The 136,129-nt window shown below is 38.7% G+C and overlaps 4 protein-coding genes across 25 annotated transcripts in view; all 4 read left to right on the top strand.

Annotated features, from left to right (window-relative positions):
* The window catches only part of Usp54 (ubiquitin specific peptidase 54), a 93,106-nt gene extending 50,222 nt beyond the window's left edge, over positions 1–42,884 (top strand). For 3 of the 10 annotated variants that reach the window (XM_076931207.1, XM_076931208.1, XM_076931206.1), the window contains exons 5-22: positions 1,311–1,424; positions 1,529–1,611; positions 2,572–2,677; positions 2,783–2,929; positions 5,578–5,727; positions 6,725–6,893; positions 8,530–8,700; positions 12,954–13,085; positions 13,224–13,601; positions 13,822–14,053; positions 16,572–16,705; positions 20,178–20,345; positions 24,198–24,332; positions 25,119–25,314; positions 27,860–29,256; positions 33,859–33,977; positions 38,375–38,561; positions 40,277–42,884. In XM_076931207.1, the coding sequence (XP_076787322.1) occupies positions 1,311–1,424; positions 1,529–1,611; positions 2,572–2,677; positions 2,783–2,929; positions 5,578–5,727; positions 6,725–6,893; positions 8,530–8,700; positions 12,954–13,085; positions 13,224–13,601; positions 13,822–14,053; positions 16,572–16,705; positions 20,178–20,345; positions 24,198–24,332; positions 25,119–25,314; positions 27,860–29,256; positions 33,859–33,977; positions 38,375–38,561; positions 40,277–40,821 (4,563 nt within the window). In that variant the 3' untranslated portion in view covers positions 40,822–42,884. The remainder of the gene's footprint in view (positions 1–1,310; positions 1,425–1,528; positions 1,612–2,571; positions 2,678–2,782; positions 2,930–5,577; positions 5,728–6,724; positions 6,894–8,529; positions 8,701–12,953; positions 13,086–13,223; positions 13,602–13,821; positions 14,054–16,571; positions 16,706–20,177; positions 20,346–24,197; positions 24,333–25,118; positions 25,315–27,859; positions 29,257–33,858; positions 33,978–38,374; positions 38,562–40,276) is intronic. The other 7 variants (XM_034498609.2, XM_076931210.1, XM_076931209.1 and 4 more) reach the window with 7 other exon arrangements.
* Positions 42,885–44,475: 1,591 nt separating this feature from the next.
* On the top strand, positions 44,476–94,630 carry Ppp3cb (protein phosphatase 3 catalytic subunit beta). Of its 8 annotated transcripts, none has more exons than XM_034497455.2 (15): positions 44,476–44,628; positions 61,965–62,165; positions 62,758–62,882; positions 66,337–66,448; positions 69,045–69,190; positions 69,452–69,591; positions 69,694–69,771; positions 69,876–69,970; positions 72,836–72,961; positions 79,123–79,200; positions 83,340–83,366; positions 85,317–85,398; positions 86,110–86,207; positions 91,381–91,410; positions 93,006–94,630. In XM_034497455.2, the coding sequence occupies exons 1-15, from the start codon at positions 44,544–44,546 to the stop codon at positions 93,182–93,184; spliced, it is 1,602 nt and encodes a 533-aa protein (XP_034353346.1). In that variant the 5' UTR covers positions 44,476–44,543; the 3' UTR covers positions 93,185–94,630. The 8 variants fall into 8 exon arrangements, with proteins under 8 accessions (XP_034353346.1, XP_034353345.1, XP_034353349.1 ...); XM_034497454.2 differs by having other exon boundaries at positions 85,314–85,398; XM_076931217.1 differs by lacking the exon at positions 44,476–44,628 and adding an exon at positions 44,830–45,105 and having other exon boundaries at positions 85,314–85,398.
* A 143-nt stretch (positions 94,631–94,773) lies between these two features.
* Mss51 (MSS51 mitochondrial translational activator) lies at positions 94,774–106,974 on the top strand. The gene is made up of 7 exons (XM_034498258.2): positions 94,774–97,549; positions 102,815–103,056; positions 103,301–103,456; positions 104,019–104,143; positions 104,533–105,099; positions 106,189–106,282; positions 106,597–106,974. The coding sequence occupies exons 2-7, from the start codon at positions 102,839–102,841 to the stop codon at positions 106,838–106,840; spliced, it is 1,404 nt and encodes a 467-aa protein (XP_034354149.1). The 5' UTR covers positions 94,774–97,549; positions 102,815–102,838; the 3' UTR covers positions 106,841–106,974.
* A 2,427-nt stretch (positions 106,975–109,401) lies between these two features.
* Positions 109,402–135,264, top strand: Anxa7 (annexin A7). Of its 6 annotated transcripts, XM_034497443.2 has the most exons (15): positions 109,451–109,570; positions 111,429–111,446; positions 115,836–115,890; positions 117,534–117,738; positions 119,464–119,565; positions 121,194–121,258; positions 121,677–121,742; positions 124,699–124,801; positions 124,942–125,036; positions 127,254–127,367; positions 127,555–127,725; positions 129,821–129,991; positions 130,067–130,142; positions 131,499–131,611; positions 133,499–135,264. In XM_034497443.2, exons 3-15 carry the CDS (start codon positions 115,837–115,839, stop codon positions 133,619–133,621), a joined length of 1,458 nt encoding a protein of 485 aa, XP_034353334.1. In that variant the 5' UTR covers positions 109,451–109,570; positions 111,429–111,446; position 115,836; the 3' UTR covers positions 133,622–135,264. The 6 variants fall into 6 exon arrangements, with proteins under 6 accessions (XP_076787335.1, XP_034353335.1, XP_034353333.1 ...); XM_034497442.2 differs by lacking the exon at positions 111,429–111,446 and having other exon boundaries at positions 109,423–109,570; XM_034497444.2 differs by lacking the exons at positions 111,429–111,446; positions 121,677–121,742 and having other exon boundaries at positions 109,419–109,570.
* Positions 135,265–136,129: the final 865 nt, after the last annotated feature.

Genomic DNA, 136,129 nt, shown 5'->3' with positions numbered 1-136,129 from the left:
TGAGGTACAAGATAGTCCTAATACCTATGCCATCATTTTGTTGACTAACCAGAACTACTTAATGCTTTTCATTGCATAAAACAGTGGCTCTTTACCTCCAGAGAACCAAGGCATGTTGAAGTACAAACTGTACTCCCAGAACCTCTGATTCAATAATTGGGTGTAGGACCCCATGCTGTATTTGATGGTACTGCTTTGGAGAACCCATATTTTGAGCTTCTCTGTTTCTAATGATATTAAAGGGAAACTATCATGTTCTGTATAAACAGTTACATTGCTCTAGTGACTTTAATCCTTGTTCTCCCACCTACCAAGTGCTAATTGCATGTGCTAACACACAGAGTGCCATAGATTATCTTTTAAGTTGGATAAATAGAACAGAATACAGAGAGTTGGGGTCATTGGCTAGTTTTCATAATGAGTTTATTTTTCTGTTTATTTCTTTTTGAGATTGGGTCTTACAGTAAAGTCCTTGTAGGACTGGAGTCCTATCTCAAAAATCAAAAAAGGGGATTGTAGAAGATTAATATTGAATGAAAATATAATATCAAAAGCTTATTTACTGGGATTGAAGATGTAGCTCAGTTGGTAAGAGTACTTGCTTAATGTCCTTGTATCCTTGAGTCTAATTCCTAGTTTATAAATTGGGCATAGTGATACACACTTGGAATTCCAGCACTCATGAAATGGAAACAGGAATATCAGAAGTTCAGGGCCATCCCAGGCTACACAGTGAATTCAGAGTTAGCCTAGTAGGAGACCCTTTTTTTTTTTTTTTTTTTTAAGTTATGTGTTACATGATACCATTTTTATAGTATTTGTTAGTATTGTTAAAATGACAAAAATCATAAATATGGAGGAGCAGGCTACTGTTTGCTGAGAGTTAGGAGTATGGATAGAGTCCCTGGAACTGGAGTTACAGGTAGTTGTGAGCTACTATGTGGGTGCTGGGAATCAAACCCAGGCAGGTCCTCTGGAAGAGCATCATGTACTCTTAACCACTGAGCCATCTTCCTGCTCCACTCTTTGGTGTCTTGACTGTGGAAGTGGTTCTGTGACTATATATGATGAAATTGCATTAAGTTACATATAAATACAAGTTCATATAAAACTGCTAAAATCTGAATGATCTATGGATTATATTAATTTCATCTATCTGCCTGACTATCATCTATCTGTCTAATTTTTTAAAAAATTAAAAATATTTAGAGACATTTCTGCTTTCTAGGAAGGTTGCTGTGTCTTGGTAAGTTGCTTCCCACCTTGCTAGTTTGGGATTTAAGTGTAGTACTTTTGTGGTTTCCTGTCAGGAAAATCTCCTGATGAGAATTCACTTCCATATTGCGGACGAAACCAAAGAGGATATATGTACCGCCCAACACTGCATTTCCCACCAGAAATTTGCAATGACATTGTTTGAGCAGGTAAACCTATATCTTGGGCTTTTTCTTTAAGAATCTTTTATCTGAGGGTGTAGAGTTTCAAAACAGTTCATGCCTGGCTGCTTCGCTTTTTCCCTCTGGCCCAGTGTGTGTGTACTAGCTGTGGCGCCACTTCTGACCCACTGCCATTCATCCAGATGGTGCATTACATCTCTACTACTTCCCTTTGGTGAGTTTTATGCAGTTATTTTTTTCCTTTAAGGCTCTTTTATTTTTATTTTATGTGTATGAATGCTTTATCTGCATGTATTTTTGTATACTTTACTTATTATACCTGGTACCTGCAGTGATCAGGAAGAATGTTAGAGGATCCCCTGGAACTGGGATTATAGATAGCCATGAGCTGACATGTGGTGCTAGGAACTGAACCTGGGTCCTCTGCAAGAATAGTCACTGCTTTTTAACTGTTACTTGAACCATTTTTCCAGCCCATTCTTACAGAGTTCTTTATTGTACTCTTAGGCATTCCTCCAATTGATTTTTTTTAAAGATTTATTTATTTATTTATTTATTTATTTATTTAATGTATATGAGTACACTGTAGTTGTCTTCAGACACACCAGAAGAGGGTGTCAGATCACTTTGCAGATGGTTGTGAGCCACCATGTGGTTGCTGGGAATTGAACTCAGGACCTTTGGAAGAACAGTCAGTGCTCTTCACCACTGAGCCATCTCTCTAGCCCCAATTGATTGGGTTTTAACTGAAGGCCACCTAATAGTATATATTCTTATTGCTGAATTTGTGCTGTATTATAAAACTTCAGAATTTGTAGTCTTATTTGCGGCTAGCAAGTAGAAAGAGAAATGGAGCTTCTGTGGGTTTTGGATTTGGGGACTGTGTTTGTAGGACACTGAGACTAGTCAGGACAGGGCAAATGAAAAAAAAAAATCACACATACTACACCTTTAATCCCAGTCCTTTGGAGGCAGAGGCTGGTGTATCTCTATGTTTTGGAGGGTAGACTAATTGGTCTACATAGCAAGTTCCAAGACAGCTAGAGAGAGCTACACAATGAGGCCTTGTCTTAAGGAAGGAAATGAGTTTGTATGAATGATTTTATTTTTTAGTTTAGCCATCACTTGGAATAACATCTACTACCATTACTTTCCTCCTTTCCCCATCTTGAAGTAACCAGGCTATTTGTATGTTGGAAAAGCGAGAGAAACCTTCACCAAGTATGTTTGGTGAGCTACTTCAGAATGCCAGCACCATGGGGGACCTGCGGAACTGTCCGGTGAGTTAACACTATGGGATTTAGGAGAAGGAGAACAACCTTGGCTTGTAGCATTGCTGCAGAACAGGTAGGAATGTTTGAACTAGTGCTGTGTATGTATTTCAGAGCAACTGTGGGGAGAGAATCCGGATCCGCCGTGTGTTGATGAATGCACCACAGATTATCACAATTGGGCTGGTTTGGGACTCAGACCACTCAGACTTGGCAGAGGATGTCATCCACAGTCTGGGCACCTGCCTTAAGTTGGGTGATGTATGTATTAGTTACCTTTAGTTCTGTATTGTTCATGCACTGAACAGATAGGTATGTTCTATGTGACAATTAAGATAGCATTTTGGACAGATATACTTGTGTTTCTGTGTGCAGATTCATGGGCCTCATCAGATGTATGCTCACATCACTTTTTTGAGGATGGTAGAACCCTTTCTTTTAGAAAAAGTGGCACAATTTTAACCTTGATGAACAGGATGGGCAGAACTTAGATACTGGTAAAGAAAAAAAAAAGAATCAGTTTCTATGGGATGCTCATTTTTATACCGGGATGGTGTAGAGAAATATATTCAAACATGAGAGATAGTAAGGTTAAAGGAACAATCTTTCTTGACTTTGGCAACTGAACAAGGTTCAAGTTCCTGGCCTGAACCCAAGAGTAGGAAATGAGGAAGCAATCTCTTTTGAGGTGATTGTATATGAGGACTCTAAAGAAACCACCAACAAGGCCACTCTTTTGTGAGGGGTAAGGTTTTTATTGTAGATGGTGGGAGGGGGACTGGCAAGCAGGATCTGGGGGAGTCTGCCTTGGCTACCTCTAGGACAGAGAGGAACAGAGAGAAAAGTCAAGGAGAGAGGCAGACTGGCAATTGCCAGGCCTATGGGAACAGAGAAGATGGCAAAAATAGTGGGAGAGTCCTGCCAGTTCTAAGGGGTTATGTTGTAGCAGGAGGAGGGCCCGATAGCTGGAACAGCTTGGGAACTAGCATAGGGCTCTGACCTGTTGGAAGGTTGTTCAAGTTAATAGAGAACTAGGTGCCCTCTCTGGAGATTGAAGGCCTGTAGGAATAGACAGGAATGTAATGGCTTTTTCCTGACAAGCAGAAATTTACTTTACAAGGTTCCTGAGGAATGCTGAGTGTTACTAGGGCAGAGTCCAGCTTGAGCTGAGCCCAGGTTACCATTTTGTGGGGTTAGGACCTTGTTGTATATTATTTAAATCAGGATTGCTCTTAACTCCAATTGGGCAGCCCTCAGGGCCATGCTTCATTGACCCTTAACCCATGGCGGCCTCTCACTCCTCTCCTGCCCACCTCCTCCTCCTCCCTTCTTCCTCCTCCCTCTTCCGTCTGCCCATCCACCTTTCTCTTCCTCTTCTTCCTCCTTCATATCCTCCTCTCCCCCAACCCCAACCCGTCAAGCCTGTGGAACGTAAACCCCACCTATGTCTCTTTTGCTCAGCTATTGGCTGTCAGCATCTTTATTTAACTTCAATTTACTTGGGGTCACAGTGGCTGAGTGCAGACTCCTGGTCTTGGGGGCCTGCACTTAGCATTACAGTAGACAGTAAAAGACAAATCCTCAACAGGATAAGGCAGTAATGAAATAAATTAGATGGTAATTTAGTATTTTAGAGTTTTTTTAAAAATATATTTATTTTGGGGAATGGGGAAAAAATGTGAGAGTAGGTCCCATTCTTATCACCTCCATGTCCTAAGATAGAGACAGCCAGTGTTTTCTTTCCATTCAAGAAGAACCAGAAAGTCCTGTTTCCTTTGTGCTAGTTTCTGTCTGGGATAGTCCTGTGACTAAGGAGAGTCTGTTGTTGTTTTAAATAGCCACTCTTGAGAATAAATGAATTGTCTGGGGTCATATTTTGGGTCTCCTCAAGGAATCTAACTGGAATAGGTTGTGCACACCAACATCTTAAAATAGTCTTCTTTTTGTGGTTTATATATTCTAGTTATTTCTGGCTTGGAGTCAGAATCTCATATACTCCAAGATGGACAATAGTGAGATATATAGCCTTGTTCATCCTTGAACCCCTTCTTCCTCTACCCCCTTTAGCCTTTACATAAAGAACAAAAGATAACAGGTGTGTGCTATCATGTCTGATTTTGACTTAATTATTTTGATTTATTTTCTCAACTAGGTAACTTTTTAGGTCAGAATCTCTTAACTCAAGTATTTCTGTCTCTTAACACTTGAGACAGATCTGAGCACCTAGAAATTGAAAAAATTTGAAACTTGAGAGCTGGTTTTTGTTTGTTTTGAAATTGTTCTGGCTTCTTTTATTCCTGTGAAAGAAAATATTGACTCATATTGCACAGGCTAACGTAAGGCTTACAGTCCTCTCACCTTAGCCTCTAAGTGTTAGGATTTTAGGCATGTGTCACAATTTGTATATTTTTGTTCATTTCTAATGCATAATCTGGACTAGCAAAAATATTTCAGCTTGAGGGGAGAAGCAAATTACTACTATCATCATGAAACGTTGGTGGCCGCTGGACATGGTAGTACACATCTGTGGTCCAGCAGTTGAAAAACAGAGGTAGAGGACCAGGAGTTCAGCCATCTGCAGCTATACATTGAGTTCAAAGCCAGTCTGGGCTACATCAGGCTGTATCTCTATAAAACAACAAATGCTGATGGGAGAGTGAGGTGTGGTAGTGCATGCCTGTAGACTATAGGCATGTCTATAGCACTCAGCACTCAGAAGGCTGAGGCTTAAGCATCGCCATGTGTTTGAGGCCAGACTGGCCTACATAATGTGATCACCTCCAGCAAGAGCTTTATAGTGTGGTTTGGGGGAAGGGAGAGAGATGCTGGTGGAGTCTGCTGGAGGGTTATGTTAGGTGGTCGACTGTGTGATGATGGATCTTCCTCTTCTCTATTTTTTCTTCCCATAGTTATTTTTCAGAGTGACAGATGACCGGGCCAAGCAGTCTGAACTATACTTAGTAGGAATGATCTGTTACTATGGCAAGCATTATTCTACATTCTTTTTTCAAACAAAGATCCGAAAATGGATGTATTTTGATGATGCTCATGTCAAGGAGGTAGGCATATGCAAGGATCTTGAAGTATTTGCTAACTGAAATAAAAATAAAATCACATTTATTTGTCTTCAGTTTTTATTTTGATAATTTTGAATGATTACTCTACAATGTTGGTAAGGCACACTACGTTGTGACTGCATTGGTTGTTCTTACTTTTCTTAAAAAATATTTAATTTTATTATTTTTAAAACCGTGTTTGTATGTGTATATGCACATTTGTGCTTGCCCACTTATGTGGGTGTGTGCATGTGAGTGCAAGTGCTCGCTCACAGAGTCCAGAGGAGTCAGATCTCCCTGGCTCTGAAGTTACAGGTGTTTGCGAGACATGGTGGTGGGAACTGAACTCCTGTCCTCTATGAGAGCAATAAGCAGTCTTAACTGCCGAGCCATCTCTCCAACCCCCAGTTTGTTCTTTTTCTGAATCAGGGTCCTTATCTGTAGTCCAGGCTGGCCTGGAAATGACAATGTAGTCCAGGCTGTCCTCAAACTTGTAGAAGTCCTCTTTTCTTAGCCCCCCAAATTATAGATAAGAGCTATTACACACCTGGCCTTTATCTGCTAAATGTAAGTGCATTCATTTTAAATTCTATAATAGATAATAACAAGATATGTTTTATTTTCTCAGTCTCCTCTATAGGCATTCAGTATAGTTCTGTTTTTTGTTTTTTAAGATTGTTTGTTTGTTTGTTTATTTATTTATTTCATGTATGTGAGTACACTAACTGTCTTCAGACACGCCAGAAGAGGGCATCAGGTCCCAGTGATGGTTGAGTTTTTTTTTTTTTTTTTTTTTTTTTTTTTTTTTTTTTTTTTTTTTTTTTTTTTTTTTTTGTAAAAAAAGGTCTAATAGAAAGTCAATAAGTTTAGATTTCAGATCTTTTTTTGTTTTCTTTTTTTCTATCTAATTCTAATTCTAAGAGAACTACATTAGGAAAGGAATTGTGTTTTGAATTGTGGATATGAAGTTTATTGTCATGTTCTGGTGTTTGTGGTTCAGATTGGTCCAAAGTGGAAGGATGTGGTCACCAAATGCATTAAAGGGCATTATCAGCCCTTGCTGCTGCTCTATGCAGATCCCCAGGGTACTCCAGTGTCTGCCCAAGACCTGCCTCCCCACGCTCAGTTCCTGTCATACACCAAGACATGCTACGATAGTGAAGACTCAGGTGAGCAGCCTGCTTCTCTCATCACTCCACATAGTCAGATGGTTGGGTCTCACACACAGGGTTAGCGTGTAGCTCAGAGAAAGAGGATCTGTTACAGGAAGAAAGAAATACTAACTTGTGCTCAAGCTGATTAGCATCCAATTTTGTTTTCTTGAGCTTTCAAGAGTGTGTTACTCAAATCAGCTGGCCCAATATCAAAAGTGAGAAGGCAACTATGTTTGTTTGCATAGAGATACTAAAGTAAAATTATAAGGGATGCCTCAGTAGCCTTGAACATTCTTAAAGGTTATTGATCCCTATTAGTGTTACAATGGCTTAAGGGAATTCTGAAAAAGATATATATTTATTTTATTTTATGTGTTTGAGTGTTTTGCCTGTGTGTATGTTGCACTGTGTTTATGCCTGGTGCCTACAGAATCCAGAAAAGCTCATTGAATCCTCTGGAACTGGAATTATAGATGGTTATGATCTACCATGTGGGTGTTGGAAACTGAACCCCAAGTTCTCTGCAAGAGCAGAAAGTGCTCCTTACCACTGAGCCATCTCAGCAGTCCCCGGCTTAAGTGAATTGTTAAGTACTACATCACTACAGTACTTTCTCTTGGAGGTGGAAAAGTTTTGTTTAAATTCCAGATGCAGAAATGATGGTCCTCAGTGTATGAATTACTTGTTCCAGTATAATCCAACTGTCTGGAATTGCATGATGCCTTCCTATAGAAGTAACATTGGGCTTAATGACTAATATCCCAGTATATCCCATAAGGCTGATAATATTTGAACTATACCCCTCGTAGTTTGGGTTTGATTTCTGTAAAGATACAGGGTTGGCCCTTAGTATAGTTTTGAAAGAAAAGGTACTTGCTCCATAATCTTTCCTCTTCCACTGCATCTCCTTCCTGTCTGGTCTGCTGTGTTTCTTCCTGCTGTTTTATTTTGATTTGGTTTGTTCTTTGAGACAGAACCTCACTGTGTAGCAGGTTGGCCTCTATTTCATGGTGATCCTCCTGCCTCAGCCTCTTGAATTCTGTGCTTATACCAGGTCCAACTTCATGCTTTGTACTTTTACCCAGGCCTGCTCTATTTCTTCCTTCAGTCAAGTGCTTGTTTGTCTGTTGTGTTTATTTTAGCTAAGGGTCTGGGAAAAGCCTTCTGTTGGGCATATTCACAGTAAACAGTGAATAACTGCCCCATAACTTTTCAAAGGTATTAAAAATGTGCATGTCAAGTTTTTAAAGCAACATGTGTGACAGTGTAGGAGAGAGCTTCTAAGACAGGTGGCCAGCTGGCATGTGTAGCAGACTGGCCTGGGGCTGTCATCTCTGTCGAGCTTACATCTCACAACTTTTTCATTTCTTCACTTTCCCCCATAGGTTTTCTAAAAACCCCACAGTTTTTCACAGTGGCAGGCAAAGTGAGGGCTTCAGCAAGGTAGGGACAGGGGTGGGAGGAATTGTATGTGTGTCTGGATTACCTGGAAGACGGGTGTTGGGAAGAATGGCTCTGTGGTGTATTCTTCTCACCCTCCCTTCTAGGAAGTTCTTGCTTATGGGTCTTTGTTGCATCTATCTCCTTTCCTCAGGGCTGTCACTGTTCTCTCTTTCCTTACTTTTGTATATATATCTCCCCCTTCCTTCAGGGAGGGAGCCTTCCATCTCAAGTGACACTCGAACAGATTCCTCAACGGAGAGCTATCTCTACAAACATTCTCACCACGAGTCTGTGGTCAGTCACTTCTCTTCCGATTCTCAGGGGACAGTCATCTATAATGTGGAGAATGATTCCATGTCTCAGAGCAGTCGGGACACAGGTAGGGACTTACACATAGAACCCTGCTGGTCTGATTCAATTCCTACATAGAAAGTCTCCCAAGAAAAGAAACGGGGGCAAGTAGGAATTACTATGCAAGGCAGAAAGATACTGAATTTGGGTAATTGGCTACAAAGAAATAAGATAGACCTGAGTGAGTGATAGTGCTCCACACATAGCAGCACATCAGTAAGGAGCGTGCAATGCCATTGTCAGTGTAAAGTCTGCCTTTGTCCTGGTAGTCTTTTGATTCCATAATATCTCACTAAACACCTTTTGCCTTGTCTTCTACTTGGTCATGTTTCATGCCCTGGTTTTGAATGAAGGGGTTTAAGAGAAGGCATATTTATGGGTGCTGAATACCTACTTAACCCAGTGAAAGGTTTTTGAAGGACAGAGGTGCAAAAATGGCCTCCTTATTATTGTACATTCCTTACATAAGATTTTTTTTTTTTTTTTTTGGAGACAGGGTTTCTCTGTGTAGCCCTGGCTGTTCTGGAACTCACTCTGTAGACCAGGCTGGCCTTGAACTCAGAAATCCGCCTGCCTCTGCCTCCCAAGTGCTGGGATTAAAGGCGTGCGCCACCACTGCCCGGCTACATAAGAATTCTTAAATAGTTTTTTATTCTGTGCTTGTATCAGTGGAAGGAGTCATTACAGAACACAGAAGGAAGAATGTTGAGTGACTACTGAAATGAAAAGTTGTGAGAAACAGCACAGCTAAGGCGTGAACTGTTGTCTGGTTACCTAAGGACTGGTGGGTGGTGAAGCTCATGGCTTCAGATCAGTGCTTGATATTCCTCAGTTTTTTTTTTTTCTTTTAAATTTTTATATGGATGGGTGTTTTGCCTATGTGCATATCCGTGTACCATGTGTGTGCCTAGTACCCACAGAGACCAAAAGAGGTCATTGGGTCTCCTGAAGCTGGAGTTATAGACAGTTGTGAGCTGCCATGTGGTTACTAGGAATTGAATCCAAGTCTTCCGGAAGAGTAGTCAGTGCTGTTAACCACTGGTCATTCCTTCAGTTTCCTCTATAATAACAGAATTTCAAACATTTCTAAGTAGTCAGAATGCCTGCCCACATGTATTTATCACTTAGTTTCAATAACTGTAACCCAAGACCAATATAATTTTACCTGTACTTTTACTGATGTCTTTTACTCCTCAGTTATTTTGAAGCAAATCCAAGACGTTATATTACTTCTTTTATAGATATTTTTATATGTACTACAAAAATATAACTCATTTGTAAACATTTAAAAACAGTAAAGAATGCAGGGGATGTAGTTCAGTGTGTGCCTAACATATGTGAGTCTCTGTTTGATTCCTGCCTCGGAATAAAAGGAAAGTAATTCTGCTTACAGTTGCTAAATACCAGGGAGTGATTTGCTATTGCAAGTGCTGTCTTTACTGGTTTGTGTGTTTTTTGCAAAATCAAAAGAGATCCATACATTTTGATGAGTCTTCTGTTATTTCATAATTTTTTTAAAGATTTATTTTTTTGGGCTGAGGAGATGGCACAGTGATTAAGAGCATTGGCTGCTCTTCCAAAGAATCTAGGTTCAATTCCCAGCATCCACAGGGCAGCTCACAATTGTTTGTAACTCCAGTTTTAGGGGATCTGACACCCTCACACAGACAAACATGCAGGCACCAAAACCAATGCACACAAAATAAAAATAAATTTTAAAAATTATTTGTTATTTTATGTGTATGAGTGTTTTGCCTACATGGATGTATGTTCCTGGTGCTCTTAGTGGTCAGAAGAGGGTGTTGGAACCCCTGGAACTGGAGTTACAGATGGTTGTAAGCCATTTTAGGTTACTTCTTTTTCTTCTTCCCACCCCACCACTCCCCCAGACAGGTTTTCTCTCTGTAGTCCTGGCTGTCCTGGAACTCACTCTGTAGACCAGGCTGGCCTCGAACTCAGAAATCCACCTGCCTCTGCCTCCCAAGTGCTGGGATTAAAGGCGTGCGCCACCACTGCCCAACTTAGGTTACTTCTTAATTTTACTTATTTATTTTTGATTTTTTGCATTTCTTGACAAAGTCTTGTTTTATACTGTAGATGGGTCTCATATTCAAGATGCCCTAGCTTTAGCCTCCCATGTGCTGGCATTACAGGTGTGTTATACTACACCTGGCTTTATTTATTTGTTTATTTTTAAAACTCTGAGGTAGGGTCTTGGTATGTTGCCTCGGCAACTCTGAAACTCCTGAGCACATGTGGTCCTTCTTCCTCAGTGTCACCAGTGGTTGACTACAGGCACATGCCACTGAGTAGTTTTTTTTCCCCCTTACACTTTTCCCTTGCAATTTATGGTTCAAAACTAGGTAATTTAACTTACGTATTTCCCACACTCTTAATGATGTCTTAATTGACATCATCCTTATGGTACTTGAACATTTTCTTCCATCCTGGTTTTTGTTTTGTTTTGAGACAGGGTTTTCTCTTTGTAGCCCTGACTGACTGTCTTGGAACTAGCTCTGTAGACTAGGCTGGCTTCAAAGATTTCTGCCTGCCTCTGCCTACTGATGCCAGGATTAAAGGCATGTTAAAGGTGTTCCTCCATTTCCCAGTGAAGAATAATTTTTAATAGCCTTGAAACAAAGCATCACCTATAGATGATGCCAGGTTTATGGACCTAGAAGTTTGGCTGGACTCATTGGGTTTTTTTTTTTTGAAGACTGCTATATAGATGGTGTTCCGTGCAATTGTTGTTTAAAGGCCATCTTTCTGAAATTGTGGGCCAGAGAGAAGCAACTCCTAGGAGGGAGTGATATACATATGTTATGTTTGGAGTGAGGAGAATCCCTTGTGATTTAACCTTGGTGTCATTAGTTACTGCAGTTGATGGTTTTTTTTTTTTTTTTTTTTTTTTTTTTTTTGAAAATGTTTCTTTAGGGTTCAAATAAATGAAATGGATAAAAGCAATAAAAGATTGCATGGGGCAATTGGTTGAATAGTATCCATCTTATTCCATTACTGACAACCTGAGTGCCTACAAGGCTCTATGTATACCAACATGTGAAAATAAATTTGTTAACTCTAATGCCGTTAAGAACCTGAGCAGTTTCTGTCAGGTTGTCTTCAAGCTTAATTCACCTTCTATGTTCCAGCTGCTTGGCTGATTATATTTTTTACAAATTGACCTTTCTATTTAATATAAGTTAAGCTTATACATTTGTATACTGTGGGCAGGATGGTGGGAAATTACACAAAATAAAAAGCTCCCTTGTGGTTTTTCAATGATTACTGATAAAGAATGATGAATTGCAATATTTGAGTGAAGTCAGATTTGATGAAGCATAGGTTAGAGAGGAGAATTAATGAACATTGAAATGTATTTTAAAATTCATGTTTAAAGAGGTTTTAGAACTGTGTTCTAAAGCCACCATAGTGAGAACTGTGGCCAAATAAGTAGAAGCAAATTCTGTTTTCAGTTTATGAGAGTGAGTGGTAATAGTAATGCATGCCTGTAATCTCTGTGCTCAAGAGATGGAGGCAGGAGAATTACTGTGAATTGGGGCCAGCCTGGACAATATAAAATAAAAGCGAGACCCTAACAAAACTCTGCCTCAATAAAATAAAATAAAACTCACCCATCTCAAATTTTAAAAAAGGAAGAAAGAAAAATGGAAGAAAGAATTAAAAATAAGGCCTGGCGGTTGTGGCGCACGCCTTTAATCCCAGCACTTGGGAGGCAGAGGCAGGCGGATTTCTGAGTTAGAGGCCAGCCTGGTCTACAGAGTGAGTTCCAGGACTGCCAGGGCTACACAGAGAAACCCTGTCTCAACCCCCCCCCCCCCAAAAAAAAAAAGAATTAAAAATAAGGGCTTATGACATTTTTAGATTGATTTTTAAAAATTGTTTCTTTTGTCTTTAAAAATTACCAAGCTCTAGAGATGGAGCTCAGTGCCTATTGTTCTTGCAAGGGATTGGTTCCTTAACACCACAGGGACAGAGGGGAGTTATTGATCAGCAGCTTTGGTTCTTGTTAGGTCAACTGGGAAATAAGATGAGCGTGGTTGGAGACTGATGATTGCTCAGGATATGTTAGGGATTTGGAAGGCGCCTCTGACTCCTTGGGAGTCTTACACTTAGATCAGATGGTTCTGACCCCTGCGGTTTCTGATCCATGTATATAATCAGTTTGTGGCACTGTTACAAGTCCCAAAGGGAGAATGGATTCTCAGGAGGGTAGGAGTTAGTTGCAGAAAGCAGCTTACTCCTATTTCCTTGTTCTTTCAGGACACCTGACGGACAGTGAATGTAATCAGAAGCACACATTGAAGAAAGGGTCCCTGGTAGAGCGAAAGAGGAGCTCTGGCCGTGCTCGGAGGAAAGGCGATGAGCCACAGGCCTCAGGGTACCACAGTGAAGGCAAGCTGTCTGCACTCCTGGTTCCTCCATTAAACTTCTGGTTTTCTTGCCAAACAGACTTCCCTTACTTTCTCTAGGATGAGGACATTTGTGATTATTTTAAACATCTTCATTTGTTTTATTCTCTCTGGTTTTTAGGAGAAACACTGAAAGAGAAGCAGGCTCCTAGGAATGCCTCCAAATCCAGCAGCACCAGCAGGCTAAAGGATTTCAAAGAGACAGTGAGCAGTATGATCCACAGCAGGCCTTCCTTGTCTTCTCAGACGAATGCAGGATCTCCCTGTGTAGGCAGGGCAGGAGACCAACCAGACAAGACACCACCAAGACACCTGCCTTTACACTCTCGGGGCTGGGAAACGGAGAGTACCAGTAGTGAGGCAAAATCCAGTTCTTCCAGCAAGTACCGCCCAACATGGAGACCTAAACGAGAATCTCTGAATATCGACAGCATTTTTAGTAAGGACAAAAGGAAGCATTGTGGCTACACCCAGCTTAGGACCTTTCCTGAAGAATCAGGTGAGCAGAGAATAGGGGAACAAGTGGGCTTTTAAATACAATTGATTTATGTGTTTGAAAATCCTGTGTTTTTTAGTATAGCTGGCAAGGAACATTTTTACTCTAATGGTCATGTTTATTGAAGATGACTCCAATGAATAATGTCTAGAGGGAGGGTTTAGTTATTTAGGCAAACACTAAATCTACTTTATTTTCTATACCTGTTCTTTGATTGGGGTAGCTAAAGAATTTACACCAGATGAAGTAAGCAAGTCAACTACTAACGACATTAAAGATGGTGGACCAAGCTTACAGCATAAACTCTGGGGAACAGCCCGGCCAGGCTCTCATCTTTTAGAGCAGCATCCTCGCCTAATCCAGCGGATGGAATCTGGCTATGAGAGCAGCGAAAGGAACAGCAGCAGCCCTGTCAGTTTGGATGCTGCCCCGCCTGAGAGCTTGAATGTTTACAGGTATTGTCTGGCCTTTTAATAGCAATAGTTCTTATAGCTCATTATGCCCTGCTTAAAGCAAATATACATAATAATATCTGATGTATTAAAACATTTAAAGATGACTGGAGTACCTCAGCCACATGAGCTAACCTCCTTGGAACTTCCAGCTATGGGTAGGCAAGTGAAGAGCTATGTGGTAGCACTGAGCAGCTTTCCTATAGCAACAGCGCCCTCTGTTGGTAGAAGGTGTAAAGGCAGTGGCTTTGTATTTAAAGCATTAGCTGTGCAGTAATAGTTGTTAGTGCATACTTAAACACAACATAATAAAATTGGAGTAGTACAGAGAGTGCTTACAGGGCTGGTCTTGAATTCATTTGTAGCCTAGATTGACCTTAAACTCAAGCTGACTTTTTGCCTCATTTCCAGAGTGCTGAAATGACAGGAGTGCCCTACCATACACATCATGATTGGGGTAGCTAAATATTTACAATATTACATTTTTATTTTAAAAATAGTTTAGAAGGGGCTGAAGAGATAATTTAGCAGTTAAAAGCACTTGTTGCTTTTGCAAAGGACTCAAATTTGGATCTCAGAACCCAGGTTAGGTAGCACATTCACATATACATAAATAAAAAATTGTTTAGAAAATATTTTTCAATAAAAGAATGAGTTAGTGAATTAAAACCAGAGAAGACATCTAACTTGTAACTTTTTCTGTCTTGGTTTTGGGTTTCTGAGAACCAGATTATGAAACCATTGGTAATCATAATCTCAAGGTAATGATGGCAGTTTGGTAGAGCTCATTATGCCTTGCTTAAAGCAAATATATAGTAAGACATAATAATATCTAATGTATTAAAACATTTAAAGATGACTGGAGTACCTCAGTTAAGAACACAAGCAAAAGGTACCATCATCAGTTTGGAGCTTACAGACATTCAGCAGAGATTGACAGGCAAAGACCTCTTGAGGCAGCCAGTGTGAATTCCTGATTTAGAGAAACCTGAGCGCAGAGCAGAGCAGAGAGCAGAGCAGAGAGCAGAGCAGAGAGCAGAGCAGAGCAGAAAGCAGAGCAGACACAGCAGAGCAGGAAGCAGAGCAGACACAGCAGAGCAGAGCAGAGAGCAGAGCAGACACAGCAGAGCAGACAGCAGACAGACACAGCAGAGCAGACAGCAGACAGCAGACAGACACAGCAGAGCAGACAGCAGAGAGACAGACAGACACAGCAGAGCAGACAGCAGAGAGACAGACAGACAGACAGCAGAGAGACAGCAGAGCAGAGAGCACAGAACAGAGCAGAGCATTCCTTGGCTGAGGCTTCCAAGTAAAAGAGCAAATAAGTAACACCATCAAATTGAGGGTTACAGTCATCCAGCAGACATTGGCTGGAGAAGCAGAGCTGCCAGCTGCAGCTCCCACTGAGAGAGTCCAGGTAGAGGGTCCTCTTCTGTCCTTTCTGTGGACTACCTTCTAATGACCTTTTTCTGTTGTAGGCATTTGTACATTATGGTATAAACAATAATAGCCTTGGTTGGAGATAGTCTTCTACCTTCTTAAGCTGTTAAGGATACAGTATTTTATTTTGGTGTGTTTGGCTTTAGTTAAATTATTTTTAAACGTACGTGTGTGTGTGTGTGTGTGTGTGTGCGCGCGCGCGTGTGTATGGGTCAGACAAGAACTTATGAAAGTCAGTTTTCTCTCACTACTTATGTTCCTTGGTTTGATATCAGGTCACCAGGCCATGTAGCAAGCATCTTTTACCTACTGAGCTATCTTATCAGCCCAAGGACACAATGTTTTTAACTCTCTTAGCAGCTTGATTTTTTTCTTTCTGTTTGCTGTAGTAAGCTGTCTGCCTAGGACAGGGAGTTTCAAGGAGACCAGCCAGGGCCTTGTCACCCTCACAGTGTTCTCTCTTCTCTCTCTCTCTGTCTGTCTGTCTTCCTCTCTCTTTCTTTTTTCTTTATTTCTTCCTTCCTTCCTTTTCCCTTTTTTCTTTTCCTTTTTCTTTTTCCTTTCCTTTTTCTTTCTCTAGACAGAATTTCTCTGTATAGTCTTAGTTGGCCTGGAACTCACTTTATAGACCAGGCTGGCCTTGAACTCACAGAGATCTACCTGTGTGCTAGGATTAAAAACATTCTCCATCATATTCCTCCCCAGAGTCTTTAACAAGCATAAATAGAGAATTTATCAATCAATATAATGTATATTGCAGAAGCTAGTCTCTATCCCTGCCTCCCAACAGGAGCTGATGTGCACATCATCCCCCATCCCCTGCCCTGCCCTGCCCTGCCCCACCCTCAATCTGAGAGGAATTCTTGTTCAATTCTTGTTTCTTAAGCCTGGTATTCCTAGGCTTGTTTCCTAGGCTTGTTTGTGCCTTAGCCTCAGAAGTTGCTGCACCATGGCTTTGATTGTGACCCTTGGTTCCCAGGCTTTTATTGTGTTTGCTTTCTGATTTGAATTTTAGTCTTAGGAATGTTGTTAGAAGCCACTGTTTGAAACTTTTTATACTTTGGATTCTCTTTTGAAGGGATCAAAGCACAAAGAGACCTGTTGGGTTTGTCCCTTCTTGGCGTCATATTCCAAAGTCTCATAGCAGTAGCATCCTGGAGGTAGACTCTGCAGCACCCATGACCAGCTGGACAAAGACTCAACCTGTCTCAGGTAAACAGGGTTTGGGGAACTGGATTTGACCACCTGTTCTATTCGGGAATCAACTTTATTGAGCATACTTCAGTTAGAAGACAGTTGCTTGAAAATTCCATCAAAATGTAATGTGTGTGCTAGAGAGCTAGCTTAGTTAGTGATTGTTAAACTCCATGAAGACCTGAGTTCAGTTCTCAGTATGCTGGGGAGGCATATACATGGAGCTCACTAGATAGTCAGCCAGCCAAAGCTGAGTCAGGTCCTACTGAGAGAACATGCCTCAAAAAGCACAGTGGGTGTACTGAGGATAGTAGTAGTCCAGTTTGACCCATGCCTACCAATAAGTGCACACACCATGCAAGCACACCCACCCCCAAGTGTAAGTGTGGAAGCTTTTCACACACCATGCAAGCACACCTACCCCCAAGTGTAAGTGTGGAAGCTTTTCAGCTTCTTTCTCTCAGTTTCTCTAATTTTTGTTTTTCATGGCTTCCCTGAGTGTTTTAACATTGGAAAGAATTTCGTGGAAATGAGGAGGAACAGAAATATAGTGCATGATGGTAAAAATGGTTCCATTCTTTAGAAGAGTAAGTCCTAGGGCTTTCTTTTGTATAGACAACCTCTTGAGAAATGAATTCCTCAGTGATTTGTGTTGTGAATTGTGATACCACAGAGACATGTGGGCAGAACTATGAATTAGCAATTCAATGTTTACCCACCCTTGCCTCTGTGTGAGTCTCATTTTCCAGCTGATTGATAGTTACTGAATGGTCCTTAGAGTTAGGTGGAAAGGAGTATGCAGGAACAGTAATAAAGTGTGAACTTGATTTTACCATCTGTGGTGATTGAGAGTTTTGTTGGGTATAGTAGTCTGGGCTGATATCTGTGGTCTTTTAGGGTCTGCAAGACCTCTACCCAGGCCCTTCTAGCTTTCAGAGTCTCAGATTAGAAATTGGATATAATTCTGATGGGTCTGCCTTTTATATGCTAGTTGACCTTTTTTTCCCCTTGCTGCTTTTATAATTCTTTCTTTGTTCTGTATATTTTGTGTTTTGATTATTATGTGGCTGGGGGATTTTCATTTCTAATCTAACCTGTTTGGTGTTCTGTAAGCTTCTTGTACGTTTATAGGCATCTCTTTCTTTAGGTTAGAAATTGAGGTTAGAATTTCTTTAGGTTAGAATATCATAGAAATTTTCTTCTATGGTTTTGTTGAAGATGTTTTCTGGGCCTTTGAGCTGGGAATCTTCTCCTCCTTCTATTCACAGGATGTGCTTCATCCTGCAGTGACTTGATGTGTGGGGTGTAGGGGAGTGTTGTGTTAGTGGGGTTACCCCTATAGGGGAGCTTCTCTTTCTCAAAAGAGAAGGGGAAGATGGAATGCAGGGAGGTCTTGTGTGAGGTATACTGGAAGGAGAGGAAGTTCTGATACTGGGTTGTAAAGTGAATATATATGTATATGTATATATGTGTGTATATACATATGTATGTGTATATACACACATACACACACATACTGAAGGCATAAACTTGCTTAGGTATATGTACTGACATTTGCTAGGCAGAGAAATGTATAGAAACAGGTACGCTTGAAATATTGGTTAACTTAAAGTGAAGGACTGGCAGAAAATATGCCTGCTTACTGATGAAATTATATAATGTCTTATTGTTCACATTATAATTTATTTTATGTAGAGTAACATTACTTTAAGAAACTTGTGAATGTGGGTAAACCAACTACCCTTTCTATTCTCTTCAGAAAAGTAGCACCTTTTCAGGATAATAAAAATTGAGTCGCATTGTTTGCCCTGTTAGTTCTCAGTTTTGGATTAGCTGGACAGAATGGAATCTTCTAATAGGATTTCTCAGCAGGCAAAATATATTTAGCAAAATAATGACAACATTTTTTAAGTCACATATGCACATGTATCCACACGTGAAGAAGTGTGTGTGTGTGTTCTCATGTGCTTGTGCTCATGCCTCCCCCACTAAACCAAAAGATAAAGAAATCTAGCTATAGAAGTAAATTTGCTCCAGCATTTCAATAATTGTCTTTACTTCCTGAAACTGAGTGAATGAACCAGTGTTAACATTGAACACACACACACACACACACACACAACTATTAAAATTGAAGTCACACTATGCATACTATTCTGTCTCTCATACTTTTACTTGACTTATCATGTATATCATTCTCAATCTATTTAGATTCATCAATGAACTCCTAACAGTTTTCACTATGGGTATTTTAAAAACTGATTTAAACAGATGGTGGAAATTACAAGAGAGAAAAATGACTAATTTTTTTTCTTTTTAGTACCAGGAATTTAACCCAGGAGTTTGGGGGCCATATATGTTAGGCGAGTGCTCTGTCACTGAGCTGTGTTCTACCATCTTCATATATGTTAGGCGAGTGCTCTGTCACTGAGCTGTGCTCTACCATCTTTATATATGTTAGGCGAGTGCTCTGTCACTGAGCTGTGCTCTACCATCTTTATATATGTTAGGCGAGTGCTCTGTCACTGAGCTGTGCTCTACCATCTTTATATATGTTAGGCGAGTGCTCTGTCACTGAGCTGTGCTCTACCATCTTTATATATGTTAGGCGAGTGCTCTGTCACTGAGCTGTGCTCTACCATCTTTATTTTTTTGCTGTTTTGGTTTCTTTTTCTTTTCTTTTTCCTTTTTCTTTTTTTTTTTTTTTTTGTTGTTGTTATTTGTTTGTTTTTTTGAGACAGGGTTTCTCTGTGTAGCCCTGGCTGTCCTAGAACTCACTCTATAGACCAGACTGGCCTTGAACTCAGAAATCCGCCTGCTTCTGCCTCCCAAGTGCTGGGATTATAGCTCAGGCAGGCCTTGAATTCATGGCAGTTCCTTTTTTTCAGCTTCCCAAGTGTTGGCATCACAGGTATTAGTACCCCATCTAGATACTTTCTGAGCCAAGGTCTCGAGAAGCGATCTAGGCTGGCTTTGAATTTGTTCTATAAACCATGTAGACCTTGGGTTTTTATCCTCTTCCACCACCATTGGAGTAGTTGGGATCATGGGACTGTGCCAACAGTCCCAGCTGAATTTCACCTACTTGATTTAAGGTCAACTCTACCATTTGCCATTTGTGTTACCTCTCTGTGTCTCCATTTTCTTTTCTTCTAAAAAGGATAACTCATGTCCCCTTTACCTTATCATTTGAGAGAAATAAATGAAGTAATATATGTAAAAATGCTTTTAACATTGTTTTTAGTATATTGAAAATGCCTAAGAAATATTAGGAGTTACACTTATTATTCATGAAATATTGAAAGTATCTATGTTTTTAACATCATCATTATTCATGGCTTGTGTTTCTCTTTCTAAATCTAATAAACAAAGAATATCCAAATCACAACTGGGAAAGCAAGAGTCCCAAAGGGAAATGGCATAGTGACCATAAGATAATTCTCCTTGATTCTGGAAGTGTTGTCATTTATCTTTTTTGCTTCAATCTCAGATGGGGAGATCACCTCTAAAAGTGAATTGGACGAACTACAGGAAGAAGTGACCAGGAGGGCCCAGGAACAGGAACTCCGAAAGAAACGGGAGAAGGAGTTAGAGGCTGCTAAAGGGTTTAACCCTCATCCCAGCAGATACATGGACTTGGATGAACTACAGAATCAGGGTAATTGTGAGAATCAGGCTGTAGGTAATGGGGACAGAGAGAAAAGGCAAAACATAAGATCCACACTTCGAAATTTCTTATCCACTGTTTAGCATATATGATTTTATCTCAGTTTAACTACTGTTATGAGAGCTAAGTTTTGAATTGAGAAACTTAGTGATTAGAAATAGCACTACTTCTAGGAACATCTACTAAAAACCTGAAGGTTAGTGGCTAGAGAGATGTCTTAGTGGTTAAGAGCACTGGCTGATCTTCTAGAGGACCTGGGTTCGATTCCCAGCACCCGTATGGTGGCTCACACCCATCTGCAACTCCAGTCTCAAAGCATCCGATGCCTTCTTCTGGCCTCCACAGGCACCAAAAACGCATGAGATACACAGAGATATATGTAGGCAAAATGTTTGTAATATACATAAATTTTTTTTTTTTAAAGTTGAAAGCCCAAAGGTTAGAGGCAGTACATTATTGCATTATTCAGGGAAAATGTTTCCGTAATATCTAGAAAATAAGTCTTAACTTATTTTCTAATAAGCACAAAAGCATGGTCATCTCTTAATGTAGTGCTAGAGACTGAGCTTGAGGCAATGAGTAAACCAGGTGGGGTCTCTGTCAGAGCTGTTTTCCCAGCCGTAATTTGCTAGTTTTGGTTTTGGTTTTGGTTTTAGGTTGGGGTTGTTTCCAGATGGGTTCTCTCTTTGCTACCTAGGTAGGCCTTGTACTCATATCCTCCTGCCTTAGCCTCCCAAGTAGCTGGGATGGCAGCTTTCTTCCACCACACCCATCCATAATTAATTTTTGATCCTATGACAGTTCATTCCTAAATCTTAGATAATGTGCATAGACTTAAACTTTCCCAACTGCCTCATATTGGTTACTTACACCAACCAAAACCCACAGAAACAAATTAGTTTTAGATTATCACTACTGCCAAGAGACTAGTCTTCAAAATAGGAGTTTAAGAGCTTGAGTTAATCTTCTTTATATAGGCTTTGAAATATTTACTTAAGTTTTTCTTTCTCTAAAATGAGTTTCTTGCTCTTATTACTCAGAATCTGCTGATCAAACAGCATGAAGTCTAGGATTTAGTGTCCTTGGACTGGCTGCTTTTTCTCAGTTCTTTCCATACTTAAAGCAGCTTTTTGAATTAAATAGTCTCAATTGAAGACAGCTTTTCTTCGAACCTTACTGTGGTCTTTTCTTTTTGTGATATTGGGGATTGAACTCAGGGCCTCACACTTGCCAGGCTCTCTACAGCTGAACCACCTTAACCCCCACCCCACTGCCCTGAGCTCACACTTGCCAGGCTCTCTATGGCTGAGCCAGTCACCTGCCCCCTATTTTCTTTTGATTTAGGACAATTTTTGTCTTCTATTTCTCATGTTATTTGTTGTGCTTGTTTCAAAATGGGCTTTAAAGTCTGGTATGGTGGGATGCACCTTTAGCTCTGGCACATAGGAGGCAAGGCAAGGCAAAATCTCAGAGTTCAAGGCTAGTTTGTTCTACAGAACTAGTTCCAGGACAGCCAGGGAAGAGAAACCCTGTCTCAAAAACAAACCAAACCAAAACAAACAAACAAACAAACTATCTAAACTAAAAAGAAAAGGGCTTTAAAATTTTAATTCCTGTTAGCTGTTGGATTTTTTTCATTTTGAACTCAAGTCTTAACAGTTTGACGTTCCAATTTTATATTGTTCTGTGTTTGTATATTTGTATGTATACAGGTGCACATGTATGTTCGAATGCGTGTGGAAGCCAGAGGACAACGTTAGATGTTGTCTACCTTTTTTTCTTTGTTCCCTGGGATATGTTCTTTATTCTGGAACCTAACTGAGTAGGCCAGTCTGGTTGGCTAGAGAACCTCAAGGACACACCTATCTCTGCCTCCCCAATGCTGGGATTGCAAATGGACACTCCTACCTGGCTTTATTCAGTGTGTTTTGGGAATGAAACTCAGGTCCTCTTGCTTACCACACAAATGCTTTATCACCTCAGATTCCCACCCTTTCCTCTCCCCGCCCCCCTCCTTTTTTTTTTTTTTTTTTTTTTTTTTTTTTTTTTTTTTTTTTTTTTTTACCAGATTTTATCATTCTTGAGCCTTGGCTGGCCCAGAGCTCTCTTTGTAGATCAGGTTGTTCTTGTGTGGCAGTTCTCCTCCCAAGTGCTGAGATGACAGGCATGTGCCACCATTCCTTAGTTTAAGATTTATATTTCTACTGAAACAGGGATCTTGTCGTCTTTGATCTTGTCTTTTCTTCCTCTCTTACTTACATCTAGCATTAGAGTTGAACAAGAATCCTGCTCATTGTGTTTCATTATCAGATTTTGATAAGCTCTGGAGCAGCCTCAAAAGAGTACAGCCTGGAGTGCTGAGATTCTAGATAGTAAAGATTTAAATCTGCTATACTGATTCAGTAACTATAGTTTGCCTAGGTCTTTGTAAAATTGAGAACTGTTACATGCCTGGGCCTCTGAAGTGCTGGGATTATATGTGTGTACCTCCATGCCTGGCCCTTCTTTTCCCTCCAGCTACCACCTCCAATTGTAAAAATCAACACTCAGTTAATTGCAATCATAATGAAAGAACTTTGGGTCTAGGGCAGGAGGAAATCAGAGATGCAGTGATGGGATAGAAATTGACTGCCAAGGTTTCCAGAACCAACCTACTTTCCACTGTTTTTTTGCTTTCTAAAAGACAGCTGCTGTAGGAATTGAATTAGCTAAGGTTCTGCAGAGCCTTTCTTAGCATGTCTGTTTGTAGGTGAGTTGAGGATAGCTCAAGGGTGACGTGATGAAGAAAAATGACTCAGACTTTTTATCCCAGTTCATTTCATTTTATTTCTCTTATTTTGATTTTTTGAGATACAATCTCATTAAGTAACCATGAAATACCTGGCTTCTAACTTGCTATGCAGATCAGGCATCCTCCTGCCTCCACCTCTAGAGTATTGGGGATAACAGGCATGTGCTATCATACCTGGCTTGACATTTCATTCTTCCAGCCCCTGTGACCATGTGAAGGCTCAATGTCAATTCCAGTTGTAGGTGAAGTAACATTATAACTTCCTACCAGTTATGGTTAGAGATGACTAGAGGTAAGGATATCTGATGGTCCTTCACGAAAGTGTCTTTATTATACTTTTTAGTCCTTTCATCTGGCACTGTTCTTGGACTCCTCGTTTGTATCTCCTTTGACCTATATGCACTTTGGGAGTAGGAGAAATACTCTATGTTGTTATATGCGTGGTGGCTTTTTAGAGAAGGATACTTTTGGTGAATGAGGCATGATAAAAGTAAAAACATTTTGTTGCTAAAGAAAGATCAGTTCATGTAACAACAAATGCAGTTCAATGCTATGGTAGATTTATTTTAGTAGAAACTGTAGACCACCTCAAGCCGAAGAGGTGTACTGACAGAGCAGGATAGTGAGGAAGGAATTGAAGCTATGTTAGAAGCAGCATGGGCAATGTTCCACAGAATAATAATCCGTGCTGTGGTTATAGCAGTAAGTCTGGGAGTCTGATGGTTGACAAAGTATGACTTGATATTTTGCAGAGGCAGTTCAGTTCTAGGCATGAGAATCCTGTTGCTACTATGGACAGTATTTTGTTCTTTCTTGAGGAGGTATTAGAATAGTAGTGTGGCATTCATATGGCATCCTCCACCCCCACCCCTACCTGCCTTTTCCTGGCCTTGGTTTGATCTCAGTTAAGGCAAAAATGGATACCTTAGTTCTAAAGACTTCTTAATAGCAATGGACAGGTAGATAAAAAGTAGACAACAGGGATCTGTGTGTCCCAAAGAGAAGAAACAGTTCATAGGAGAAGTTGGAACTAACTATAATAAAAATGAAAGTGCTGGCCCTTTCAGGGAGGAGTGACGGCTTTGAAAGGTCCTTGCAAGAGGCAAATTCAATATTTGAAGAGTCGCTGCATCTGGAACAAAAGGGAGACTGTGCTGCAGCTCTGGCTCTCTGTAACGAAGCTATCTGTAAGTAACTCGATTGCTATGGCTATGGCGTTTCTTGACTAACTTCACAATAGGCATTAGTGTTGTCACGCAGATGGCCATAGGGACAGTTTTTAATGTCTCTTATGTTCCCAAGTGGAGGCCAGTTAGCTATCTTTCACCTTCAAATTTCAAAATGTACCTAGTGGTGTCACTGTGGTCTGTGGACATTTACTGGAACAACCTCAACAGGAAACCACAGATGGATTCTAACCCAAATAACTTTTCATTGTAATACTCTCTTCTTTTTGTTCATCCCCTGCCTTTCTGGTATGCAGTACTATACTGTAACAGCAAGGGGCTAAGGCTAAGAATTGGTACCTGACTCTTAAATATGACTCCATGAAGCTGTGCTCTGGAAAGACAGGTGCAGGTTCAGACCTTATTTTTTGCCATTGGCCATCAGAAAGGGGGAGTTGGGAGCAGAGTATGGAGACCAGAGTCAAACAGGTCAGTGAAAAGACGAGAGTGGCAACCTCCACATGCTAGCTTATATTCCTGGCTCCTTTTAAGTTTTGTCTTATTTTCTTTAGTGTTTTGTTTGTTTAAATTTTAATTAACTTGTTTGGCCTCCATGGCTTTCATGAATGTTTCCTAGAGCCAGAGCTGGTTCTGCGCTCTCGACAGCGCATGCACAGTCCATGCCTTGCATTCCTGCTGCATCTTTTGTTTTACCACCTATCTTTGCTTGGTTTTAGTTTAGTTTTTGTCCTTTTATTTTTGTTTGTATTTTGTGTTGTTTCTGCTATATTTTCTTTTGCATTTTAGCTAAACTAAGACTTACCCTGCATGATGCCAGCTCTAGCACGCACAGCAGAGCCCTAGTCGATAAGAAGTTGCAAATCAGTATTCGAAAAGCACGAAGCCTGCAGGAACGCATGCAGCAACAACCATCATCGCAGCAGCCGGTGCAGCCCTCAGCCTCTCTCCCATCACAGGGGGGCACCCTCCCTCAGCCAACAAGGTAGTGCTTGAGAGCCACATTAGCACATGGACATCAGGGGAGGCAATGACCATGGGGACTCCATAGCAAGGACTCTTGTCTTCTTCACTACAGGAAAAAGAGAAAAATATATGATTAAGGTTTTCTTCTTTAAGGTCAGACATACAAAAGCTCATTGCACAGATGGTCCTTTTCTTTATAATTCCTCAAAAGATTCAAAAAAGTACAAAATAACAAGCTATCCACATTTCCTGGATTTGTGTAGCAATATGATTATTATATCTGTATTTATTATGCCCTTATACATGGAATCTGATTGCACCTTTCATGTTATTGTAGTGACCATTTAATTTGGGATTTCAGTGTTTCCCATCTCACAGAGAAAATAACCAGTTTTTCTTGCTTTGATTAAACTGTAGGGAAGAGACACAAAGATTTTCTTTATTTGCTTCTCTAAGGTCAGGACAAGGAGAAAGTCCCAAGAGGTACTGAGGTAGTTTCCACATTTTAGGGGTATAAATATAACTATAATAAAAGATAACTCCCCCCCCCCCCCGTGTGTGTGTTTTGCTGGGAATAAAACTTAGGAGCTTGAATATACTACTAGGCAAGCATTCTACCACCAGTAAGCTACATGTTCTCAGCCTTGTTAACTATCATCTCCATTATGTTTGTTAAAATTTTTGAACATTTGCCTGGGTTTAGGTCAGAGCCAAGCACTTTTTGTTTTATTTATTACTATTACTTGATGAGATAGCTGTTATTTAACATACTTTCTAAATAAGGGGACTTGTAGAGAGAGCTAATAAGTGGTAGAAGTATAGAATTTAGATACAGATCTGTTTACTGTCAATGTTGCCTCCTTCTCTTCCTCCATCCATCCATCCCTGCCTCTTTCCCCTCCCCTTTTTCCTGTCTCCTTATAGCTTAGACTAACTAGGGTCTGGAATACCTTGAACTCCTGATCTTTCTTTTGCCTCTGGAGTGCTAGTATTACAGGCTTGTTTAACACTATCAGGTTTATTCAGTTCTGTGGGTTGAACCCAAGGCATCCTGCACGTTGGGCCAGAACTCTACTAATTGAACTACATCTCTAGGCCAGGTTTTGATTAAAGTATCAATTCATGTTACAAGAGTGACTGGATGACTAAACCCACAAACATTTGTGATATACAGTTTGAAAATTCCTTATCCAAAATGTTTTGAAACCAGAAGTAAGTGAGTCTGTCTGTCTGTCTGTCTGTCTGTCTTTCTTTCTTTCTCTCTCTCTTATCCATCTGTCTCTGCCTGTCTCTGTCCCTGCCCTGCTTTTCTCTGTCTCTATCTTTCTGTTTCTCCCCCCTTCTCTGTCTCTATCTTTCTGTGTGTTTCCCCCCCCTCCCCCCCGCTTCCCTTCTTCTCTTCCACTTCCTTCTCTCTGTCTTTTTCTCTTTATTTTTTGAAATAGGGCTGCTTAGGTGGCCTGGGATTTGCTAGCTAGACTGTGTAGGCCTCAAACTTACTACAGTCTTCCTGCCTTTAGTTTCTAAATTGCCAGGATTAGAGGTTTGCACTGCCATACCCAGCTCAGATTTCATTTTTTTTTTTTTTCTTCTTTCACATTTTGGAACACTCATATAGATGGTTTGAATACCCTTAGCCCTGAAATCTGAGGCCTGAGTTACTTCAGGGTCCAAACTTATTTCATCATTGTGTCCGTGCTTAAAACAATTGGGGTTTGAAGCACTCCAGTTATGGATTTTCAGTTTCTTAATCCTTATCTGAAACTCTAAAGTTGGAAATGTTGAAGTTTCCTCTAAGGGTGCATTTTTTTTCGTCATAAATATAAAACAGTGAGAATTAAGTAAATGCATTATGTCCTGATTCCTTCTCTTCACTGTTAAGAGACCCCTGTTCTATCACTGTGAGGAGACATTTGAGTGAAGAATGCAGTGGTAGTTGATGTCTGTGTACCCAGGAATCCAAATCACCTGTGTTCTCTAGTAACATCTTTGTTTTGTTGACTGAGCTACCCCTTAGGACCCTAGGGTAATACTTCTCTCCTTGTACAGCACCTGGGACTTTTTTTGTATAGTATGAGTGGCTTTTAGTGGCTTTTTCCCTTCTGTGGAAGAAGCAATTTTTATCTTTTGTTTGTTTGTTTCTTTGTTCTTTGAGACAGGGTTTCTCTGTGTAGCACTGACTGTCTTGGAACTTGCTCTGTAGACCAGGCTGGCTTCGAACTCAAATCCACTTGCTTCTGCCTCCTGAGTACTGGGACTAAATGAATGTGCCACCACTACCTGGCAATTTTTATCTTTTTAAATTTGCAAGTAGAATGTGATTGGAATGGGACTTTGTAGGTAGTAAAGAATATTGGTAAACACTGGACTTAATAACACACAGATTTGGGGATGCTTCCTTTCTTTTCTTTTGTGAACCTGTAAACTATTGGCTTTGTGTTTGCCTTTCTCATTCTGTTCATCATGTCTGTGAATAGCTAGAAGTGGAATGGAATGAATTGTGATTTTGGAAGATTTATTGTTAGTCAAGGCTGGTTGTGACTGGTTCTCTCCATTTGTTACAGTGAACAGCCTGTCCCGCTCCAAGTATTGTTAAGCCAGGAGGCACAGCTGGAACCCTGCAAGGATACAGAGCTTGGGACCACTTCCTCTTTGTTCCATTCACCTGCTTCCTGCCCTAAATTACACTCATCACTCATCCCACAGTCACCTGCTTCATCTGTTCCACAGCACAGTCCCCCTAGGAGATCTCCCTTGAAGCTTCTGACGTCTTTTGAGGTGGACAAGGTCAATCACTCTGAATTCCACAGGCAGGATTTACCTAAAGCAACAGGTAGAACAGAAATGAATTTTCAACATGAATGCCTGCCTTTTGATGCCCCTGAAGACAGGCTCCAAGGCTGCAGGGAGAACTATGGCTGTTGCAGCAAATTCCCACCACAAGAAGGAAGAGTCATAGCTCAAGATCAGCTGTTCGAAGAAAAAAAGAATCCTGTTGATATATCCATGGGGATGCCTTGGTCACATTCAACCGGAGAAGCCACTTCTGAGAGAGTTAAACATAGCCTAAATAGTACTTCAAATTCATCAGCTCAGCCTAGTATTCCCCCTTACAGTGCCTGCAGCCCCATAATGTCTGCTGCTTCTTCACCTGTGCTTCATGCTACTGACCCCATGCAGAAACTTAACCAACATCTCCAAGCCCAAAGCCTCCAAACTTCATTGGCTTCAAAAGTAGTCAGAGGCAGTGAGGAGCCCTATAGGCCAGAGTTCCCCAGTACAAAAGGACTTGTCCGCTCATTGGCAGAGCAGTTCCAGAAGATTCAGAATACTTCCATGAGAGATGTTATAGGTTCCCAGGATCCAAGTTTGCCAAATGGTCTAAGGAAGAGCTCTTCTCCTTCTGACTTTATGCCTCCATTATCCCAGGGTCCAGGAAAAGAACACTGTCACTGGGTAAAACAACCCTCTTGTCCAGATGGCAGGGAAAGACTGCCCTGCTGGGAAGAACCTGCGGGACATCCTTCTCTTTTCATGGACTCTGGGCTTCCTAACGGTGAAACCCCGAGGAGAGGACAGCCCAGGTTGGCTGAGCCAGATATATATCAAGGAAAGCTGCCCCAAGTAACAGATATTAGGCCCAAGGAGCTGGGTAGTAGTGTCAACCTGGGGACTCCTTTGCCTTTGGATTCTTGGGTAAATGTCACAAGGCTTTGTGATTCTCAGGTTAAACACAGGGCTCCTGGGCCAGGAGTAAAGTCCTCCTCCCATGATTTCCATACATGTATAACCTACCCAGAAAGAAATCATATCCTTTTGCATCCACACTGGAACCAAGACACAGAGCAGGAGACCTCTGAACTGGAGTCTCTCTATCAAGCCAGTCTTCAGGCCTCTTCTCATACTGGCCATTCTGATTGGAGGTCACAGGATGTGGCCTGGCAGCCACGTAGCCTAACAGGTAAAAATAACCAGTGGTGGGGACATATAAAAACTGAAAGCCAGAGAACAAGGTCAGAGGTGTGGGTATTGTTCTGTACAGTATCACTAGCTTACTAAGAGGCAATGCAATCTCTAGCTTTCCTCATAGAGCCTTCAGGACAAGGGCTAGACATTTTTTTTTTCTTGCTCAGAATTGAAATTGGGTCATAATTATCACTAGGAGAGCAATTACCTCCTTGTAAGGAAACGACTAAGTATTAGCTGGTAGGTTCTCCAGAATACAGTGCCAAGAACTACTTCACAGGTCTTTGAGAGTGAATTACACAATATGGGGAAGGTTGAGAAGAGTCTTCTTTTTCTGGGTTTTAGATGTTAAACTAATCCAAGAATCAGGCTTCAGGTTTATCTTGCAACAAGGATAGATAGCTACACTAATCCAAGTCACTATGGCATTTTCCAATTTTACCAAGCTACCAATATCAAGACCTTCCCTGGTTCTTTCAGGGCCTGCTGTGTATGTTTCCTGGTAACATTTACTAAGTAAGTACTCTTTAGGTATACAAGTCAGGTTAATATAGAAAGATTTTAATGAATGAGGAAAAGCTGGAATATACTTCACTATGCTTTCTTCTAATGCGACAGAAAAAATATGCAAGCATTAAGTTCAAATTAAGTGTTTTACAACTAATAGTATCATTCTGTTGAATGGTTTAGTGGGTAAAGGCACTTTCTGCTGGACAGTGGTGGCGCATGCCTTTAATCCCAGCACTTGGGAGGCAGAGGCAGGCGGATTTCTGAGTTCAAGGCCAGCCTGGTCTACAGAGTAAGTTCCAGGACAGCCAGGGCTATACAGAGAAACCCTGTCTCACCCCCCCCCAAAAAAAAAACACCCCAAGTCTATTGACTTGAACTCAACTCTCATGATCAATAGAAAGGTGGAAGGAGGCCAGAGAGATGGCTCAGTTTCAAGATTGTCTCACCACGGTATTGAACTCATTATGTAGCCCAAGCTATTCTCAAATGTATGGGGATCCTCTTGCCTCAGTTTCCCAGAGTATTAGAACTCAAGACAAATATATTAGCTTACCACAACCAGTTTTATTTTAACTTTATGGGTATTTTGCTTGCATGTATGTCTACACACCATGTGCATTCCTTGTACCTGCAGACTGGGACAGGACATGGCATCCCCTGGAACTGGAGTCACTGATGGTTGTAAGCCACCATGTGTGTGCTGGGAATCAAACCCAGGTCTTCTACAAGAGCAGCCAGTACTCTTAACTGCCCACCACATCCAGTTTTAAAGTGTTTTGTCACCTTCCAAAGAACTCTGATCCAGCTTCAGTCCCATGCCTCTTGTCCTTTATCCGTCTCCCTTACTCCAAATAAACACAAGTGTTTCCTATACACTGATCTGTTCTGGACATTTCATATGAATGAAATTAAAGAGTGTTTGGACTTTTGTGACCTGATTAGTTCTTACATATTAGTTCCTGAAGAAATATATAAACTCTGCTTTTGTTCTATATTTTAAATTTTCTAGTACTTTCAAGTTGCATGGAAATAATTTCGTCCATGTTTAACTAAAGCATTAAAAGTAGTTTTTGTTAAGAAAATTTCAGGCTAGATGTGGTGTTATATATAATCTCAGCACTTGGAAGGCAGAACAAGATAGATCCTTGTGTGTTCCAGGCCAGTCCAGTGTTCATAATGAGTTTCAAGTCAGCCATGTTCATATAGTAAGACTACATTTCAAAAAGCAAAAAAAGAAAAGAAAAATTTTAATGTATTAAAAAGAATAAAGATGATTGTTACAGTTAAGCCATGGTGCCTAGTACCAGTTTCTATGATGATTAACTTGTCATTTCATCAGCAAAAGGCCAGTTTTGATGTGGCCATAACACCTCTACACATACTTTTCCTTCCTCACAAATTTTAATTTTTTCCATAAGATTATTATTATAAACTAAACTGTACCTAGTCACATTGTGGTCTTTGTAACAAAATTATATGATGCATTACTTACAAGTTCATGCTTTGATAGTTTAAAAAACCTATTTAGATACACAAAAGCTGGTTGTTATATTCTGATTACCTCCAGTATTCACTACAGTAGCATGTTGTACAGGTCGATAGACTGAAATAAGCTATACTTATGTGTACTTACTTGTTTCTTTTAAAACACATATTAGGATGTTTATTGTTTCTTTCTTTTTAAAAACACGGGTAATGTGGACTGAGAGGTGGCTCAGTGGTTAAAAATCATTGAATGTTCCTTGAGAAGACCCAGGTTCAATTTCCAGCACCCACAAGGTGGCTCAGAGCCATATGTAACTCCAGTTCCAGGGAATCTGATGCATTATTCTGTTCTATGCAGGTGCCAGGTAGATATGTGGTGCACAGATATACATTCAGGCAAAACACCCATATCCATAAAAAAAAAAAAAAAAAAGTGACTTGAGTTTGTTCCATCTAAAGATTTAAGAGGTAAAAATTATAAAAATCAGGAAAAAAAGCTTTAAGACTTGGATTTGAGAACAATTCTTACATGTCACATCAAGAAAACAGGCACTAGATGGAAAAAGATAAACCATGCTACACCAAAGTTAAAAACGTTTGTGATCAAAGGACATTACTGACCTATAGGTATGCATCAGTGATAGAGCATATAGCATTACCATTGCATGAGGCTGGGTTCAGTCACCAAGATCATAGAAAAATAAAATTAAGAAAGGATATTATATAGGAGATAGCTTCATGACTTCAAGCACTGGCTGCTCTTACATGGAACCCAGGTTCAATTCCCAATACCCCATGGCAGCTCACAACTGTCAGTATCTTCAGTTCCAGGAGATTCAATGCCCTCTTTTGGCTTTGGTAGCTACTGCATGCAAGTGCTACACAGACATATGTAGATGTAACACCTATACACTTAAAATAATAAAATAATATAAAAGACAAAACAAACTAAAGTATTTACTTAGTGTGTGTATATGTGTGTGTCTCAGCATGGGTGTGGTGTTCAATGGGCAACCTGCAGCATGTGTGCAGTACCTGTGGAGGGCACAAGAGGGAGTCAGATTCTCTACAACAGTTATAGGTCATGAATTATGAGTTGGTACTGGGGATTAAACCCAGGTCCTCAATGCTCTTAACCGCTGAGCCATTTATTTAAAAACATTTTGATATGGTCTTATGTAGCTCAGCCTGGCCTTGAACTCCTTTATCCTTCTGCCTCTACCTAACAAGCACTGAAACTGCAGTTGTATGCCACCATGCCAGGCTACATTTTAAAATTATTTATTTGTTGGACAACCTTTTAAAGTAAAAATTCCTGCCAGTCCGTGGTAGCACACGTTTAATCCCAGCATTCAGAGGCTAAGACAGGTAGATCTCCAAGTTCAAAGCCAGCCTGGTCTATAGAACAAGTTCCAGGACAGCCAGGGCTATACAGAGAAACCCTGTCTCAAAAAAAAAAAAAAAAAAAAAAAAAAAAAAAAAAAAAAAAAAAAAAAACCAAACAAACCAAAACAACAACAACAAAAAAAACCAAACAAAAAACCAAACACACACACACCAAGGTGTGGCTCAAGAAGTTGGTGTTTTACATGTGTACATGTCTATTCCCCCTTTCTACCCAGTGAGGATTGAACCCTCAATGCTACATGTATATTAGTCAAGTGTTATACAACTAAACTATATAATTTTTAAAGCTCTCAGCTGAATCAGTACTATTATGAGAACCAATGCATTTAGTAACAGGAAATGTTTAAAATAATTAGTCTAAGTACTGACATAAACAGTATACTTAAGCGCTGTGGGGGGGGGGATGGAGAGGGAGAGGTACATATATCAAAGTATCCTATTCAGACATGTATATACATACATACATACATACATACATACATACATACCAAATATAGGTCAAGGGCAGGTACATTTTCACAAGACATAATTAGTTGGATTGGGATAACCCCTGGGGGGTTCACATATCCAGTTTAAAGCAGTATTGATGGTCAATTATAATTTAAGTGATTGAGAAAAGCTAGGAGTAAGTGGGGATAACAGAATATTGCACATGTCAATATTCCTGAAGTGATCCTGCCCAGGCAGAGTGGGAGAGCATCAGAAGCTAAGAAAATACTGTGCTCAACATTGAAAGACTTGAGTTTCAATTCTGGTTAACACACCATCTCAATCAGGTCTCTGGAACTCATTTCCAGTTACATTAATTAAAGGTAGATGCTTTGATCTATGATAACTATGATCATTTAAATTCTGAACTAAAATAGAGATATCATCCCATTCTTGCCAGACTATGTTAGAGAACATCACTATGTCAGACAGTTTCCTTATAGATTACAAATACTGATGATGATACTCAACTGACTGTCCTTACAGCTCCTTTCCTGGAAATGTCTTAAGTAGTTTTGATTTTTGTGGCCCATAGGAATTTATTCATATTCTGAAATTTTAGATTTATAGATTCAAAGAACATGCTTCTCCACTGAATTTAGAGATGCATATTAATTACTTAATAAGAGAACTTCATGTTTGTTCTTCCAGGCTTAGATTCTAGAGGAGAAATGGCTTCAACTTGTCCTAATGTTTTCCTCCTTAGGCTCTACAGATGGCATGGGGAGGAGACTGCACTCAGCCCCTGGTCTTGATCTCTCAAAGACTCCGACAGCAGAAATGGAGCATGTTCTTTATGAACCAAGCACAGTGCCTGTCTCTCAGGTATCAGTTTCTAGTGCTAAGGTGCTGGACTTAGGTGGTGTGCTAGAGAGGAAGACATGGAAAGAGGCTAGGGAAGTGGTGCTGGGTTGACAGAACATGGTAGCGTGAGGCTGCAAGGAGGGTGGGAGCTGGAGGCAGAGGAGGCTATCACCTGGTGACCGGCCAACTGCCTTTGCAATTGAACTTACTTGTTAATTGTGACTTGTAACCAGTTTCCCATATCTCTGAGCACAGGGCCTGGGGGAAAACCACAAGTTTGATGTTTTGCATCTGGCTGTGCCTGTCTGTGTGTTTGAAGGCAAGTTGCTTGCCCCAGAGCAGCCATGAAGCAGAGCAACATTGGCAGCAAGGGTACAGGGCAGCATACCTTTCAAAGGCACAGTTTGTATGATTTGTTGTCTCAGGTTACAGACCTCTTAGTAGTTACTAATGTCATGAATGAATGAACCTCCAGTGAAGCCAGCACACTGACGATCAGTCACTGCTTAGTGATTGGATCTACAGTGATTGACCAAGTTTTCAAAATGTCAGCATTGTGAGAGGAAACTTTATATTCAAACCATAACAAGAGTTAATGGAAACCTTTGAGAAAATCTGAGAAGCAAAAGCTGCTGATTGGGTGAGACTCGCTATGCTCATAGAAGGAAGGAGGAAGACTAGAAGAAGTCCTGTCTCACCTTCTCTCCAGCTCAGTGCACAGCTGAGTGCACTCCAGGAAGTTTCTAATCAAGAGTAAAACATATGAACAAAAAAAGAAAAATGGCTAAAGCCACTCCTTTTTGAGACTTTTTATTTTATTTCTGTGGTTTGGTTTCTTCTGAGACAAAGTTTTACTATGCACATCTCCCTCACAGCTTTCTGATTTACTCTGTAGACCATGCTGGCCTTGAATTTATGGTGCTATCCTGTCTTTACCTTCAATCTTTGGAGATTACTGTCACTATTACACCCAAGGAGTAGAGATCAATCAACAGACTCAAATACTACATTGTTGGCTAGGTTTATAGGTAGTCTACTCTTCTGAGAATTTCATATACTTTTCTAAAACAAGTTGAATTTTCATTACTATAAAGGTTAGAATACAAAGCACCCTCCTTTGAAGCTTGTCTACCAGATTAGTTGGATAGAAATGTAAAAATAGGTTTTATTTTGTTTGCTTTATTATTGTTGTTGTTTTTATTATTTACAGGGTTTCATGTACTCTGCCTAGTAGAACTCACTATGTAGACCAGGTTGGAATCCACAGAGAACTGCCAACCTCTGCCTCTAGAGTGCTGGGATGAGAGGCATGTACCACCATACCAAGCTTACTTTTTATTTGCAGTACCAGGACTGAACCAGGACCTCACATGCTGGGCAACCCTTCTATCACCTAACTATATACACTAAACCCCTTAAAATGGGTTATAAATACATGGTACAATTAGAAGGTTCAAAAGGATATATATATAATCTCCATCCAATTTCCCTCCCCAAAAGAACTCTAGGGTTACTGAATGTAAGTTCCAAAATGAACATTTCTTCTTCTTCTTTCTTCTATTTCTACTCTTCCTTTTCTTCCTCCTCATTTTCTTCTTCTCCTTCTCCTCCTTTTCCTCTTTGGGAATAGGTAGTTTCCCTGGCATAGCATTTGTTCTCACATATTTCCAATTTATTTAATTGAAATGTTATTTTCCAAAGAGAGTTGAATCTCTGTCTAGTATATCATGCAATTATTTATTGATTTAATTATCCTTTTCAAACAGTGCTTATTGAACTTATATACTTGATGCCATGTCTGACTCTGGGGATACTGTGCTGAATGAGTGATCCAGTCTCTGCTTTCATGGAACATTTATCTGTTCCTACTGCAGGGACAGATAAACACACAAACAGTTTTATAATATGATTAAATACTAGCTGCTATGAGACCATCCTGGAAGAGGTAGAATACCAGAGAGAAGGCACATAAAACTGAAGCACGTGTTCACTGGATTCAAAGAGAACAATTGGTTTGACAAGACTAGAGAGTCCAATGCAGAGAAACCATAGCAGTGTTGACAATGATAGGAAGGACTATAAACAGGAGTCAGATCATGGATTACAGAGGATTCTGTAGGTCACATAGGAGTTTGAGAGCATAGAGAGAAGTAAATATATTGGAGAGTCAGGAAGAAGAGGCTTAAAACAATACAGAGAAGGTGGCAAGAGCTCAAAGGTAATGCAGTAGTATTATTCCACTAGAAGTCCTTCCTCTGTGCAGCACTTCCCTAAATATTATGAACATAGCTGATGACATAACACAAATTCTGCCCTTGCATAGCTTATAGCCTATTAAATGAAACTAACTAGATCGGCATATAGATTAATGTATTATTCACTAAGTACTTAACATGGTTTCAGATGTTAGGGATGCTCAAATTAAATGTATTCTACTACAGGAAGAAAGACAATCATCGATAAATGATATAATCCAAGACAGCAATAATTATGATAATAAAGAATAAAGTAAGTCAAGGGAATAAAGGAGTTAAAGAGGTGATGTGTTTCTTTAGGGCTGCGTTTGGTTAGGACAGTAAAAAGTGGTGAAAGGAATTAACATTTGATCAAAAATTCCAGTGGTAGAAAGTTGAGGGCCATGACACAGTGTTCCTGGTAACAGAAAAGCAAGTGTAAAGGCCTGAGGTGGGATGTGTTTGTGTGTTTGAAAAGCATTAAGAAAGACGAGACGAGGCGGTGCTTATCTATAATATTTGTACTTCTGAGGTTGAGGTTGGAGGGGTTTTGTTTTGAAACCTTTTTAGTGACTGGGTGGTAGTAGCAGTGCACACCTTGAATCTCAGCAATCCAGAGGCAGAGAGAGGGAGAGAGAGGCAAAGAGAGAGAGAGAGAGAGAGGTAGAGAGAGAGAGGCAGGTAGATCTGTGAGTTTGAGGCTAGCCTGGTCTACAGAGTAGTTCCAGGATAGCCAGGGTTACACAGAGAAACCCTGTCTTAAAAAAATAAGACAAAAACAAACAAAATTAGATTATGGAGTTACAGACAGCTATGAGCTGCCATGTGGGCTCTGGGAATTGAACCCAGGTCCTCTTGAAGAGTAGCCAGTGCTCCTAATCATTGAACCATCTCTCCAGCCCCATCAACCATCTTTCCAGGCTGGAGTATTTTGAGTCAGCCTGGGTTACATAACAATATGCTGTCCCAAAGTAGTAATTATAATAAGCAAATAAGAAAAACAGTGTGTAAAGAACACAGAGACAATACAGGATTGAGTGAGAAAGATCAGCTACGCTATCACATGGGACCTTTACAATTAAGCAAGTAGCAGTAGTTTGGAAGATCAGATTAAGGCTTCTGAAATGGTCCAGGCAAATTTAAATATGAAATCCATATGTAGAAATGTCTTGACCATGGTAAATGGTAAATAGGAAGTTAAGAACAAAACCAGTATTTATGTCTAAGTAACTTAGAAAAATGTGGTATTAGGAGAAGTTTAGAAAACTTGATTCAATTTTGAATGTTTCAATGTTTTTGATAATAAATGAAATATTTCTGGGTTTTTACCACAAAAGTGAGGGGAGCCATGGCAGAACAAAAGCAACTGGGAGTAGGAGTGTGACCTTCAGAAGAGGCGGCTGTGGACTGGAGCTGTGGCAGGGCAGAGTAGAGTCCAGTTCTGTATTTCAGCAGGTAGTTTAGTGCCCAGTATAGACTTTCTTCAACCTCTTCATATGCTTAAATACCTACCTGCACCTCTTCCTGTCTCCTTTCCTGTCCCCTGTCTCCTTTATTTTTGGAGGTGAGGGGGGATTGAACCCAGGGCCTATTCTACAATTGAATGAAATCCACAACCCCTATTTGGTTCATGCTTGTGGTTTCTCCCTGCGCCCCCCTTTTCTTTCTTTCTTTCTTTCTTTCTTTCTTTCTTTCTTTCTTTCTTTCTTTCTTTCTTTTTTTTTTTTTTCTTTTGAGATATACTATTGCTTGTGTAGCCCAGACTGGCTTTGAACTCACTATGTAGGTCAAACTAGCTTTAAACTCAAAGCAGCCCTGCTCAGTCTCCTGAGCAGTGTTGATTTTAGGTGAGCATGTATCAACATGCTCAGCTCTCAGCTCCTATTTCTAAGTTTCTGTTTCAATCTCTTTAATTGTACAGTTAGCATTAAAGTGTTTGCTAAAGCCCCAAATGGTGGACCTAGGAAGGTAGAAGTTGTGAGGAAAGTGGTAGAAGGAGAGGGTCTTAGGAGTTTCCTAGGAAGGCAATCAGGTAATGTGTGCAGTGATGTGAGCCCCTCTGGAAAAGGTGTGTTGTACTCTGGTTCCTTCCCTTTCCTCCTGCTTGCCTCACTGTGTTTATCCAACCACATCCTGCCATGTTAACCCTCATCTTTATGTTTTTTTGTCTTGTCTCATTATAAGGATTCATCAAACGTGAGGAAAAAGACTTTGGAAACCGGGCACCATTGTTCCAGCTCCTCTTCCCTCCCTGTCATCCATGATCCTCCTGTATTTCTCCTTGATCCTAAACTCTACCCTCCCCAACCACAGTTCCTGTCCCCAGATGTCCTGATGCCCAGCATGGCAGGGGAGCCCTATAGACCCCCAGGTAACACTCCCCAAACTAATATTATCTGCTAAAATGTGATTCTTTTTCAGGGTCAAATCAGTATACCATCTGGGAAAGTTGGGTGTCCCAAGGTGGGATGGAATAAAAGACATGAATTACTGTTTTAAGATCAAGCACTGAATAATTTTTTAGATACCTTGCTTCACTCATGAGTGTGAACCAACCTGTTTCAGTCATGAAGAAAAAAGCTTTGAAGTGATAAAATGTAGTAAATAACTACTCTTCTGAATTTCCCCAACTGAAAGTATCATCTCTTTTAGCTACTTTTCTCCCCTGTTGTTTATTAAGTCTCAGCTGAGGGATGATGTAGGAGGACAGAAGTGAATGAAAGACTGGGAAGACACTGTACCTTGAGAACACATGTCCTATGTATAGACCCAGACAGTCCGCAGGAAGATGGCAGCACCCTTCTGGCTTTTGTTGACCTCCATCTAAGATTTTCTTTTTTTTTCTCCTTAAGGGTTTAACTTACATTTTAAGTCTCTGATTCTCAATGGGGAAAGAGACATACTACTTGGAACTTAATGGATGTTGGACAGAGATTCTTTGAAACATCATATAGTGCACAGAGCAGTCCCTTTTATCATCAATAAAGAATTATCAACCTACCATGTCACAAGTACCATAGTGAAAGAAATGTATAGACAAAGATATTCTGATTGTGTATAAGGGAAGTGTGCTATTAACAAAAGGCAGAAATCTCAGGAATTGAACAAGGATTTAAGTAGAGGCCATCTTACAGCAGTCAAGGTACTGTGTTAAGCCAAGTTGCCAGGCAGTGGTGGTGCATGTCTTTAATCCCAGCACCTGGGAGACAGAGGCAGCTGGAGGCAGCCTGGTCTACAAACTAAGTTCCAGAACAGTCAGAGCTACACAGAGAAGCCCTATTTAACAAAAAACAAAAGGGGGGAGGGGGGAGGGAGGGAGGGAAACAGACAGACAAGACAGACAGAGACAGAAGAAACACACAGAGAGAGGGGCCAAACAATCCAAAGAAAAACAATTTAGGCAAGGGTGGTCCACATCTTTAATCCCAGCACTCAGAAGGCAGAGGCAGGCAAATCTCTGTGAGTTGGAGGCCAGCCTGGTCTACAAAGTAAATTGCAGGACAGCAAAGACTACACAGAAAAACCCTGTCTCAAACTGCCCCGCCCCCATGAATAAAATATAAATCTTAAAAATGAAAAGCTAAGTGAGATTTTACTGTAATTTTTATAGGAGTTTGCAAGGGAAATTGAAAATACATTTGTACGTGTGTGTACGTGTGTACGTGAGTGTGCTTGTTAGAGAAGGATTGTACTGGGAGTACTTATGGCAATATCCAGGAGACTGTTGCATTTCCCCTAAAATAGAAGAGATTGATTTTGACATAATATTTAGGAGTTGTTAGGGTTAAGGGTATAGCTTAATGGTAGAGTGTTTGCCTAGCATGCACAAGCCCTGGTTCAATTCCCAGTACTGGGGAAAAAATAAAAAAAATTATATATATATATATATATATATATATATATATATATATATATATATATATATATATATATATATTTTAAACCTAGGGTTTTTTTTTTTTTTTTTTTTTCTGTACGTATTCTTGGAGGAGTAAAGGGTTGGCTAAAATAGCCAGGAATAGTCCTTTGGGAAGGAGATTTATTTTCTAAAGATGCTCAGTCTTTGGGTTTCTTTTCTCTTCTCAGGAACTTCGAGGAGTGTCCAACAGTTTCTGGCTATGTGTGACAGGGATGAAACTCCCCAAGGGGTCAAGTACACAGGAAGGACTTTGAACTACCGAAGTCTACCTCATCGTTCCAGAACTGATGCTTCCTGGGGACCAGGGTCAGAGACCAACGAACACACTGGGGCCAGAGTCCTAACTACGCCAGCATGCAAGCCTCAGCTCACCTACACTGCCACACTACCAGAAAGACACCAGGGTCTTCAGGTTCCTCATGCTCAGTCCTGGGGGAATCTTTTCCACTCACCCTCCCATTCTTCTACTGTTCACCCAGGGTCCCCACCATCCAGCAATCTTCATGTACCCCTTAGATCGACTTGGAATTCGGGTCCTATTCTAGGCTCCCGGACACCTGGTCCTCGAAGAATAGATATGCCCCCAGATGATGATTGGAGACAGAGCAGTTATCCCTCCCAGTATAGACATAGGAGGACAGGGGAGGAAAGAATTATGTTCGTTCTGTCAAATGCCACTGGCAGAGAGCAGAACAGGGTGAGATTTTTATAGCACAGCAGGTGGTAAGGCTTACCCTAACCTCTCCTGGAGCCACACCTTTATAGAACTGTATGGTGGCACAGTGATACTTTGCATCCTGCCAGTTACACTAGTCTCATCTCAACACAGACTTGGCCATTTCAGTCCAGGCATCATATGCCTGTAATCCCAGCAGTTGGGAGGTAGAGTCTGACAATTAGCATTTCAAGGCCAGGTAAAAAGAGACCGTGGATTTTATTTGTTTTTTAAAGAACGGAACCACCGCCACCACAACAAAAAAAGACATTGATTTTTCCTAAGGATGTTTGCTTCTTTGAGAGGGAATATTTGAAATTCCAGCTTTAGTGTTGGGGATGTAGCTCAATTGGCAGAGTGTTTTCCTAACATGCACATAACCCATGGTTATATCCTTAGCAGTGTGTGAAACTGGGCATGGTGGTGCACAACTGTTGTCCTAGCACTTGGGAGATGGAGGTAGGAGGATCAGAAGTTCAGGTTCATCTTTGGCTACATAGCAAGTTCTAGGCTAGTCTGGGCTACTTTATTTCTGGATACTTTTAGTCCCCATCTCCATCAGAGCCCTCATCTTCTGGTCCTATATTCCCAACTTTACACTCTTTGTTTATCCACCTGTCCATATTACCTAACTCTCTTTCTTCCCTATCTCCTATCAATGGAGAGGGGTATTTATCCCTGTAGTCAGTATTCTGACCATGTCCTTAAGGGAAGCCCAGCTGCCCAGGTATTATGGCCTGTCAACCTTCCTTGTGACTCAGACTTTAGGCCTAGAATGTGGAGCTGCCAATATAATATTTGCCCTTCTGAACAGATGGAGTTGGGCACACTAACACACCCTCCTGTCCTCAGCAGCAGAGCCATTACTGCCACTTGCTCAGTCACCGTTGTAAACTCTCAAGAGTCAGCTAAACTATTTTAGGGCAAAGCATACTGTTTTTGTAAAGTATTTTTCATTAATAAATCTATAAGATAGTTGTATTTAATCTCTTGTCTTTCTCTTTTGTATGTTCTTGCTCTTTTCTTCTGGGGTGAGGTGGCTTCGACATTTATATGAAATGGCTTTGACCAAATGAAAGTGTATAGCCAAAGAGGAGTTTAAAAATATATACTCACTGTCGAAGTCAACATATCCTTAAATACGAGTCTTTCCCTTTTGTTATGGCTGCTAGCATGTTAACTATTCCTCTCCTGCCTGGGACACTCAGTGCATCACATACTCCATTCCTCCCCTTGTTTTCTAGGCATTCAAACCACTTTGACTGACTCACTCCCATACAGTACCAGTCTTGGTGCCTTTCCTCTCTGCATTACAGGTGTGTGATGTGCCTCCTATCCCTTGCTCTCTTCTTATGACCCCACTCCCTTTCCTTTCCCCTTAAGAGTCAGGATATCTCTGTGATAATGAGATCTATCTTCACCCATGACACACTCCCAAAAGTCTCTTTCCTTTAAAAAGCATTTTGTAGTGGCTGGAGAGATGATTCCATGGTTAAGAGAACCGGCTGTTCATTCATTGGACCTGGGTTGTTTCAGCATCACATGCTGGTTCACAGCATTTGGTAGCTCTAGTTCCAGGGAATATAACTCACTCTTCTGTCCTCCATGGGGACTGAACACGTATGTTGCACAGACATTCATGCAGGCAAAACACACAAAAGAAAATAATTTGGGGCTAGAGAGATGGCTCAGTGGTTAAGAGCACTGACTGCTCTTCCAGAGGTCCTGAGTTCAATTCTCAGCAACCACATGGTAGCTCACAACCATCTGTAATGGGATCTGATGCCCTTTTCTGGTGTGTTTGAAAACAGCTACAGTGTATTCATATACATAAAATAAATAAATGAAAAAAGAAAAAAAAATTGTAAGTCCCCTTTGCAAAGAATGCCTATTGGGTTTTCCCTCCTTATTTATTCCAGATCTTGGTCTCATCGATGAACACAAAGAAACAACAGATGCTGAGAACGTTGTTCTTCTACCTTCCTAATCTTTGTGGACAGATTCTGAGCACATGTGTTATTGAGTTACAGAGGACTTTTTTGTTTCATCCTATTTGGATGCTATAATATTGGATGCTATAACACACATGGGCCTTAGTAGATATGTTGGCCGCTGAAACTTTGAACACTGCTCGAGTCACAACACACTCTTCTAACCTTTTATAAGAATTGCAGTAACTATGCATATGTATGAGGAGGACACATGAAGGCTGGAGTAAGTTGTAAGCAGTCAGTCCTCTTTCTCCACCTTGTGTGCCCTGTGGTCCCATCTTTGGGTTTGGTGGCATATGCCTTTATCATCTGAGCCATTTTATAGTAACTAAAATTTATTGATGGAACAATCTGTTCTTATTGACTTCATGGATGCTGGTCAACTTGGATCTGTTTCTGTAAGTTGCCCAAACCCAAAATTCTGTGTATATACAAAAATAAGGAACTAATTTCCAATTTTCTACCTATTTGGTCTCTGCTTTTCATTTTTTATTACATTTATTTATTTATTGTTTCAGACAAATAAAATTTATGTTTTAGTAGAGGTCAGACTAGAAGAAATCTATTCCTTCTTTCCATTGACTCCTTCGCCATGTGGGTTCGTCCTAAGGAACTTAGGTCACCATCCTTGACTGCAAGTACCTTTATCCATTGAACTATCTCTCTGGCTTCAAATCTATTTGCCCAGTGAATTAAGAGGCTATGGCCTCTCCAAGTAAATCTTACAGGTTCTCTGAATATCTCTCGGTGTCATTTCCTATTTCCCTTGACTCTTTTTGGTTCTTAAATCGTGGTGCATCGCCTTTTTCAGCTGAATTTATGTGCCTTTGGATTCTAACAATCTCTCTCTCTCTCTCTCTCTCTCTCTCTCTCTCTCTCTCTCTGGTTCACAGCATTCTGTCTCTCTCTGTCTCTCTTTGTTTTTTTCGAGACAGGGTTTCTCTGTGTAGCCCTGGCTGTCCTGGAACTCACTCTGTAGACCAGGCTAGCCTGGAACTCAGAAATCCGCCTGCCTCTGCCTTCAAGTGCTGGGATTAAAGGCGTGCACCACCACTGCCAGGCCTCTAACAAACTCTTAAAGCAAGGGTTAGAATTCTATGCAATCCCCTCCCGTTTTGTTGTGACAGTCTCATTTTGTTGCCCTGAGTGGTTAGACCTGGCTAGACTTGAACTCACAGAGTCTTGTCTCCCTCTGCCTCCTGAGGTCTGGTATTAAAGGACAAATTCCATTTTAAATGATAATGCCACTCTTTACAGTTTCAAATGCTGCTTTCATTTTTGTCTCTAGTCATACTATTATCACTCAGATTTTGTGATAAATTGTCATATATTTGTCTAGTAGTGGGAAATTCTGAGATCAAATTACATCTCTTCATTTACCTGGGCTCCAAAGCAGCTAGAAAATTTTCTTTTTTCCTTGTACTCATCAACAGTCCCTCAGTCCAGTCTGCACCCTCTCTTTACTTGGTTGTTTTTCTGCATGTAAGGAATTTTCACCTGATCCCTTGGACTGCTCTCGTTTCTGTTGTAGCTTCGGTAATTTTGCTCAAGTCCCTGGAGCTTGTCCCGCCCCCGCCCCCGCGCGCGCGGTGCATGACGGTCTTAGCCCCTCTGAAGGGAAAGAGGGTCCGCCATGTTCCCCGGCGGCGCCGCCGCTTGGCTCTGGTAGCCGCCGCCCCCGCCCCCAACCCCGCCCGGCCCGGCACCTAGCCGAGCCCCGGGCCCAGCATGGCCGCCCCGGAGCCGGCCCGGGCCGCGCCGCCTCCGCCCCCGCCCCCTCCGCCCCCTCTCGGGGCTGACCGCGTCGTCAAAGGTGAGAGGTACCCGAAGCCCTGGGGGCCTGGCGTGAGGCGCGGTGTGAGGGCGGGCGGGAGTCCGTCCCCTTAGGAGCGGGCCCGGCGGGGCGGGCGAGTGACTGGCTGCCTCCCTTAGGGAGTGGCCCCTGGGCGGGTCCCCGCTGGGCCGGGCCGAGGCGGTGGCTGCTCCGCCGTCTCCCGCTCGTCCTGCAGGCCCGGGCGGGTGTTCTGCGCCGGGTGTCGCTAACGCGGGGTTAGGGCCGCCGGCCGCAGCAAGCCTCTTTCTTTCCTGCTTTGCCCGTTACCGGCGCAGCGCCCGCGTTGAGCTTCCGGCTCATCGACAGCTGCACTCCCGGCTTGCCGGGGCTCACCGAGGGGCCCTGGATTCCCTTAGCCGCACGCCGTCGGATTCGCCCGGGTTCTGGCCCACGCCTGGTCCGGAGTGACAGCGCCTAGGGAGCGCTAGCCGCAGGGGGTTTGCGCTCGGCCCTCAGGTGCCACTCGGCGCGGAAATTGGGAAAACCGCGTGGGACTGAACAAGGGTGTAGGATCTATCTAGGCGTGACCTAGGAACCCAGACGTAGCTGCAGGACGGGAGAAAGCCCTATTACAGAGAAGAGGCAAAAAGTCGCATGTATAGGAAGTAGTAGTTATTTTTAAAAACGTCAGCACTTAGCAGAAAGGGTTTTAAATGTCTCCTCTAAACGCACGACATGTTCTTCCGAAGAAAAAGTGAAATTCTTCTGAGCCAGGGAAGAGTTAGTGGATGTTTGTGTACAGATAAACAGATTTATTTAAAATAGAGAGGCAGTTGAGAGTTCCTTAAAAGTCCAATCTCTCAGAGAGAGTCCATCTACCACTCTAATACTATGGATATTAGTAAGAACTGGGATTATCTTAGTGTGTAGTCAATAAGCAGAAATCGTAAATTGAAGATTTCGCCATTTAGATTATGTTTACTTTTAAAGGTATTTTAATTTTCAAATTCAGTGTCTCAAGTATAGACTGGCACAGTGTTTAATTGCTGTTAGCTCTGTTTTGAATGTGACCATGGTTTGCCATTAAAATACCTTAAAACAAGAAAACCTTTTCTCGTGTATGTGTGTGTGTGTGTGTGTGTGTGTGTGTGTGTGTTTTGAGATTGGTAGCCCTGGCTGCCCTGGAACGGAGTCTGTAGATCAGGCTGGCCTGGAACTCAGAGACATGCCTGCCTCTGCCTCTAGGCAATTGCCTGCCTCTTTCTTAACTATATTTCCTATATGCTTATTTCTCTGGGTACTTTTCACCAGAATAATAGCTGAGGTAATAGTCACATAACCGAATCATGTATTTATATTGTCCTTATGTGAATCTTGTTCCTTGTTATTTATGTAGCAATCTTTTTCCCCTATCTCTTTAATAAAGAGAAAATGAGTTTCCAAGCATAAGGCAGATTCCTTAGGGGTGAGTTGTGAGTCTAATACATAGCCATTTATACTTTATTGTTTTGAAATGAAAACTGTTTTCTTAGTATTACTGAAAGGAGCTTGTTTGGGAAATTTCAGTTATAAAGCTTATGGTTAATGCATGTTATGTATTAGTTGTATCTTTATGGTGACAACTTTCATTTCCATGTGGAATGTATTAGAATTCCTGATACTGTGGTGGCACATGCCTTTAAGCCCACCACTCTGGAGGCAGAGGCAGGAAGATTGCTATTAATTTTGAGGCCAGTCTGATCTATATAGCAAGTTTCAGGCTAGCCAGAGCTACATAATGCACCCTGTCTTAAAAGATAAATAAGTAAAACAACACATAAATAAAAGCTCTGATTTCATAAATCCAGGATATTTTCCCAGCTTTACATATATACTACTTCATTAGATTTTGGGGAAAATTGCCAGTAGTATTGAGTACAAGTAGTCTTTTCCTCTTTGGAACTTTCCTTTTTTGTCTTTAAATTTTAGGCTCAATGCTTCTATTCTAAAGACCTTTATTTTATGGACAAGTTTTTTTTTTTTTTTTTTTTTTTTTTTTTTTTTTTTTTTTTAAAGATTGATTTTATTTTATGTGTTTGGATGTTTTGCTTGCATGTTACATATGTGTACCACATGTGTATGGTGCCCCATGAGACCAGAAGAGGGTGTTATATCCTGTGTAATTGAAGTTACAGAAGGCTCTTAGCCATATGGGTGTTAAAAACCCAACTTATATCCTTCGGAAGAGCAGGCAGCAAAGGCTCTTAACTGCTGAGCCATTTTAAGTCCCCAGGCATATAGGTTTTTAAGAGAATAATACAATGTTTTGTTAATAGTCACACTTAGGAAATACACATGTAAGTTTGAGAGATTTTAATACTATAGGTGTTTCATTTATAAATGTGATGAGTCTGTTACTAAAAATTTAGTAGCAACTATATTTCATGGTCATGGATAATTAGATTTCTTGGTTATATTTAGTTCTGAACCTTGTAGTTCAGCTACTGACTCAGCTCGAACTCTTTTCATTAGAAATTTAGTAGAGAGGTTGGTTGTTGGTCCCGTGTACTGCTCTTACAGAGGACCAGAGTTCCATTCTCAGAATCTATGTTAAACAGCCCACAGCTGTCTGACTTGTTTCAGAAGATCTGATACTCTCTTCTGTGCTTCATGGGATGCTGCATTCACTTTCATATACGCCCACACAGACATATATCCATACACATAATTAAAAGTAAAAATTTAAAAAATTAACCGGATATGGTTAGTCACAATAGCATATGTTCATAATTCCAGGTCTTGGGAGGCTGAGAAAGGAAGATCATCAGTTCAGGATCAGCCTGGGCTACTTAGTGAGACTATGTCTCAAAACTAAACGAAATAAAATGTTCCTGAAGCTTTTGTTACTCCCTTTTTGGGTGGCGAGGTGGGGGGCTATATTTCAGTTGAGAAATGGAAACAGGTTGGTGAGATGGCTCAGTGGGTGAAAGTGCTTGCTGTCAAGGTTAACCATAATTAATTCCTGGGACCCACATGATGGAAGCAGAGAACCAGTTCCTCTTCAAAGTTGTCCTCTGTCCCTCTGGATACCCCCCCCCCACACATATATGCACAATAAATAAATGGAATAAATTTAATAGAATATAGGCTTAACAGAAAAGAAAATGGAAACAGTAGGAAAAACAACTGTGCATATGTACCTTATTGCCACATCAGTAAAATGGTGTAATTGAAGTACAAAATCCTGATTTAGGAGTATTCCTCCCTTCCACGCCCAACAGATTTACTTAGCCTCATTTTTCCAGTTACTTTTCCTCCCTAAATTGTGCATGGTTTGCTTCATAAACTTAAAATTCAGTTTTGTAAAGCTGTCTGTAATTATAACATGAAATTCACCTTCATCCCATAATAGTGTTTAGATTATATCCATTTTAGCACCTACAATTTATAAGGTAGTTTTAGTTTTTAAAGAAAAATATTATTAAGCTTTCAGTGTTTGAGGTGTGTGTCGAAGAAATGCCAAGGCACTCATGTGGGTGTCAGTTTTCTTATTCTACCATATGGGTCTTAGCAGTTCAACTCAAGTTATATCAGGCTTGATGGCAAGGCACTGTATCTGCTCAAGTATTTCACACAGCCCCTGTTTTGATTTTTTTTTTTTTTTTTTTAAGTCAGGGTCATATGTAGCCAAGAGGTTGGCCTCAAAGTCAGTTGTTTAGCTGAGGGTGGACTTGAATTTATCACCTGGTTTCATTTCACCAAGTGCAAGGAGTACATGCATATACTACCATGCCTAGCAATAATTTTCTAGGTTTTATTAATCATAAATTATCACCTTTTCAGATTGAACCAAAATGCTGAAAAGAGCTCATTTTGTTTTAAACTGATTTTTTTTTTTAATGGCCAGGCATATTCATTTAGCTTATAAATCGAGTTCATTTGCCACTCTACTTCCAATACTTTATTTTATTAGAGTTGTTTAATTTTTATCATAGATTTGCAAATGATTCATAATATTCATACACATGCTGATTTCACTGTTGTACACAAATATTTTTAATTCATATTTTAAAAGCAGTTTGAATGTTAGTTTTGTTTACAAAGTATTTTATAGGCTTCCATATCAAGATAACTTCTTAAAGTGATTTTTCTTTTTTACCCCTGTTAACATTTTAACCATACTAAGATAAATTTTAGTACCATGTGTTCTATAGAAAGCAACAGATCAGAGACAATAACATATGTGTTTAAAGGTAAAGAGAAAGGGCTATGGTAGCAAGTTATCTTAGAAAGAAAATGTCAAGAAGGGAAATACAGCTGCTCAGGAGATAGCTGAAAGCTAGACCTATTGAATGAATAAGCAAAAATTATAAGGGAAAATTTGTTGAAAAGAACCATGAAGAATTAAGTGTGTTTTAGTGTCAATCATACAACTTCATTTCAGCATAAAAATGTTAATTTATATTCAGAGGTGAAATGATCAAGCTGACTGTACATAAAATTTATTTTAGGATGTGAAAGTTATAAAATAGTAATGGGACAGTGGTGGAGCATGCCTTTGATCTCAACATTTGGGAGACAGAGGCAAGGTGGATCTTTTGAATTTGAGGCCAGCCTGGTCTACAGAGTGAGTTCCAGGACGGCCATGACAACACAGAGAAACTTTGTCTCAAAAAACAACCAACTAAACAAACAAAAAGTTATAAAATAGTAACTATAAAATTTTTGCTTTATGCTTCTTACCTTGTAGGAAGACAGTGGCAGTATAAGAAGTAAAGTTTTGCTGGGCAGTGGTGGCGCACGCCTTTAATCCCAGCATTTAGGAGGCAGAGGCAGGCAGATTTCTGAGTTCGAGGCCAGCCTGGTCTACAGAGTGAGTTTCAGGACAGCCAGGGATACACAGAGAAACCCTGTCTTGAAAAAACAAAAAACAAAAACAAGGAAAAAAAAGAAGTAAAGTTTTGATCCTTAGGAAAATAAGTACTCATGAAAAGTTGACAAATTTCATTAAATATGAATGTGGTTGTAATTATTGTGGTTATTGCAGAACTAGGAAGGTGTCTCAGTTCAAAGGATGTAGTAATGTCTGGTCTGGCAGAGCTCTTTTAAAAGATACAGTTTGACTATGTAGGCTTCAATGACCAGGTTGGCCTTGAACCCAGATCATCTGCCTGCCCTTGCCTCCCTAGTGCTGGGATTAAAAGTGCCACCACATCTTTTTTTAAAAAAAAAAAAATGGGAGAGAGATATACATTAATAAAAGCTTTTTTTTTTTTTTTTTTTTTTTTGGAAAAGAAGCCTTTAAAAATGGATAGGATTGAAGTAAAAAGAAGGGAGGGCCCTTTACATGTGCAACATTTATTATGTACATGCTTCATACCAGACATGTAACATAGTTGGTAGTGCACTTGCCTAGCATGCAGGAAGCCCTGAGTTTTCATCTGTAGTACCACATAAACCAGGTATAGTAATACATCTCAGTATTTAGGAAATTGAGTCAGAAGTATCAGAAATTCAAGGATATGTTGAGTTTAAAGTCAGCTTGTGATACACGAGACTCTGTTTTAAAATAAAATATAAGTTACAATCTTAACTGATACATGAGACTTTAAAAATAAAAGATAAGTAAGATATAGTCTTAACATGGAAAATATGGTGGTGACACCGAGTAAATATCAGTTAGAAAGTACTATTAGAATGATAAGGGAAATGACAATCTCAATTTAAAAAGCATCACTGATCATAATGTTTACAGGTACCCCCTTGAAAGATTAGTGGGAATGGAACAGAAAGGTATAGAGTTTGGGAAAAAAAAATAAAAGAAATGTATGGCAGTTAAAATGTAAGGTGTTTGGCAAGGAATGGCAGATAAAGTTGAAAAGGGACCTTTTGTGTTCCAAGTTAAAAAACTGAAGTTTTAGCTTGCTATAGCAGGCTAGCCTATGAATGATTAAGAATGCAAGCTGTAGATAGAATTAGACTTCCTGGCTTTGAAAACTAGCTGTGCCACTGAATAAACCTCAGGTAGGACAAGTTCTTAACGTTCTAAGTCTTATTTTCCTCATCAAAGGTAGAGTTAATATGGTCTTTTTTTTTTTATAGAGTTTATGAAATATTAATGAGAATAGTGCATATAAAGTGTGTACCATAGTGCCTAGCCAGGCATGTGACTTGTTTTGAATCATTGTTTTTAAGTAGAATAGTGATCCCTTACCATTTTGAAAGCTAACTGATGAAATTTTCTGAAACAAAATTATTAGAGGAGACAGAAGCTTTACTTTAGTTTAGTTATGTTAGTAGAGTAGTTCAGGAGAAGGATGGCCAAAACATCAATTAAGGGAAAGGAAAAGATGTGTCTTATGCTTAATAAAAATAATATGAGGTAGATACATATTGGATAAATGATGAGGAATGGGAATGAAACAGATCAATAACTCTGTGGGATAATAAGACTAAATTTGCTTTAAGGAGATTGAACAGTTATAGTGGAAGTACAGATTGGAATTACTTGTTAAAAGACTGCGAATGATCAGTTTTGGAAAGACTTCATTGAAAAAAACCTTAAGATTCAGGATACTGAAAACTATCTTACTCAGTAAAGTGCCTGTGGAAGTAAAAGCACTTTGTGTGTAAGCCTGCTAGCCCAGGTTTGAGTCCAGAACCCATGGTGAAAGAAGAGAAGTGTTTTTTTCCTTTTATTGAGTAAGAAACTGTTTCCTGTCATATAGTGTACACATTCAATCCCAGGATTTGGGAGGGAGACACAGGAATGCTCTTAAGTTCAGCCATAGCCTGAACTAAGTAGGAGAGACTATTTAAACAAGGAAAACTTAAACAAAATAAAACTACCTAAAATTTTGAGCCTGGAAATTAGCTATGCTTTGTTTTATTGAAGATGAATAGTAGAATTAAAGTTTTCTAATAGAGATTAGATGATAAGAATTGAAGTAATGTTGACACAATGCAGTTAAAAGAAAATTCAGTAATGAAGATGTAAAAAAACTTGGAGTCATTATAGAAGTGACTCAATGATTAATAGTCTTTTTCTTTCAAAAAGAAAAAGACTATTTCTGAGTTCCTTTCCCTGCACCCACATCTGATGGCTTAACAACCACCTGTAACTACAGTTCCAGTGATTGTGAAGCCCTCTTCTGGCCTCCAGGGCCATCTGCTGCACACATGTGCTACACATACACATACTCAGGATCACACTTCTTACTTGTTGCTTATGGAGAAGACTCTCGGTTCCCAGCACCAACCTTGTGGTTAACAACCATCTATAACTCCAGTTCCAGGAATCTTAATATTCTTTTCTGACCTCCATGGGCACCGGGCATGCACACAGCACACAGCACACATACATACAAGCAGGTAAAACACTCACACATCTATAATAAATCTAAAAAAAAAAAAATTTAAATATAAAAATAATTAACTCTTAAAAAGCTTAAAATTCAGAAAGGGCTAAAAATCACAATGTTTTTTTAATCTGAGTAATTGGCAATAGTGATACTATAACACAGGTAACAACGAAGGAAACAAAATTTGAAGATGGGATACTTAAATAATAACCACAATTAAAGAGACCTCTGAATGCTTTGAAATTTTAAGAACAGTGCTATTTTATTTTTTGGATCTTTCTTTAGATCTTGCGGCTACTCATAGAACTACATTGGACTGATGAAAAGCCTGTGGTTTGGTTTGGTTTGTGGTTTTTTTTGAGATAGACTTTTTAAATTATTTATTTATTTATTTTTGAGATGGACTCTTATTGAGCTTAGACTGGCCTTAAATTCTTGGTCCACCTGAATGCTGGCATAACAAGTATACAGCTGAGGAGCCGTTTGATGATCACTTAGGTCAAATGAAACTTGTCATTGTGTTGGTATAAAGACGTGATACTGGAGCATCATTTAGATCAGATTGAACCATGGCTCTGCACTTTAAGAAGCTAAACCACCTCTGAATCTATTACCTCATTGATGAAATGGAGATAATATCTGTGTGATCACACAAGACATCTCTGAAAATCATGAGGGACTATGTATTGAAAGTACTTTACAGACTAAATTATTATAAATAACATTGTCATTACTACATAAATTGGTTTTAAGATTGATGAGTATTTTAGAAACTATTACATAGTAATAATTGAATCAACTATATTATGTATCATTTGATATATAGGAATGAAAGACAGCTTCTTTACGTTTAAGGTGCTCATAAGCTGGTAATGAAGACAGGCATTTAATGATGTAATTGGTACATACTATAATATAAGCATGCATCATGTCCTATGTTATTTGGTCTAAAAATAAAGGATACTGTTAATATAGGCTGGGAATATCATAAAAGTTTCCAAGAGTGAAACATTAAATGATAAAGACAAAGGGTAACTGGGTGTGACGGTTCATTCATGAAATCCTATTATTCCAGTGTATGGGAGGGCTAAGGGAGGAGATTGTGGAAGTCCAGGTTCAGCATGGTTATAGTGAATTCCAGATGAGTTTGAGCTCACAATGTGAGACCTTGTCTCAACTCTCCCAACATAAGGTGAGATTATATACCCAAAACAATATGACATGCAAAGTAAATCAGTCTTATTGGTCCATCTATATCCATCCATCTTATCTATCCATCTATTATCTTATCTATTGAACAGATTGTTACTTATGTAACTTAGCTGGCTTGGATCTTGCTATGTAGATCAGGCTGGCCTCAAACTCATAGACGTCTGCCAACCTCTGCCTCCTGAGTGAGCACTGTTCTCTGCACTACCATGCAGAGAGTTTTAAATAAGTTAGTGTCTGCAACAGAATATGTTCAGAATTTAAGTTAGTGGTAAAAGATGATAGAATAAAGGTGTGTATTTGATCATGAGGGACCTTTATACCGTGTTAAAAGAATTTGTCTTTTAGGGATGATAGATACTAGCACAGTGGTTAAGAGTACTTCCTCTTCTTACAGAGGACCTGGATTCAGTTCCCAGCACTTTCATGGTGGTTCACAGCCATTCATACCTCTAATTCCAGGTGATTGGATGCCCTATTTTGACTTCTCAGGACACCAGGTACACATGTGTACACAGACAGACAGACAGACCACTCATACACATAAAATAAATCTAAATTAAGAAATAATTTGAATTTTATATAGTAAAGCCAATCTGAAATGGAATATTGATATTTGAATTTTAGAAAGAGTATTCTGTAGGTTTAGGTAAGTGGCTCAGTAAGTAGAATGCTTGAGGACCTGAATTCTGTTTCCAGAACTCAAATAAAAAGTGCTGGTTGTGGCAATACTTGCTAGTAATCCCATTACTGGGGAGGTTGAGACAGGCAAGTCTCCAGATCTCTCCTGCCTGTCAGCATAACCTAGCCTATTTGGTGGGTCCCAAGCCACTGAGAGACCCCATTTTTAAAAAAAAAAAAAAAGGTATGACACCCAGGTTTGTCCTCTGGCCTAGACACATGCTCATAAAGAATATCTTGTAATGGGTAAAATGGGTAAGATTGTAGTGGTTGGGCATGAGAAGGGAAGTAAGTCTTTATTCAGTGTCTGTGGTAACTAAAGAGACCTATTTTCTATGTAGGGTGAGGAAGTCATGTCTAGGATTATTTGCAGATTAATTTGATAACTGTTTTGGTAATGGTTTAGATGAAAAGACACTGCATTCACTTTTGGCAAGTTAAGTTTACAAAATCATGAAGTTGGAGATATTTGATAGTTTAATGTGGATCTGGAGTATAAGGATGGGATCTGAACTGAAGCTTTCTATTTAGAAGTCTGCAAAATATAGATGCTAGTGCATATTTGTGATCTTAGTAGCACTTAGGAGGCTAAAGCACTAGAATTTCATGTTTATGGCCAGTATAGACTATCTATATACTGGAAGCTATCATTTTGAGTAAGATTACTAACTCAAGAGTAGTATGAGAGCAGGCACAAAGACAGGACCCGTAAGACCACCACTGACATTTAAGGTTCAAGAAAAAAAGAGGGTTGGGATTGTAGCTTAATTGATAAAATGCTTGCTTAGCACTCAACAAGGCCATGCTAGGTCTCCAGCACTGTATAAACCAGACAAGGTGCTGCACATTTATTGATTGTAACATTTAGGAGGTGGAGGCTAGAGGATCAGGAGTTCAGTGTCACCCTTGGCTACATAGTGAGTTTAAGGCCAACCTAGTCTGCATTAAACAGGTAAGTAAAAGTTGATTATGCTGGCATTCATCTTTAATTGTACTACTCTGGAGGCAGAGGCAAGTGGATCTCTGAACTTGAGGCCAGTTTGGTCTATGCAAGTTTCAGCTCAGCCAGAGCTACATGCATGGTGAGGCTGTTATGTTTTATAGAAAAAAAAAGAGGCCAAGATATGTTTTGTAGAGCTTGGTATGATAAGGTGAGAGGGCTGCCTCTGCAGGCCCATGCTGAGTACCCCTTTCCCCTGAGGTACCAGCCATGTGATGGGTTTAGTATAGAGTTTGTTTAGGGCATGAGAAAAGGAGTTGGGAAGGGAGTGGAGGGAGGCAGGCAGGCAGGCAGGCAGACAGACAGACAGACAGACTGACTGACTGACTGTCTAGAGGCCAACCAGGAACATATGGAAAGAGAAGGGGGAGGGGAAAGGGGAGAGAAGAAAGGGTCAGGGAGAGAAGGGGCAGAGAATTAAGAGAATGAGGAGGGAGCAAACAGCCCCTTTTATAGTAAGCCAGGCATACCTGGCCATTGCCAGGTAACTGTGTGGTGGAGCCTAGAAGGAATGCTAACAGAGACCCTATCACAAACAAAACAGAATGGAAGAAGTATATGAAATAAACCAGTGAGACACTGAGTTAAAAAGTAAGGTGCAAAGTCAGGTAAGTTATTTTGAGAACCCAAGAAGAGAGAATTAATTACAAGGTAGGGAATAGCATAGAAGCCAGATAATGAGAAGTTTGGGTTGCCTGGAAGTGCCTTGGACTAGCTAAATTGGAGACTGGATTTGTAGAATTACTGAGTGATTTTGATAATTTTATACTTGCCACAAACATTTACAAGCTAAGTTATTTGAAAATTGGGATTTTTGCCTGCCAAGCAGTTTGGAAAGACAGAAGGGCAAAACATCTAGAATGCTTTAAAAGTGGATGGATGATGGAGTAGCTTCATTGTAAGAATTAAAGGTAACCAAAAAGGAGTTGATAAGAAAGGACTCTGCAGGTTCTGTTTTAAAAAGAATTTATTTTTATTTATTTATTTGTGTGTGTTTTGTGCTAAATTTATTTCTGGGTGTGTTATGCTAAGGATTGATTTTTTATTTGTGGCTATGTTGTGCTGAAGATTTCTTTTTATCTATTTGTTGTGCTCAAGCTCACACATTTGCATGTGTGCAGAGGTCAGAAGACAAAATCAAATCTGGAGCTGGTGTCACAGATATTTATGAGCCACCTGACATAGGTGCTAGGACCCAAACTCCAGTTTGTTTTATTTTGCAGTGCTCTACCTGGAACCTGGGGCCTTGGTAAATGCTGAGAAAGTATTCTACCATTGAGCTATACAAGCCCAGATCTCCAGGTTCTTATGTAATAGACTTAAACTGCAGATGAAGAAAAGGGAGTGAAACCAGAACATAAAGGAATTTTGTCATTTTGGGGTTGCAGTTTAGGAGGTAAAACAATAATCATGGAGTGTTCAAACCTCTTGGTTCTTCAGTTTTAGGTAGGTCATGCATTTGAATATTGACAGTGAAGCAATTTAGAAGGGATATGAGGTTAGGATGACAGAAAACAGTTTAAATTTAATAGATGGCAAAGACATGGGTCAACTAGTTAGAAGATAATATCTCAAAGGAAGACTATTTTTGTTCTTCAGTGTAGCGACAATGTTGAAAATTAGAATGGAGAAGAAAAAAGTTGGAGTTGTAGACCATGGAAAACCAAGCAGGATCCACTTTGAAAACAGCTTTTTTCTTTAGGAGAAGCGAGATTTAATTAAGCATGAGATATTATGTGAAGAGATGGTTTGTGTATGTAGTGGGAAAAGGTAGTTTTGTATTTGTTGTTATTTTAATTTATAAAAGAAGTCCTAGAGTCCTCAAAGTGTTTGGAAGAGGAGAACACTAGAAGAAAATGTCATGAAGAAAAGGACAATAGGTAAATCAGAGACATAGAAGTATAGTGAGTGTCTTGGAGATTTGTCAATAATAAATGGTAATAGTAGGAAGCATAGATAGGGTTGACTGACCACTAGAGAAAAGTTTTTCTTTTAGCACAGGCTACATGTGCCTTAAAACTGGAGGTCTCAAAGGGCTAAGATTTTACAGGTCTTGCTTAGAATGAGGAGCAATATTAATTTCCAAGATTCTTTGCTTATTGATGACACAGTAAGTTTTCTGGTTCTCTTTCATTCCTGCTGTCTGCATCTTCAGTTTAATTTTTAAAATATTTTAATATTTTGTTTTCTGCTTTTCAGTATATTTTAATTTTTTTAAAAATTTTATTTTCATTGGTGTTCTGCCTCCAGGTATATCTGTATGAGGGTGTCAGATCCCCTGGAACTGGAATTACACAGACAGTTGTGAACTGCCATGTGGGTGCTGGGATTTGAAGTTGGGTCTTTTGGAAGAGCAGCCAGTGTTAACTGCTGAACCATCTCTCCAGCCCCCCTCCATCCATATATATTATGGATGACCTGGAGCTTGTTGTATAGACCAGATTAGTATTGAGCTCAAAGAGGCCCTCTTGCTTCTTCTGCCTCCTGAGTGCTAGGATTAAAGGCATGTTTTGCTTTGATTTGTTCTCCTTTGTTGTTGTTGTTTTAATAAATTTATTTATTTACTTTACAACCCAATATCAGCCCTTCTAGTATCCCCTTATGTAATCCCCCCACTCCCCTAAGAAAGGGAAACCCCCCTCTGGTGTCAACCCCTTCCCACCTACCCTGCACATCCAGTTGCTGCAGGACTAGGCACATCCTCTCCCACTGAGACCAGACAAGGCTGTCCATTTGGTTGTGAGATCTACAGGCAGGCAGGTAGTCAGCAAGCTCAGGAACAGTATCTGTTCCAGTTTGGGGAACCTGCATGAAGACCAAGCTGCGCTTCTGCTACATATTTGCAGGAGGCTTAGGTCCAGCCCATGCTTTTTCTGTGATTGGTGATTCAGTCTCTGGGAGCCCCCAAGAGTCCAGGTTAGTTGTCTTTGTTGTTCTTCCTGTGGAGTCCCTGTCCTCTTCAGGTCCCTCAATCTTTCTCCCAATTCCTCAAGCTCCATCTACTGTTTGGATGTGAGTTTCTGCATCTCTTTCCATTGGCTGTTGGGTGGATCCTTTCAGAGGACAGCTATGCTAAGTTCCTGTATGCAAGCATTTCAGTATGCAAGAGTTTCATTAATAGTGTCTGGTTGGTTCTTGCTTGTGGAATGGGTCTCAATTTGGGGAAGTCATTGTTTGGCCATTCTCTCAGACGCTGCTCTTTGTCCCTGTACATCTTGTAGGCAAGACACATTTTGAATCAGAGGCTTTGTGAGTGGGTTGCTGTCCTTATCCTTTCACTGGGAATCCTGCCTGGCTACAGGAAGTGACCACTTCAAGATCCATATCCCCCATGGCTAGGAATCTTAGCTGTTCTGCTGCATTGTTTTTAAGACAGGGTTTTCCTACATATTCCTGACTGGCCTGAAACTTGAATCAAGCTGGTCTTGAATTCATGACAACTCTCCTGCTTCAGCCTCACAATATCTAGGATTACAGCCATCTCAGCTAAGGCTAATAATTATTTTTATATGCACGTGGATGTGTGGGTGTAGTCAGACAACCTCAAGTTTCATTCCTCCTTTTTTGAGCTGTGGCCTAGTTCTCAGTTTTTTATAACATGTATATATTTTGTGTGTACATGCTTGCATGCATATGCCATTGTGAGTATGTGGATGGGTGGTCAGAGAACAACTCTTCTGTTCGTGTGGACCTCTGTGATCAAACTCAGGTAATCAGGCTTTTTTTAAAAAAAACAAAACAAAACAAAAACAAAAAACCACTGAGCCATCTTTCCCCCTTGCTTTTTGAGATAGGGTTTCTCACTGGGATCTGATGTTCAAAGTAGGCTTTGCTGGCTGGCCAGCCACTCCAGGGATCTACTGCTTGTCTTTGCCGCTCTAGCTCCGAGATTACAAGTGACAGCTATTATACTAGGCTTTTTTATGTGGGTGCTAGTGGTCAAACTCAGGTTGTCATGTACTTTAACAACTGAGCTATTTTTCTAGTCCCTCAAATGTCTAGTATAAAATTCTATTTTACTTTATATTATTTAATAAACTTAAATTTAAATTCATTGAATACACTTACTGGATTCATGTAGTATGTTTTCCTATGTATATGACCTCAAAAATATGCTTTTATACCATCAAAAATAGATAGGCCTGGTGAGACAGGCATAGTAGCACATACCTATAATTAATTCTAGAACTTAGAGGCAGACACAAGAGGATCACCTCAGTCTTGTAGCCAATCTAGTTTACATATGGAATTATAGACCAGCCAGACTACCTACCTGAGTAGGTAATAATAATAATAATTTCAATAATTTTGAGTCAGCTCAAAAAATTGGTGGTGTGGTGGTAGTGGTGATGGACAAGGGATGACAGACAAGAAAACCAAAAGAAAGACAAAGACTATCTTCTATACCATTTGTAAATACTATTTAATTGTACAGTTGGTGATTATTTGTGGAAATCATAAATACATTCTTCAGGAATGGAAAAAGTTACTACTTCAATAGTAAGACTTATGGCACCTCTTGGGAAAAGTTAATAGGGAAAGGGTTTATGAATATTTAAAAACTGCTGTTATCATTTAATTTAGATTGAAGTAAAAAATGATTTGCTTTTGAAGTGTTCTATAACTCCAATAGGAAGACTGCATTAATATTAATGCATTGGTATTAAAGATGTATATAAAGACAGGGTAAAAGTAGTTTGTGAATAATAAGAAGGTGAAAAAAGCAGTATTGCTATATTATGAAGTGTTAGTTAGTTATATGTGGGCAGTAAAATAAGTTAAATTACATAGGTAAACATTTGACTTTGGTTTTATCTATGTCCCTAAAAGATCATATTAAAATTAATTAGAAAACATTGTTTTTATGTTTGTATTAAGAACATGGAAGATAGACTGGCAAAAGATATCAGCAGATAAAGGCACTTGCTGCCCTGGCAACCTGAGTTTGATCCTGGAACCCATGTTTAGATGGAAGTAAAAAAAACCAAAAAACCACAAAAATTGTCCTCTGACCTCCACATACATCATGCACTCACATACATCATGTAGACTAGTGATTCTCAACCTTCCTATTACTCTGACCCTTTAATACAACTTGTCATGATGTAGTGACCCCCAACCATAAAATTATCTTCATTACTACTTCATAGCTGTAATTTGCTACTGTTAATGAATCATAATGTAAATACTTATGTTTTCCAGTGGTCTTAGGTAACACTGTGAACAAGGTGAGAAATACTGATATAGATACATACACATATAGTATAATAATTATTTTAGAAATAACATGGAAGATTATCTTACTTATTTTATCTTACTAAATTTTGTTATTCAGGTGTATGTAGTTATATCTGTTTTGGTTTTTTTGTTTTTTTGAGACAGGGTTTCTTTTTGTAGATCTGGTTGTCTTAGAACTAGCTCTGTGGACCAGGCTGACCTTAATTCACAGAGTTTAAGCCTCTGCACCACCACTGCCTGGCATCAATTATATTTTATAGTTGGAATATGCATTATAATCAAAGGGTTCTGACTGAAAATGTTTTGTAGTAAAGAAAAAGCTTTAGTCATCTTTATTTTTATTCAAATGCAATTCTCTAACCATTCTTAATAAGGAACAGGGGTTTGTTTTTTGTTTTTTGTTTGTTTGGGTTTTTTAATTGGATATTTTATTAACATTTCAGATGCCATCCCCTTTCCCCATTCCCCTCCCTAGAAAACCCCTATTCCATATCCCCTTCTCCTTTTTGCTTTTATACTATTTTTTAAATGTTAATCAAAGGTTTTATAAGTTTGGTAATGCTTAATAACAAGATGCCCATACACTCATAAGTGTAGCCCAATACCCAACCTAGATATACCAACTGTCTTTGACTGGCGGAGACATGAGAACATCTGCCTCCATGTCTCCCCCCCCCCCCCCCCCCCCCGTCACCTAGCTCCTCCTCTTCTTGCTCCTCCTTTCCTCCTCTCCTTACTCCTTCTCTTCCTCTCCTTACTCCTCCCACCTTAGTTTCTTCTACATATCACCCTTCCTCAAAGAACAGGTTATTAAATGTAGCTTTTTCTTCCCCCCCCCAACCCCCTCAGTATTAGGGATTGAATCTAAGGAATGTCTTGCATTTTTGAGGCAGGTACTCTACCACTGAGCTATAGTCCAGATCTTACAGAGTTCAGCTGGCTAGTTTCCTTCATTTATATTTACTTACTTATTTGTTTGCCTGTGTGTGTGTTGTATTTATTTTTTGAGACAGGCTCTCAGTAGCCTAGGCTGAACCCAGATTTGCTAGGTTATAGACCTATATAGCTTAATAAAAAGAGTTGTAGAAGTTGGGTTCAGGGAAACACCAATAATTTCAGTACCTAGGAGTCAGAGGCAAGTGGGCTTCTATGAGTTCTTGACCAACCTGGTGTACATAGTGGATTCCAGGAGAGCCAGGCCTACATAGTGAGACTTTTTTTTTTTTTTTTTTTTTTTTGGTTATTTTATTTATTTACATTTCAAATGTTATATCCCAGCCGGGCGGTGGTGCCGCACGCCTTTAATCCCAGCACTTGGGTGGCAGAGGCAGGCGGATTTCTGAGTTCGAGGCCAGCCTGGTCTACAGTGAGTTCCAGGACAGCCAGGACTACACAGAGAAACCCTGTCTCGAAAAACAAAAACAAAACAAACAAACAAACAAACAAACAAACAAACAAAAATCAAATGTTATATCCCTCTTTCTGGTTTCTCCCTATCCCATCCTCCCCTCCACCGCCACTTCTATCAGGATGCTCACCCACTCAAACCTCAACTCCCTAACATCGCGTGTGTGTGTGTGTGTGTGTGTGTGTGTGTGTGTGTGTGTGTGTGTGTGTGTGTGTTTGCACAGACGTGCATGTGCGCTCACACAAGAACACTTAACATGTAGGATGGCCTGAGTTTCATCTCAAAATTACACACAAAGAGTAATTTGTTTATTCCTTTAGAAAAATTTTGTTTAAATTAACACTTGTATCCATTAAATGAGGAAGAAGAAGAAATCTGCTGGTGCTTTTCAAATCTATTTTTAAAATTTTTATTCAGTTTTACTTATTTAAATCCAATTATTAGCTTCTGTTTTAATATATTGTTCCTTATTTTATGTTCATTCAAAAAAAAAATGTAGCTGTTCCTTTTCCCCCAACTCATCGGCTGACATCTGAAGAAGTGTTTGATATGGATGGGATACCCAGGGTTGATGTTCTGAAGAACCACCTGGTAAAAGAAGGTCGGGTAGATGAAGAAATTGCACTAAGAATTATTAATGAGGGTGCTGCCATACTTCGGCGGGAGAAAACCATGATAGAAGTAGAAGCTCCAATTACAGGTAAACTTTACTTTTGTTTTGAATATTATTAAGCCAGTATTTAGATGATTGGAAAGTTGTTTCCCTTTCAATCACAAAGTTACTGATTAATACTGTATGGACATCGTCTTAATTTTACAAATTTTGGTATTTACACAAAACTAGTCTAATATGCTTTTATGAAGGTTTCATCAGTTGTATTGGCCATACTTCAGTTTGATTCAGCACTTACTTTGTTCTTAATTACTAGTGGCAAATGGTATTAGATACCTACGGTGATGATTTCAATGTCATTGAAAAGTACTGAGTTAAAAAGGGGGTTTATTGCCAGTGTTATAATCTTGTCATCCTTAGATTCTAAAAGAGGAGATTTATAAATTTGGATGAAAAATTCATTACTGACACAAATCTTGTTAGTTCTGTTACGTCTTGCTTTAGATCTTGAGCATATGAGCATTTGGTTACATAAAATCCCTATGATGACTCTTCATAAGCCACTTTTCAGATAGTTCTTGATAATATTTATATTATCTCTTGTTACAGAAGTTAGAGTTTAAGTAATATTTGTTAATTTAGAGGCTTTTTTTCATATCTGATAATCTTCTTGTTTCAGTGTGTGGTGACATCCATGGCCAATTTTTTGATCTGATGAAACTTTTTGAAGTAGGAGGATCACCTGCTAATACACGATACCTTTTTCTTGGTGATTATGTGGACAGAGGTTATTTTAGTATAGAGGTAATAATCATATACTGTCATTTGATTTGCTATTGTTAATAATAGATTATTTCTATTCCTAGTACAGTAAGTTTCTAAAAATACTTGTATTGGGTTCTTTTTAATACCTCTGTATATTCTGAAATATGTAGGAAAATCTATTACTTATTCCTTTTTCAGACCATCCAATTAGGTTTTTTTGTGTCATTTCCTATAGTTATAATTGTTTTTCTTCCAGTGGAAATGAGCAGACTAAGATCTTTATTTTCTTGTTATCTCATGGCTTATGAGTTAATGATGATTTCTTTTTTTACCTTCCTTGCCACTAAGGGCATTAAACCATGAGAAACATGATATTCTCTTTAAGTGAAATATTTTATGATTCTTTTATTGCTTAAACCCTAGATCTATGGTATTAAGACCTAAGAGTATCTGAAACTTAACTTTTTTAAACTTAAGAGGCATTAAAATGACCTATTGTTTGTCACTTAATTTAGTGATTCTTTTTGCTCCTTTCCTTTTTAATTGTATGAAAACTACAGAATGGCCTGTATTTTCTAACATGTATCTCTTCTTTCTTTAAATGAAAAATGGGACCATATGAAAACATTTTTCTCTATCTGATTTTCAAATATTCTGTACACTGTAATGTCTTTATAAACTGGTAAATATAAATCTAGGGTCATTTTAATATCTGTACTGTCTTCCATTGAATAAACAAGCAGTAACTTGTTAGATACTTAGATTCCCAAGTCTTTTTTCTCATTACAAAGATACCTTATTGGGATATTGTAGTCCTACATTTTTGTGTATTTACCCTATTATTTCTATAGGACAGATTTGTAGGTGGACTTGCTTAGTCAAAGCTCTGTCAGTATATAATTTATGTTACACATTTAATATATTCCAACCAGGTTTAAGCATTAACAGATACTGGTTAATTTAGTCCTCACAACATTGTGATGAGGTAAGTACTGTTATTTTATCCCTTTAGTACACAAGGAACTAACGGATTGAAGTTAAAGTAACTTGGCCAAAGTGGCACAGTCAAGCAGTCTGACCCTAAGCTTCTGTTTATTGTATGTTCTAAAGGGTATTGAGGCCTTCTTCTTCTTCTTTTTTTTTTTTTTTAATTTATTTTATGTATTTGAGTACACTGTTGCTTTCTTTAGACACACCAGAAGAGGGCATCAGATTCCATTATAGATGGTTGTGAGCCACCATGTGGTTGCTGGGAATTGAACTCCAGACCCCTGGGAGAGCAGTCAGTGCTCTTAACCTCAGATCCATCTCTCTAGCTCCCAAGGCCTTTTTATGTAACAAACTTCAGTTCTACTTAGTGTTATGTGTATCCATTTCTAAGGATTTTTCAGTGTACTGTACTTCTCAGTAAGGACTTTGGGAATCTGTTCATTCCTTCTGTTAGGAATTTTATTATCCTAGTTTGTTGTTCTTTCCATTCATAATTTTATTATTAAACCCTTTATTCTTTCTGGAATTACCTCAAGATTTTAAGAAAAATTATAAAATGGTTCTGCCTAATAAAGAATTTAGTATAATTGACAAAACCAGAAGGTAAAACTTAGTTGTTACTGAGCACATCAGTGTATATGTACTCATTTAAAATTATTTTGTAGCTTAGTTAATAGTAGATTTACTATTTTCGGGGGGAACTTTTTTCTTTTTTTTTTTCTTTTTGACTTTTATTTATTGGATATTTAATTTACATTTCAGATGCCATCCCCTTTCCCCATTTCCCCTCCCTAGAAAACCTCTATCCCATATCCCCTTCACCTTTTTGCTTTTATACAATTTTTTTAATGTTAACCATTGGCTTTATAAATTTGGTAATGCTCAATATCAGAAGTGTAACCTAATAACCAACCTAGATATATCAACTATCTTTGACTAGTGGAGACATGTCAACATCTGCCTCCATGTCTGACCCCCCTCTCTCTTTCTCTCTCATCACCTAGCTCCTCCTCTCCTTTTCCTCCTCCTCTCTTCCTCCTCCTCTCCTTACTCCTCCCACCTTAGCTCCTCCTACATATCACCCTTCCTGTTAAAATAAAACTTTTCTCTCAAAATACAGTTAGAGCATAACTACACCAATTTATGTCAGTAAGGTGCAAGATAGACCTAATACCCAGTCCATCATTTTGTTGACTAAGCAGAACCTCTGTCATCTCTCCTAAATAAAAGACTTAGATCTGAACCTGGCTTTTTTTTTTTCCTTCGCTTTAGAAGTAGATTTACTATTACAAAAAGAAGATAAAATATCAAAAACAAGTACAGCTTAGTTTTAGTAGATATTGGTTTTATTACTTTTTAAAAAATATAAAATTAAGGTCTAAATGCCTGTCAATGAACTTGGTTAAAAATAATTTTTCTTTTTGTATTATACAAATATTTATTTCTACATGAAATAGCCCCTTTTAATAATAAAATGTTAGTTTTTTATATTAAATCTAGAGAAATTCATGTATACAGAATGCTGTATGTTTCATTGTTTTTATATTACAAAAATTGCATTTTCTTTGAATTGAATTAGATAGTGGTTCTCAATCTTCTTAATGTTGTGACCCTTTAATATAGTTCTTCATATTGTGATGACTCCCAACAATAAAATTATTTTGGTTGCTACTTTGTAACTATAATTTTGCTACTGTTATAAATCATAATGTAAATGTTCATTTTCTGATGGTCTTAGGCTACTCCTGTGAAAGGGTCATTTGACTTTGCCCCCCCCCCAAATGTCATGACCCTAAGGTTGAGAACCGCTGGATTAGATCATAAATATCTGCTTTATGTAAGGAATCATTTGCAAACCACAAAGCAAACATGAAACATGGCCCTTGTGTTAGGTCGTGTGGCACAGTGCTTAAGATGAAAGATGAAAGGATCAGATCTGTCTTTATCCCATAGGAGCTTTGTGATTTTGGATAGGTTTCTTAGCTTACTGTTTTAGTTTCTTTATATATAAAATAGAGGTAATATGATAATTGCTTTTTGACCCTTTGGCTAAGATAAAGTGGGAATGCTAGTAAATACTTCATAGTTTGAGTAATAAAAAAAAAAACACTTTTTATTAGTGAAAAATTGTAAGGCATTCTAGTGCTCACCACATTATAAGTACTCTATAAATATTAGCTGCTATTATTTTTTGTATTATTATCTTTGCTAATATGCTCAAGGAAAGAAGCCATTTGCTAAGCTATATTAAGCAATCTGTAAATGTAAAGTAATTAAGTAGATTAACTTATTGATTCAGCAAGTATTCATTACTCTTTTGTTTGCTAGGTAACTTTTCTAGGAGAGTCAAAAGTCTGATTTTATGAAGTGTATATTTATTAAGGAATAAAGAGCAATAATAAAGAGTAATAGAATTTGTAAGGATAATACAGTTAGACGAAAAGAAGCAAAGATCAACTTGGTTAAATATAAGAAGAGTTCACGGGAAACATTTTTTTTTCAGTGTGTCTTGTATTTATGGGTCTTGAAGATTCTATACCCAAGCACATTATTCCTTCTGAGAGGCAACCATGAATGCAGACACCTTACTGAATATTTTACCTTTAAACAGGAATGTAAGTACTTTTAGGGGAAATATTTCTAGTTCTTTGGTGTTCCTTTGGGATGACGTGGGAAGTAAGAGATACGAAGGCTTCACAGTGCAACACTTAAAACATATACCATGGATAGCCACCAATGCACACTTTTGAGAGAAAATTGTTAAGGTACTTCAAGTCTATTTTCTATTAAATTTTATAGATGGGGCTATGAGTCGTTTGGGTTTTTTTTTTTTAAAGTGATGTGCTAATTTTATGTATTTATAAAGCATGTATAGTTTTAATGTTAACATTATTTTTCTTAGTAGTAAAATCCAAGACCAAAGGGATGGTGGTGGTATTATTGTTTCATAGCAGATTTTTAAAAATAGATTTATTTTTACTTTATGTATATGAGTATTTTTGCCTGAATGTATATGTACTACATGTGTACGTGGAGGTCAGAAGATCCCCTGGAACCTGAGTTAGAGATAGTTCTGAATAATTTTGAACAGAGTTTGGCTTAGTTCAGAGATAAAAGAACCTATAATACAGAGAACTGATAATAATTTTAGAACTGACAAGGCATGCTGCCACATGTCTTTAATCTTTACCCTTGGGAGGCAGAGGTAGGTGATCTCTCTATGTTTGAGGCCAGCCTCATCTATATACTGAATTCCAGGGCTGCATACTGAGACCCTATCTATAAAAAAGGAGAAACAATGTGTAGGGGACATAAAGATAAAGAAGAAACAGCATAGAATATTACAGATACAGTCATCTAATTTCAAGAATGAGGCAATCAAATATAAGATGAAATATGGAAATACATGTTTGCTCTAAGAGATCAAATCAAAATTTTTATTAGACTATATTACTAAACAATTTGTCTGTTGTCTATATGTGAAGATATCCTGGTTGCTAGTTGTGTAGGGATTTTTCTTTTTTTATATTATTTTATTTATAGTTATGTATATGGGTATGTGTCTGTGTAGGAGTTGGTGAATGTTAGTACTAGACGCATCTGAAAGTTTTGGAATAGTTATAGTCGGTTGTGAGACTTCTGATGTAGGTGCTGAGACTCAAAATTCCAGTTCTTTGAAAAGCACCAAGTGCTCTTAATTGCTGAGCCATTTCTCTAGCCCCAGGATTTGTCTTATGTTTGGTTGTTACTACAGATTATGGTTTAGACAGCCTCCCTACCCTTATGCATGTGCATATTTTCTCACATTGAGACCCAGGAAGAGGAGGCCATAGGACCTCCTTAGTATTAGGTCTTATCATCCATGTGCTTACCATGTGGGTAAGATAAATCTCTATCTTGAAGTCAGAAATAAATAAGGAAAAACAAAGAAAAAGAACTTAGGTCTTTTTGTTTTTCTTAAATGACTATAAAATATTCATCAAAGATGCCACTTAAAATCATTAGGAATTTAATGAACTATTAGATTCAGGAATGTGCAGTTACTTTTTTTTTTTTTTTTTTTTTAAGATTTATTTATTTTATTTTACGTAAGTACTCTGTAACTTTCTTCAGACACACCAGAAGAGGGCATTAGATCCTGTTACAGATGGTTGTGAGCCATGTGGTTCCTGTGACTTGAACTCAGGACCTCTGGAAGAGCAGTCAGTACTCTTAACTGCTGAGCCATCTCTCCAGCCCACATAGTTCCTTAAAAGTAAATGATAGTTTGATGTGTTTCTGTATTGGCTTCCTGCTTCACTGCTCATTTTTGGTCTTTAAGTGGGTGAATTTTGAATTTTATTGTAATGATATGATATGATATAGTAATAATTTTAGGATTATTTAGTATTAGAACTAAGTTAGTGTTAAAAGTTTAATCTCAAAGTACAGTTTTAATTTTTCTTTATTAGGCCTATGGAAGTTCAAAGTTCAACTGTTTTTAGAGACTTCATTTACTTTTTGTTATAATATTTTATGACTGTCTACTACATATCAAAATGAATTTAGAGAGAACAAATATTTATCTTTGTGAGACTGATAACTATGAATTTCTTAGGATGAATCTTAGGATGCAAAAGGGTATTAAACAGATCTATATACAGTAAACTTAATTCTTTGTGATGTTGTATTTCTGTGAATTTTAACAATTGCATAGTCGTGCCCATTACTGTATTCATGATATAGAAGTTTTCTTCTGCCATAAATTCATTTTTGCTGTGTTTTTAGGATTTTTTTCTTTTTTACCCATTCTCAACTTATGACTAACTGATGACTACCACTCTGTTGTTTTCTGTGTTTCCTTGCTTTCACTTTAGTAGTCAGTTTAGAAGATTTCCCTATAACAATTGAAACTAGCTATTCAAAACTCACTAAAAACGAAAAAAAGTATAAAATGTATAAAAAAGAAAATAAAAAAATTTAGTATTTTTGTATATTTAAAAAATAACTGGGCCTGTGAGATGGCTCAGCAGATAAAGACACTTGCCACCAAGCCTCATAATCCAAACCCATGTTGTAGAAAGAGAGAATTGAGTCTTGCAAATTGTTCTTTGATTTTCATATATAATGCCATACACGTGTATGTACACACATATATACACAACTAAGTAAATGTAAAAACAAATTTAAAATACCTAAGAGTTTTCAAATGCTAATATTTTTCTTTTTCAGGTAAAATTAAATATTCAGAAAGAGTCTATGAAGCTTGTATGGAGGCTTTTGACAGCTTGCCCCTTGCTGCACTTCTAAACCAACAATTTCTTTGTGTTCATGGTGGACTTTCACCAGAAATACACACACTGGATGATATTAGGAGAGTGAGTATAGCCAGCTTCTGAAGTTGGTTCCTGTTAATGATAGTTTTGATTAGAGAGTCTTTAAAAGCATCAAAGTTTTTTTCACTGAAAAGATTAGATAATAATAAAAATTTATGTACTGGTTAATAGACTGATTCAAGGAAATAACTCCTGATCGTTTAGAACAATGCAGTACAGACTATACTCAAAGTTGGGATCACTCTCTTATGTACATCTTGTTTTTACTTGATAAGTTATTTCTTTATGCCTTTTATTTCACAGTTAGATAGATTTAAAGAGCCACCTGCATTTGGACCAATGTGTGACTTGCTATGGTCTGATCCTTCTGAAGACTTTGGAAATGAAAAATCACAAGAACATTTTAGTCATAATACGGTTCGAGGATGTTCTTATTTTTATAAGTAAGGAAAAACATCCAAGATTAATCACATTTTTGCTATGTAACAAGTTTATGCTTCATATGAGAAGAATTATTTTACTTAATTTACTCTTTTCCCCTACAGCTATCCAGCAGTGTGTGAATTTTTGCAAAACAATAATTTGTTATCGATTATTAGAGCTCATGAAGCTCAAGATGCAGGGTAAGAATTCTGTTTCCCTAGCCCAAAATTACACTAAAATACAAATCAAACTTAGTAATCATGATTGATGCTTTACGATGCATATTAAGCTATTTGTTTTGCAGCTATAGAATGTACAGAAAAAGTCAAACTACAGGGTTTCCTTCATTAATAACAATTTTTTCGGCACCTAATTACTTAGATGTCTACAATAATAAAGGTAAGATGTTGTTGATAAACAAAACTGTATAGACAACTTAGCCTTTTAAATTACTTTAAAAACAATAAGGGGCATTGTTTGAAACTGTCCAAATCATACAAAAACTAAGATGTAAGGGAGGGGAGAGAAAAAGAAATAAAACTTAAAATGTGCAATCAAGTTGTATGCAGCCTGCTTTACAACTTGTTGCTCATGAAGCTGTTTCTAAAAGTGCTCTGTGTTATGCACGGCCACAGATGATTTTGGGTCAAGTACTATCACTGATGAGTTTCCTAAGCCCCTCTCTTAAATCTTCCTGTATAACAGAATGTTTCCATGTCTATGTGAAGTCGCTGCTCTCACCATTTCATTATATCATCTACTTGGTTACTTTATCGTGTTGTTTGTTTTTTGTTCACCAATACAGGTTTTCTTCTTGTTTTTTTTTCCTTCCTTTTCTTCTTTTTTTTCAGTAGTGTTAAATTGCTTCTGCAAGATTTAAGGGTTTTTGTTCTTGTTTTTGTTTTTTTTAAATAATTCTCTTTGGTCTTTGACACCCTTCTCTTTCTTTTGTTTCTAACCTTTTCCTTATACCCTTCTTCTTTACTTCCTATTCTAGGCATCTATTTCTCCCCTCTCCCCTTTCTCCTAATTTGATCTGACTATAAAGATTAGATTTCATTTTATTCTGAACAGAATTTACTGATTGAAAATGCTTCAGGTTCGTAATCTAGTTAAATATGTTCCAGGGACATGGAAGATGAGATGGGTTTTACGTAGTTCACATCTTCAGAGAAGGAAATTAAGAGGACAGCTTCTATTCTGTCTCGACATGTCAAGAATTCAGTTGAAATCATAGCTTCAGGGTCAGACTAGATTAGATGTACCAGGAGAAAAAAACCAGAAGGTTAATGTTAAAAAGTACATTTAGAAAGATACTGAGGTCATTGCTAAATGTGGGTCATGGTTTGGAAGAGTTTTTGGTGATGGTAGATGAGAGTTAAGAAGATTCAACTATTAGTCTGGGATTAAACAGCATGCTAGATAATTTTCATATAGAATATGCTGTAAGAATATATAAATAATGAAATTGGGCTTTTTTTTTTTTTAAAGAGCCACTTCTAAGTTTATCAAGATCAAAATGATTGGTACATCTGTCTGCTAGTACCCAAACTCTTTAGATATGTTTTCTCTTAATGTAAAAGGAGCAAGTATTCACTGTTAAGTTGATTTCTGCCTTACTGCTTATCCTTTGTCAGGTTGACTTAGGAGGCTAAGGAAATTAGTTTTAATTTTTAAAACTGAAACTCAAACCACTAAATGCTCTGTTAGAATCAAATGTCTCAGTAGATCTGATTTGTGCATAAATGATATTAATGATTTGAGTTTTTATATAGAATGGGCATATTTGTAATGTTTCATTCTCACCCAAAAGGCAATTTCCTGATTTTGTATTTTTTCTCTCTTATCCTTTAAGTAAAAAGTCTGAAAGGTTGGTATCAGTCCATAATGTCTGAGACTATCCTTAAGATGTTTTTGTTTAACATGTGAGTTGTATAAGGGGAAAAAACTATATTCGTGAGTTAGTAAATGGTAACACTGAGCAGGGTTGCTTTTGATTCTATGCTACCTAGAATTTTAAATGTTGGATTTAGTGTCTCTATTTCAGTGCTTTTTATTAAAATAAAAGGGAGAGGAGGATAATCCACCTGATCATAAGGTGAACAGGCCTTTGTGGCCATACTTTCCTGTCATGATGTATTAATCCATCTGAGATGTAAATCACTTGGCAAACTAATCATGAACTGAAATCTTAGAACTATGAACCAGAGTAAACCTTTATTTCTATGTTGAAAAAAAACCCACATATTTATAAAATATTTTATACTTTTTTAATGGTTTCATATGGAACACATTCTCTGAATTTAAACTTTTAAGATAGACAGGGTAGACATTTTTATTTCATCTTATAAATGAACAGATTAATTAAATGGTAATGAATTGCATAGCCAATACATGCTGTACTTCAGTTTTGAATATATCCCTTCTAATTCTATGTTCCATAAAGTAGTATAGTCAGTACCTGAAAGTTAGATAGGTTATGGTCATCTCATTGTATTGGGGCATTAGAAAGATACCTAAAATTGAGGTGAAAATGTATTCTGGGATTGTTTAGTTATACTTTTTAATAAATTATTTTTTTCCTAAATGAAGCAAAATGCTCCTTTGAAATAATTAATCTGATTTCATATACTAAGTGTAAGAAACACATTTATACACTCATAATTTCTAAATTGGTGAGTTTTTTTATTTGTTTACTTTATTGAATTTAGCTGTTCTTACTAGATTACCTGCAGTTGAAATTATCTTCTTTAATTTCTCAACTTTGTGAGCTTTAAAAAAAACTAGAAAATTGCCCATTGCCATTCTGTGTTTTCCATAAAAATTGATATTCACAATTTTGCATTTAGTAACAATATATGTTCATCATTGGATTATAAAGTAAAATAAGCATTCTGAAAGGAATCTGAAAATTTTTATTATTAAAAATTTTATATTTTTACATATTTTAAACTGGGCATGGTAGCACATGTCTTTACTCTCAGCATGCAGAAATCCTAGGCAAGTGGATCTCTATGAGTTCGAGGCTGATATAGTCTACATACTGAGTTTCAGGCCAGCCAGGACTATAACTGAGACCCAGTCTACAAGAGAAAAATAATGTGTGTCATTGCAAAAATAATTCATTTGTGTTTCCCACTATCTAACTTGGATCCTACTTGTTTCTGTATCTCCCCCCTCATAAACAGTTACTGTGTTTGATATAGTTGATGGTTTTCAGGCTCATGATAGTTTTCTTACAGTGACATTCAACTTCCCTTGCAGCTGCTGTACTAAAATATGAAAATAATGTGATGAACATTCGACAGTTTAATTGTTCTCCTCATCCTTACTGGTTGCCCAATTTTATGGATGTCTTTACATGGTCTTTACCATTTGTTGGAGAAAAAGGTATGAGTTTTGGTTTTGTTTTTATTTTTTGTTTTTACAAAATAACAGTTTCTTTTACATTTCCTCTAGTTTACTATCACAGATACATACTTGCTAGAGGAAGTTGAAGCTTGGTTCCACTGGACTCACAGCTATACTTGTGTCTGTGGGTGTGGGTAGGACAGCCTCAAAGATATTTTGGTTCAATGTTTACAGCCCCCATGAGTGAGGATGTCTGGGGGACTGGGAGAAGATTTATAAATAGCCTGATGCTGTCTTCAGCTGTTGGATTTTCTTTCATTTTAAGTCAAGCGTAATCTTTTACGGAGGGTTAGCTTTGCTTTGGAGTGGACACTTCTGTATTCTAATACCATTTGTGGAGATTTCACAGGAGAAAATTTAGGGAGAATTTAGTAGCTGTCATTTTGGCAGTATTCTTAGTGGAGTAGAGAAATCCAGGTGTTTCTTGCCTAACAATTCTCCTATATCAAAAAATAAGCTTTTTTTAAAAAAAGAAATGATTCTTTCTAACAAATGTTGAGAAATAACCATTAGAACTTTTACTTTTGAGAAGTAATCATTGGGCTTTTACAGAGATAATAACTGCTGTTTAAGATTTTTTTTTCCCTAATTATATAGAATTCTTAGGATTTTGTTGCCCTTTTCACAATAGTGTTCTTTCTTATTCCCTTTTTTTCTAACTTTCTAAACAGGGCAGTGCATCAGATTTCATACGTGTCAAATTGACAGTGTGAGAATACAGATAGACTTATAAAACATTTTGTTCTATATCACCTCTATTTTTTCATACCTCTTCTGTGTTATAAAATATGCCACCTCTGCCAGGGCATTTTTGGGTTCTAAAATTCAGAATTAATAATTACATTGTATATTTTATATTAGAGTTTTAGTAGATTGCCTCACTCTTCATTTACTCAGTAGGTCTGATGTTAAGTTTATATGGAGATAGAATTACCCACGTTAGCATTTGAGAAGAGGACTAGTTAAGGGCTTAGGTGAAAGGGATGCATTACACTTACAACCTTCTATCTTTGGGATATGAGAAATAGTTCAATCATAACATCATCAAGCTAAAGGGAATTTAAGAATTCATCTTGGTCACTGTGTTGTCTCTAGGCTAAATTACAGCTCAGTTACTTTTAAATAAGGGTGGAATATTGGGATCAGGATAAAGCAAAGAGGAAAGGAGTTAATTTGTACATTCTAATTTAGTTATCTTCTACCTCCCTGATAATATCTAATGTTTATGCTATGAGTGTTTAAACAAATAGATATCACAGCTTATAAGTACATATATATTGTTGTTTTGTTTTTTGAGACAGGGTTTCTCTGCGTAGCCCTGGATGTCCTGGAACTCACTCTGTAGACCAGGCTGGCCTCGAACTCAGAAATCCGCCTGCCTCTGCCTCCCAAGTGCTGGGATCAAAGGTGTGCGCCACCACTGCCTGGTCATAAGTATATTTATTAATTTATATTGTCTAATTTTTGTTTAGCGAACAGAAAATTTAAGCTGACTTCTGTTTGTCTGCTATAAGTGAAGAGAGGATAGAGAGTAGTAAACTACTGTTGATATTCCTACATTTGATTGCTACCAGATGATCTTTAGTTCTTTTTTATTTTTAAAATTACGTTTATTTTGTGTTTGTGTGCATGCACATGCACATGTGTCATGCACACATGTGGAGGCCAAAGGACAATGTATGAGAGTCAGTTTTCTTCTACCATGTTGGTCTCTGGGATAGAGCTTGGGTCACCAGGCTTGGCAGCAAGCATCCTGATCCACAGAGCCATCTTGCCAGACTTTGGTAGTTCTTTTGCTACTCTAATGCATCATATAATTTTGTAAGATTTGAAAATGTACCAGGGGGAGTAAGAGGGTAGAGGCAATAAGGAGTTTGAGGGCAGCTTGGGTTATATACAATACTCTCGGTTCCTTGGACCTTGATAGATGGCTCATTAGTTAAGAACTATGAACTAAGAACTCATCAGTTATGAACTGTTTTTCCAGAAGACCCAAATTCATTTCCCAGCACCTGTGTCAGGTGGCTCACATCTACTTGTAGCTGGAGCTCCAGGGAAGAATCAGTACCTTTGGCTTCCAAGAATACCCTGTCTCCAGCAAACAAATAATCTCTTGTCAGGTGTGGAAATACTACAATTTTATGAACATTTTTTTTCCTGTGGAGCTCCTGTGAAGTATAAGAAAGTAAATCTCTAAAGATTGGTAGTGTTAGTAAGATGTTTCCAGCTGGTAGAAGTACTTGCAATGAAAGCCTGACCTCTGAGCTTAATCCCCTAAACTCACAGTGGGAAGAAGAGAATCAATACCCCAAAGTTTCCCCCTGACCTCCACATAAGTGCTAAGGCTGTGATACATAAGTGCCCCCTACATCCAGGGCTACAAGAGTGATACTCAGGCAGTCTTCTTGTCTTCAGCCTCCAAAGTATGGGATTATAGTTGACCCATCAGAATTTCATTGAAAGCAAAAACAAAAAATGGAAGTGGATGTAGCTTGTACTCTTTTGGGTTTTGTTTGTTTGTTTGTTTTCCCCAAGACAAAGGTTCTCTGTGTAGCCTTGGCTGTCCTTGAACTGAAGAGATCTGTCAGCCTCTGCCTCCTGAATGCTGGGAGTAAAATGTGAGCCACCACCATTTGGCTTACACATATAATCTCAAAATTTAGGAGGTGGAGGCATGAGGCTCAGGAATTTGAGGTCATCCACTGCTACATCTTGAGTTTGAAGTGAGCCTGGGCTAGCTTCCCCCCGCCACATCTCAACACTGAAAAAATTCAGTGCATATTAATATTATGAATTTCTGTGTGCCAATTAGCCTGCACAGTTACTAAATCACCACCATCCATTGTCATTAATATTCCTATTCAACATTACTTCTGTATATCTAAACTGTTTTGAAGCAATTTCTTAATCTAGATATTTCAGACTATCTCTAAAATTATGGAGACTCATTTTTAAGTCTGCATAAAACATTTGTTGATTTCTTAATACAGAACATATGAAACCATTTTTTGAAAGGGAAAATTGATCTGTAAGTATATGTACATGTGGATAATACTTTTCATATTTTCTTTTTTGGGGGGAGGAATTTCAAGACAGGGCTTCTCTGTGTAACCTTGGCTGTCTTAGAATTTACTCTGTAGACCAGGCTGACCCTGAACTCAGAGATCCACCTGCCTCTACCTCCTGAATGCTGGGATTAAAAGGTGTGTGCCACCATTGCCTAGCTCATATTTTCATATAGCTAAAGTGAATTGGTGAACTCTTGTTTATTGCCCCCAATTTAAGGATCTTTGTTTGCTTGTTTCTTTCTTTTTCTTTCTGAGTTAGGTTTTGTGTAGCTCATTCTGTTTAACATAAATGTCCATGAATTCATGGCCCTCTTGCCTCATTTTCCCCAGATTACTGATGTATGTGCATGCCATCCATCCTCATTTAGTGATTTTTTTTTTTTTAATGTTTTTAGGACACTTCACAAATTTGTAAGTTAGCATTGTCCAGGAGGCCACCTTAATCTCTGGTGTTCCAGTTTTAGTGTATCTGCTGCCAAAGCCAGAATTAGTGATCATTCTTATCTCTTCCTATTACCACTCATTGTAAGCTTTAAGCAACTCCTACTGTATGGTCTCAATGTATTTGCTTGTTACAGATATTTCACATAAATGGAGGTGTACAGTATGTAGTAGCTTGTTTTATTTGTATATTTCTTTCCAACTCCCCTCCCCCATTTGTTTTGTTTTTGTGTACATGTTTATCTGTAAGCTGGTACAGATAATGTGTAGGTGCCAGTGTATACACAGATATGTGGATTTTGAAATAGTGTCTTTCACTGACCTGGGGAGCAGCAAAAAATTTGGCTGGCTCCATCTTTCCAGCTCTGGGATTACAAATCCATAGCATCATGCGCACTTTGATTCATTTATTGAGGCAGGGTCTTACTCTGTAGCTGTCTCTGAACTCATGTGTACCAATCTAGTCTTAAACATACAGAGATCTGTCTGCCTTTGCCTCCTGGGTGCTGGGATTAAAGGCGGGTGGCACGACTTCTGATATGTCCAGCTTTTTATGTGGGTATTGGGCATTGGGCATTGAACTCAGAACCTCATACTTGCACAGAAAACTTTATAGATTGAGCTCTCTCCCTTGTCCTGTTTTTGGTTTCTGTTTTTGAGGCCAGGTCTTACTGTGTGGCTCAGGCTGGCCTGAAACTTGTGATTCTTGTGTCTTAGCCTTATAAATGTAATTATAGGCCAGTGTGCCATCACTCCTGGCTTCTGTAACATTTTAAAGATCTATTCATGTTGAAGAATGAATCTGGACTTCATTTCTTTCTATGACTGAATAGTACTATATTGTATGGATATATTGCCTTTTGTTTATTCATTCATAATTATGTTTCATATTATTTATATGTGCATAATATATGTGTGTACATATTCTAGCTATAAATCTCTTATTAGATGAATGATTTGCAAATATTTTCCCCCATTCTTTGGGTTGGCATTTTACTTTGATGATAGTAGTTTATGGTTTTGGTTTGTTTATTTATTTATATTTTAATTTTTATTTATTTTCCATTCCACTTACTGTCTCCATACCAGTCACCCCCTCACACAGTCCTTCCCCTCTTCCCCTCCCCTTTTCCTCTTGAGAGGGTGGAAGCCTCTTCTGTGTATCCCCCAACCCTGGCACATCAAGTCTCTGCAGGGCTAGTTCCATCGTCTCCCACTCAGGCCAGACAAGGCAGCCGAGCTAGAAGAACATATCCCATGGTCAGGCAACAGCTTTTGGGATAGCTTCTGTTCCAGTTGTTCAGGATCCACATGGTGTGTGTCAGGGATAGGTCCAGCTTGTATATGTTCTTTGCTTGGTGGTTCAGTCTCTTGAGTGCCCCACGTGTCCAGGTTAGTTGGTCTTCCTAAGGAGTTCCTATCTCTTTTGGGGCCCACAGTCCTTACCCGAACTCTTCCATAAGCGTCTCCAGTCTCCATCCACTGTTTGACTCTGGGTCTCTGCATCTGTCTGAATCAGCTGCTGAGTAGAGCCTCTCAGAAGACAGCCATGCTAGAATCCTCTCTGCAAGCATAGCAGAATATCATGAATAGTGTCAGGGATTTGTGCTTGACCATGGGATGGTTCTCAAGTTGGGCTGGTTATTGGTTGGCCATTCCCCCAGACTCTGCTCCATCCCATGTCCCTGCATTTCTTATAGGCAGGATAAATTTTGGGTTGAAAGTTCTGAGTGGTTTGATAGTAGTTTTGGAAACATAATTTTTACTTTGTCTTTGAAATGTGATCTTCTTATGTTACCCAAGCTAGAGCCACACCTGAGATGAAGCAGTTATTTTGCTTCAGTGCTATGAGTACAGCATTGGCACATACTTCTGTGCCTTGTTTCAGAGGTTTGTGATGTTGATGAAATCTCATCTAATTCCTAAGAACTAATTACCTTATTTATAAATATTTACCCCCATTTTTTCCCTAAGTATTTTATAGTTTTAGTGACTTTCCTTCCATTCTGAATTACTCTTCATATTAGTGTACCATGGGCAGGGAGGGGGTCTGACTTGTTCTTTTCAGTAGACATGCAATTTTGAAAATCATTCTATATCTGCTGAGTTATTTTGGCACCCTCATTAAAAAAAATCAACTGACATTAACCATGAACTTTTATGTACCTCATTTACCTATGAGACCATTTTATAGTTTTTGTAACTTCTTGATAAAATGGAAAACTGAAGTCTGGTTTATAGTTCCTCTCAAATGTTATTTATTGAAACTCTTATATTTCTTAGCAGATTTTTGGTGTCTTTGGTTTTTCGAGACAGAGTTTCTCTGTATAGCCCTGGTTGTCCTGGAACTCACTCTGTAGACCAGGCTGGCCTCGAACTCAGAAATCCACCTGCCTCTGCCTCCCAAGTGCTGGGATTAAAGCCGTGCGCCACCACTGCCCGGCTTTTGATGTATTTTAATCTCAGTTTCTCAGAGTTCTTACCTGTTAAATTGCTTTTATTTTAAAGTTTTTTAGTTTTTAAAATTGCATCATTCTTGCTATCATGAGGTATCATATTGAATTATTGCTGTACATATATGTGGGAAATTGTATGTCGGAATCTAACATATTCTCTTTTCTTTTTGAATAGTGACAGAAATGTTGGTAAATGTTCTGAGTATTTGCTCTGATGATGAACTAATGACAGAAGGTGAAGACCAGTTTGATGGTATGAATACTCATCTTACTATTTCTATTATGAAATGATACTTCTTTAACTACTGAGTCTCAGTATACTCTGTATCCAAAAAAAAAAAAAATCATTCCTTTCCCATGGCTATCCTATTTGATAAGTGAGAATTCACCCACCTCCTCACCTCAGCGTGTACATACGTGCATGCACACGCGTGCACACACACATGAACACAATTAAGTTTTTAGAATAATTTAGGTGGTTTTTTTTTGTTTGTTTGGGGTTTTTTTGTTTGTTTGTTTTTTGTAGTGGCGTGGGGCTTTTAGGAAAGGGGAAATTTGGAAGAAAAAAACAAAAACAAAAAAATGGAGGATTGTTGAAAGGATGCAGTTCTTGAGGAATACAGACATTACTTTTTGAAGAGGGCATTTAGTACAGTGTTCATGATTCATCAGAAACATCTCTGAACTCCCACTGTTGTATTCACTTCTTTATCAATGTAGGTTATTCTCACTGTAGTGTACTTATATTCTAAAAGACCCCTGGCTGATTTGCTAGAGATTTGGGAAGTTTGTTTTTCTTTTTCTATAGAAACAAGGTTATATGTGGTTGTTAGCTCTTACATAAACCAACAAATTTGTGTGCCTAATACATATTTATAGTATGTATAAAGGAATACCATTAAAAATTATTGGATTTTATGTTTTCAAATTTTTACTTAATACGGTAGTCAGCATTGAGATTCTTTGTTGTATTAATTATTATCTACATATTAGTAAGATTTAGTAGGGAGATATAGTGCCTTTTTCCCCCTTTTTATTCTACCCTACACACCTTTTTAATTTTTTTTTTTTCTTTTTTTGGTTTTTTGAGACAGGGTTTCTCTGTGTATCCCTGGCTGTCCTGGACCTCACTCTGTAGACCAGGCTGGCCTCGAACTCAGAAATCCACCTGCCTCTGCCTCCCAGGTGCTGGGATTAAAGGCGTGCACCACCACCGCCCGGCCCCTTTTTAATTTTTGAAACAGCATCTTACATACTTCAGGCTGGCTTCAAAACTCACCCTGTAGTTAATGACCTTGAACTCCTAATCCTCCACTTCTTATCACTGGGATTATAGGCTATCTTCCTTGGCTTTTTCTATTGTGTTCTCTTATTACTGTACCTTTATTAATAACTTAAAAGCAAATTTATGTCAGTTTTTTTTTTTGGGAGGGGTTGGATAAGAAAGTTTATTTTCTCCCGAGTTTCTACTTTAAAATATTTCATCATACATAGCTTATTTTTCCCCTAAAAATAATAGTTGTTTTAATTTCTGTATCACTAGGTTCAGATTCTAATTTCTTATGAGTGGCCCTGAGGCTTCAGGCAAATCATTTACACTTTTAGATTTATGCTTCTCTCATCAATTTGAGTATAATAACAACTATTCATGTTACAGGTGTTGAGATATTATTCAGATGATGATTGATATAACTCTTGGCGCATGCCTTGTATGTTTTTCAGTTTCTTAAATTTTCTGGCAATTTGTCACATTTGATGAAATTTTCAGTGGGTGTTTTAATTGTTTTATGTTAACTATGAGTCTAGTATATCAAAAATAATGTTTAGCTTTCAAACAAAAGATTTCTTATATAGTTAATACATTTACTGAAATTTATTCCACTATTTATAATTACTTCAGTTCGAATTAAATTTTTTTGACACTTACAAAGTTAATTGAAACTAGTAATTTTTTTTTTAAATTCTCACTACTATTCAACTGTTATAATTAACATCTTTGTATTCAGGAATTTGTTATTGTTTTAAAGGTTTGTTTTATATCTAGTAAGATTTGTAGAATTTTTTCCCATGATAATTTAACTTGTGTTTTTATATATAATTTCTAAAAATAAGACATTTGTATTAGGCTGGTAGTATTTCCTTATTTTTGCTATTGTATTCTTTTAGTGTTGTTATTAGTGTTGACAATAGCATATTAAGTAGGAGTAGTAAGAGGTTAGTTTCTTCTAATAAAAAGAAAAAAGGTTTTATAGTTAAGGCTTAGTACTTAGTTTGAGTACCCTATTTATAAGTACTCAATATGTACTTCCTATATTATATGAAGATAATATAGTCAATTTTTAAAGATTTAACAAGGAATATACAAAAGGTTTTATTAACTGTTCAAAACAAACAGGGAAAAGAACATATAATAAAAAACAGGGAAAAGAACACAGCTGCCTAAAACATAGAAGAAGTATTAGAATATATATTCCTTTAAAAGAGCTTGTATTTATCTTAATGTTTTTTTCACCATAAGATATCAGTTTTGCCCGTTTATTTATTTCTTGTATTATTCTTCCATTCCAGGGATATTATTAAAAAGTTAGTATCACTTAATGAAAAAGATAATAGTTTAGTAGTATCTTTTACTTTCATTCACAGCTATGTAGTCTTGGGAAAGCACCCAACTTCTTTTGGATCTTCTCATTTATAAGTTGAGAGAGCAGACAAGATGACATTTTATTCTCAAGTAACTTACAGTTTTCTGGAACATTTATGACATTGTTTCTATGGGAAAATACACTGAGTTCTCTTTCGTATTCTAAAAGTAGTCTCCCTTCATTGTCAGCATCACAAGTGCATTTCCTCTTCCTCTTTTTACCCTTTCACTAACCAAGTATTAGTATCAGAAATTCTGAAGAAGATTTAACGATATGAGTCCAGGAGTTTATATAGGGGAATGGGAGTGGTTTGGGAGAGAAAGCATGGAAAGAATGGAGGATAGTGGAGGATGGACACTAAAGTTCAGCAAAGGATCCAGAATAGAACTGCTAGAAGCCCACCCATCCCCATGCTTCTATGCTTCATCCCTTTTACCCTGTCCTTCTTTGTCACTCCTTGCAACTTTCCTTTCACCATGATGGCATGACTTCTCTCTTTTCTTTCTCGTTTGCTGAACCTCAGTTAACCCATTCTATGGATATGGGAAGAAATTTGACTTCAGAAAGAAAACATGGTAGATTGGAGTTTGCTATGGAGGTTGAATGGGGGTTTTTCTGTAGAAAAAGGAAGAAGAGTATGTTTTATAGATTCACTTTTGAGATCTGTTAATGTCAATTAAGACTCTTATTGATAGCTCTTTGGTACTCAGTATTGTTTGTTTAATGCTTATATGGGTGGTTTGGTTTTTTCCCCAAGATAAATCTGCATAATTGTTGCATAAAAAATGTGTAGCATCCTTATTAGAGCTGTTAATCATGAACAAATTTTGAACATTAATTTCTATGATTTTAAAAGGCATACATTTATTTCAGATACTTATCTTTTGTCTTCAGTTTTGGTAAAAGAAATGCATAATCTATGTGTTACAGTGTCACTGAGTTAAACTCTAGTTCCTATAGTATAATCATGTATCTTAGCATTAGAATATAAGATCTGGAAATTTCAAACTACCTCTATTGCCTACTCTTAAAGCTATTTACTTGGTTTAAAAACAATCTGTTACTATTTTTGCGAAAAGATGTTGCTTAGTTTCCCTGATTGGAAAACAGCACATTGTTAAATTTGAATATATGCAAACATACTACAATTCAGATTCAAGAAATCATGTCATTCTGTCATGGAATGTGGGAGACTCAACTTTTTTTTAACTTAGAGTGGTTGAGGCTTTTCACTGAGAAAAGTTACCTACATTTCCTGTACATGCTACATATTTTGCATATGTTGGTGTCCTTGAAGAACCACATGAGCTTGTATCTTATTTGTGTCATTGCTTTTCACTTAACATACTTTCATGGGCGGCATATTTCCTTAGGGTTACGGCTATAAATGTGTAGTTGTTAGCACAGTCTTTTATTGGTCTTATGTGTTTTCATGTTTTTTTTTCTGTCCCTGATTATGTCTATTTTCATCAAAAATTATAATCACTCTATTCATAATTTCTTTCTCAACACATATCTTTTACGAAATCTTTGCTTTAGAGTTCTACCCTATAGCATCTGTCTTTTATTCACCAAATTCTATAGTACTACATTTTTCAAAATTTCAAATATGAAGGCCTTCATTTTTTCTCCCTTTCTTTCTACATTCATCCTTCAGTACCACTGCCAAGTTAAATTTCTATCTTTTTATTTGTCTCAACCACCTTTTCTCCATCATTCACTTCCTTTTTTCTGGACTCTCCATCTGAAGAACGGCTCATATATGGCAATAAAAAAGGTACAGACCAGACAGAGTAACATTGTTTTGAAATATGACTTTATAAGTTACTTCATGTTCATGTAAGTTGGCACATTCATTGACTAATGTTTTGAGAGTCTTTTTGGGCCTTGTGCAAATTTAGCCTGACACTTATGTGAGTTAGTATTTGATGGTTTAGAAGTCATATTCCAAGACATCTGTCTTTCTGTGCATGGAAATAGTTTTCCCTCTTTTCATTCCTCTTGTTTTAAAATTTCATTCTTTTGCTTATTTGTAATGTTTTGTACTTTTCCCTGCATGATTAGGGGTGTTTGATTGTCTTATTCCCCAAAGTACTTTTAAAGTGGACATTTACTTTAATATGATGCATGATGTGTTTGTAGACTGATTTTAAATCCAGATTTGTACAGTGTGTTTATATTCCTTAAATTTTTTAATTTGAATTCAGTATATTTTTCATATCATTTGGTTTTACAAATATATAAATTAAGGCTGAAAAGACAAATGTATATTGCTATAGCCATCCTTCTTAACCTACTATTCCTTATACAAATCAAACTTTTAAAATTTCTGCCAATTTAAAAATAAGATCTGTATTAATTTAATAGAAGAAAATCAGACTTTCTGTCCTTGGAAAGTTATTTAATAAACTCAGGGGTTTGCTTTTTCGGTTTTTTTTTTCCTTTCTTTAATTTTTTTTGTCTGTAAAATAAGGAAATATACCCAGTGTGTCTTCAGATTCTGATATTCTTTGATACTTAACCTTTTTAATTAATCTGAAGAACATGTCATTGATGCTGTAATGACCACATAGTTTTGGGCGTGGAGCTTCAGTGCTCTCTATATTATCCTTTAGAGAATAACAAATAGGTAACTGGAGCCCTGCTCTCTAAATACATGCTGTTTTCATCCTTGAACTTGGGCTTTTTTTCCTGTTTTCATTTTAGTTAGGTCTAGTCATCATCTTAGTTTTTAATTATATGTATTTGTAGTCTGTTTGAATTTTAAATGAAATACTGTCACCTACAACAAGACTTCTGATTGTTCAGACCTCTGCATTCCTAAGGTTTATTTTGCTCTAGCATCTTGACCTTTCCTTGACCTTCTCTTCAACAATGGTGCTTCCATATGCGTATTTTCATTGTGTTGAAGCACAGGTGTAAGGAAACACACTCTGGTCTAGAGTAACTCTAGTTGCTATATATGTGGTTACAGGACTGAGATTATTGTTCTTGCTGGAGACCAAGGGAAGGAAGAGTGATCCTTTGAGTCTGTCCAGCCAAGGAGCCAGTTCTTTTGTTGTATTCTTTAGCCAGCTTTTCAAGGGAGTCTTTTCTTACTGTTTATCTCATATTTGCCCATGGTTATTAAAGCTTGCATGATTTTAGAGGACAGCTAGTCCATGAATTTAAGAGATATTTGTTGTATCTAAAATACTGTTTGTGGTCCCTACTTTGTGATCACCTTTGTATTTATTGTTACCTTTGTACATTTTTTGTAGATTAACTTAGAGTAAAGAAGCTTATTCTTTTATAATATGACTTATTTCTAGTGTGCATGTTAAAGACTTTGGTGATAAACAGAAGTCTTCCATTTGTCTTAGTCTGCATGCCATAGGCTCCCATAAAAATTAAAAACTATAGGATTGTTCCTATTTTTTTGTCCTTTGGTTTGTAATCCAAGTTGGGCTCAAGTGTCCCCATTCCTCCCCTATTTTACTCCTCTCCTGATTAGTCAGTGGTGTAAGATAATTAACTTTTGTAAATTGTTCTTATCAGTCCCCAGTATTTGACAGGGTTGGACTAATCATTGAAGGACTGAGAAGCTTTTTGGCATGAGTTCATCTAGTCTCCTCCATGTGAGCTGGTAGCAGGAGACCTGGTATTGATTTAGATGAGTCTGGAATAGGCTAGTGCTTGAGTGCCCTAAACTTGAGCCTTTTTTTTCTATTTATTCCATTGAAAGTAGGTTCAGCTGCAGCCCGGAAAGAAATCATAAGAAACAAGATCCGAGCAATTGGCAAGATGGCAAGAGTCTTCTCTGTTCTCAGGTACCAAAAAATTTTCCTGATTATGTGCAAAAAATTATTTCATTGCATTTTATAAGCATTGTTCTGGTTAATACCTAAAAGCAACTGTTTTTCTTTCTATATTGAAACTAGTTGTAAGGTTATGTACTGTTGAAGGGAATAGAAATTCATTTGAAGCTGGTAGTGTTTTGTTTGCTTGCTTTTTTGTTTTGTTTTGTGGTGCTGTTATCAAACCCAGGACCTAAAACATACTAAGCACACAGTCTGCCACTGAAATTTAATCTTGTGATGAAAGCACCAAACTTGTACCTTGAAAATCAGACCAGGATAAGATTCCTGGTGAATTTTCTCATCCATATATCTGTTTTGTGAGAGTACAACTTAACCTTCCTGGGATTAAAATTTAGGAAGACAAGTTTCAGGAAAACAATATATACTTCAATTATAGTATGTCTACCCTCCTAAATGAAACATTTAGAATATGGGAAAATAAGTATCTTGGAATTGAGGGAAATATGTTAACAACAATGAAGGTAATACATTATATACATGGACTGCATATGGGCCATAGCTCCTCTTTTAAAGTAAATACTTATTGATAGATTTTAATTTTTTTTCCTTTTCGATTTTTGAAATTTTGAGGATCAAACCTAGTGCACTGGGCGTACTAGGTAAATGCTGTACCTCTGAGCTACTAATCCTTCTTATACTTGTTCAATTTCTCTGCTGTAGGGAGGAGAGTGAAAGCGTGCTGACACTCAAGGGCCTGACTCCCACAGGGATGTTGCCTAGTGGAGTGTTGGCTGGAGGACGGCAGACCTTGCAAAGTGGTAATGATGTTATGCAACTTGCTGTGCCTCAGATGGACTGGGGCACACCTCACTCTTTTGCTAACAATACACATAATGCATGCAGGGAACTCCTTCTGCTTTTTAGTTCCTGTCTTAGCAGCTGACATAAGCAGGGTACTATATGATAGGCATCTAATTAGTACCTGGCCAGGGCATAATATTAATAGAACGAGTTGTCTTTTAACAGAAAATAATGATCAGTTCCCCAGCTTTTCATAAAGTGATATGGGAGCAGTTCATGTCATAATTCTGAAATATTTATTCATTTGTTTAACGCACCCCTTTCTTTTAAAAGCCTCAGTCAAGAATGTGAATCAGGGTTATACATATTACTAAAATGGAAATGTAATTCCAAGTTTCTTTCTTTTAAAATTTACATAATTGTATTAGATTATGTTTATATTTTCAAGTATTTATTTTTTGAGTTAAAATTCTGCTTAGGCCCCCAAACTTCCTTTATTCTTTTTGCCAAAAGATTTATGCCAAGTTTTGTACCCTGGTAAATGATTAGTTTGTTTTCTGTGGTGTTTGTCAAATGTTCTATGTATAATTGACTGTCTGTAATATGCTGTTTCCTTCCTCTGCAGATATAGTTGCTTTCCTAAATCTGTCTGTCTTTCTTTAGGATAGCTGTATGTCTGTAAATATATGTTCAATTAAATTACTCTATCAGACGCTTCTCTGTCTTTTGATGTAGAAGCAGCTTTGTAGCACCTTGATTCTAGGTTTGCTGCATTTGTTGCTGCACTTGGTTCATTCTGAATATGAATGTAACATTAGATATTAAGCTATTGTTATAAAGGGTTGAATTTAAATCATGTAAGTCAAATTTGAAAGGGTGTTATTAAGTGTGCCTTTATTTTGCATGAAAATAAAAAAAATTATACGTAAAGCATTCCTGTAATCTGGCTCCTTGAATATTTTATGTTTTTTTTTAAAAAGCTAACTTTATTGTTTATTCTGTGTAAGTACTGGGTAAACTTTGACAGCCCATTACAGATTAAATAGAAGAAAGAGGTTTGAATATTGCAGCCAATACACAGTAGCACACAGTCTCAATTTCTTTCCCTTATAGAATACAAAGTTTGTGATGTGGAAAAAACTATTCACAAAGTGATTTTGACAGGTCATTGTTTTATTAAAACGGCAGTAATAGATCTGTTGTTTTTACTATAGTTTCTTATTGTTGTTGTAATTAGTAAGTTTTTAAAGTGGACAAAAAAGGAGTTTAAGTATTTGAATAAATTTCAAACTCCCTTGTAATGTATTTCACTCAGTTTCAAAACAAATCTTTTTTCATTAAAGCAATTTTTGATAGACTTAATTTTTAGTTCATGTTATTTTATCATGTGTTGTTACCACTGGTGTAAACAACAAGTACAGCTAGAACAGTTTGAATAGAAACTACATATTAACTTCAGATTTTTATGGTGAATAAGGTTTTATGTTTAGTTGGTTTTTGTTACATTTTTTTTTCAGTTTTTGTCATAGTTGTAGAGATCTGAGAATCTAGAACCTTGAACACTACTGAACCACCAACTATATACCATCCCTAGATTTCTTTTCTCTTGTTTTGGGATTTAAAAGAAAGCTCCGTATAATTTTCTTTGCCCTCAATTTACAAATATTTTTAAATGCCAAAGAAAATTACATGAATGTAAATTAAAACATTAACAAAACCTTAAATATTCAGTAAAAATTTAAAAATTGTTACTAGTAAAGGATCCTTTTTAATCATGAAAAGTATACCCTTTGTTTAGTTACGAAGAAAAAAGCAAAATTAAAAGATACCATATTTAAATATATACTTAACAGTCATCTCTCAGTTATCCTTGGATATATTACTAGTTTTATATTGTATCCATGGCAAACTGTGCTTTCAGATTTCACACTTAGCACCTGCTAATTACATGCTTTGTTGACAGCTTGGTACTTCTATTTATTCTTAATTTGCATGCAGCCTGAAGCTCATTACTTCAACTTGGAAACCACCCTCAACTGCAGGGAAGGTTTGGGAGACAGCCGCTTTGCTGAAGGGACTGTCTGTTCCCAGCATAGAGTGAGTTACTGGAAGGAGCTGAGCGTGAGGGGTCTAATTTGGGAAACTGGACAGCTCCCTAGTTTTGCTAGGGATGGCTCTTGATGTTATGGTTTGAGCATTTGGTTGAAGTTACTTCCCTAGCATATGAAAACTTGATTTTAAAAGAAGTGACAAAGCTCATATAGAAACTACATCTTATGTTTTACTAAAAGATTAATATTTTAAATTTCTATGGATACAAACTGATGTTAATGTATATGACTAAGAGGTAATATAAAACTGAATTTAATTCTGAGACTTTAAGCTTATTTTCAGACTATAGAAGTTACCTTTTCAATATCTTTTTTTTTTTTTTTTTTTTTTTTGGTTTAGTTTTCTTTTATGAGGCAGGGTCTTGGCTGGTGTGGAGTTCATAGACCACACTGCCCTCGAACTTATATAGGTCCTCCAGCCTCTGCCTTATGGCTGCTAGAATTAAAGGCAAAAGCACCACCATGCCCATGCCCAACTTCTTTTTAGTATCTTTGAAGCAACATTTACATGTTATTTCTTGGGTGGAGGGTTTTGGTTTGTTTGTTTGTTTTTTTTTTTTTAAACTACAACTCTACTGTAGTTTCATTTTTGGAGTTTTATATCTGCCCTCCCCCATAGTAATTTGATTGGGAATTAACCCTATAATTCTATCCACAACACAATCTATATGGGAAAATATGTAGGTATCTTTATTTTAATAATGCCAAATTATCATTTATTCATTATTGTATTGAAGAACATAATAGCTAAAGGCAACGCTGTACTGACACTTATTAGCACTGTCACCTGTGTAATTGAAAATTAATGAAGTACAGTAGTGGCTTCGAGATAGAATTTTACAATTACCGGATGTTTCTAGTTTACTATTTAAGCTTCAGGTGCCTATATTTCAATTTTAAGCCTCTCAGTTTGACAGAGTATATAGCTTACTATCAAGTTTCATAGCTTAAAAAGGTTATCAGGAGAATTAAAACATTTTATATAATTAACTAGGTTGTGATTCTCTTAAAGAGATCAATTTTAGTCTTAATTTATTACCATATACATGTTGGAGAATACTTCATATATAATCACTTCTAGTATCACAAACTCTTAAATCATATTCTGATGGACATTTTTTTCTTCATTCAACTTCATGAAGAAAAATGTTTATATTCTGAAGGGGCTGATAATGAATGTTTGAGAACTAATAAATATAGATGGGTCTCTTTTTTTCATTCTGTTTTGTGTATTTTCTGTTTGTTTATTTGAGACAAGGTCTCACTGTGTAACCCTGGCTAGCCTGGAATTCACAAAGCTTCACCAGCCTGAGTGCTGGGATCAAAGGCATTGCCACCATGCCCAGTTAAATGGATCATATGACCCTATTTTCTGCCTGGGCAAATTTTGTAGAGTTCTTTCCAGATACTAGGGTTTCTCCCCCCCCCCCCCCAAGGTGGGCATATAATATGTATGCCTGAGTAGAAATTTGATTTAACAGTTAAGGAAAACTAAATCCTTACTCAATATTCATCCTACCTCTTGGATCCCCAATTCACTTTACATTCTGGCTAAGACTACCTATATTTTTTAAATTTACTTTTATAAGGCTCTTCCATTCATAACTATTTTGGATGAAATAATGTCTAAATCATACTGTTTCACATGGTCAAGCAAGTACTATTATTCTTTGCATTTTTAGATCTTGTTCCCCTTTGTCAACTCTTTTTATGGTTTAAACCGAAAAATAAATGAACATATATCCTTTAAAATTTTTTGAAATTTTATTTCATTATCTTATTCATATGGGTGTTTGGCCTGCATATATTATATGTACATGCACTGTGCGCATGCATGGTGTCCTCCAAGAAGAGGGTGTCAGATCCCGTAGGACTGGCATTAGATATGATTGTTAAATGTCAAGTGGCTGCTGGGAATCGAACTTGAATTCTCTGCAAGAACAGCAAATGGTCTGACCTACCAACTTTGCATTACACAGAAAGGCATCTTTGATTACAAAATGCATGACTAAATGTTCAGTTCTTTAAATGTGCCAGTGCGAGTTATACCAAGAATTTTTTTCTCATATGATCTATACATTTTATCTTTATTATGAAATACTTAGGATTCATTGCCTGAAAGATGATAGTTCCATCCCTTAATACCTTTCACATTAGTGTACAGGTTTGAAAAGATTCCCAGTAGTAGCCTTTTTTTCTTCACCTAAGAATACAGGTCTTCTCTCTTCTAAGCAAATTCATCATTATGATAAACTGAATATAAATAGAATTTTTACAACATTATAGATGTTTAGATAGGCAGTCAGCAGTAGAGTAGGGGCTAGGGTACAGTGGTATACACTTATACCCTTTCAGTTACTCTAGAAACTGATGAAAGATGATCATTTGGTAAGGAGTTCAAGGCCAGCCTCCTTCAAAACAAACAAACAAACAAAAACCCAAGTTCTTAGTATAGAAAATTGATCATTTTAGGCTCCCCCTAAACAACAGAACTTGAGAATTATACTTACACTAATAGAACAAATTCAGGGTCCTTAAGTTTAATCATAGTTATACCAGATTTTGTTTACTCTTCGCACTGAAGGGACAGAAATCTATTACTGACCCCTTCTAGTTTTTATCTTAGAGAACCAAGTGGTGATGAATGCTGTTAATATTGGAAGTGAATGAAAGGTCCTTTTTTTTGTTTTTCTTCTACAGTGCTATTATCATAATTTTCCTGTAATGGTAATTCACTGATAAAACAAACAATAGAAAATTCTAGAACAATCATAACAGTAAATTCAAGATGAATAATAAATACTGAAGCATATTTGCATGGGTGCCGAGGTGTCTGTCTTTACAATAGGTCTCTATGTCCTGTGCTCTGATGTCATAGTGCTGTATGTAAGCTGTGCTGTGTTAGAAATTGGGGGATTTGATGGGGCTCTCTAATGTGGGTATAGTTTGTGTTCAATTGTAAATGATGTAGTTTGGGGGTACTGTGATATATTAAGTGATCATTGCCTTTTCTGCTGTACAATATGACCCTTCTCATCTCTCTCATTCATTTTGCATGCCTCTGCTCACTTCTGTACAGCCACAGTTGAGGCTATTGAGGCTGAAAAAGGTACGATCAGAGTCCTTGCACTGGGCAGGGATCTGTGGTCTGTGGGTGGGAATCAGAAAATATCCTGTGGGATGTGTCTTATGCCTAGCTCGCACAGATGAATCATACTGGCTAACTCATCAAGTTTAACAGTCACATTCTTCATTTATTTAAATCACAATAGCTCATACATACACATATATATATATACACACACATATATACACATATATATACATATATATACATGTATATGTATATATATGTCTTTTCTCTTTTCTAGTATAGAGTTCATTGTTACTGATTTTCTTAGCATATGTTGTATATGTAGCAGTTATGTTGCCTGTTTTAGTGGACATTATTAAACTAACCCTGCAAGTAGAGATCTGGCCATATTTTGTATATTTATGCTACTCAGATTTTTTCCCCTAAGTGAAACCCTCCACTAAATAAACACGTGAGGTTTTTTGTTTGTTTGTTTGTTTTGCCAATTCTAGTACAGGAGCTGTTACTAAAATGATTTTTTTTTTTGTTGTTTCTTGCAGTTTGGGCTGTAGTTTTATAGTTAAGATTATATTCATGTGTATCAAGACTTAGCTTGATATTACACACTTCTGTTTAGTGGCCATAGCCATTTGTTTGCTTTATGCTTATATACAGTCCTAGAGATTAGATATATTAATCAGGGAGACTGTAAGTAATTGTATAAATATTTTTAACTAACATTTTGCTAATGGAATTAACATCCTTCCAGACAAAGTAATATTTAATCCATAAATATTGGTGTATGCTTGGCTTGGTGTTGAATGTTTATCTTAGCATTAGGGATGTTGAGCCAGGAGGATCATGAATTTGAGGCCAGGCTAAGCTACATAATAATTCCAGGTAGTGAGTCCCAATCTCAAAACAGTTAAACTGAAAACCCCTTTGATACTCAAGAAGGATTGCCATTGGTTTTGGTATAGTTTGTATTAATTGGTCAGAAAATGAAAGGAAACATGTTTTAAAAAATAAAATTATGAATCCTTTTTGCTTATCGTTCAAACACAGTTCTAACTTGGGAGGCATTTTCCACCTTTTTTATTTTATTCTGCTTTTGCTAGGATGATAGTTCTTCAAGGTAGTTCTTACCTGCTAAGTTTTACTTCATTTCTTTCTCCTCCCAAGTTTCTGATATATATTTGTGTGTTGAGGATTGTCCTTCTTTAGCTTCCTTACTTGCCCCTCTTAACTACCTCACTGTTATGGTCACCATGTGATCTTAGGTCTGAGGTAATAGGAGATAACTGGTTTAGTAGAAGCAGACAGATAACCTTGAGGTCATTTTCTATAGGTTGTTTTTTGTGAACAGTGAAAGGTAATTTTAGTGTTTTTGTCTTGATTTACTGAAAGTGAAGCAAACAAAACCATTCTAACTTGTCATTTATGAAGCTTTCTTTTTTTTAGGATTAAAAATGTTTCATATTTTAATAGACTCAAATGGGATAGAATTCAACTAAAGCAAAATTTAAATGTTGTTATTTACAGTAATTTCTTTTCTTCTTAAAATTCGTTGTTTTTGAAAACTCAGAACTGTTTTCACAATTACTGACTTATCAAATTTGCATTTTGTTAAGCAATACGAGGATTCTCTCCACCACATAGAATCTGCAGTTTTGAAGAGGCAAAGGGTTTGGATAGGATCAATGAGAGAATGCCACCCCGGAAAGATGCTGTGCAGCAAGATGGTTTCAATTCCCTGAACACCGCACATACCACTGAGAACCACGGGACTGGCAACCATAGTGCCCAGTGACCAGCGGCTTCCCAGGGACTCTCACATCTTGGGCCCCAAATGGACAGATCACTCAAGGAGCTTGGAGGGGTTGACCGAGCTGGTGATTAATGTCATAATCTCTCTGAAGAAACCATTGTGCTTTTTGAGACCCTTGCCCCTTCCTGGATGGAGGCTTGAGGGCCCTGGGACTTGTGCTGTCTATAAGATTGGGTAATCGCTGCCACAGAGGAGAGCAGTGAGCAAGGGGCTTGGGGCAATTTCCAGTGGAGGATATCTACACCTCCATTTATGCTTGTGGTTCACACATTTACGTTTACAAATGAGATTTCCTTTGTTTTTCCCCTCAGTAGAATTAGATTTTTTTTTCAACCATGACTTTAAATGCAATCTTTAGAGTTAATGTGGAACCCCCCAACCCCCACCCCATGAAATGTCTTTAAAAGGATGGATTAGCATGGTCTTAAAATATATTTCTGAGGTTACTAGATGTATTTTGAATGGTAGACAAAATCTGAGAAACCCAGTTGGTGTTTATATAAAATGCTGACCTCAGGTCATAGTTCTTAAATGTGGCTAATTCTGTAACATAGTCTTGGTATTTTTCAATTATGAATGCATAAACTATTTCTAAGAAGACTCTTACTTGAACAAAATCCAAAAACCAATTTAGATTCTTTTTTGCCCATATCTTTTGAGATTTACACCCCAGAGATTTAAGGAAAAAAACAAAACAAAATTAAATTTTAAAATTATGAAGAATTACAGAATTACTCATTTAAGGTACTTTAAAAGAAGTTTGTACATTGTCAAAGTAAATTTTAATTCAAATCATGTCTGTAAAACTTGATGTATTTTGTGTATGCATGTTTTCATTTTGCAAATATTTAATATATAGACCTATGATGTACAGGTACAACATGTATAGGTTACGTAGATATTATGAGAAATTTTAGTTTATTGTGAGTACTCCAGTTGCTTAAAAAAACCACCAGGGTGATTTGCTGCTGGCTTTCTATCATTTTTATGTTTTAAGGCGAAGGAAATTAAAAATGTCTGGAAATGTTTTTGACTAAGTAATGCAGCCTAGAAGCAATGGTTCTCTTTAACCCTTCAGATGTTAGTGGAAGCATAAAAGTCAAGACTGCATGTCAAAATTTTACTTTTGATAGTTACAGAACTGCTTGGTTAAACTAAATGGAACCATGTGCTAATTTTACAGTTACTGACCTGTACTGATTGCCACTGTAGTTTGGCATTTCCCTTTACTTTGGTGGCCTGCTTCCCTCATACCCTGGAATACAGCTTATAGCACCAGGCAGCGGAACCATCTGTTGTTTTGTTTGCCAGAAAGTGCACCCTGTATGGTCTTCTGTCTAAGTTGGAAATATTATGCATGTGCAGGACTATCAAGTATTTTATAAACAGTAGCACACAATAAATTCCATGCATGGGCTGCTGCTCCTATCTCTGTGTTGGGTTTTATTTGAAAGCTCTAGTCTGATTTAACCTTTTTATGCAAATTGTAAATTTCTGTTAACAGAGCAATCCTTAGAGATTATCTTATAATTAATGATTTCATGAGTTAAATTCTTGTCTTTATAAATTTTGTTTTCCCCTTCAACTTTCATTATACTTTTTTATATAATGTGAGTAGTTGAGTATTGGGGAACTTTGAGTGCCTACAATAATTTTCCAAAATACAATATTTGAAGTCACTTAGGGCTAGGAATATATATAGTTCAGTGGTAGGGTGCTTGTCAGTCATGTGCAAAGCTCCAGGTTCAACTTCTAGTACCATACATAAAATGAAAGTCACTGTTTTCACCAACTCTGGGTTGGAAGAGATGTTCTAGTCTTAAACTTTGTTAGAGTGATACTGATAAATTGGGTATTTTAACAGTAAGCAAAAATACTAATATTGGGTTGCTCTGCCTCCTCTACCATTGTTGAATTGAATATAACATTGTGTAAATTGAGAAATTGTTCACAATTTATAATATGGAAAATAACTTTAAACAGTAGCTATGAGACACATAAAGTACCGTTTTATATCAAAATATATATTCTAGGCAAATTTCAGTTTAAACAATCTAAATTATTTATTATAATGTCTTATATAATATTAAATTGTAAATCAGTCCATTAGCTGCCTCTAAAATTACTATGTAATATATACTTAGAAGATTTTTCTTAATTTTGTTTTATGAAAATTACACATTGTTAAAAGTAGGGACTTAACTAGTATATTAAGTGTTAATAACTTAGTTCTATAATTTATTACTAGGGTTATATAGTGTTTGTGGGAGTCATAGGTAAACATAAAGCATCATTATCAACTTGTGGGATTACAGGAATAGAACTCAAACAAATATACATGAAAATGATAGACCTGGGGGCTGAAGAAATGACTCAGTGGTTAAGATCTCTGTCTGCTCTGCCATTGGTCCTGAGTTCAATTCCCAGCAACCTCACGGTGGCTCACAACTAAGTATAATGGGATCTGATTCTCTTCTGGTGTACATGAAAACAGAGCACTCGTATATAATAAGTAAATAAATTGTTAAAAAAAAAGAAATAGATAAATCTCTGTGAGAGAGAGAGAGAGAGAGAGAGAGAGAGAGAGAGAGAGAGAGAGAAGGCTGCCTGTCACCCAGCCTCACAGACTTCCACAGAATTTCCACCTCCACCCTACCCTCTCCTTCCTTTCTTTTCTGAAAAGAATTTATGTAGTTCAGATTATCCCTCAACTCATCTATCTTCCTACCTCACCCTCCCTAGGTCTGGGATTTTTATAGGAATGAACTGTCATGCCTGGCTTTTCATATTCATGGATAGTTTTTTTTTTTTTTTTTTTTTTTTTTTTACCAAATATGGTGAAATTTTCATTGCAACTCATGATACAAATTGTGAAAATTTCAGATCTCTAAATTGTTTCTTTAAATGCCTACAAATATAAGTAGTGACACTAAAATGAAATATCCGCCATCAATTTTTTTTTTCTCCTGTTATTATCCTTTGTCTCCAAAAGATGACACTTCTGAGTTGTCACAGGTCATCTGTGCTTCTACCTTCTGGGTTCAGTCATCAGCAACAGAACTCTTAACCTCATTAAAGGCTATCATTTAATTTTGAAGTTCCTTTAGTTCAAAGTTGACCTGAAATGTTTACCACAATGATAACATCTATTTAATATGTTTTTGAATATTATAACTAATTTCTTTTGTTTACAGCTATTCTATATGGTATTATGCAATGTTTCATTGACTCCTTACTTGTTCGTAGTTCCTGTTTTCTATAGTTTGGGCAGCCTTTAGAATCCTTTCTTGGTGTCAAAACTTTGTAAAATTGTATACTACATTCTAGCACCCCATTGCCAGAAGTTTTGTTTTCCAGAGTCAGGTAAGTGACAGCTGAGGTCAAATGTAAGTTAAAAAAAAAAAAAGTGTGTGTGGGGTTGGGGGGCACAGAATCACTATCCAAATATCAGCTGTTAGATTCTTCAGCTCAGTAGTTTTAAGTGGAAAGGAGCTAGGAAGATTGAATTTTCTATATCAGCAGCATATGTTACCAGAAGGAGTGAAAAGACAATTGTTTTCTGTCCTTGTAAATAGTATGGTTTTTACTCGCTAACTCAAAATTGGTCTTATTTTGATATTTCAGAAGCATTTCTTCTTGTTTTGAAACTCATGTACAATGTCTTTTGAGAATACTTTATCCACAAGTGAAGTGATTTTTACAAAGTAGTTCTTGTTTTTTCTATAGTTGAGTTCCTTGTACCATTAAATGCCACTTTTCTTCTGTCTTTTTAGGGGAATTATATTTGTACTTGATCCTAGTTTGGACTTTGTTGGATTCTATTTGACAAGTATGACAGAAGGTGTGGAGAACTCATCCTGAGTCTAGACTGACACTTTTTTCCAGTGGTTCCTTTCCTTTGGTTTGGGGCCTATCTTTCCAGCTAAATACTGATTCCCTAATTAATCCCAAGGGATTTCCCCCTCCTAACAAAGCTGTAAAGTGAGAACAGAAATGCTACCTTGAGAGACATCCAGGAAACAGTAGGTTTCATCTTTCCTTAGCTTGCCTGGCTTTGGTGAGTTGGAGAGTGTTGACAGAGTCTTGAGCCCTCTTGGCAGAGAATAAGGGTCAGAAAGAGAGCTCAAGCAGGTGTCCAGGTCCTGACTTGTCTCATTAGGGAGAATTCATCCTTGTCTGTCTGGTTGGCAGGGCACATGTTAGTCACTGAGACCCAACATTTCAGCAGTTTGCAGAAGAAGTGATGTGAACAGACAGCTGCAAGCGAGACACAGCCTAGATCTGAAGAGATGAAACATTTACTTCACTTGGAGGAAAGAGAAGGAAGGAAGCCTAAGGCTTAACAGGGTAAGTTACTTTCCCATCAATCTGTCTACTTAGTTCATTTTATAATTCTGTAAAGTATTTATCACTTGAGGGAGTGTTAATCACTGACTAAGTAGCTAATGTGGTCAGAATAGCAATGTTGTACATGTACTCAACCCCCAACCCCTTACCTTCTTCCCACATTTGGGGGTTTTGTTCTTTGGTTTCTCAGACACTATCCAGTCTGGGCTCCCTATGATCATCCTACCTCAGCTTCCTGAGTTCCAGAACAAGTGTTGATCACCATGCCAGCCTTCTATCTGTTCAAGGAACCCAGTGACCAGTTCTGCTTCCCTGTGTCTTCTCACCACCATCCAATATTATTTTATTTGCTGATGGATTTGAGAAACTTTAGTGGGATCTCCTAGTCTGGAGATAGTGCAAATATGGCTGTATCTTATGTGAAATATGGGACTTTGTTAATGAGAAAGAAGGAAGAGGGGAATATGCTGTTTAGCATAGGTTTTAGGGTAGACTTTGGAGATGAAGTGTAAGAATTTTTCTAGGAGCTAGCTTACACTTCAGTAGTTTTCTCTAAGTTATCAGGGATGGCTTGAGTTCTGAGTACTTACCAAAACTCTTTCTGGTTTCACCCTTCCATGTCCTATGGGTCTCTCCTTCCCTCCTTTGCTTTTCTCAGTTTGTATTCCTTGAACTTGGAGGAGCTTGGGACTCTGGGAAAGCTAAAACCAGGGTCTGGGTCTGTGATAGGCAAATCAGAAATTATTACACACATGCACCCACCCATAAGTGTAAAGACCTGACTTCTCATTCCTATATTCTCACCTTCCTGTCAGAAAGCCAGTACATTTATAACTTATCGGTGTGCTCTGAACATAGAGGAGTTTGATATTAGGGATTTACCATAACAACCTTTTCCTTCAAGTGGTGTGCTGCTTTTAATTTCTGTCTAGTTATACCCCACCCTCCTACATACATAGAAGTTTATGACCCACCTTCAGCTACACAGTTCAAAGCCAGCCTGAACTACATGAAACTCTGTCTCTAAATAAACAAAGTGATGGTATGTAGACTGGGAGTTTTGCTTAGTGGCAGACTTCTTACTTGGTGTAGACATAGAGTTGATCCCTAGCATGGTGGAAGGAAGAATAAATCAGAGGCATAATCAAATCAGTTTTTGGAAATGGGGTTCAGAAATAGGAAGACAAAAGGGCCACTCTTTGGACTCTTAAAGCTAAAGACTATGTTTTCACTAGGTCCAGTGTTCTCACTGGTATTAGTATAGAGAATACAGAAGAGCTTTCGCTATCTCTGCTTTATGGACATTGACTCAGAGGTGGAGGAGAGAGAAAGGTGGATAGAAATGTAAGGATGAGGAGAAAGAAAGTGCAAGAGAAAAATAGAAGGTGATTTCTCCATTAACTTCAGGCCATAGATTTATAAGAGCAGCATTTAAGAGCTCTCAGCCCATTATGGCCTGATAAAATTAGAAGGTTCTTTGATCTAGAGAAAGAAAATAGAGATGGGTATGAGCTTGATGATTCTGGAAATATTTTGTTGATTTTGCTACCTGTGTACATTTTGCAGCTGCGTGATGATTCTGGAAGTTCCCTTTAACAAATCTGATTAAAACGGATTAAATGTCAGGCCATTTTTGTAACAAAACATGATCCCTAATGTGAACCCTGTTACCTTGTTTGCAGTAGAACCAACTGCTGCCAGTGTTTTTATCCTTTTATCCTTTCCTTGTCCCTGGAAACAGTAAACCTGGATATTAATAACTTTAGCCTCTCTGTGTCTATAGATATTTTATTTCCTAAGTTTTTCAGGTTAAGGAAAATTTTCATATGAAATGAAAATTTTTAAAGTTAGCAATAAAATGGCATTTAGTGCTCTGTATGTGTAGTTTAGTTGATATAGTGTATGTAGTGGTGATACAGTGCTCGCCTGGTATGTATAGACCCTTGGGTTTGATTCTCATCCTTCGTCAACCTAACATGGTGGTAGTATATACTTGTAATTGGAACACTCATGAGATGAAGCTCATTCTCATCTTCATAGGAAGTTTGCCGTCAGCTTGGGATACTTGAAACCCTTTCTCAAAAGTTTTTTTTTTTTTTTTTTTTAATTAATTAAAGATTTTTAAGTATATTCACAATGTTATACAACCTCTGTATCTGGGTCTGAAACATTTTCATTCCTAAAAGAAAACTCAACTGAGGCAGTTATTCTTCATTTACTTCCATCCAGTCCCTGATAACTGTCAATCTACTTTCTTTCTCCAGCTTTCCAGCTTTCCCCCTTCCCCCCTTCTTTCCTCTCCTTATAAATCCCAGTGTGCTCATCATTCATTTTTATTGGACCTTTAATTTCTAGTTGACTATTCTGGATAGTGTTGTTCTGAATATTCACATCAAAACATTTATTAGATAACCATTTTCAGTTATTTGGAGGTGCATACACAAGAATGAATTGCTTTGACATGTAGTAATTCTATGTTATCTTATTTCCTTCCTTATTTCTTTTAGTGAGACTGTATTCCTAGCTGCCTCGAAATTACTGTATAGCACCCTTATCAAGTGAACTACATCCCTATCTTTTTCATAAAAAGAATATATTGATATATTAAGGACAGAGAATATTTTGTAGTTTGTTGAGACAGATTCTTATGTAGCCTAGCTGTGTGCTGCCATATCTGTCTCAGCACACAGGCTGTTAAATTAACTTTAAAAGGAGCAAAAAGCAACACAAGTTTTGGCTATCCAAAATTACCAGCAGGTGGAAAATTGTGAAGGTGAAACATAAAATTTAACTTTCAGCCAGTCTGTTCCACTGGTTCCTCTCTCTGCCCTTCTAAACCAGTGCCATGGCTCTAGTCACCTTCACAGTCATCCACTAGGACCTCACTGGCTATGATGAGCTGTCCTGTGACATATGCCTGGGGGTGGAGGCAAGATGATCAGCAGGACAGAAGGTAACACCGGTCAAAATGCCTCTGCAGAAGGCCCCAAAAAGGTATTTAAAGCCTAATAATCACTGGTGTTGGTACTCATGAACCAACTTCATCAAACAAGTCTTCAAGTATATCAAAGATTATATGAAATCACTGAAAGCCAAATGAGAGGAACAGAGACCAGAAATTGCAAAGTCTTTTTGTCAGGGATGCAGAATAAATGAAGCACATCCAGGCTAAGTTAAATAACTACGAGTTTTTCACTGGGAACATACGAATCAAAATGGCAGGGTTTCAGTCTTAACATAAAAGATGATGTGACTCTAGATAGGATTTTCTTTTTTGTTTATTTATTTGGTTTTTTGTTTTGTTTTTCGAGACAGGGTTTCTCTGTGTAGCCTTGACTGTCCTGGAACTCACTCTGTAGACCAGGCTGGCCTCAAACTCAGAAATCCGCCTGCCTCTCCCTTCCAAGTGCTGGGATTAAAGGCGTGTGCCACCATTGCCCAGCAGGACTTTCTTTATTGATGGTTTAGAAATAGAAAATATTAACCATCCATCCATTAATCTAGTTGAATGTGATACCAAGTCTCTCTTTTTGCTTAATCTTTTATCTATGCCTAGACACAAAGGATCATACTGGAAAAAAATTAAAACAGCATTCACCCAATGTTTATTTATCGATAAACAGGTAAAATCATTTGTAGAATACTATATAGAGACTAATATGTAATATGTAAAAGTATATATTTTTGGGAATGTAGGCATATGCCTATGACCTCAGTAAAAGGTTGAAGCAGAAATATCTCAAGCTTGAGATCAGTTTATGCTGCAAAAAAGTAACCTTATCATTTGAAAACAGGAAGAAACTTACATATTTCATCTACGGGGATATCAGACACAAACTTCAAGTTACTATGAAATCTAGAAAGCACTAATGAGAGAGCAGATGACAATCTCCAGAATAAATAAATTTTGGGCAACTTCATGAGATGAAAGCAGTTAGAACTGTCTTGAGAGATGGGAATACTCTGAATGCACATAGTCAGAGAAAAAGTTTGAATACAAAGAAGAGGTTGAATAGAGAAATACTGACAGAAATAATCTGAGAACTAATGACAAAATGACTTGAAGATCTATGGTTAAGAACACTAGATATTCTTCCAGAGGACCCAGGTTTGATTCCTATCATCTACATGGCAGCTTACAGCCATTGCTAACTCCAGTTCCAGAGGATCCAACACTGTCTTCTGACCTTGAGCACCAGGCATAAATGAGGTGCATATACATTCATGTAGGCAAACCATTTATACACATAAATCTTTTTTTTTTTAAAGATAAAATAGTATAGATAGATAGATACCATCAACAGTGTGAAATAACAACACAAAGAAAGGAAATATTTCCAAGAGAGGCAGGCTGATCTCTGTGAGTTCCATACCAGCCTGGTCTACATTTCCAGGCCAGGGCTACATAGTGAGAACTGTCTCAACACTACCACACAACTTCTGTGAACAGCAGATAACAAATAACCCAATCAAAAATAGACAAAGTATATCATATATCATTCATATATATATATATATATATATATATATATATATATATATATATATCCTGGTATTGAAGCCCTGCAGCTGAAGACAATACATATTTTTGGTTACAAGATCTATAGAACTGGCTCAGCAACTTTCTCTCTTGTAGCTAGCTTTCATAGTCCCAGAGATGCTATGCTGTCTGCTGGGAGTGAAGACACCAATGGCCTTACCTAGTGTGGGCTCTAAATGCTAAAACACTGACCTTCCAGGCAAAATGTGTTCACTGAATGTAGAATGGCCATTAGAAGGTAACCAACTACTTTCTGATTGTATTTGAGGCCAGCTCCATAAGAAATAATTCATGCCTGGTAATGTAAATCTGGTGAAAAGCCTAAGTCGAGTATTCAACCCAGTTCTTAACCACTGCCTTTTTTTAAGGGTTTCTTAATTTCTTACTTTGTACATTTATTTACTAGTCTGTAGAACTTCACATATCACACAATACATAAATTATATGCATTTATTCTTTTGTGTTTGCTTGAGACAGGGTCATGTTATGCAAACTAGGCCTAGTCGGGAATTCTATATGTATTCTATAGCCTCCTAAATAGGAGTACAAAAATGAGCTACCATGTGCCCAGTGGTCTCCTCTAATTTTATAACTGCTTATACCAGTAAGTAATCTGTAACTAATGAATAAATCTTCTGATAGTTGGGCCTCAGACTTGAATGTTAAGTAAAATGCCAGGCATCCGAAGATTTGTACTCATTTTGTCAAATTCCATTCCTGTTTAGCACTGGTCCCCGAGTTCATTGGTCATGGCTCCTCGTTCAAGACGGCGAAAGCACAAGAAACCCCCATCAGAGATTCCCATGCTTGAAATCTTACCCACAGAAATGTCTCCAGTGCCTCCAACCCTCTCAAAACCTGGCCCTAGCATTGACGCACTTGGTTTCCTTTCCTTGGACAATAATGTACCAGGTCTGTCCCAGCTGATCCTCCAAAAGCTGAACATAAAGAGCTATGAAGAATACAAGTGAGTGACCAGTTCTGTGGAAAGCTCACAGTGTCTTTGGTTGGAAGGTTGGACGAGTATGATTTAGGAATTTCTCATTTTGACCTTTGTCAGTCATGTTACTATAGAAGAAACAATTTGCTTAAGAAAATGGGAGTCAGATACATTTAAGATTTCAGTAAAAATGTATACAAGGCAGAAGAAGCACAGAAGAGATTGGGAGATGCTCAGCTCTGTTGCACCTTCTTCTGTACTGTCTCTACAGGTTGGTGATAGATGGGGAGACCCCAGGGTCAAGCTTTGGATTTCGATGTCAACAAGAAATGTTCCAGAGGATGGAGGACACATTCCGATTCTGTGCTTATTGTAAAGCACTCCCTCATGGCCTTTCCAATTGCAAGGTTCTCCGGCACTGTAAGAGGTGACTTGGGACCAGTAGGGGAGCATTTAGAAATGACCCTATACTAAGTCCTCATTCCAAGAGGAACAAGCCTAAGGGTTTTTGTTGTTTTGTTTTTTGTTTTTTTGTTTTGGTTGTCTTTTGTTGTGTTATGAGGAATTAATAGTTCCTCATTTTGTGTGGCCCCAGTTTTAATCCTGTTTATTTTTGGTACTGTGGGAGATGACATTTGTTCTGAGAAGGCTGAGCTTGAAGCATATCTGGTAAGGGAAAGCATCAGCAAATGTCTAGGGTTTTTTGGTTCTTTTTACATTTTCTTCATGAAAAAAAAAAAAAAAAAACCTAAGTTGTTTTAGATCCATGAAAATGGAAACAGCATTCTGTCTAAGCACGATTGTATTCCTAATCCATTTGCTTCATCTGCCTCATGGCGTCTGCATTCGGGTTGTTCTTGTCATTCTTCTCACTACCTTCCTTGCCTCTTGCTGGCCTTTCTTTGTAGGTGCAGGCATCCAGCCCCTTCCTTGGACACAAAAGACATCTTTGTGACACAGGAACGTGTTTCTTTGCTTCATTCTCTCAGGTGCAGAAATGTCTATTACTGTGATACAGAGTGCCAGAGATCAGATTGGCCAGCACATAGGAAGGTTTGTCGAGAGCTCCGTCTTGTGGCTGTGGATCGTGTCATGGAATGGCTTCTGGTCACAGGTAAAGTAGAGGTATTAGGAAATTGTACTATAATAGCAATTGGTGATCTCAGTTCGAACTAAATAAAAGCATGTTATTTTTAGGAGAAAATGAGAAACAGAAGGAATGGGGATAGGTTGGCAGAATAAATATGGAAGAATTACTGAGGAGGGAACTTTGAACCCAAGGAAGGATTTGATGTTTATTTTTTTTTTTAATTATGGGTATCAGTTTTTGTATGAGAGCAGTGCTTCCTGAGGCTAGTAGAGGGCATGGGATCTCCTAGAACATGAATAACAGGAGACTGTGAGTTCCCCAATTTGGCTGCTGCAAACTAAACTCAGGTCCTTTCCAAAAACAGTGTGCCCTTTTCTCTCCAGCCCTATTTATTAACTCTTTCTGTCCCACAGGTGATTTTGCCCTACCCTCAGGACCTTGGCTATGTCTGCCTCAAGATATACAGAATTGGGATACCTGGTTTTCTATGAGAGGTTTACAGCTAGAATCTACATTGAATGCTCTTCTGGAGAGCCATGCTATGACCATGCTTTGGGCCAGTCTAGGAAGACCACGGCCAGACCCAGATGTCTTGCATGCCTCTCTGAAGCGGTTGATGACAGATGTTCTGTCACGGCCCTTGACCCTGGGCTTAGGGCTTCGGACTCTGGCAGTAGATGTTGGGAAGACTGGTGGAAGCACGTTGCATGTTGTTGGTGCTTCCCACGTGGAGACATTTCTCATTCGTTCTGGAGATTATGATGAGCTTGGCTACATGTTTCCTGAACACCTTGGCTTTCGTGTGATCATGGTGGGTGTGGATGTGGGTGCTGACCTTTTACAGCGTTCCTCATCTTTACCCCTGGAGCCTGGAACAATTCAGCTTAGTGGCCACAGGGCCCTTTATCATGATTTCTGGGAGGAACAGATAGAGACTGGGAATCTTGCTCATCCAGATTTGGTGGCTGCATTCCATCCAGGTAAGAACAGTTCATTCAGAGGAATGCTGAGCTGATAATTTTCCATCCTGCATTTATGTCCTATCACTATGATGAAACATCAAAATCAAAAGAAAATTGGGGAGTGAGGGGTTTATTCAGTTCATACTTCCACATTGTAGTCCATTACTGAAGGAAGTCATAGGAACTCAAACAGGGCAGGAACCTGGAGGTGGGAGCTGATGTAGAGGCCATGATTAGGTTGTGCTTACTGGATTGCTTCTCATGGTTTGCTCAGTCCAGCCCAGGAATGATACCTCCTACAATGGACTGGGCTCTCCCCATCAATCAGTCTTAGTTAAGGTTTTATTGCTGTGAAGAGACACCATAACCAAGGCAGTTCTTATAAAGGCAAACATTTAATTGGGGCTAGCTTACAGTTTCAGAGGTTCAGTCCATTATCATGGTGGGATGCAAGGCAGTGTCCAGGAAGACATGGTGCTGGAGAAGGAGCTGAAAGTTCTACATCTTGATTGGCAGGCAGCAGAAGGGAACTGTGTTGTGTGTCGTAACATATGTCTGGTCATAGCTTGAGCATATAAGACCTGAAAGCCTGCCCCCACAGTGACACACCTCCTCCAACAAGGCCACTCTTTCTAATAATGCCACTCTCTATAGGCTAAGCATCCAACCACATGATTCTATGGGGGCCAAACTTATTCAAACCACCACAATCATTAGTTAAGAAAATGCCCAAAGCTGGCCCAAAGCTGGCCCAAAGCTGGCCCAAAGCTGGCATTTTCTAAGAGATTTCCTCTTTTAGATGACTCTACTGTGTCAAGTTGACATAAAAATAGCCAGGAAAAATTACTTAAATTTTTTTTATTTGGTCCTTATTCATTTCTTTGGGTCTTCATTAAATACAGTATAATGATGAGTTTGGTTGATCATTTTCCAAGCATATTACCTTGGTTCAGAATTTTTTATTGAAGAACTTGGGTATTTCCTGATGGCGAGAACTAGGGATGAACAACATGAGGGTTGAGCAGATAACATCAAAGAAATGTCCTGCTCTTAGTCTGTACCTCAGCCTTTCCTCCCTCTCTTCCCATTTCCATTCTTGTTCTTTAGGTTTCCATGCCTCCCCAGGCTTGATGGAAGCTTGGCTACCTACCCTGCTGCTACTTCGTGACTATGAGATTCCAACGTTGATTACTGTTTACAGGTTTTTACCTATTTCTGTTAGTGATCCTTTTCAGACTCACTTCTTCTTATATACAGATAGACTCATTTTGATTCCCCTTGCCTTCCTGTTTTAGGAAGATGATCTTCCTTCCTGCATGTGGCTGTTAAAAAAAAAAATTCTGGAAACAGTCCTTTGCTAATCAGGGATTTGGGGGGACATCTGGGAAGAAAAAAAATAGTCCATGTTTACTACAGCTTTAGATAACTTTTAGGATTGATCATGAATTGCCTTGCACTTGGGCAGTTTCTGTTCTCTCACACTAAGTTGAGGGATTTTCCTTCTCTCTTTCCCAGCCAACAGGAATTGGAAGCCTCTTTGCAGATTCTGGTGAACTTGGACACACACATCATTGCTTGTGGAACTAATCCTTTCGCATCCCTCAAACCAGAACAGGTCTATTCTAATCCCAACAAGCAACCAGTATACAGTAGTGCTTACTACATCATGTTTCTTGGAAGTTCATCCTGCCAACTAGATAAGAAACAACTAGAAGAAAAAGCAGATGATTTTTCAGTAGTTGAACCAAATCTTAACTGAATGCCTGGGAAATGGAAGCTTAACCAAATTACCCTGTTGATGTCTGATTTTTGCCAGCTTTGGAACCTATTGCTGTAGGCTAAACCTTATTCATAGTTCAATTAAAGATTCTAAACCAATGGATGTTAACATAACCAGACTCATTTCTGTTTTTTTTCCCCTAGAACTTGCCATTGATCCCAGGGCCTTGCACGTGCTAGGCCTTTACATGCTACCTTTACTATTAAGCTACATTCCCGGGTCTCTTTTTGTAATTTGTTAATTTTTTATTCGTTTATTTGAGACAGGAGGTTATTTAGTTGCTCAGGTGCCTCAGTTTCACAAGTAACAGGAGTTACAGCTCTAAAACCTGTGTGAAAAAGGAAAAAAGACCAAAGAAAAGACATTTATTTTTCTAAGTTACAGGTTCTTGGATTTGACAAACCAAGACATTGGAAGGTTTGTTGTCTGGTAAAGGCTCATTTCCTGGTTTATAGAAGGAGGCACCTTTCCTTGTTCTCACCTGGTAGAAGGACAACCAAACAATCATACCTTTAAATCGGGGCGGTGATCCCATACATTAGGGTAGTACTCTCTTGGCTTAGTCACATCCCAACAGCCTTTCTTCCAAATCTTGGAGACAAAGACTTTAAAACATTAATTTTGAAGGAGATACATACATTTAGACCATAGCAAAAACTGAAAAAGAAAATCCCTAGTATTTATGAGTCACCCAATTCTTGACAAGGATCAAAGGGATAGACTTTTCTTTTTTCCTTCCTTCCTTTTGATTGCTTTTGAGACAGGATTTCTCTGTGTAGCTGTCCTGAAACTCATTCTGTAGAACAGACTGAATAATAAACTTTTCAACAAACAGTGCTAGAACAATTGGATAGCCACATGGAAAACAATAAAGTTGGAGCCCCAATTCATATCATGTAAATTGAATTCAAACTGTGTTGTAGGACATGCCTGTAATTGCAGTGCATGTGCTGGAATGGTGGTACGCTCAGGAATTGCCTGTCCTGGCTACACAGCAAGACTAAAGTCAACAAAATTGAAGTACTTGGGAGGTAGAGGCGGAAGACGGATCGTGGTGTTGAAGCTCATCTGTGGCAGCACAGCAAGTTTGAGATCAGCGTGAGCTATATGAAGACCTAGCCTCAAACACTCCTTAAAATGGATCAGAGATCTAAAGAACTAAAGTGCTTAGAATATATAAATCTTCATGAATTTGTATAATGTTTTCTTAGATACTACACCAGAAGCACAAATGTTGTTCACACCAACTTAGGCAGCTTTCCCTGCCATGTGCAGACTCCCCTTGTATGAAGCACCTAGAGCCCTCCAGCTGTCAGCCTCCATCCCACAGACTACTGTAACAGAAGAGTGGCCAGGCCCTGCCCTACAGAAAAAGAAGCTTATTATCTGGCCAGTCTGGAAAGGTCTGCCTCTCCCCCCCCCCCCCAAAAAAATAAAAACCTCTATAAAGCCTCCCTTCTGCTCAGTTCACTGCTTCTCCAAGCAGAGGCAGCCACCTCCCCTAGTATATCTTTCTCACTAAATCTTTTGTGTGGTGTGACTATGGTATTCCTTGACTCCAAACTGCCAGGCTACCTTTTCCTTCAGGGATGTAACAACAAAAACAAAATTATCTTATTTAAAATTTTATGTTTCAAATATCAAGTAAGTAAAAATGCCTAGGGCCAGTGAGATGGCTTAGTAGCCACGCCTGAAAAACAAAGTTGCATTCTCCAAACCTACATGGTAGAAAGGGAGAGGTGTCTCCTCCTCCAAGTTGTCCCCTGACCTCCACATGTGCCCACACACATAAATACATCTTATGCAAATATACTTTTTTTTTTTTAAGTGTGGTTCAGTGGAATTAGTGTGTGTTGAGGTGTGAAGGCACTTGTCTCCATGTCTGACTCAAGTGTTTACAGTGAAGCCTTATGACCTGAATTCCATCCCTGGATATCACATGGTAGAGGAAGAGAAACAATTTCTACCAGTCATGCTCAGGCTTACATACCCAAATACATTATTGTTGGAAAAGTGAAAGCCATGATGGAGATGGCTCAGTCATGTGCAAGTGCAATCCTGTATTTCTAGCACTGAAAATGCAGACATGAATCCGAGGAGCTCACTGGCCAGCCAGTCTTGCCTTACTGTCCAGCAGTCCCAGTGAGACCAACCTTTAAAAAACAAAACAACAAAAAAAACCAGGTGAACATTTGGTTGACCTGTAACCTCCATTCACCACATTACCTTGTGTATTTTCTCATTCCATGTAAGTGCCTCAAATACTTAGTTCTATATATAGTTTAGCACTAATGGACCAAACAGAACTTTGAACTAACTCACCTCTACTTAGTTTTGCTTAATTCAACTCCAGTTCTGTCTACCCACAATTCCCCATAGTCACAATAGACAAACTCGCCCTAGGTTCTCAGGACACCCTGAGGCTTGGAGCTATCTGAGTTCCTCTGCTCAGCCCACTGGAGCTGCCGGACTCAAAGCTGCAGCTTCCTCCTTAAGGGAGCACCACCTGGAGTAGATCCAACTCGCAGAAGATAAAAGACACGTGTTAGAGCCAGCCGAGCCACCTGAGGGGCGCAGGGTCCCGCCCGAGCTTGGGGGCGGTCCAGGCAGCCGGCATCTTCGCGCCGCCCATGCGCCACGCCCTCCGGCCCTCCCTGGCTCCATATTGCAGGAAAGCGGGCTAGGGTGTGACGTTGCTTTCTTGTTCAGGTGAGGACTTGCACCCCCTCCCCTTGCTCGTCTTCCTCCGGCCAGTCAGCTGGTTCCCAGTCTCCGGTCTGGCCTTCTAGCCGTAGTCGTGGAGCCTCGCGCGTGTCCTAGCGGGGTGGGCCTCTGGGTGGCGGAGACTCGGACGCGTTTCGGGTGCTGGGGTGGGTTGGGCATGCTTTCCCCGCGTGCGGAAGGACTTGGAAGGCCTGTTGGTAAATCACTCTGTTAGGTTTAGAGTGGGATGCTAGGGAGCTGTGGCACCCGGCTTTCGGTCAGGTGGGCCGCAGGTGGAGGGCTTGAGGCCAGAGGGTGGCCCTGGTGAAGCCCTTGCCAGAAGGCCGACTAAACAGCTCCGAAAACTGGATTTGGCTAGAGACTGACTAGACTTTTTGGTGACACAGCAAATTTAGGGGAACTTGAGGAATTTGTGCTTGTGCTTAATGACACCTAAGACAGAATTCACAACCCTGATACGTAAGCTCCAGTTTAAAATTCTTGGAAACTATTCTAGGAAGTAACAATCTAGATTTTTTTCCCTAGTCCTAGAACCATATCAGACGTCCAGGTAACCAGGATGCAGAAGGGAATGCTAAACCAGGGGACAATTGAAAAGGCACAAGGTATCTTATTATCCATTATATTCCCTGATTGCTACCAGGTGATAGCGAGCCATTCTGATAAGGTAATCTGTCCCAATTACAGTACAAGTATAATGGTCTACCGTTTTGGCAAGGAAAACATTAGAAGCAAGTGGAGTAAAGAATTTTGCCCCTGCAAAGTTAAACCACCTTTTAGTCCTCATGGTTAAGTAGAGGGCTACCTTTCCGTGCAGAGGACTAAGCCCTGTTTCCCTGTTATTCCCAGTCATTGCTTTAAATGGCCCTTCCGGAACCTAAAGGCAGCTTTTGGAAAACTTTCTGTTCTTGCCTGACTTAAGTCACACTTCCTGTTTTCCCTCCTCCATGTTTGTCGACACCGTTCCCTACCCCCACCCTTAACTTCTTAGGACTCTTGCCAGTTGAGAGACTCACATAGACCCACCCTTTTACTAGCTGACTCACTGGGTGGAGATGGTTTGTAGAACCAAGAATGAATTTTCCAAGTTTTTCTAAAGGTTGTTTGTAACAGAGTATTAAAGGGAAAACAAACGCTTTGGTTCACTCAGCAGAGTCCTGTCACTTGAACAGAGCTGAGTAATTTGTTGAGTCACCCTAGGGTTTGTTAGCATTTTTACAAAAACTTTAAAGTCAACTTTTTGAGGTGACCACATGAGCAATGTTTAAAGGGACTAAAAAGCCATTGAAAAATGAGCTGTTTTGTTGTTACACCCTACACACACACACACCTACCTACCTGCATGCACTCTCCCAAGGAAGCTGCCACTCTCCTCTGCTTCCCTGTCTCCTTCCTGCGAGCTTGTCTACAGAGAGAAGAAAATGGGTACTTTCTTTACTGGAATGCTTACAAACTATCTATCCAGTTTTCCACCTTGCTTTGTTTCACTTACCATGTGTGGTAGATGGTTTTATATATGGATTTTTTTAAAGCACTTTTAGAAGGTATATAGTTTATAGCTTCACTTTATGAATATTCATGTGTTTCACTTGTATCTAAGTGATATTTTAATTGTCTTGAACAACTTTCATATTACAGATGATGCTCTGATGAATAGCCTAGTACCTATATAAATGTGCATTTGTGAAGGTATTTCTATGACCTATATGGAAATGGCATTTCATTTCTCGTACTTAATAATCGTCAAGGTGCACTGAAATTGTTTCAGTTTTTCATATGCTAATACATAGTCTTTGCTTTATTTATTTTTGGTTTTTTTTTTTTTTTTAAATCTTGGTATCAGTCCACCAGGCCCTTAAAGGTAAGAATTAATATAGTAGCTCAAATGTAGAAATAGAACTTTTGTTATTGGAGTGATTCATTCTTTTATCTGTGTGTGTGCATGCATGTGTGTGCAAGCTTGAGGAGCTGGGTCAGAGGAAAGTCTTGGGTATGGGTCTCTTGCTACCTATACCAAAGCCAGGCTAATTGGCCTGGAAACTTATGGGGATTTCTCGGCCTCTCACCATAGGGTGCTGAAATTAGAGATTTGAGGTACCTTGCCCAGCTTCTGGGGATCTGAATTCAGAACTTCAGACTTCTGTAGCAAGCACTTTACACACTGAGTCATCTCCCCAGTCAGTTCTCTCTCTCCAGAGGTACACATGCACTCTTTTTCGTCCTCTCTCCCTTCCTTTCTCCCCTACCTCACTCCCTCTCCTTTTTTTCTTTGTCTCCCTGATTCCTCTTCCTCTTCTCTTCCCTCTCTCTCCCACCTCTGAGCTACAGTGTCAGCCTAAGCATTATCTCACAAATTATTTTCAGATGTCCCCCTTTTGATCCTGATTTCATTTGGTCCTCTGAGTGCCCTTTAGAAGCTGCAGTCTTGCCCTTACTCCTGATGGTAATCAAGAACAGAGAAGAAGAAAAAAGGGAAAGAATTTAGCCTCTTTCTCTTTTTATGCACAGGTCTTTGGTTTTCAAGTAATTGAGGCCGGGCGGTGGTGGCGCACGCCTTTAATCCCAGCACTTGGGAGGCAGAGGCAGGTGGATTTCTGAGTTTGAGACCAGCGTGGTCTACAAAGTGAGTTCCAGGACAGCCAGGACTACACAGAGAAACCCTGTCTCAAAAAACCAAAAAAAAAAAAAGTAATTGAGACCAGACTGAGTCAATTTTCTTATTATCTTACTGTCTTTGTGTGTGTGTGGGGGTGGGGAGGGGTGTTCATGTTTCTGCATACACATGCCTGCTTGTGTGCACATGTAGAAGCCAGAAGCTGACATCAAATGATCTTCTCTGTTGTTCTGCACCTTGTTTTTGGAGTCAGTGCCTTTCACTGATTGCTTAGACTGGCCATGGAGCTTGTAGGAGTCCATCTCATCTTCCTGCCCCCAGCACTGGGGTTACGTATTGTGCTGTCACACCTGGCTTTTTACAAGGCTACTGGAGTTTGGAACTCAGATTCTTGTAATGTATGGCAAGTAGTCTACAGATGAAGCCGTTCCCCAGCCACAGTTTATCTTAATGACTTACAAACTTTGATATCGCATATTGTCAATCATAGCTTCTTGCCTATGGTTATGTCAAGGGGCACTGTAATAACACACTTATCATCACATCCTCTTATATTGGGCACTCTTTTTTTCCTGAATATCAGCATCCAGGCTAGTGCCTACTATAATGAGTGACATTTCATAAGAATTGTATTTAGTCAGATTTTGTTAATCTTTTGCTGCTGGGGAACCTGAGGCAGGCCCTATGCACATGCACACCATACCACTGGCCTGCACCTCTACTTGTTTGCTATCTTGAGGTAAAAGAAATAGAAATCATTTATGCCTACATGGAGGAGAGAAATATCATTTTAAGTTAATCAAATTAGAAAATATTTCCAGACATGCCAAAATGCCCTGGTACCAAAGTATAATCAACATTAACTTGGAAGTTTTATCAGCAGTACAGAGTCTTGGGCTGGTGAGATGGCTCAGGGAGTAAAGGTATGTCCTAGTTTGGTTTCTTCTGCTGTGATAAAGATCATGACCAAAAGTAACTTGGAGGGGAATGGGTTTATTTCATCTTGTACTTTCAGGTAAGAGTCCATTATGAGGGAAGTCAGGGCAGGAACTCAACAAAGGGACCTGAAAGCAGGAACTGAAGTAGAGACCATGAAGGAGCATCTTTTCTTGTCTTGTTGCTCCTGGCTTGCTCAATTTACTTTTTCACACAACCCAGCACCACCTGCCCACAGATAACACTGCCCATAATACCTTCCACATTACTCATCAATCAAGGAAATGCCCTATAGACTAGTCTAATGGTTTGCCTAGAGACTAGTCTGATGGGTGAGTGCATTTTCTCAACAGAGGTTCCCTCTTCTCAGATGACTCAAATTACCAGATGTGTCAAATTGGTAAACGAATAACCAATGGTGTGTGTGCTCCCAAGGCTGACAATGTGAATTTGATCCCCAGAACCACACAATGCAAGGAGAAAACCTACTCCCTCAAGTTGCCCTCTGATCTCCACAAAATGGTGTGGGAATGGTAGCACCGCCTGTAATCTCAGCAGGCTGAGGCAGTAGTTTCGAATTCAGGCCAGCCTCATCTATATAGTGAGTTCCAGCTTACCTGGACTATGGCATGAGACCAGAAAGGAGGGGTCAGCTGGGTGGTGGCGGCACACGCCTTTAATCCCAGCACTTGGGAGGCAGAGGCAGGTGGATTTCTGAGTTTGAGGCCAGCCTGGTCTACAGAGTGAGTTTCAGGACAGCCAGGGCTACACAGAGAAACCCTGTCTTGAAAAAACCAAAAAACAAAAACAAAACAAACAAACAAAAAAAAAAAACAAAAACAGAAAGGAGGGGTAACACAGACTCTTAGTTCCCAACCTACAACTGTTAGATTAGTGTGCTCCTCAGTGAATGTTCAGGAGATTTACATATATAAAATATGAGAATCCCACTTTTTGTTCATGTTATTACTTAAAGAAAAGAGAGATAAGGTTTAAACTAAAGGAAGAAATGCTGCCTGGGCACAGGCTTGAGGGCCAAGTCAGTAAGAGTGGATTAGATGAAGGGGTGACACCTAGGTGATGGAGCTGCAGATAAGGCTCAGTAGTGAAGAACACTTGCTGTTCTTCCAGAGAACCTGGGATTAGTTCCCAGTCCTCACATGGCAGCTTACAGCAGTTCTGAATTGACTCTAGTTCCAGAGGATCCAGCGCTCTCTTTTGCTCCGTGGGCCCTGGCAAGTATGTGGTACACACAGGTACACATAGAAACCAATCTTTTAAATTAGAGAAAAAAATTGCTGACTATAAATTGGAGTCAGTACCAAGGAGACTGGAATGTTTGACCAGTACTTTTTTTTTCCTGATTTTAATGGGGTCTGAATCTAGGACCACGCAGGCTAAACACATACTCTTGAGTTACACCTCTGCAACACCAACACGACAGCAAGTTTTTAATTTGATACTTCAGCAGTAAATCTTTGTGGATTTTGGGTCTTAAGAGTGGTCCATGGAAAGGGCAGCTAATGATGTCCAGGGAAATTGGAAGGCTGAGATAGTATAAGCTAGAGAATACATGGTGGGTGATCTTAGCAAGGTAGCCATTGTGTTATGTATGGCATGACCTGCTGCAAGGACATGCCATGGAAATGAAGGAAGAACCAGAGACTCATTCCCACAGATGGATACAAACTACCAGGTTACATCCTACAATAGGATATCAGTTCATTTAAGTAGTGACTGTTGACAGCTAAGGGATGAATGTGGTCTGGCAGTGTATGTAATTCCACATGAGACTTGATAGCCTCCTAACTGCCTTCTGTTTTCCTCGAGGTACAGGGCATAAATCTCAGGGCTTTGTGCCCAGGGATTGATTATAGGTGTGAGTTACCATGCCTGACTGCATCTGTAGCCCCTGGTCTTCTATATCAATCTCCCGTTTTTATTTTGGCAGCCACCCATCACAGTTCCATCCCACCCTGTCCCTTGTATGTGTCATTCTGCTTTCCTGCTGTTCTGTGTCCGGCACTTCTTAGAACAGTGTGTCCACCCTCAGCCACTCATGTACTTTTCATTTACAATAGTGTTTTAGGTCAACTTTGCTCATTAGGGCTTCTCGCAGAGATCTGAGGCTTGCTGATCAGTCCAGGCTGGCCTGCCAGCCAGTGAGCCCTGAGGATTTGCATACCTCCATCTCCCCAGTTACAGGAGTACAAGGGTGTACCACCACATCTGGCTTTTTACATGATACTGGGGATTGAACTCAAGGTACTCAAATTCCACAGTAAGCTCTTCACCAGGCTGGAGTTGGGGACTGTACAGACTGTATGGTACAGTTGATAAAAGGAAACATTCCATAATCTTTACTTGCACCCTAAATATTATCAACTGTGTGTGTGAGTGTGTGTGTGAGAGAGAGACAGAGATGGAAAGGGTGTGTGTATGCTTCAACCAAGTGTGCAAAGGCCAGAAGATAATATGCAGAAGTCATTCTTTCCGTCTACCATCTTTATCTGAGATATTGAACATTGAACTCAAGTTATTAGATTTCCAAGCAAGTAGTCTTAATCCACTTGAACCATTTTTGGCCTCATTATTCACATTTAATACCCACCATGATACTGTGTGGATGTGTATGTATACCTTCAAAGGCTTTAAGATATACAAAAAATTACAAAGGACTTTTTGTTGTTGTTGTTACAGAATGTCATACCCAGGCTATCCCCCCACAGGCTACCCACCTTTTCCTGGATATCCTGTAAGTATTGCTATCAAAATACTAAAATCACTAATATCTTTCATACAGTTGTTTTGTAGAAGTAGCCTGTGCCTTAGACAGGAGTCATGAACTCAAGTGTCCAGGGCTATAAATCAGTGAGAAGACAACTGTTGTCTGGGAATAATAGGATGTGTGGTATATGGGCAGCTGAGCTCTGCCCAGTGTGGCCATTCAGAGAGGCACACCCAGTGCTGCTAGATTAGGTTAGGTAAAGACAGAAACCTGTATTTTATGTGAACTGGCTCACAGTTTCATTGTTTTGGTTTTTTCTGAGAAAAGGTCTCACTGTGTAGTTCCAGCTGGCCTAGAATTTATGTGTGGGCCAAGTTGACCCCAAACTCACAAAGAACTGCTTGCCTCTCTTCTCTGGAGTGCTGTGATTAAAAGTATGCACTACCTGAAGGTTGGGTTTTAAAATGTTGATTACTTTCTATGCCAATACAACATACATACATACACATATACACATACACACACAATGTATGCAAAATCCATCTTGGGCATCACTGGTTAACCTTTGTGTGGGGAGGGCTAAAATAACCAAGTGGGCTGGGTTTATTATTAAATGTTGAATGCTTGCCTAGCATGTGCCAGGCTCTGGAAACAAACACACAAACAAAAACTAAGGAAAGCTTGGCTTAGCTAAATCACAGATCAGAGCACCTGGACTTGGTGATATCTGTACTATATCTGTACTATCCTGGGGGCTAAGTTCATAACTGAGGTTACTAAAAGTATGTTACACTATTACTCTCTCCTGGGGAGAATGAAGGAAAGGCCTCTGCAGGTCAATGTAGCATGTATATCTTCACGCAAGCTAAATATATAGTTTTAAAGGAGAATTATGAGTATGTTCTCAAGTCCCTGTGTATGAAGCTGGACTGTGGCTATCATTTTAGTCTTTGCTAAAGTAGACAACCCTAACATGTCTGTGATGTAACACAATAAATAAAATTTTATTTTTGCTTGCTTCAAGTATCCTGGAGGTCAGCGTGGACTATTGAGTAGTATGGAGTGGAAGTCTTGTTGAATGTGGCATTCTGGGTTCCCAGGCTCTGTTCACTGTTGATTCCTCCCTAGGATGAAAGAGAGGGTCTTTGTCACATTTCCATGTGCTACCACAGTGAAGAAATGTGTTGGCTTAGTTAGTTGTTCCTGAGAATTTGGGATTTGATAAGAACAGATGTGATAGTACACACCTATAATCACAACATTCAGAGCTGGAAGCAAGAGGATCAGAAGTTAGAGGAGAACCAGGCCATATAATAAGGCCATAGAGAGAGAGAAAGGGGCAAGGGAAGAGAATCACCAGCTGGTGCTGGTTCCTGTAGAGAAATGGACAGCTTTTGTCCACCTCTTATAGAATTGATTTTAACTGAGTTCTGATAAAAATCCTGACAAAGTGGAATAGGATTGATAAAGTTAATAATGAGATACCAGAAATGATAAGTTGTGGGTTTGTTTGTTTTTTTAAGTTGGGGGGGGTGGGGTGGCAGGGGGTTATACCTGAATAAGTACTCTTTGTTTTTTTTTGTTGTTGTTGTTTGTTTGTTTGTTTGTTTGTTTTTAATGGGTCCATTTCTACGATTCTGTCTATTTGTACATGTTTCTAATTTTTCCAGCCTGCAGGTCAGGAGTCGTCTTTCCCCACTGCGGGTCAGTATCCATATCCTAGTGGCTTTCCACCAATGGGAGGAGGTGCTTACCCACCAGCACCAAGTGGTGGCTACCCGGGAGCTGGAGGCTACCCCACACCTGGAGGTTATCCAGCCCCTGGGGGCTATCCTGGAACCCTAAATCCAGGGGGTGCTCCAGCCTATCCTGGAGGTAAGTTATGACTTGAGATTTATTGAAGCGTTCTGTTTTATCCCTTCCTTACCTTCTTTATTATTTCCTGAATTGTGAGAGTTCAGAGTTACTCTGAGTTAACCATGGAGACCTAAAACTTAGGTAGTAAACTAGGGTGATGAAGATTCTTAGAGGTTAGGAGAGCTGGGAGACTAAAATATTCTCCTGTGATCAGGAATTGTAAAGTTCTTGATAATGAAAGCCTGTGTAAAAATATACTACTTGATTGTCAGATAATCTTAACTGATTGAGAGGGGCTGGAGCAGTGGTTCTAAACCTTTCTAATGCTGCTATCTTTAATACAGTTCCTCATGGTGTGGTGATTCCCCCCAATTATAAACTTATTTTTGTTGCTACTTCATATCTATAATGTTGCTACTGTTAGGAATTGTAATGTAACTATTTTTGGTGATAAGAGGTTTGCCAAAGGAGTCTCGATCCACAGGTTGAGACTGTCTGGGCTGGAGAGATGCCTTAGTAGGTAAAAGCAGTGACTGCAGCACAGAGGACCTGGCTTAGGTTCCTAGCACCCACATGGCAGCTCACAGCTGTCTGCACCACTATTTCCAGAGGCTCTGACACCCTCTTTCCACCTCCTAGAGCAGTGCATGGATACATACAGTGCGTATTGATACGCACTCAAAACACATGTACATATAAAATAACTAAATATTTAAAAAAAAATAGCCAAGCAAAAACTTTAAACAACATATGTTACCTTTAGGTCTTAGGGCTACTTAATCCAAAGATTTAAGGAAAACACTATAGTGGCTGGAAAGATGGCTGAACAGTTAAGAGCACTTGCTGCTCTTGCAGAGGACCTGGGATTACCAGCACTCACATGGTGGCTTACCAAACATCCATAACTCCATTTCCAGGGAATATACTGCTTTCTTCTGACTCTGAGGGCACCAAGCATGCATGTGGTACATGTACATACATACATGCAGGCAAAACACCCACAAAACAAAAGGAACTAATCTAATTTTAAAAAGGTTTACCATAGTGATTTATATTGTTACTAAAAGAAGTTAAATATATTAAAATTTTTGTTTTTATTTTTTAAGATAGGGTTACTCTGTGTATCCTGGCAGTTCTGGACCTCACTCTGTAGACTAGCCTAGTCTTAAACTCAGATGTCCGCCTGCCTCTGCCTCCCAAGTACTAGGATCAGAGGCATGCGCCAATAGGTTCAGTTTATTTTAAAACTTTTAAAACTCAGTTAAAATTTTTCTTATGTTTCTGTATGTACATATATGTACGTGTGTGTCCATGAGTTCCATGGTACATTTGTATAGGTCAGAATCAGTTCTGGTCTTCCACCATTTGGGTTCTGGGAGTCAGTTTAGGTGATCAGGCTTGACAATAAGTGCTTTTCCCTACTGAGCATCTCACTGACCCTTGAACATAATTCCCAGTGTGCTGTGAGTTGATGACAAGTTGAATACACACATGGGATGACTGTTAACAACATTACTGACATGTATTTTCTACTGATAACAGGTCACATTTTTCTTAAATTTTCTCTGTATTACAAGACTTGAATTTTTTTTTGAGACAAGTTCTCAGTCTGCATTCCAGGGTAGCTTGCAGCTCACTTGGTAGCTCAGGCTGGCCACCAGCTCACAGCAGTCCTGAGTGTTGAGATTACCACACGTAATCTCAGCATAATGTATTGAAATGTTGTTTTTCTAATCTCTCCAGGCCAAGGCTTTGGGGCCCCACCCAGTGGAACAGGCTTTTCTGGCTATCCACAGCCACCTGCACAGTCTTATGGTGGTGGACCAGCCCAGGTTCCAGTACCAGGTATGTCCCAGCTGTCTAGAGACAAACTGTGTTACGATTCTGTGAGCTTTTCAACTGTCAAGCAAACTTAGATATATTTGAAATAGTCTCAGGGAATGTTTATATAATTCTGTAAGTAGTGTTAAGTATATAGTTTCAATTTGATGTGATATCATAATCAGTAAAATGGAGATGACAGATAATTTTTTTCTATTAACTAGTCTGTCCTTAAGCCATTAAAAAACCAGGATTTGAAGGAACCACCCCCAGGATTTTATTCTGACAAATTCCAGATAAAGTCAGAATTGAATTTAGTTCAAGCTTTTATTTTGCTTTAAGATGGGGAGGAGCTAACTAAACAGATGGCTCAACAGTTAAAAGCATGGACTGTTCTTGTAGAGGACCTGAGTTTGCCTAACACCAACATTAGGCAGCTTGCAGCCACCTCCTACTCCATTTCCAGGGGATCCCACACATCCGGCCTCTACAGGCACCTACACACTCACATAAATAGTTAAAAAGGAAAAAAGTCTGTTAAAGATATATTTGTTAGGATCTTATTAAAAGATGTATGAGACCCAACTTGATTTTTCATTTAATAAATCATTATTGGAAAGATTGGGGCTGGAGAGATGGCTTAGTGAGTTAAGAACACTGACCGCTCTTAAAGCAGACCCAAGCTCAACTCCCAGCACTCACGTAATGGCTCTGTTTCAGGATCTGACCCTATTCTGGCCTCTGCTGGCAGAAAGCACCAATGTGGTGCACAGATATACATGTAATCAAAACATTTCTACACAAAACATGAAATTAAATATTAAGTTACATTTAAAAAAAATTTTTAAAAATAAAAGATCACCTGTGAAGATTATGGGATTGGGAAGAGGTTTATTTTCTTTGCTTGTTTTGAAACAGTCTGTAACCTATGCTGTCCTGGAACATTTTTTGTAAAATGGTCTGATATCAACCTCACAGATATCCACCTTCCTCTACCTCCAGAGTGTTGAAAATAAAGGCGGGCACTGCCACCAAGCCAAGAGAGTAATGTTTACGAAACCAAGTGAGCGCCGGGTAGTGGTGGCGCACGCCTTTAATCCCAGCACTTGGGAGGCAGAGGCAGGCGGATTTCTGAGTTCGAGGCCGGCCTGGTCTACAGAGTTCCAGGATAGCCAGGACTACACAGAGAAACTCTGTCTCGAAAAACAAAAAACAAACAAACAAACAAACAAAAAAACCAAAAACAAAGAAACCAAGTGAGCTGTCATTGTCATCCCTATTCTTCATGAGAGAAAACCACAGCGAAGTCATAAAAACTAGCAGGTTCTTTTGGTTAGCCAGAGGCAGCCAGGAAGTGTCTGGGATGAACAGTGTGAGCCACTGAGCCTGAAGAAGAGGTGTAGAGGCACCGTGGAAGAAGAATGAAAGGGAGTAGTGTGTGTGATGTCAGAGCAGCATGGTTGTTTGGAGGGACACAGATGTGAACAAAGAAGAGTGCCTGTATGTGCAGAAAGATGTACAGAAATACACTGTTCTGTACCTTAAAATGCCACTTATCCCAGTAGTAGCATAGTGTGGATGCTGTTACGATTCTGTGCACAATATAAATGGTTTGCTGTGGCCTTTGTTTGTTGTTTGCTTCCAACATCCAGGTGGCTTTCCTGGAGGACAAATGCCATCTCAGTACCCTGGAGGACAAGCTCCCTACCCTGGCCAGGTAATTTGCCTTCTGTTTCTTTATCTTAGTTCTACCCTTTAAATTTAGTGTGGGTACCTGGGACTCAGTGATGAGGGATGGCGCCACTCTTTTGTGTAGCAGAGGAAATGATCTGTCACACTAATGGGAGACATAAATTTTGCTCTTGATGGACGCTGTGGTCTTTGACCCATCTGCTTTAAGCGGAGTCTGGTACGTTTGGTAAGAGCAGTCTCCACCCTTCTCACAGGTGATAATGCTGTCCCTCCATCCTAGAGGATGCATGAGAGCCTGTTTCATTGGTTGTAGCTTCTCTGCCCTTAGTGATCACAGCTGTGACCGTGGGTGGTGGGTGGTGGGTGGTAGCGGTATGTCTCAGACTTATGAAGGTAGTTTTGTTTTCTGTTCTGCCCTTTATAACTTTCCACTCTTCTTTCAGATCAATACAGAGTCCTTTTTTTCCTATCCTGCTTTCTCCCCTGTTTCTTTGGATTATAGCAGTGATGTGAGTAAGGACTGCTTACTAATCCTAATCCTAGCTCCTCTGTGTATGCCAGCATGTGTTCCTGGAACTCACTGTGTAGACCAGGCTGGCCTTGAACTTAGACTGATCCCCTGCCTCTACCTCTTGAGTACTGGGATTAGAGGTGTGGACCAGAGTAACAGATGAGATTGTCACACACACTTCTGATTGATTTTGCCCACCTCCCTGCCCCATTCCTGTTTCTGGTACCCCCACTGTTCACCTCCCTGCCCCATGCCTGTTTTCTGTTACCCCACTCACTGCCCACCTCCATGCCCAGTGCCTGTTTCCTGTGCCCTCACTGTTCCATTTACTTTGTTCCATTGTCTTTTTCACAGCTTGCCCTCAAAAGTTTCTCATTTCCAATCTCAGGGTCTCTTTCTAGTTCCTGGTAGAGGTTTCACGTATGAATAATATGTTGAAAATACCTTTTTATACTACAGTATTTATTATAAATGGAATAATTTTAAGTTTTCCTTGAAACCACTTAGGAAATATTTGTTCTCTGTTTGCATTTCTGGCTTAGACGTTAGTGGGGAATAACTGCTAAGCCTTTTTAATAAAACAAAATGTTAAGGTAATAATATATATATATATATATACATATATATATATATATATATATATGTATATATATATATATGGGAGGAATTGCTAACGATAAAAACATTTCCTTGGGACTGGAAGGCCTGCCTAAGTGGAATATATTTCCTGTCTTGCACAGAGCCTGGATTCAGTTCCCAGCACTGTCGGAGAAAGTTGGTTTTTTTGTTTGTTTGTTTTGTTTTTTGCTTTTGCTAGCTACTAAGCTATTCATGTTCCCTTCTATTTTATTTTATTTTATTTTATTTTATTTTATTTTATTTTTCTTGTCCCTTAACAAGTGTGTGGGAAGGTGTTTTTTTATTTGTGTTTTTCTTGGTTTTTTTTTTTCCTATTTTTTAAGGTTTTTTTTTTTTAAAGGTTTATTTACTTTATTTAATGTGTGAGAGTTTTGCCTGCAGGTGTGTATGGGCATCATGTGCATGCCTGGTGCCTGTAGAGGCCAGAGGAAGGGATCAGATTCTCTGGAACTGGAGTCACAGATGGCTGATTATGCTAGAAACTGAACCTGGCACCTCTGTAAGAGCAATACGTTCTCCTGTCTATTGAGCCATCTCTCTCTCTCTCTCTCTCTCTCTCTCTCTCTCTCTTTCTCTTTAATTACAAAAATTTAAATTTCAGTTTTAAATTTCAATTTTAGTTTTTTGAAACAGTATCTCAGTATGTAGCCCTGTCTATCCTGGAACTCAGTATAAATGTCAACTGGCCTTGAACTCACGAGATCCTCCTGCCTCTATGTCTTAAGTGGTAGGGAATCTGCTTATAATTTGAAATTATACTGATTACATGTTTATTTGGAGATGGTTAGGTTAAATAAAACATTACATCTACAAGCAAACAAAACCCTGTCATGAGTGCTGTCTTCATCCCATCCCTTTTAAGCCTCGGCTTGAGCATTATTAAGAGAGCAGTTGGTTCCTGAGATACAGTCAGTGGTAATGCCTGGCATGTGCAGCACCCTAGATTAATCCTTAGAACCACAAACAAGCAAACAGATGCATTGATTTACAACATTGTATTTTAAACTCTTAATTTTGAAGTTAGATTTACAAACAAAATTGCAGTAATACTACACAGACTTTCTATATTCTCCAAATGTTATCTTCCAACAAAAATACAATGTAATGATCGAAATCAGAAAGTTAAATTAATGTAGCACTATTACCTAGTCTACAGGCCTTTTTCAGATTTCATTAAGTGTTCCAGTATAGTCCTTCTGACTCGCGATGGAACCCAGAATGGAACACTGAATTATTGTCCTGTCTCTTGAGTCCTCTCTGAAAGGTCCTCAGTCTTCATTTATGACCTGAGCACTTTGAAGACTACTACAAGTATTTCTTGGTTTGGGTATGTCTGATCTTCCCCAGCATGTCATGTCTGCAGGCACTTACTATTGGCTTATCCCATCACTAGTTCAGGATGGTATCTGACAAGTTTCTACACAGTAATGTTGCAAACTGTGCAAATGTCTTGGCTCTCGGCATACCTTTGCCCTCTTTTAGTACACTTATAATTCTTGTGTAAAATTGTTTATTACTATGAAAATGAATTTTTATTGCTGTGTAGATTTGTGCTTGCAGAATATTCTCTACTGATTTGGAGTTGTTTCTCTCTGCTTTTTAAGGCCTGGGGATTGAACCCTGGGCCTCACACTTGCCAGTGTACTACCACTAAGCAACAACCCCAGCCTTTCTTTTTTGTTTATTTTAAATATAACATATGAGGCATATTGTGCCCCTTCACTTCCACTTTGTGCTTTTCTCACCATTGTACAAAATGTTTACTTCAAATCTTGGCAAATAAATAGATTCCATATAGGAAATGGAGAGATTTCCATTGCAAGTGTGAAAAGTCTCCTGGGCACTCATATCTACATCATTAATGCTATTTTTTCTTATTTTCAGATCAACCACTATCACTCTTCTATCTTTCTATCTTTTATTTTTTTTTTAATTTTTAATTTTTTATTCTCTCATATATTACGTTCCAATTGCAGTTTCCCCTCCCTCCCCTCCACCCTATCATCTCTTGTTTGGAGGTCAATCTTTTATTTTCCCTTTTCTGTCAAAAAGGAAGCTAAGGCATAAGAAGGTTGTAACTTTAATTTCATGAGTTTGACTCATGTCTCATGGAAGTTTGCTGAGTGGCTGTTTGTTATTAGGAGACAGGTATGTTTGGAAGGGGGCAGGATCTTCTGTTCAAAATGAGGCCTGGTAATACATCTCATATCCTTGCACTGAAACCCTTGCATACATATGATAACTGGATGACATCTTCATGTTGCCTTATTGTCCAAGTAAAGTCCTTACTTGAATTTTACACCTTTTGTTACCAGCCTGCTGTGATGACTCAGGGCACCCAAGGAACAATCCGCCCAGCCTCCAACTTTGATGCAATGAGAGATGCAGAAATTCTTCGTAAAGCAATGAAAGGGTTTGGTAAGGAAAATGGATTGTCTTTTCACAACTGTAGAGAAAGACTGTGTCATAAACAAAGTCCTTTGTCAACATGCACCTCGGTGTCATCTGGTGCCCTGGAAGCATTTTCATCCTTACATAAATATCTATGACTCTTCCAGGGACAGACGAGCAAGCAATTGTGGATGTTGTGTCTAACCGTTCCAATGACCAGAGGCAACAAATTAAAGCAGCTTTTAAGACCATGTATGGCAAGGTATACTCTTTTCCTTGTTAGTGAGAACAGCAGGGTCTACTGGGTCTGTATTCATGTCAGATTGGACACTGTATTTTTAATAATACTGAGGGGAATGGATAGATAAATGGACGTCATAGGCCCCAGTGTGGTCCTGGCTGCCTCCCCAGCAGTGCATCCCAAATCCTTGCTGTTCCTCCTGGCCATATGTGCATGGTCCATCACTCCTTCTTTCCTCTCACTTTCTTTGAGCTTCTGAGCCCACTTTGAAAGTCACCTGGCTTTTGTTTCTGTGTTACCTATTTAGTGCTTGTCTTAGTTAATTTTTTGTTGCTGTGAAGAGATGCCGTGACCAAGGCAACTTATAGAAGAGTTTATTGGGACTTAGTTTCAGAGGGTTAGTCTGTGACTATCATAACAGGGAACATAGCAGCAGGCAGGTAGACATGGTGCTGGAGCAGTGGCTGAGAGCTCACAGCTTATCTGAAAGTTGGAGGCAGAAAGAAAGTAGGCTTTTGAAATTTCAAAGCCCACCTCCAGTGACACAGCTCCTCCCAGAAGGCCACGTTTACTAATCCTTTCCAAACAGTTCTACCAACTGAGGATGAAGCATTCAATTATATGATGAGCCTATGGAGCCACCTCATTCAAAGCACCCCAAGCCTGTATTGAGATATTTGCGGGGGGAGGGGGTCTTCTTCACTCTTTCCCATTTAGCTCTCGAGTAAACAACACAGAAACATCAGAGTTTATTAACAAGCTTTGGGCAGGTTCTGAGACTATTAAAACCCAACTAGTCTTCTTAATAACCAGATAAATGCCCTATTACTTGCCAGCTGAGTCTTGCTCTGTTTCATGTGTGTCCTCATTGCAACCTTCTTTGGTGACATGCTCATGGTCTATATTGCCTCATAGTAACAACCTCATTGTCCTCCTCCTTCTCCTTTTCTTCTTTCTCCTCTTCTCCTCTTCCTCCTCCTCTCTCCTTCTCTCTCCTTCTCTCTTTCATTCTAGGACCTCCTCCCAACCCCAATTCGATCTTAAGTCTTCCTATTCTCTGCCCAGTCATGGGCTCTAGCCTTTTATTAACTGATCAGAGATCATTGGGGAGCATTCTTTACAGCACTTTGATTAATACAGTGCCCTAAGATTAGATCACAGTCTGGACAGGGGCACAGAGCTCAGCTTCTGAATATGCAGTGCACAAGACTGACACTAATGGCGCCAGAATACAGTTTGCTTTATATTATCTTTTTAGATATTTATCTTCTCAGTAAAATCAAGATAATAGTGATTTCTACTTCTTTATAGATCCCAAAATAGTTTCTTTTTGTTTTTTTGTTTTGTTTTTGTTTTTGTTTTTCGAGACAGGTTTTCCTCTGTGTAGCCCTGGGTGTCCTAGAACTCCCTCTGTAGACCAGGCTGGCCTCAAACTCAGAAATCCTCCTGACTCTGCCTCCCAAGTGCTGGGATTAAAGGCATGCACCACCACTGCCTGGTCCCCAAATAGTTTCTTATACTAAGTAAATATCTACTTATTTTAATGTTTTTACATTCATTTATTTATTTATTTTTGTGCGGGTGACTATATATGAGTCTGGGTGTGTACATGTCATCATGCAAGTATGGAGGTCAGGAGTTGGTTCTCTCCTTCCACCATGTGGGCCCCAGGGGTTGAACCCATTGGCAAGTATCTTTTATCCACTCAGCATCTCACCAGCCCTCATTTTTGTTAATTTTGAATTATTCTTTTTCTAGCCGGACCTTCTGTCTCTGTATGTGGTACAGTAGAACTGCAACAAGGATTCAAGTGTTGATAGACACAATGAATTCACCTCTGAATTTCATGGATTTCCTCATTGCTTTGAATATCACATTCAGATTTGAAATTTTGACTTCCATAATGCCAGTTCCATTTAGTTTTTCCACATTTTCCTTCAAAGATTTAAGTGAGGAGCTGAAGAGGTGGCTCAGTGGTTAAGAGCACTGGCTGCTCTTCCAGAGGACCTGGGTTCTGTTCCCTGCACCCACATGGCAGCTCACTGTGCTTTGTAACTCCAGCTCCAGGGGCTCCAGCACCCTCTTCTGGCCTCTGTTGTCAATTTTAGGCATGTGGTGCATACACATATGTAGACAGCCATACACATAAAAAAGATTTTTAATTATTTTTTGTAAATGATTTATATGAAATAAGACACAGAAATCTTGTAAACCTATTTCTTACATATCATTAAATAGGATTTAATTAAAGATCTCAAGTCAGAGTTGAGTGGAAATATGGAAGAATTAATCCTCGCCCTGTTCATGCCTTCTACATACTATGATGCCTGGAGTTTGCGGAAGGCAATGCAGGTACGCTTTCTTACTTTCTGTGGTTATTCTGTATTGTTTAATATATATAGCCTCACAAATTTTGATAGTTTCGAATTTGCAGTGATAGATAAGTCAAAATTGTTTTGTATCATTTCAAAAACAGCTTAATTATCTTGAGAGAACTTCCTTTGCTTCTGTGTAATTCTCTTCTTTTCATTTCATATAGGGAGCAGGAACTCAAGAACGTGTATTGATAGAGATTTTGTGCACAAGAACAAATCAAGAAATTCGAGACATTGTTAGATGTTATCAATTAGAATTTGGACGAGAGCTTGAGAAGGACATTAGGTCAGATACCTCAGGACATTTTGAACGTCTCCTCGTGTCCATGTGCCAGGTGAGTATAGTATTAATGACTGTTTGTTAATGGAGGAAACATACATTGCACCTGTTGCCAGGGAACATACTTTACTAGTAGTTAGCTCCTCGGATTATTGCTGTCTTTGTGGAACAACACAGAATGCAGTGGACAGATTTCTTCTAGGTATGACTGAGACTGAGTTCTGTACATCTGACTTTTGTAAGGAATAGGAAAATAACTTCTTTTAGATTTCATGAAATCAGAATTTCCTGTGGCAGAGATGAAGGTGAGACCCATGACAACTTAGCAGTGTCATGTCAGTTAATGTGGGCCCCAGTGCAAGTGTCAGAGCCATAGGAGAGACAGAAATACAGAAGTGTACTTCAGTTGGTGTAACTGCAAGCTTTCCCATGTGCGCTTCAGTTTCCGAATAACAAAGGCTGAATCATTTATGAATAAATGTGTAGGCCATAAGCGCGGGCTTGTTCCCCAACTAGCTCATAACTTATATAATGCATTAAACAATTCCATGTCTGCCACATGGCTAGTTACCTCTCCTCAGTTTCATATGTCTGTCTCCTCGGAGTCCAGGTGGCAAATCTTTTCCCTTGCCTATCTCCTCAGAGTTTCTGTCTCTCTCTCTACCAGCACCCTCCCACCCCCTCTTATTAGCCCTGCCTTTTGCTAATAGGCCGTCAGCTTTTTATTGACAGGTGATGCTTCCACATAGTACACAAGACATTCTCTCTACAGTTGGCATCTACCTTATTATTCCCCAGGTATGCAAAGAGGGGACAGGAAACTCTCCAAAAGGGTATTTGAAATAATATTAACAACAGGAAGATGAAATTGTTCTATTTGACAGACACACAAAAGACTAACACACTGGTTGAGTGTCAGGAGTTACTGGCTGCCTGCTTGTGTACAGGATAGGATCTCAAGGGATCTAACAGTGGAGGACGAGCTCTGAGGAACCATGGAAAGAGAGTTACAGAAAGGATACAGGATGTGCAATGAGTATGGGAGAGTGTGCAAAGGCTGGAGCTACAAAAATGAGAAAAGAAAAATGTTAGATTGAATTTGCCTTGAACATCAAAGCGTAAGAGGAGGTTAGGATTCAAGAATAGCAGGCGGGGACACAGGCAGAGCTATTGAGGGCAAAGTGGAAGTCTCAATTGGGTTGTCTTTATGCAGGGTCCATGACCCATTCACTCTTGTAGGGTGGGAAAAGAGAAGTCATTTCTTAGAAAAGGGACTATATTATGTACTTAAACCCAAGGAATAATATGAAGTTTCTTCCCTGAGCATCTTTAAAATACTTTTACTTTTATTATTTGTGTTTGCAAGAGAGTGCTAGAGGTTGCAGGCCTGAGCTTCAGTCCCCTTTTGAACACATTTTCCTGTGTTACGTCCAGTTACCCCTTTGGAATATGACTATACCCTTCCTCTGACAAATGCTTCTCAAAAGAGCCATCTCTAGCTTTAAGAAGCATTTTCCCATTTTGTTCCTCAGATGGGCACTAGGACTTACCCTCTTCCAAACCCTCATATGCCATTTTATCAAGTCTTCATGGTAAATTCCTTTTTTGTTGTTGTTTTGTTTTTCTTTTTCTTTTGTTTCTGTACTTGGGATTGAATCTAGTTCATTCACACAAGGCAAACTGCCTACCACTAAGCTATATTCTCAGCCCTCAAAATAAATATGTATATAATAACAGCATACTTGGATCAGAAATCTTACATAGTCCCTTCTTAGAGTGAAATTCCTTAAGGGCAGACCTTGACTCTGGTGTCCTATACCTTAACATAATGCCTGGTACAAAGTAAGTGCTTGCTGTTTACAGTTTTATAGGAATGGGTCTCTATAGAGTGTTTTGATCTCAAATCCCAGCTGAAGAGAATTATCCATTTTTCATTTGAGAGATAGTTTATACTCCCTCATTAAAGACATCTTGGTGTAATTTAACACGCAAAGCTCTGAAACCCCTCATTGTAACCTTACTAAACCATGACTGTATCTTCCAAAATTCAAAACGAAGTGTAATGGAATAGTGATTTGGAAAGGCAGGGTATACATGGCAAACTTGATTGGGGAAAGAATTTCACCTCTAATCCTGCCTTCCTCTTGCAGGGAAACCGTGATGAGAGCCAGAGTGTGAACCACCAGATGGCTCAGGAAGATGCCCAGCGCCTCTATCAGGCTGGGGAGGGGAGGCTAGGAACAGATGAATCCTGTTTCAACATGATCCTTGCCACAAGAAGCTTCCCTCAGCTGAAAGCCACCATGGAGGCATATTCCAGGGTATGTTGTAACTCTTCTGAAGATGTGTTTATTTTAAGATATGAAAATGCTTAATTCTGTAATTTTTGTTTACAGATGGCTAATCGAGACTTGCTGAGCAGTGTAAGCCGAGAGTTTTCTGGATACGTTGAAAGTGGTTTGAAGACCATCTGTAAGCCACTTTTGTACCCTACCTTGTTTTCGTTTTTGTTGAATGATTACAGTTACTATAGTCTCCCCAGAAGCTGTTCAGGCAGAAACCGAGTAAATCCTGTATTTTGTATAAGATTCTGAGTGGTCGATGGTGTGTTTGTTTAAGGTGATTTGGTTTTCATTTGTATATCTTTGTTGATTACTGCAAGAAGACCCTAGTAGATTATAGACCTTTCTTTTAATGAATGTGAAAGCAGTACTACCTCAAAACATCTTTTTTTACAAAATTAATTTACTTGTTTATTGAGACAGGGTTTCATGCTGTAGATCTGGTTGGCCTCGAATTCACAAAGATCCACCACCTCCCAAGTGCTGGGATTAAACACATGCACCTCCATTTACAGCACATAAAGCATCATTTTGTGCCCTCAGAACATTCTCAAACACAGTGAGACTCTTTAATATGTTTCTGGTGACCTGACACCTAGATGTGTGGGAATTCTGTCCATCGATACCACAGGAGTAAGAGTCTTACTGACCCCTTGGTGCTAGCAGTGGAGTGCCTGAAGTGTGACTGTAGTAACTGGGGCTACAGTGATATAATGCACAGTGTGTACCCTCTGCCATCTGTAGGTACTCACTTTGCTGAGTAACTTTCCAGTGACTCAGAGTTCCAAATGCTATTTTCAAATCTTGGGACAGTCTGTTTTCTATTAAACTATATTTGTAGCTTTTTTCAGCCAAATGATATTCTGTGTGTATGTGTATGGTGATGGGAATTGAACCTAGGACCTTATGCATGCTAGTACTCTACCACTGAGTCGTCCCCAGCCCCTAAGTGGTACTCTTCCGTTTTTTAAAATGTAATTTTACTTACTGTGTGTGAGAGTATGTGATATGTATGTTATGGACATATGCACATGGAAACTAGAAGGCATTTCATGGAGGCAGTTCTTGTCTTCCAACTGTAAGTGGATTTGGGGGATGGACTTCAGGACTTCTACAAGTGCTTTACCTGCTGAGTCCTCCTTCTGGCTCTTGAAATTATATTCTTAATCTGGAGAGTTCAGATGTCTGCCATTTCTTTTAGTAAGATGTTACTTAATGTGGCGAACACTTCCTATAGATTCTACATCAGTGTATCTATAAAGATAAGATTGATTTGTTGGCTAGAGGGAATCCTCTAGAATTGAAAGTTGCATATCTGATTCAGCTACAAAGATTAATATATGCTGATGAAAAGATTATCAACACACTTCAGATTTCTGTTTTAAAAAAAAAAAATAAAAAACAGGCTTAAAATGGTACATGAAGCCACAGAGGTAGACTGGCTGGTTAGGCCAGGACTCTGTTCTAAAGCGTGTCTGCCTTGCAGTGCAGTGTGCCCTCAACCGCCCTGCCTTCTTTGCTGAGCGACTCTACTATTCCATGAAAGGCGCTGGCACAGATGACTCCACCCTGGTCAGGATTGTGGTCACTCGAAGTGAGGTGAGGCAAGCCCACACTTTCTGTATCAGACTGTACTTAATTTTCAATGGTGATTTCTTCATTATTCTTGATTATGAAAACCTCAGGAAAGTTGCGCCCTTTGTGTGGGGATTTCAGTAGTAAAACCTGCTTCTGCTGTCAGGAAAGACAGCACTAATGCTTTTATATTTGAGAAGGCCTGTGGAGAATATGGGTTTGTGAGAAATTGCTATTTTGTTTATTTTAATTTTTTAAGGAGACTGTGGTCTCATTAAGAGTGTTGAGGCTGGCCCCAAACTCTTGGGCTTCAGTGATCTCCTGCCTTGGCTACATAGTAGCTAGGACTGCAGACATGCATCATTGTGTCTGGGTTGCTTATTTGATGATAGATTTTGCAGTGCTGGAAATCAAAACATGCTAACCAATTACTGTCACTTAACTAAGCTTCAGCTGCTGGCTTAGATAAATCCATTTGGATATCAAAATTAGCATCCTTATTAATTATAAAATCTTTAAATTCATCAGTTTTTACTTTTTTTGTTTGTCTTGGATTTGGGTTTCTGGTTTTTGTTGTTGTTGTTCTGTTATTTTTTTTTTTTTTTCTGACAGGGTTTTTCGTGTAGTTTTTGCTTTCCTGGAACTCTGTTTATAGACCAGACAGACCTAGAACTCACAGATATTTGCCTTCCTTTGCTTACCTAGTGCTGGAATCAAAGGCATATGCCATCATGTCCAGCTTTATTTATATTTCTAACTGAAAGCATACAGTATTAAATAATACTATAGGAGGTAGATTTGTTTGGGGGAAACAAATAAAATTTGGTTATTTGTTTTGCTTGAGACAGGGTTTCTTTACATAGCCATAGAACTCAATATGTAGACCATGCTGGCCTCAAATTTACAAAGATCTTCTTGCCACTGCCTCTTGAGTGCTGAGATTAAAGGAGTGCATCACCACACCCAGCTTAAAATTTGGGTATATTTAAATCCTTGATTCTCTAAGTAGAATCTATTCCAAAATTGCAATAAAATATACGTAATAAAATTTACTGTTTGAACCATTTTTAAGTGTACTGTGGCAGTAAATATAGTCACATTGTTGTACATATTGTTGACACATCATCTAGAACTTTGTACATCTTGCAAAACTGAAATTTTCTACTCAGGAAACAGTCACCCTCTGCCCTCTTCTCCTCCTTTCTGTTCTGTGTTGATAACACTAGGTTCCCAGGGCAGATGAAATCACAGCATTGTTGAGACTGAGTTCTTTCACTTAACCTAGACTTCACAGAATTCATGACTTCATTGTATGTCAGAAGTTTCATTTTAGGGCAGCATGCCAATCTACCATATCTGTGTAGGACTGTCTGTCTGTGCATACTTGTCTTGCTTCTGCCTCTCGTGTTTTACAAATGACCCTGCTATGCTTGTGGTGTACACTAATCCCTTCCAGTCCCTGCTACTTTGTTTGGGAATTCACCAAGAAATGGAGTTGCTGGATGATACTGTAATTCTGTAGATCCTTTCTTCAAACACCATACTCTTTCCCACAGTGGCGACTCCATATTACATTCCCATAAGAAATGTACAAGTGTTTCAATTTCTTGGCATTCTTACCAACACTCACTCTATTATTTTATATAAAGCTGTCCTGTTATCAGATAACTATCATATATTTTTAAATGCCTAGTATTTGGGGAATAGCAGAAGATACTTATATCACATTTCTCCAGTGCTTCCCAGAGTGGCAAAGGAGGTCTTCAAGGATGATGTCAGCACTAGTGTGAATGAAAACTCTGGAATGTCAGCCATTTGCTGTTTGTCCTTCCCCATTCTGATTGTTATATATTATTAAGAAAACAAATGCATTTTCTTTTAACAGATTTTTTTCTATCCTGTCATTTACAGATTGACCTTGTTCAGATAAAACAGATGTTCACTCAGATGTATCAGAAGACCCTAAGCACCATGATTGCAAGTGACACAAGTGGAGATTACAGGAAGCTGCTTCTGGCCATTGTTGGCCAGTGAGAGAGATTCTTTTTTTCCCTTTAAGGAATGAAGCTCTTCAGGGCTTATCCTTCCAAGCAATGAGACCTGCATGCAGCCATGTCAGACAGCACCTGACCAGAACAGTTTTTTTACTGAGGATTGTCAGGGGGCATGCTGGGTTGGCGCATGTTGTTGCTGCCTTAATTCTAATGTTAGTTTTTCTTTCTGTATCCAATCAATGTAAAAGCCATATCAATGACGTAGTAATGTAATATTTGTAAAGCTTCACTCTCACTGCTTTTATTTTAATCCGGATTTCAAATTAAATAAAAGTCACAGTAATCTCTAACCGTGTATAATGTTAAAGGAATGAAAGAATGAGAATGGTGTTTGTTACAACATGCTGTTCTGGTTTGATTACAGAATGTGACTTTCAGTTCAGGAATAAGCCGCAGTAACTCATGTTGATGGCTGACATTTCCTGGTACAAGTGGAATAAAACTCAGTCTCAGTTAATAGTAATGTGGGACTGAAGGGCCATGTGGTGTTCGCCTAAATAACACAGTCTTTGCAAGCAAACTCTTTGGAGGTTCTGGAAGCTTCAATGGTGTTCTTGAGACCCCTTTGCATCCCAAGGCCAGCCGGTGCCAGCTGTTAGTAATGAATCCCACTGTGTGGTGGGAGTGCCTTGTTGACCTCCACACAGCTCTGACAGTGGCATCCTGTGCAAGGCTGGCCCTCTAAGCCATGGAGACCCCAGATGTTACATCATCGTGGTAACCAGAGTGCTCCTAAGTTATCAGGCACTTAACTGGAAGCACAGGAAAGCTGCCGCCTCCTCATCCTCATCCTCTTCTTCTTCCTCCTCTTCCTCTTCCTCCTCCTCTTTACCTTCCTTCTCCTCTTCTTCCTCCTCCTCCTCTTCCTTTTCCCTCCTCCTCTTCCTCTTTCTCCTCTTCCTCTTCCTCCTCTTCCTCTTCCTCCTCCTCTTTACCTTCCTTCTCCTCTTCTTCCTCCTCCTCTTCCTTTTCCCTCCTCCTCTTCCTCTTTCTCCTCTTCCTCTTCCTCCTCTTTCCTTTCCTCCTCCTCCTCTTCCTCTTTCTCCTCTTCCTCTTCTTCCTCTTTCCCTTCTCCTCCTCCTCTTCCTCTTCCTTTTCCCTCCTCCTCCTCCTCTTCTTCCTCCTCCTCTTCCTCCTCCACAGCCCAGGCCCCATGAGTAACTTGATTACTTCTGTGTTTCTACTGAATTCCAGTAAATGAGGGAAAAAACAAGCACCATTCTACATTTGTCACAGGGAAAATCACTTATAAAAACCTGTTATCTTTTAAAAACAGATTTTATGTGTATGAGAGTTTGCCTGCATACATGTACATGCAACCAACCACTTGCATGCCTGCTTTCCCGCAGAGGCCTGGAGGTGTTAGAGACCCTGAAGTGGAGGTTGCAGATGCTTGTGAACTAGCCTCTGAGTGCTGGTATCTGAACCCAGGTCCTCTGTGTTTAGTTATTAAGAGTAGAAAAGTGAAAAGCTGTAGTCTGAGCTTTGATTTTAAGATAAGTGTTTAAACAGTAAGTTTGGTCCAGGGACTTTACAGAAATAATAACAATGTATAATACATTAATGACTTTACAGAAACAGTAACAATGTATAATACATTAAAGCCAAAGCTTTGGACCTAGAGTGGTAATTGTAATTTGTATGTTTTTTTAAAAACAAACTTATATTTATGTGTATAATCTTTTGTCTGTGTACCCTGCATGCCTGGTGCCCGAGGAATCCAGAAGAGGGCATCAGATAGCCTGAATATCGAGTTAGAGGTGGTTGTGAGCTGCTATGTGGTACTGGGACTTGAACCTAGGTCCTCTGGAAGATCAAGCAGTGATCTTAATCACAATGCCATCTTTCCAGCTCCAAGTATTTTTTGTTTGCTAGGTTTCCCCCCCTCAGTTGTGTATTTTAATTTTTGTTGTTTTTAAAAGATTTGTTTATGTATATGAGTTCACTGTAGCTGTCTTCAGACACACCAGAAGAGGGCATTGAATCCTATTACAAATGGTTATGAGCCACCGTGTGGTTGCTGGGAATTGAACTCAGGACCTCTGGAAGAGCAGTCAGTGCTCTTAACTGATGAGCCATCTCTCCAGCCCTGTATATTTTGTTTTTTAAAGATAGTCTTGTTTCATAATTAATGACTTGCTTTGAATTTGGAATCTTACTGTCTTAAGCCTTTCAAGTGCCAGGTTTATAGGCATATACTATCATGTCCAGCCCTAAGGCTTAAGTTTCATGTAATTGACAGATTTTAAATTTGCTTATGTTTAAGTACATCATATGGTCTTTCATAGAACTAAACTTGTGTAATGTCTTCCACAATCAAGTTTAAACTGTCACATACTTAGAGACAGACAGGGAGGGAGTAAACTTAGGATATACCTACAGTTCACATTTCAAATGTGGAATAATGCATTGTTGTAAATTATAGTGGCCACGTCTCTAGAACTTAAGAGTTGAAAGTTTGTACCCTTGAACAACTCCCATTTTTTGT

The sequence above is a fragment of the Arvicanthis niloticus genome, chromosome 3, assembly GCF_011762505.2.
Source record: "Arvicanthis niloticus isolate mArvNil1 chromosome 3, mArvNil1.pat.X, whole genome shotgun sequence".
NCBI classification, from domain to species: Eukaryota; Metazoa; Chordata; class Mammalia; order Rodentia; family Muridae; genus Arvicanthis; species Arvicanthis niloticus.
The sequence above is the reverse complement of the archived record's forward strand: the minus strand, read 5'-3'. Positions and strand labels throughout refer to the sequence as shown.

Bases quoted from the DNA above. Each gene is read 5' to 3' on its own strand.
- Ppp3cb (XM_034497454.2), top strand. From the start codon at position 44,544: ATGGCCGCCCCGGAGCCGGCCCGGGCCGCGCCGCCTCCGCCCCCGCCC. The intron at 62,883-66,336 runs GTAATAATCATA...TTTTTTTTTCAG, and splicing joins GAGGTTATTTTAGTATAGAG to TGTGTCTTGTATTTATGGGT. The intron at 69,592-69,693 runs GTAAGGAAAAAC...TTTCCCCTACAG, and splicing joins GGATGTTCTTATTTTTATAA to CTATCCAGCAGTGTGTGAAT.
- Mss51 (XM_034498258.2), top strand. From the start codon at position 102,839: ATGGCTCCTCGTTCAAGACGGCGAAAGCACAAGAAACCCCCATCAGAG. The intron at 103,057-103,300 runs GTGAGTGACCAG...CTGTCTCTACAG, and splicing joins AAGAGCTATGAAGAATACAA to GTTGGTGATAGATGGGGAGA. The intron at 104,144-104,532 runs GTAAAGTAGAGG...TCTGTCCCACAG, and splicing joins GGAATGGCTTCTGGTCACAG to GTGATTTTGCCCTACCCTCA.
- Anxa7 (XM_034497442.2), top strand. From the start codon at position 115,837: ATGTCATACCCAGGCTATCCCCCCACAGGCTACCCACCTTTTCCTGGA. The intron at 127,368-127,554 runs GTACGCTTTCTT...CATTTCATATAG, and splicing joins GTTTGCGGAAGGCAATGCAG to GGAGCAGGAACTCAAGAACG. The intron at 127,726-129,820 runs GTGAGTATAGTA...TTCCTCTTGCAG, and splicing joins TCCTCGTGTCCATGTGCCAG to GGAAACCGTGATGAGAGCCA.